Below are 144,179 nucleotides of genomic sequence, written 5' to 3' on the forward strand. Positions count from 1 at the left end.
TCCTCTGTCACCTCCCTATGCTGCTGCCAGTACTAGCTAGTATGCAAGGGGCCAGGGACATACCTGGACATATCTGCCCAGCATCAGTGGTGGCACTGAGTGCCCCCTCCCGTTGCAACCCAGGCTGCAGCGAAATGGCTGCTTCCCCTGTGGGTTTGCTGCCCCCTCTTGATATACACCAGCTAGCATACCCATTCAGGGAAGTCAAAATAGGGCCTTAAGTATTTGTCTCTGAGCTTTTAAGGCAATAGCTGAAGTGGGAATGGTGGATTCTGCACTGCTCCATTAAGAACTCTGGGCATTCAGAGAAAGTATAGCTGCTGCTGCACCCCTTACATAGATGCTCTCTTCTCTACAGCCAGCCACCCCTCAGCCTTCCCTTTTTCAAGGTGAAACTACCCCAGGAACACTATAGAATTTGTGCTCAGGAGAGGTAGATCCTCCCCCCCCCCACACACACACACAGCAGGCAGTCACAATCTAAGGGCTACATACCACATCCTGCTTCATTTCTACCAGTGGCTGGGCTCCCCCTCCACTACTCTATTCTCCTAATCTAAGCACTTTAATCATTCTTAATATCTATAAAAGTGGAGGGGGAGAGAGAGGAATTTCTAATAATATCTTAAGCTTCATTCATGGCTTTGTTCCCATCTATGCTATTTAATACAAAGGAAGACACATGAGCTGGAATTTGTATAGGTGACATTAAAAATACCTGATGAATCCTTAGTGACCAAATCATTTTTGTGACACATACCATGTCCATCAAACTAAGAGAGACACGTTTCCCTGATGTGGTCTCCCCCCATCCCCAATGCACATTAAGTAGATATATTAAACTGTCTCTGAAAGGTTTCATTTGATTATAAGAACATAAGAATAGCCTTACCAGCTCAGACCAATGGTCTGTCTAGGTAAAATCATTGCCCCATTGAAGTCAATGGTACACTGCCAAGATTTCACCCGAGATTCCTTCCTTCTGTTTTACACTCTACCCAACAGCTCGCCTGACATAAGGGGACTCCATACTGGCCCAGAAGTCCACATTAGTGGCTCACATTACACGAGACACATTCTTTTAAAGCAAATAATTGCTCTTACTGTAGAAAATGGCTTTTAAAACAACCTGCATGAAAAGGATCCATTGTACACCAAACTCAGAATTGAGCTTTTGACTACCGATTAACAACTCCTAAATGGGTTCCTTCAATATGCGTAGGTGACAAACTTTTCTTTCTACACATATGGGAATATTTTGCAACAGAGAAAATGTTTGCTGTGCAAGAGCTACGCCCCACAAAAATGTGTTAATCAAATTGGGAATAAAATAAATCATCCTCCTTTTGTGCAAAAACACTTGGGCTCCAATTCCAGTGTTTAAGTCAATGGAAGCTGTGCACGTACATACCTTGGCAGAATGTGTCCCTAGGCCCCAATCCTGCTAGGAGTTCCACATAAAGCCCTAATAAAGTTGGTCCACTCATGCAGAGCTCATTGCAGGATTGGGGCCTTAGGGACAAAGTCTGCATATGCACAACTTCCATTGACCGCAACAGTGGGTTTATAATTTCGTACTGCACTGGGCAAAATATTTAAGCAAATAAAAACAAGTAATTAAAGGTAAAACTAAACCCAGAAAACATTAAAATCAGAGATCTAAAATACAGAGGAGGCTGTCCCTTGAAACAAGATCCCTGAAATATTGGTTCGGAACTGAAACCAGTATTAGTTGATAGGGTAATTTTTAATTCTGCTAGTCTTTCAATATGTCCATATATTTTATTCATTCTGGTCTTTGCTTTAGGTTGATGATTGCTTTGTTCTGACCTGGGGTTGATTTTCCAAGCTCCGACTGAATTTTCAACTTGATAAAGTTTTGAAATGAGAGCCTAGCGGTAATACTCCAAAACACTGAATCATAACTCACCCTTCATTAATACACAGATTATGAGTCTCTAACTCAGTTTTCTGTCTTCTTCATTAGTAATGGCTTAGGGGCAACGGAATCAGAGTGTGTGTGATCTATCTTCAGGTCCTCATGCTTCAATGGGGAGGAGGAGGCATAGAAAACCCCTTAGCTAGTTTGCATGTTAAAGGGCACTGCTGGCAGTTGGCTGGTTGAAGATCAGAAACCTTTCTGGTGCCAGCAAGGGCAAACTCTTCTCAGTGACATGAATTGGTAATGCGGGGGATATTAAATACACATAAATAGTCCTTTATTCTCCTCTTAAACTCAATTTCAGAGTCTGTATTAGCCAAAATTGTGAGCACGGTATTTCTCATTTTGTCACTTTGTCCTGATTCCTCCAGTCCCCAGCAGCTTGAATGCCTTTGACACATCACTACTCTTTAATTCTAGCAAAGCACAGAAATCTTCAAGGATTTTTTTTTCTTGGGGGGGAAGCTAGTTTTCTCTAAAAAATTCAGTTTTAGATTGTACCTGCATATCACTTACCTACTGTATTTCCTGTGCAGAATGGAACAAAAGTGCTTGAATAATGCATAAAACCTCTTAAAATGCATTTTGCAATAAAGTGCTTTATATTAAGCATTGTAAAATTATTACTGCACATCACTTTTATTATGTAGCTCATCTTAAATGGGGCAGAATATTTTAATAGTCTGAGAAAAGTCATAGTTTATAGCTTAAAACTGCAGATATATCTAATTTTTCCCCCATAAAATATGCATACATGATTTTCAGCCCCATTTAACTAATGTGTTTTGGAAAGACTTTACAATAGTAAATGTAACAAACCTCAGTCAAGACAGAAAGTAATAGATAAGTGTGATTAATAGTAACATTTTTTTTTCGTTTTACACGTTCAAATTTTGAACCATGAATCACTCTAGGTAGGTTGTCTCAGTATTATCATGCAGCGTAACAGAGCTGTGCCAGTTAAAGGGCTAGGTACAGAACTGCAAATTGTCAGAATTAAACTGTCAAAACATCATAAGCTATTCACAATGTAGTTGCCCCATAAATAAATAAAAGAATTTTAAAAATTACACCCACTCTTGAATTGATTACCAGCTGCTGCTGTATAGATACATGCAGTATTGGAGTGTTTCTGTCACAGTGTAAACTTATAGGTCTGATTCATTCCTGAACAGAGATCATCTGTTAAGAACCTAGTTCCTGAATAGGAGAGGTCATCCGGAAGCCAGTTATGGCTCCCTGATTCTCTGTTGCAGTCCACACTGACCCATGCCCAAATGCAAGTTAAAGCAACCCTTAGTTTGCTAACAGTTCCAAAGGTCCATATGCCAATCAGGGGTGGCCAGAGTGCCTGATACTCTGGCTATACCTGACAGGCTCCTTATGCCAGAGCTAGAGGGGAATGGGCATGGCACTGGAGCTCGCACTAGCTGAGAGCTTCCCCATAGATCTGGTCTTAACTGACCAGATCTAGCTGCTTTCTGGACCCTTTTGGACACAGGAAAGAAACTGGCCCAGAGATACTATCTTGCTCTCATTGAAGTCAGTGGAGATAGGAATAGATACTAAAATTGAACAAACAAAACAAAAACAAGAGCATCTGATCAAAATGGCTAAGCTGTTAACACATTTTCACCTCAGAAGCAGATGGCTGAGGGTTCAAAGCACAAATCAAGCTTCTACCTGGACTGTTCAGCAGCCCTGAAGTGATTTGCTCTTTTCCAAAGGGCAAGAGGAACTTAAACGTTTGTAATCAGCAAATGAACAAAGGCTGGTTCTTTATCATCAGAGCAGGTCCTTTGAGTGGGCTACTGTGAAGAAATGTCTTAACTTAACGATGATAACTAGAACTCATGAACTGGGCAACTAATGCATTATTAAGAGTTGCCTTCTTATATTGCAGACATGGGGGAAAATGCTGCTTGTTTTTCTCATGCTAGACCCACTGAGTTTAATTAAAGTACCAGTACATTTGGTCTATTATGATTCACTGGACAACACTTTTGCTACTAAAAATGCTACATAGTAAAATTATGCACATCTGTAAATGTGGAAGATATGTATACATTTTTTAAAAAATGCTTGAAAGGCTGCCTTGATATATTCAGTTACAATAAAAAACTGAAAACATGGTCTTGGAAACCTAATGTTATACTTCACGTGATTGATCATACTGGAGTCAAAACATAGTTATGCAGTCATCTTACTTCATTTAAAAAAACTGAATATTACTATTCATGGAAAGAAGGGATTGAAAGTAGGGGAAGCAGAAGTCCTGTATCTGTCGAAGAAATATAGCGTACACAGTAGCAGTGCAAACTTGCTTATTAAATGACCCGATCAGCATGACTTTACCCTTGATGTAGCACCCTAAAGGCAAAAGGGCAGTTCCATCTCCAGGCCTGTTCCATTCTTGCACTCCCTGAGGAGATATGATGGTGCCAGTTACTATGGTGGTCATCTGACCACTAGGACTGGGTCTATTGAAACAAATCCATAAACACATACATACACACAGCATAGTTATTAGCTAAGTAACACTGGAGAGAGGCCAACTGGGACATATTTGAGTAGGTTTAGACTAGGGTTTGGTCCAAAATTCCATTTTGTAGGATCAGGAGAATTGTTTTGGGATCAAAAGGATATAAATTCTACCAAATTCCTGTAAGGTGGGGGAAAGAATTCAAGATTTTTCTGCTCCAAAAGTACAGGTTTCTTCTACAAACTAAGACTAGCTCTCTGTTACTAAACTCCGATTGGGCTGGAAGGCACCAACATGGCATATCAGCACCTATTTCATGCTGCCTGTTTGTTCTCCAGAACCTAAACTTTATTTTTTTAAGTGAGTCTTTGGCTCCAGTGGTTATTGAGATACATTCCATCCACATATTCAAGGTAATTGATGCGGTGACCTCTTTCTCATTGAGCGTATTATTAACTTTAATGGGGCCAGGATTTCACCCTTGATCTTTGCTCCTAAAGTACTGCCGATCTGTAGTTATCATAGAGATAGCATTTTCTCCACGCAATGTATAGGACAATAGCAGATTGATTATAACTGTGTATTTTATCCTTTTCCCACCCCACTTCGAAGTTTGAAAACTGAAAGTCCCTGATACTGCAAATAGCTCTCCACATGAGTAATTTCCCTCAATCTCATGGTGTCCCATTTGCTACTGTGGTGGTGTTAAAGGGCATCTTGGGCCCAACAAGGGATAACAATAACACCTTGTTCTTAGGTATTGCCTGTCATAAGTAGATCTCAAAGCACTTTCCAAAGAGGTAGGTATAATTTTCCCCTTTTACAGATGGTGAAACTGAGGCACTGAGAGGGGAAGTATGTCACAGCAGGTTAGTGGTAGATGTGGGAATACATCCCAGATCTGAGTCCCAGTTCAGTGCTAGGCCACATTGTTACAAAGCTTAACAGCTAAGTGTTGTCAATGGTTTCTTGTCAAGTTATAACTGGCTTACTTCCACTGGAATTGTCAGGGTTCCCTCCACACTCTGAACTCTAGGGTACAGATGTGGGGACCCGCATGAAAGACCCCCTAAGCTTATTTCTACCAGCTTTAGAGTAAAACTTCCCCAAGGCACAAACTCTTTGCCTTGGAGGGTACTCTGCCACCACCAAGTGATTTAACAAAGAATCAGGGAAAGGACCACTTGGAGTTCCTATTCCCCCAAAATATCCCCCCAAGCCCTTACACCACCTTTCCAGGGGAGGCTTGAGAATAATATCCTAACCAATTGGTTACAGAGTGATCATAGACCCAAACCCCTGGGTCTTAGGACAATAGAGAAATCAGTCAGGCTCTTAAAAGAAACAGAACTTTATTAGAAAGAAAAAAGGTAAAAGAAGCACCTCTGTAAAATTAGAAGGGAAGCTAATCTCACAGGGCAATCAGATTTAAAACACAGAGGATTTCCCTCTTGGCAAAAACTTTGAAGTTACAAAAAGAAAACCAGGAATACACCTTCCTCTCAGCACAGAGAAAATCACAAGCCAAAATAAAAGTAAACTAATGCATTTCCTTGCTAGTACTTACTAATTCTAACGGAGTTGGATTGCTTGCTTTCTTGATCTCTCTCCAGCAAGCACACAAGCCTTTCACGCCCCCTAGAGTTGAAAGTATCTTGTCCCCTTATTGGTCCTTTTGGTCAGGTGCCAGCCAGGTTACCTGAGCTTCTTAACCCTTTACAGGTAAAAGTATATTGTGCCTCTGGCCAGGAGGGATTTTATAGTACTGTATACAGGAAGGTTGTTACCCTTACCTTTATATTTATGACAAGAATAAACACCATTAAAAATATTTTAACCTTTTCTTAAAGATGCAGAAAAAAGAATAAAACAGTTAAAGCACTTAATGCATGAAATAAGACTTTCATTTTGGCAAATTTCCATATCTCCTTTCCCTGTAGTTAGAGAGTCTTTTCTAGGGACTGAATGTTTTTTAAGATGCTCAACTGTCCTTTTGGAGGAAAAGAGTTTGTTTAAATAGCCTTGAGGTGTTTTTGATGTTTCTAAATCCAGGTGTTTCCTTTAAGACAAAACTGAAGAAACTTACATAAAAGTAGAGAAAAACAAATCACAAAGATAGAAAATACAATTTTGGTTGCTGGTGCTGACTTTCATTTGAGGTGCACTTCAAAGGTTTGCTCTATTATTTGGAGGTCAAATAAGATACCCTGGCGCTAGGAGGCGGGCACTGCTTTTAGCTGCCTCTTAGGGCACACACTCACATCAGTGTTGCAAAGGTAGAGTTGTCTTGGTGACTAAGCCAGACTCTTCTTAGACAGAAGGCAAAAAGAAAGCAAAGAGGAGAAATAAGGTGGAGCAGGAAACTGACATGTGAAGAAGGGGAAAAACAGCAGAAAACTAAGGCCTGCAACCCAGGTGTTCAGGATTTAGCCCAAGCAACTAAAAATAGTGGTGTCATCTTGTTCCTTGGTTCTGGCCCGGTCTGGTCAGGATGACTATCAAATGGTGCCGTGGTAAAAGGGTAGCAGCCATAATGGTTAATCTTGCTTATTCCAGGCTAAGTGTCCCATTATTCATCTGAGGGTCACTCAATGGGAGCAATGTCCAAGAAGAGTTGGCAACAGCATCTCATTAAAATTAATCAGTCAAAACACATTTTGGTAATTTCAACCAGAAACACTTCCACCACCCCCATTTCTAGAATGTTCCAGCTCATTCTCATGCCAACCCAGGACTTTAATAGGAGTCTTCAGGGATGTGCGCCAGGGAATCTTATTTGCCTCCCCCACCCCCATTAGTGGGGACATGGAACTCCTCCGGGACCAAGACAAAGCTCCTCCAGCTCTGGGACCATGGTGGGGAGATCCCGCTCCTCCAGCTGCCATGGGAGAGCGAGCTCCTCCGGTCCCAGGGTGGGGGAGATGACAGCTCCTCCAGCCCTGGGGCCATAGTGGGGAGAACCAACTCCTCCAGCTGCTGGGAGACAGCAAGCTCCTCCAACCAAAGAGGGGTGGGGAGAGCCAGCTTCTCTGGCTACGGGGGGGAGGGGAAAAGTCAGCTCCTCTGGCCACAGGTGGGGCATAGGAAGTGCCCCTCTGAAAGCAGCCACATTTTTATTCCTGTCCACACTGCTGAGCCTTGAAGACCACTTATCACAGTTCTTTTAAACTTAAATAATCCAGTCTGTTTTCGACTTTTGGTGGCTTTCAGAATAATTTTATGTTAGGCTGAAAATTTGTTACCTTGGTCAACTTAAAATACAGGCTTCTGTACAGCACCACTCACCAAAGTGTTTGGCGAGTATGAGCTGAAGTTTATTTAAAATTGCTTTTGCTCTGGCTTTTCAATTTTTTGGAATCTTAACTAGTATATAAAAACTAGTTATCCAGAAATTTGCAGCTGACGAAGACTAAATCAGTTGAAACATTTATACTTCATAAAATTCCTAATTAAATAAGCCTGCCTTTCTAATGACCTATTTTTTGTCAGTATAATTTGCTATTAATATACATGTGCAGTTGGCTATACAGCTGACATTCTGTAACCAGGATTTGATTAAGGTGGCTCAAGTTATTTATGAGATTTCAATGTTACACTTTATTTTTGTGTTTACAAATGTTTTTTCCAGTAAATTAACGAAGAAAGCTACATAGTAAACATACCGGTAAATTAAACCATTGCACTACAGTAAATCTTAAAAAAAAAATATTTTGCTCTTGAATTTTGCACTCCTTATGCATTGCCAATTTCAGGGCCTACAGAATGTTCCTATTTAATTCTGCTTAAAATAGGAATAGTCTTTCATTTCACTTAGAACATTTTTTTTATTCTTGCTTAATGCCTAGATGGCCTGACAGCTCTCTGTTGGATGCAGATGCTTTATATTTGAATCCTGTCTCCACAGAGGTTTCACGTTTAACGTTTTGTAGCCACGTCACTATTCAAATTTCAGATTTTACCTCATGTTCAACTGTTGTTTCCTAGGGTAAAGTAGCCCATATGAGAACAGTAATAAACCTTGACTGAGCTTTAGTAAGTATTTAAATAATGAACGTTTTAGGACTCACTAAGCATAACCTATTCCCTTCTTTCATTATAGGAAAGGAGAACCATGTTGACACTCATTTGCTCACAGGTTGTTAAGTTTGTTCTTTGATTACATTGCAAACTGCTTGGCGACTGCAGTTACTGTGAAAGAAAATAAAAAGGGCCATTGCATGTTCATGAAATATGCTCTTTGTGTTCTTTTATGTTGTAACATTGCACAATTAAAATATCACAGTTAATTATCTCTAATTATAGAGTGGTTATTAAACCACGCCTAATATTTTTTTTAAAAATGATTCATTCTTGATAAAAGAAAAATTTGTTCTCTGCAAGTACACTTATCTAATAATTACACAGTTATCTGAATACACCACAGAGCAATTTTCATGCAAATAGTGGATTTTTAAATAGTTTGGAATAGCTTTTTCCCCCATAAGCATTTTCAGTACATTTGCCTTTATACGTTGTTTAGCTAAATGTTAGAATTCTTTTGCTACATTATATCCTGTTACATCAGCCCAGTACCCATTTCACTGAAACTATACATCCTCCATGTAAAGCAATAAGGCTAAAGCAACCAAGTCTCAAAGTAGCATAGCAAAGAATTCAAAAAGTCAGGTTTCTTTCAAAAGTTTTAGCAAATAGCTTTTAGGGACTGGGGGAAGACACTGTTTTTAAAGATAAGATTTTCTTTCTATTACTAACTGACACTTGTAGAGCTTTTCATCCATAGGTTGGATAAGTAACCTTATTCTCAAATAAAGAAACTGAGGAAACTGAGGTGCAGAGAAGCTAACTTGACTTGTTTTGCAGTGCTCGACAACAGTACAACCAGGAATGAATGCCAGATCTCCTGGTACTTATGCCTTAAACAATGCTGCCACCAGAGTTTGCTTTTCCAAGTAATTTGTTTGGGAAGGTATATCCTGTACCTTTAGTCAGTTTGCCAGTAAGAGGATTGATTTAGGTCAGTGGTTCCCAAACTTGTTCCGCCGCTTGTGCAGGGAAAGCCCCTGGCGGGCCGGGCCGGTTTGTTTACCTGCCACGTCCGCAGGTTTGGCCGATCGTGGCTCCCAGTGGCCAGGGTTTGCTGCTCCAGGCCAATGGAAGCTGCTGGAAGTGGTGTGGGCCGAGGGACATACTGGCCACCACTTTCAGCAACTCCCATTGGCCTGGAGCAGCGAACTGCGGCCACTGGGAGCCGCGACTGGCCGAACCTGTGGACGCAGCAGGTAAACAAACCGGCCCGGCCCACCAGGGTCTTTCCCTACACAAGCGGCGGAACAAGTTTGGGAACCACTGGTTTAGGTGATCTACAGTTGTATTTATTATGGGCAAATTCTCCCCTCTGGTATATGTGGGAAACATCCATTAAAGTTAATGAGATTTGCACAGGTCTAACTGAGGGCTGAATTTCTCTTGTATGCACTTACTTTGTAAACACACACCAAACTATATGTGCTGTATGTAGGTGTTGCAGGTTGTTCTGTCCCTTTAACGTGAGGCTCTAGGACAGGGGTGGCTCCGGAGCCACATTTGGCTCTTCAGAAGTTAGTATGCGGCTCCTTGTATAGGCACCGACTCTGGGTCTGGAACTACAAATGCCAACTTTCCAATGTGCCCGGGGGGTGCTTACTGCTCAACCCCTGGATCTGCCACAGGCTCTGCCCCCACTCCACCCCATCCCACCCCCTCTCGAGCCTGCTGTGTCCTCGCTCCTCCCCTGTCCCCCCCAGAGCCTCCTGCACGCCACAAAACAGCTGATCGGGAGGTGCGGGGAGGGAGGGAGAGGCTGCTGGTGGGTGGGAGGCACTGGGAGTGGGGTGCGGGAGCTGATTCTGTGGCTCTTTGACAATGTACATTGGTAAATTCTGGCTCATTCTCAGGCTCAGTTTGGCCACTCCTGCTCCAGGGTGAGCATGTCCTGATCCTAGTTCTGTATGGAATATGGGAGATGTAATTCCCTGAGGGATGCCTGGGAATTGTAGCCTCAGCTGCAATGCAAAATGTTAGTGGAAGCAGAATGTAAGAAGCAGCCTCATCCTCAGAGTGGAAGAAGATCTGGGGAACAGTAACTTATTGCTGCTTAAGATCCTTGAGGATACCAGGACAAGTGAAACACTCAGCCCAGGAGGGTCTGTAGAGGAGGCAGGACATGGAGGAGTGCAGCAAGAGAAGGAAAAGGGACAGCATAGTACTGGGCAGGCCAGGGCCGTCCTTAGGAATACGCAGAATACGCAGCTGCGTAGGGGACCTGAAAATTTGGGGCACCACTGGGTCTTAATGTCCACCCTCCCAGCTCTTCCTGTCCCTGTTCTGACCCTTCCTGTAGGCTCCAAGAGCTGGCTGCTGCAGCCTGGTGACTCTGACTCCAGAGGGGATCTAGTAACTTCAAAGTGAAAAAGCGTTCACTGTAATTGGGACAAAATACAACATGGCTTTACAAAAGGTAGATGGTGCCAAACCAACCTGATCTCCTTCTTTGGGAAAGTAACAGATTTTTTAGACAAAGGGAACACAGTGGATCTAATTTACCTCGATTTCAGTAAGGCGTTTGATATGGTGCCACATGGGGAATTATTAGTTAAATTGGAAAAGATGGGGATCAATATGAAAATTGAAAGGTGGATAAGGAACTGGTCAAACGGGAGACTACAACGGGTCACACTGAAAGGTGAACTGTCAGGCTGGAGGGAGGTTGCCAGTGGACTTCCTCAGGGATTGGTTTTGGGACCAACCTTATTTAATTTTTTTATTACTGACCTCGGCACAAAAAGTGGGAGTGTGCTAATAAAGTTTGTGGATGACACAAAGCTGGGAGGTATTGCCAGTTCAGAGAAGGACCGGGATATCATACAGGAAGGTCTGGGTGACCTTGTAAACTGGAGTAATAGTAATAGGATGAAATTTAGTAGTGAGAAGTATAAGGTCATGCATTTAGGGATTAATAACAAGAATTTTAGTTTTTAGCTGGGGATGCATCATTTGGAAGCAACAGCAGAGGAGAAGGACCTTGGAGTATTGGTTGACCATAGGATGACTATGAGCCGCCAATGTGATATGGCCATGAAGAAAGCTAATGCGGTCTTGGGATGCATCAGGCGAGGTATTTCCAGTAGAGATAAGGAGGTGTTAGTACCATTATACAAGGCACTGGTGAGACCTCATCTGGAATATTGTGTGCAGTTCTGGTCTCCCATGTTTAAGAAGGATGAATTCAAACTGGAACAGGTACAGAGAAGGGCTACTAGGATGATCTGAGGAATGGAAAACTTGTCTTATAAAAGGAGACTCAAGGAGCTTGGCTTGTTTAGCCTAACCAAAAGAAGGCAGAGGGGAGATATGATTGCTCTCTATAAATATATCAGAGGGATAAATACTAGGGAGGGAGAGGAATTATTTAAGCTCAGTACCAATGTGGACACAAGAACAAATGGATATAAACTGGCCATCAGGAAGTTTAGACTTGAAATTAGACGAAGGTTTCTAACTATCAGAGGAGTGAAGTTCTGGAACAGCCTTCCAAGGGAAGCAGTGGGGGCAAAAGATCTATCTGGCTTCAAGATTAAGCTTGATAAGTTTATGGAGGAGATGGTATGATGGGAGAACATGATTTTGGCAATTAATTGATCTTGGACTATTAGTGGTAAATAGGCCCAATGGCCTGTGATGGGATGTTAGATGGGGTGGGATCTGAGTTACTATAGAGAATTCTTTCCTGGGTATCTGGCTGGTGAGTCTTGCCCACATGCTTATGGTTCAGCTGATCGCCATATTTGGGGTCGGGAAGGAATTTTCCTCCAGGGCAGGGGCCCTGAGGGTTTTTTGCCTTCCCCTGCAGCGTGGGGCATGGGTCACTTGCTGGAGGATTCTCTGCAACTTGAAGTCTTTAAACCATGATTTGAGGACTTCAGTACCTCAGACATAAGTGAGAGGTTTATTGCAGGAGTGGGTGGGTGAGATTCTGTGGCCTGCGTTGTGCAGGAGGTCAGACTAGGTGATCATAATGGTCCCTTCTGACCTTAAAGTCTATGAGTCTATGATATGCCCTGAAGTTTGTCAGAGATTTATTTGCAAAAACTTTGTAGTAAGTGCAAGTCAGCTGTTTTGCTGAATACAACATTAAATATTATGGAATATATGATGCAGCTCTTCTCTATTTTACATTTTCTTAATCAGTAAGCTAATTTTATATTTTAAATTTACTCTTAAGCCTTCATAAAGTAAACATTTCAGATTACTACATATTTAACTCACTGAAACAAAGGCAATATTTTAAATTAATCAGTCACAGAGGTTTAGTGTGTTCATAACAATGTTCACTGCTTTTAGAAAAAGAGAACACTAATTTACTTTGTGTGATCTCCATAACAATAGACATGTTTATGAAATTTCACCAACTTTAAAAAATATGTTTCCAAAGATTTTAGGCATAACAAAGGCTTTTATATCTTACTAGGTATTGATTTTGCTGGAGGGTTATCCTAAAATTAGTTCAGCAGATAGTCAGAAGTAAAGAAATGGAAACTCTTTGTCCAGCTATCTGGAAGGGAAAGGGTGTTGTTTCTTTAAGGGGTCTCTTCCACAGGGCTGGGAGGGTGGGGGAGGAAGGTGTTAAGGGAGAAAGGGATGAACAGAAAGGACAGGAAGGCTTTGGAAGCAAGTTTTTTTTTACCATAGTAATTAAAATTAAAATATGTATTTTAGATAAGGATGGTCTTTTGAAGGATTTATTTAAAAAACTGTCTGAAGATCCAAGCATTTAAGGCTAAAGATGATTGTGCATCTAAAAATCTGTGCAAGGATTTTTTAGAGATGTGATTTTTATAATCTTCACCAACTCACTAATGAAATATTTTTAAAACAAATTTTAAACTAAGGTCCTGTAGACTAACATGTTCTGAGTAAATATTACAGTAATGCACAGCTGTTTTTGTCAGTACATTCAGAAACTGACAGTATATACCTGAGGGTTGGCAAATGCCTGTTAAATGGCTTCATTACCACTTGAATGGCTCTTTAACAGTTTCAATGTTGTGCTGATAGGTCTGGCAGGCTGGAAGATTATATATATATATATATATATAAACAGAGAACATGAAAAAAATGGGGGTTGCCATACCAACTCTATGGAGACTAATTGATATAGGAGGGCAATTAAGATGGGCTACAGCCCACCTTAATCAATTAGTCTTGTTAGAGTTGGTATGGCAACCCCCGTTTTTTTCATGTGCTCTGTGTACGTGTACGTACACACACACACACACACATATATATATATACACACACATACAATCTTCCTACTGTATTTTCCACTGCATGCATCTGATGAAGTGGGCTTTAGCCCACGAATGCTTATGCTCAGATAAATGTGTTAGTCTCTAAGGTGCCACAAGTCCTCCTCGTTTTTTTTTTTTTAATATAAATTGTTTCTCTAAAGATACAATGTCTCTTTTTTTAGACTGCATGCAGATTTAATGTTTATCTCAGTAGGGTACAAACAGATGGAGTGTTGTGTTCATCACATTACTTCAGAGTTTTTAAATTTGCCTGATGGGAATTCCATTACCTGCACCAGCTGTATAGGTGACTTCTTTGACTCCAGCTTGCCAGGCTCTGAATATATGAGGCAGCACTGGCATGATTTTTTTTAAATACAGTACAGTAAATGCAAAATATGGACATATTTTACACATCTCTGTAGTGCATTTTTTAAATGTACGCTATTTGTTTTAACCTGTATTCTCATAAGCCATGTCTACACTACAAATCTTGGCCGATGCAAGTTACCCTGACATAAAGCCACCACAATTAGTATATTGCTTGTATGCATGCGTGCTTGGCTCCTGCTATTGGCACTGCATGTACTCACCAGGAGTGCTTGTGTTGATACACAATGCAGTGCAGCATGGACCGGTATCACAGTGTGCAACCCAACACCAGCCAGCACACTGTCTTTTGGGAAGTTTTGGCAATGCATGGTAGGGGAGAAATGTGTCATGCTGGGATGACTGGGAGCAAGGGGCCCCAGCGTGCAACTGACTCCAACTTATAATGTCATCTATATCCCATACTTTCCATGCCTTTGCATCCCCTGCACAGCTCAGCACTGTAGGTAGACCTGGCCTGACATGAGTAATTAAACATATGGGGGGAGGCTTCATTCTTTGGAGGATAGGCTTGAGGTAAATGAATGCTCATGCTGAAAACAGGATGATTGTGCTAAATAATAAATCGGTCAGTAGGCTAACAAGACAGAATGTCTGAGCCAGTTAAGATAAGAGGGAGAATACCCAGGGAACCACTTACTATGAACAAGATAACAATGGACAAAATAAATTAGGAATGTAGAGATGACAAAGTGTGTCAAATTTGGACAATGCATGGATGGAGCATGTGATGCAAGGATTGATTCCTTCAAAGTAACCAAGCCAAGACAAAAATGTGTGATGCAATGGATAGTAAATGCAATGAGATGTGTAACAGGTATAAAGGGGGAGAGTTTCTGCATAGCTTTGGAGCTGTAGTGTACGCTGCATCCACCCCCATGTTTGAGTTCTGTGATGGAGCTTACTATAGTCACCAATCAGCAGCGCCTCCTTGTGATTCATCTGGGGAACTAGCTCTGTCACCTGGTCTGACTCAGCCCATCATTCCATTCACTCCATGGCCTCCCATGTGCCTGGAACTGCTGAGCTTTCCTCTTCATGGCTTAGGCCTCTAGCTAATTCACATAAAAGTTCTCCCCTCTTTTGGGGTATCCTCAAAGTCTGCATCCAGTCATCCCCAAATGGGCTGTCCCTAGTGTGTCACACCAGCCGTGACTTGTCAGGAAACCCAGGCCCACCCTCTATACCAGGTTCCAGTCCAGGAACCCTCAATCCAGCAGCTCTGGGCTTTCCCAGCCTTTTGTGTTCCTTTCATGGAGTGCTTCCTGCTCTGTTATTACAGCTTCCTGCTCTTCTCCCTTGTATCAGGGAATATGGCTGCAAGTTTCCCTCCTTGCAGCCCGCCAGCTTCCTCTCTTTAAAGATCTGCCCAGCTCTTCCCCAGCTGGAATTCATCAGCTATTAGGCCCTAGCACTCCTTGGGTAGGTGCAGCCTACGGTTAGTTTGCCTAATTTGCCCCTTCAGGCCTTGTGTGGAGTGAACACCCCATTACAAGTCTGATCAACTCAGCATAGCATTGCTGTATGCCAAATAAAGATACCTCAGTGGTGAAGTCTGGAACTGAACTGAGTTCTTGGGAAGCTGAGTGGAAAGGGGTCTTGGAAGGAATCCCAAGAAGCACGGTTGTTATAAGCATTGCAAGAACAACACACACAATATTTGCACAGCTATAAGAAGAACAAAATCAGCAAGAAACATCATGATTTCTTGGAGGATGACTGCTGTGAGACATAGAAAGAGCCAAGTCAAGGTGGTGGTTGGTATTCACAGAGCAGCTGCAGATGGTGGAGTGCCACTTCTGGGCCCAAGAAACAAGCACTGATTGGTGGGATCACATAGTAATGCAGGGTTGGGATGATGAGCAGTGGCTCTAGAACTTTCTGATGCACACAGCCACATTTCTGGATCTGCGTGCCAAGCTCGTCCCAGCCCTGGGACACTAGAATGAGAGCTGCACTGACAGTGGAGAGGCAAGTGGTGATAACACTGTAGAAATTTGCAGTGCTGGATTGATCCCAGTCAATGGGAAATCATTTTGGAGTTGGAAAATCCAGTATGGGGGCCACTAATCATCTCCTGCTATGCAGAACTGTGAATCTTGGAAATGAGCAGGACATCATGCATGAATTTGCAGCAATAGGGTTCCCAAACAGTAGTGGAGCAATAGATAACAACCATGTCCCTGTTATGGTACCAGACCACATTCCACAGAGTATATCAATAGAAAGGGCTACTTTTCTAGGATTATGGAAGTGTTAGTGGATTATCAGGGACGCTTCCACAACGTCAATGTTGACTGGTCAGGAAAGATGTATGATATTTGCACCTTTAAGAACACAGGACTGTTCAGAAAGCTATAAGCACTGATTTTCTTTTCCGACCAGCAGATTACTATTGGCAATGTTGAAATGCCAGTAGGATCCTGGGGGACTCAACCTATCCCTTGCTCCCCTGGCTCAAGCACCAAGGAAAGATTCAACTACTGGCTTAGCAGGTACAGAATGACAGTTGACTGTATTTTGGATAGATTGAAAGGACACTGGCATTTTTTTACTCACAAGATTTGATCTCAGTGGAAAAAACCCCATCCCAATAGTAATAGCTGTCTGCTGTGTCCTGCCTAATATCTGTGAAGCAAAGGGGGAAATTTGTCACCGGGGTGGAGTGGAGCAGCTGTCTGCTTAGTTGGAACTCCAGACAAAAGGGCTATTAGAAGAGCTCCACATGGAGCTATATGGCCCCACCCCACCCCCGAGCATGGGGTGGGCGGCGCACGACCCTCCTAACCCCATTGTCCCCAGGCCCCCCCGAAGCACAGGGCAGGTAGCTTCTAGCCCCTCCCCCTCAGCCACCCCAAGTCCTGGCCACCCTAGCCCCAGCAGCACTGAAGAGGATCAGCGTGCCTGGGCTGGGGCCAAGGTGGAAGGGCAAGCAGGAGGAGGCTTTGAGGAGGAGCGTGGGCACGGCCAGGAGGGGCTGTTTGGGGAAGCACAGTCTTCCCTAGCCTATTGGACATGCTGCCCATGACAGCTGGTGTGGGAAAATTGCCTACCACAGAGAAAGAAATAAGGCTGCCATACCTAGAAACCTTTGGGAAAGGATTGCAGAGTATGTCCATGGAAGTTTCATTGAGATCTCTCAGGAGGATTAAAGGCACACAGAATCATAGAACTGTAGGACTGGAAGGGACCTTGAGAGGTCATCTAGTCCCCTGCACTCATGGAAGGACTAAGTATTATCTAGACCATCCCTAACCTGCTCTTAAAAATCTCCAATGATGGAGATTTCACAGCCTCCCTAGGCAATTTATTTCAGGGAACCTTCCAATCCTCATGACCTATGGGCAGTGGAGTTCACAATTGTGACAAAAGATGACAGTTTGGGGCATTGTGGGACAGCAGCTACTGACTGTGAGGGTCAACATAAGTAATACAGTGTCTTCATCTGTGCTGCATTGACCCCAGTACATTGACCATGTCTCAACTCCGGTGGCAGAGGTGGTGTTGCTGCATCACTGTAATAGGCTGCTTACATAAGTCAGAGACAAAATGTAGTATAAACCCAGGCACAACTAGATCTACACAAGGCAGCTTATGTCAACCTAACTTTGTAGTGTAGACCAGGTCATAGTTATAAGTGTTTCACACTGTCTGTGTTTTTATCCTTTTTTTTTAATTTCAGAGCTGATTAAGACATTTATTTTTCATTTGATTTCAAATACTGTTTTTGATCATTATACTGTGAAACAAGCACTGTAAAAGGTCTGCATGTATTCCTGGGAGAAGTGGTAGATACTCTGGAGGGTAGGGATAGGATACAGAGGGCCCTAGACAAATTGGAGGATTGGGCCAAAAGAAATCTGATGAGGTTCAACAAGGACAAGTGCAGAGTCCTGCATTAGGACAGAAGAATCCAATGCACCGCTGCAGACTAGGGATCGAATGGCTCGGCAGCAGTTCTGCAGAAAAGGACCTAGGGGTGACAGTGGACGAGAAGCTCGATATGAGTCAACAGTGTGCCCTTGTTGCCAAGAAGGCCAATGGCATTTTGGAATGTATAAGTAGGGGCATTGCCAGCAGATCGAGGGACATGACCTCCTGAGGTCCCTTCCAACCCTGATATTCTATGATTCTATGATTTTTGGGCCTGATCTTGCAAGATGCAGAGCATATAACCCCAACCAGAGTGGAGGGTGCTCAGCAATTCTTGGAAGTACTCAACATCTTGCAAGATCAGAGCCTTCTTACGTAAGAAATGTGAAAAATAACTTTCTTGCTTAATAAGACATGGAAAATTTCAACTTGCATTTCTTGAATCATTTATTTCACATACAGAGATTGGAGCTAAATTATGTATCCCTACTGAAATTACTTGATATGACATTCCAGGTGCAACCGAGACCAGAGCGGGACTGTGTCACACCTGCCCTGCAAACTTGGGTGCCTCACAATGCTCTGGTGCTGCTGTTCCCACCTGGGCCCCACTCACAAACAGCTTTCCAGCATGGAGATCATACACTGAGAGTCTGTGTATAGCTGCAGCCAGCCACACATCCGTCACACTCTGGCTTCCATCAACCTTGGTTACCACTTGCAGGGTGACCCCAACACACTTCCAATCCCAACTTTCCCCCCCAAAATGTGTGTTCTGCACTATCCAGCCCTCTCCTGGACAGTCTGTTGCCCCTCTAAGGGGGTCAACATACAACAGTTGGCCATCCTTAATGGAGTTACCCACACAGTTTAAAACACTGGATTAGTTTTGATTAAAGAATAAAACAAGTTTATTTAACTACAAGGAGATAGGTTTTAATACAAGTATACGGCATTAAAATTGGAAATGGTTAAAAGAGAAATAAAGATAAAATTTCCTAGTACTAAAACTTAAGAAACTAGACTTGGTTCATGGTGAATCCCTTACCACATGTTTCCAGATTTTCAGGCCAGGATCAGCTCCCAAAGTCCAATGGCTGTTTCTGTTGTGGTTATGTGAAAGAAAGAGAGATGGATAGAATGAGATAACATGAGGAGTTTTTGCCCCTCACTTTTATAGTTCAGTCGCCTTTTGGACAGAGATAAAAAGTCTAGTAATGAAAAACGTTCCATGCTGTTGTTTGCTACAATGCAAATCTGTTCCTGCATCTCTTTCTTGCAAATGAATGGCCACTTCATAGGTGATAGCCGGTCAACTAGTGGCTAGTGGTGTCAACTTGTCCTTTGTTTTAAAGAAACAGGGTTTACCCACTACCCAGACGTTTCTGGTAAACATACTTCAGTCATGATTCCAGCTTATGTTCATAACTTTACTATAATATTGCTATACACATTTCATCATGATATTATTGACCAGCAAGTTATTAATTTTCAAATGATATCTCACAAGCCGTGTTTTGTACAAAGATTATTACAGTAGTGTATAGGGTGTGAATACAGGGGGGCATTCGGTCACACTTGAGAACAGTGTTATTGTGTGATTGTTTTCTGACTGGGAGTGGTCATGCACTCAAGACATGCCTGCCTATCCTACACGATTTCTACTGGGAGTATGAGTAATCTGTACAATGGGGATAGGCTCCAGTTCAGGAAAAACACATGACTAAATCCCATTGGCTTCAATGGAGTTTAAGTACAGGTTAAAGCACGGTCGTGAATGGAGATATTTTCCTGAACTGGAACCTGGATCATGGGTGAGGAGCATAGGTCTGCAAATTTGCAGGCCACACCCTCAGACACCTAGACTACATTGTGTAATGCTATCCTTGGCTCCTGTGTAAGGGAATCTGAGGAATAGCCTCTCCAGGTTTTGTGAGCAGCAGGAATAGGGTCAGAAAACCTCAACTCTCACTTGCCTTCTGTCCATGGGTCTTATGTACACTTGTGGCCAGAATTTGGACCCTAGGATATAACTAAAGTTATAACTATAAACCATGTTATACATAGCCATGAATGTTTGTTCCCATTTTGTACTATATTGATGGTCTCAAACCATCATCCAATGTATCAAAATCTGCATCCTTCGCTGAATTAATGTCTGGCTATATTTACGTGCCCTGGATTTCACCAGAGCTCATCTGATCAGTGTGTAAAGATTATGTCCTGACCAAACACATCTCCTTGCTGCCAAGAGCCCTCCCCTGTCTCCAGTATGCATTCGTCAAGTGACCTGCCTCCCAGCTGCCAGTTCACAGCCTATCAATTGGGGCTGGAAATCAGCAAATGCAAGAGGACACAGACACTCCCAGCTGACCCACAGGACTTAGGAAAGGAACTGACAAGGAACAAAGAAAGAGACAGACCTACCTGAGACAGGGAATAGCAGCAGTTGTAGGGTGAGCTTGTGGGAGGGTTAGGAGGTGGGAGAGGGCCTGATCTCCTATAGGAAAGAAGAGGGAGAGATCAACAGCTGGAGAGAAGCCTGTTGCATAGTGGGAGGGCTGACAAATTTAGAATGAGTAACATACTTGTCATCAGTTCCACAGGGTACCTCACTGTGAAAAGTATAGGATTAATATACTGAATAATAGTTCTTTGAATTACTAGATGAAATGTCATATTTTTTGTTAACAGTAACAGTAACAAACCTGAAAGATCTGGCCAAAACTTGAAATGTAACAGCTATCCTTTTGCTAGCACCATCCTACCTTGATTATTCTTTGTAATTTTTACAAAGCATTTACATTCACTCTTAAATGTCATGCTGTAATAATTCAAATGTGAATTTATCAGGATCAAGAAACTACTTATGGACAGTATTCTATGGGCATTGCTGAAACAATTCATAGTTAACAATGGTCCAGCAGAGGGAATGAGAGACTGTGCCTGTGGACCATGAAGATGAAGTAAAAACATGAGATTGCTACTGTCAATTTGAAATATCAAATCAATCTCAAGGTTAGTACCATTTAGAAAAGTGACTGTAACATACTCTTATTAGGAAATCTGGATTTAGAGAAAGTTTTGTGTATTTCCTAAACTCTGATAGCTTCAAGTGAAAAATAGACACTTGTCCATCTCAGTGATTTTTAGTGTAAAACAAAAACGTTGTTCAGAGTGAACACAAGTAGTATATCTGTTTTTAAAACCAGTTATCAATGGTAGCCATTTATTTAATCCCTATTTAGACAAAGAACTGCAAAGCTACCTGTAAATCAAATTGCATTCTCAACACATGACAAGGCAAACACGTATAATGGAACCCAGGTGTTAGACTAATTTCTAATTTAGCCATAAATGAAGAAAAGAGAAATATTAATCCTCAATACAAGTTGTTGTGGTATTACAGAATCCATCATAATGAAGAAGTGACCCCACTTTGCATAAAGGTTAACTGTACAAATGGTACTGCATTGACAAAAATGTTAATGAGTTTATGTGTGGCAGCAGGTAAGCAAGAGATGGCAGAAGGAAGCTATTGTGATAGGCAGATAATTACAATGGAAGTCATGTCTTGGATAATGACTAGGATTCACATCACATATCTTTTCAGTCACAGTACAATTTCTCTAGCTCTGTTTATGGTAATCTATGGGATTATTTGACAGCAAGGTGACATTTTGACTTTGGAACAAATTTCTTTCATAGACAGCGCAATTACTCACTGGTATTGTGACATTCAATTAGACACAGCCCTGCTGTGTAATTTAGATTTTAGAAAATATACAAATATTTGTATATTTTTCATTAATACATTGAGGTCCTTTTGGGTTTTAACATTCTGATCTTCTTATGCTAAATACTTTGGTTTTACTAATATGCAGTCGTTGAGAGAAATTAAACAATTGTGAATATTTAACCATTGGACTGCTAGGACTTCTTTTAAAAGGAAAATATTATGTTTCCAATACTTAGACAGCTTAAGAACAAAGAATATGGACTTCCATGTAAGGCTTATCTGTATTTTAAACTATACTGAGTAACAGCAAATGTGTTTTTTCAAAGAGTATAAAGTATTCAGTCTGTTTTTACGATACAGTGGGCCAGATTCTTGCATTCCCAAGCACCCAAAAACCTGCTTTAACTGAGCAAGCAAGGATTATCCCTGACACAAGGAATACTCAGATGGTGTAAGTCTATTCCACTGACTATTCTCCATCTAGGGGGTGTTTCAGGAGCAGGGAGAGGGCATCAAGGGCAGGAGAGGAGGTGTGGACCTCTTGATGCTCCACTAGAGCCTTGATCTTCTGGGACCACTTCAGAGCTGGTGTAATTTAGAGCAGACATTGCAGGGGACTGTGTGCGTTTCAATGCAGAATCAAAGTCAAACGGTGAGCTTCAATGGTGAACAGCCAGTATGTTAAAGGGTAAGTAGTGTTAAACCTAGTTCAGTGAATTGTTCATAAGTGATAAACGATTTACTTGGCAAACAATTGCCATTTTTAAGAATTATGTTTGCTGTTTGAAATTGTTCAAGGAATGTATTTTGCAAACAAAATTTCAGCCTCTGAGTTGCTCATGAACTGTTCCCTACAAATATTCCTGTAAGTGTTTGTTTGAGATTTATGATTCAATATCTGAACTGTGTGATTGGTCACCTAAATCACATTGTATTACTTTCCTTCCCTTATTGGATGACCTAACCTTCCAACACTGCTTCTACCCAAAATGTGTCTTGTTTCACAGTGTTACAGGCCTGAAATTCACTTTCCACAGACTATATGAATAAAATATTGTTTGCAAAAAGAGTACAAAAGGGAGTGTGAACACAGTCAAAGCAAAAATCTGTTTAGAAATCACCAAAATGTCTGCAAATATCTTTTCTTACTATTGGCCCAGCTCTTGTCATTCTACTGATTTTTTAAAATATATTCTACAGTCTAAAATTCACATATCCATCATTTTTGTAACTATGGATCTTTGGGAAATGTCCATTATTTTAAGATACCCAAAGCATAAATCAGTAATTAGCACAATGAGAAGGTAACCATTCTTAATAATGCCTGTGTTATTCCTTCCACTGAGTTTAGATTTAAACTGTTATACTGAAATCGGCTTCAGAAAAGTTGACTTAGGTAACTTATTTATAGTCATGATGTGGAAAACACAATTTGCTATCAGTAGCCTATTATTTCCTCTTCTGCTCAGTAATTTCTGACCTGAATGAATAAAGCCTATAGCTTTAATAGGATGAGGAAGTTACTAAGATTTGTGAGAGCAGTGAGACTATCACTATTTCTCCTTCCAAGTAGATAAGTAACAATGATGATCTTACATTTATACAGTAGCTTTCATGCCAAAGGATCCCAAGTGCTTTACAAATGTAACAAATTTGCAGTGATCTTTTCATCCAGTACGGAAATTCAGCAACCTCTGTTGTGAATCAGTATTTAACAGTTTTCAGAGTAGCAGCTGTGTTAGTCGGTATTCGCAAAAAGAAAAGTAGTACTTGCCCTTGAATGCATCCGATGAGGTGAGCTGTAGCTCACGAAAGCTTATGCTCAAATCAATTGGTTAGTCTCTAAGGTGCCACAAGTCCTCCTTTTCTTTTTGCGAGTATTTAACAGTGTACAGCAAAACTCTGCGTCTCTTTAGGACAGGAAATGAATTCCTCCTCCAAAACGCAGGGAGAATATCAGAAAGCAGATTAACTATTCAAATGGGAATTCAGCCAGGACATGAGGATTAACACCCCTCTTCTGAGAAAGTGCGTCACGGGATATTTAATGATGCTGCTTTTATGCTTCATCACAAGGACAGAGAGGTCAATAGTTCAGTGCAATGACTGCTATCTCCTAAAGCACTTAGGGTTCAGTCCTACATGGTGCTGAGCATTCCAGCTCCGATCCAGCAAAGCTCTGGAAAGTCATTCTAATGAGGTGCTTAAACTTAAGCATGTGGTTAAGATCTCAGCCAGAGTACTTGAAACCTTGCAAATTCAAGCCTCATGCCCATGACCAATGGAAATATAACAGATTGTCCTAAAATAAGAGCCTTTTATCTTTTAAGACTTATAACTCCTCCTCCTCGTAGCAGTGGCTTAACAACTACCTCTCTAGAGCTGGGAGCTCCAGTCAGAGTAGGAGGCACTGACAAAGACCACAGGGGAGTTTGGTCTGAGTGGGAGTTTGCGGGAGAGAAAAGGCAACTTAATTAGTTGAATATAGCTTGTAAAAAATATGGTAAATTACAGCAACACCTAAGATACCATAGATTCTAACTTAAAGGGAAACATGGTACAGCCGAATAGGCAATCAATGAGATAAAAACCTGTTGCACTACACAGAAAGTCAGGAGATTAATTTGGTGGAGAATACCCTATTTACTGCACAAAGTGCAGAATGTGCAGCTACTTATGCACCTGATGAAAACTTCTTGTGCAGCTTATAGCGACCTAATTATTCCAGTGTCTACACTACAGCCTTTCTCCCGCCAACGTCAGTGCCCTACTACACTGACATACTAACTTCACCTCCGCAACAGACGTAAGGCTTATGTCAGTGTAGTTAGGGCAACGCAGTGTCCGTGTAGACACAGTGTCCCTTACGTGTACTGTTGACGGTCTTGTCAGTTTTCATGGCAGGACCATGACCAATCCTCCAACAGAGGTGGAGAAGGTAACTCCGTCCTCCCCCTTTAATCAGGTCATGCCACAAGATGGGGTTACAGTTGTGAAATGTAGAAAACTGTGCTGATAGGAGATTTGGTCATTGGAGAAATTGATAGCTGAGTAAGCTGTGAAAGTGAGAATCATTGGGTTATTTGCAAAGGTTGCAGGATCTCATGAATATGTTTTTAGACAATTTTCTAGTGAGTTTTGTGGAGGAGTCCGTAATCATGGTACATATTAATATAAATGATATAGAGAGGACCTGGAAGTTATATTTATATGAATAGCTAAAGGCTTAGGTCTAAGGCCAAGGTAGCTTTCTTGGAGATGGTTTTAGTTCCATGTGCAGAGCCAGCTAGACAGTAGGAACTTCAGTCTCAATGCATTGATGAGAAGATGGTGTAAAGAAAGGATATTTAAATATATTAAGCACTGGGGACCTTCTGGGGAAAGGGATAGCAAATACATAAGGGATGAGGTAAATTCCAGAAAAAAGTAGGAGGGTGTCAGACAAAAGAGTAAAATAAAAATTGCCACATAGCAAAACATAAACCTATAAATGGCTATATACAAATATGAGAATGGTAAAAGCAAAAATAGAATGTCTGACAATGAAATAGGATTTTGCATAATAGATATTACTGGAATATGCTGGAGTGACATTAATATGATGCCATAACATCTGCTTGTAAACTATACAGGTAGGCCAAATTGGATGTGGGGAAGTAGCACTGTTTTTAAAAGATTCCACGGAGTCTAATGAGATATTTCTGAGTGGAGAGGTCTAGACAGTAGAATCTGTATGGGTACAAATCCCAAGTCATAAGAATATAAATATACTCGAAGGATTATGCTACCGGGCTCCTCATGAGGAAAGGATATTGAGTGCACAACGTTGAGGCAGAGGAAAGCATTAGCAAAGTCTAACAACAGTAATTACAGCTTATTTCTACTATTCACATCTAATTGATGTTTGTGTTGGTGCTGTAGCCATGTTGGTCCTGGGATATTACAGAGACAAGGTGGGTGAGGTAATATCTTTTATCGGTTTGTCTCTGTCACCAACAGAATTTGGTCCAGTGAAAGATATTACCTCACCCCCTTATCTCTCTAGTCACATCTAAATTAGTCAAACATCAAAATGGGACGCGGTTTAGAGAAGTAATTTCTTGACACTTTAAATTACTTTCTGGGTCAGCTAGTTGTAGAAGAGAAGCTATTTTCTGCTTAGTCCTAAGTAACATACAGGAGTTGGTCTAGAAATAACTGTAGTTGAGCCACTAAGTAAGAATGACCACAGTATACTTACATTTCACATATCCAGAGGTGAAGGAGGAAATCATATAAAAAACTAGCACCGTGACACTAAAATTCAGAAAGGGGAATTATTAAAAAAAACAAAACAAAAAACAAAAAGGAAGCTAGTCAAAAAGATCCTGAAATCCAAGTGAGGAAAATTAAAATCCTTAGCCCCAGCATGGAGGCTACTTAAGCTTGCCATGATGGATTCACAGGAGGCATGTGTATCACTAAACATCATAAAAGGTTAAATGGCAAAGCCCAGGAAGTTTCAGCCAAGCAGGTAGGTATCCTTCAGAAAATAGAAATCCAACCACAGTGAGGCAGGTAGAAAGGAGCACGTAATGTGGATTCAAATCACAGCAGAAGTAGAGAGAGCTTGGAGCTAAAACACCCCCCACAAGCAGGAGCTTCTGATGCCTTATACATTTCCCACCATCAGCATTGGCACAGAACCAGCTGTGCTGGCCAGTGGACGATGGGATATCCCCAACCACTCTCTGGGAAAGCTAGTGCCAGCAGCAACACTAGCTTGAGGCAATCATTGCACTCAGGGAAGGGCAATGTGTGCTTAGTTTCTGCCTGGGTTCATTAGGTGGGGAAGCACCAGGGGTGCTCTGCTTCCATTGTGCTTCTCACAGAAACAGACATAATCAAGTCCTTTAACCTTGAGTAACCTCAAGTAACTTACCAAAGTGCAATAAAGTAGGGGGGGCGGGACATAGTCCACTTGAACAAACACTGCCATTAATATTCAAGTGTCTTCTAAAAAAAAATCATTTTTAGTATTTTTTGTTTGCAATTGACTTTAGTTACTTACACTTGCAGTCACTCTCTTCTACAAAATAATTGTGGGGACCCCCCACCCCCAAACCTCCTTATGGTATCTCTGACATGTCCCCATGCAACTGAGAAGCGAATAACAAGAAACCCTCCAGTAGTACATTTTTGCAAGAAAAATGTCAGTGAGCTATATGTCAGATCACTCCTTTACAAAGCAACACAAAACTGCTCAAAAATTATTCTTTAGATCCCTGGCTATTTGGACAAATACTCTCTCAAGACATCCTTTCTTTTTGTTCACCTAGCAAGTGAATGAATGAAATAGCACGTGCAAATGTGTCTCAAAAAGAAGAATGCCTGTTTCCTCAGGACAGAGATGCAGGAGGTTCATATGCTTTTACACAGAGTTTAGTCCTAATAAAATCCGTATATGCTTGAAACTTTTTATCCCAAAATCCTGAATCATTCAAAAATGAGAGGAAAAAGTATTACTGTAATTGCATTTTAGTCATGACGAATAAGGGATTAAGTAATATGTGACATGAACTCATAGATTGATGATTCTCAGCAAAAGATCTTTGTAACCAGAGGGCTTCGTACTGCAATTCGCACCCCAGCAGTTTCCCTACTTTTTTCACTGCCCCCTCAAACACATTCACGCTCCAAAATGCTACAGATGGCAAAATATATTCCATTTTCATCCTCCACACGATTCGGGGAAAGTAAATATTCCATTCTGAACCATATAGGAGCTGAACAATGTAAGGGAAATGTGTTTAATTTCTCATCTATTTTAACATTAGAGTTATGTAAATTTGATTAAAATAGAGATTTAAATAAAAATGGAATTGCACAATGAACTACATATCATCTTCACCATTCTACTTCTATCTGCCTGTGCAGATCAGCGATACTCCAGCTCCCTCTGCTGTTTAGTTGATTGCCTTAATATTTCAGATTTGCAATGTTTTTGACTGTATTTTTAATCATCTCTGTGTTTTGCTGAGAAAAAATGATGCAGATTAAAATTGCACCTTAAGCAATGAAATGATTGATTGAATTGATAAACAGAGTGTGCAAAGTTTCGTATAATTACTGTCCCTTGTCTTTTCAGGGACTAGCAAAAAGCCCTAGTCTTCTGATTGCTTTTCAATGACTTTGCAGTGCATATTTTGTCATTATATTTTGAGTCTGATTTGGAGTAACAGGAATTTATCAGTAGCTTAGGCTGGCACCACATTACCTTGTTATGCAAATTCTCACTGATTATTTTTAATAATTGTTCCTTCCTGTACTTTGTACTATTTTATTCCCAAGTGTCACTTTTGGCTGTATCTCTGGAATACTTTTCCTCTTAATGCTTTACAGTGTTCAGCCACGAAAAATGCTAAATAAAATCCAATGAGCAGTTTGCATACCTGTCTGTCATTGTTTCTGCATTTCTAAATAGGTTCGACAACTTCCCTTTTACCAGTCCCCCCGTCAGAATACAGCAGTAGACACTCAAAACAGTGTATGTTGCTGTCAAAGTGCAATATTAAAATATACTTATCACAACAGAACTATGTTAAATAAGGTGTAAAATGAAGGGAAGGAATTACTGGAATAAATACATGTTATATGCAATATGAAAAATGCAGCATCACACTGAGTAAAATAGGGATTTGAAAAAGAAGCAAAGGTTAAGGGAGTATTAGCACACAAGATTATGCTGTTCCAAGGCATCTGTGATCCACAGGGGATTTTAGAAAATGCAGAAGGTCTAGTTAGATTACATCAAAGAAGGAGAGCTTAGAATTCAATGTGTAATTTTCTCCATAGGAGTATAGGCATTATGTCCTTTCTTTAACCATTTTATTCTGCTGGATATTCAGCCACTATGCAACCTGTGGCTATGCAACAGCAAGTCACTGATAGAATTACTCAAAGAAAATAAGATTAGTAGCTCTCCATATGAAATTCTGAAAAATTATTGAAAACACAGGTTTTGGGGAGCCTTGGACTAGATGATACCGTCTCCAAGAGAGCTAGGATGTGATCGCAAAAGGACTGCATTAATGGGCAACCCCAGCAGCAATGTTACCAACTAACAAAGTATGCGGCCTTTGAGAATGTAGGGCAGCTTCTCATCACACTTGTACAGACCAAAAACTTAAATAAAACCTCTTTGACATTCCAATGCCATTTTAACCTGCTCCATTGTTCCTCTGGGGCAGCACTGACCATGTCTGTGGCCCACAGTCTCTGAATTCTGCCCTCCAAACGCTTTGTTGCTCAGGTTAAAAAAAAAAAAAAAGGCCTAGATGGTACAGAATCTGCTCCTGCTAACTGGTGAAGTTGCTATCTTCTCTAAATGCTTATTACTGCAACCTGTTCTCACACTAAGTAATACTTACTTGTGGGAGTAGTCCCACTGAAGTTGATGGGACTACTCACACAAGTGAATGTTACTCAATGTAAAAGTTGTAGAATTAGTCCATAAGTGATTAACTGGATGATTAATGATGAACTTTCTAAGTTGAAGTGAATTGGGATCTGTAGCACAGATTTGATTCTTAGCAGTTAATCTGAAGAGTTTTCTGTGGAAAACACATTTGACCAACTGGTCAATAGCCTTGCATCCTGCATCAGTCAGAAGACTGATTCTCCACTGCCTTGCCCCTGTGTAGTCATTTACACTTATGAAGTGCATGCAAAACAGGCATCAAACACTACTAAGCCCTCTACTTTGCATAAGTGTAAATGACTAAACTGATTGGAAGGCAGTTGGGAATCAGGCTCAAGCAGTGGTGAGCTGGAGCCAGTTCGCACCAGTTCATGCGAACCGGTTGTTAAATTTTGAAGCCAGTTTAGAACCGGTTGTTGAAGGGGTGGGGAAGCTCAGGCGGGACAGACAGGATGTGGCCCGCGGGACCAGCCTGTCCGAGCTCTCGGCTGGGGAGGCTCCCATGTGAATTTTTACTGACCCGGCGGCACTCCGAGCCTTCGGCGGGACTTCGGTGGCGGGTCCTTCACTCGCTCCGGGTCTTTGGCGGTATTTCGGCGGCGGGGCCTTGAGTGCCGCCGAAGACCCGGAGCGAGTGAAGGAACCGGTTCTTGAGCTTCTGGCAGCTCATCACTGGGCTCAAGGTATGATGGTCCACATAGACTACAGTGATGGCATCTCTCTTGTGGTTGAAAAAAAATGCTATCTTTAAATTTAAGAGGTTATTACTTTGTGTGTGTGTCATATTTACTGCAAGAAAACTAGTTTGCAGAGATGTTTTCAATTTAGTTTTAAATACTGTGAAGCCTGTGGTTTTTTTCACATCTTGTGACAGAAAGTTCCATGGCTAGGTCCAGATCCTGCGAAAATTCTGTAGCTGCTGCTCACAGGTCTCCTACTATCAAGCAATAGTGCCACTAGCTGTGGGAGTACAGAGAAGTGATCTTTCAGGCCCTGATTCAGGACAGCACTTAAACATATGCTTGGCTCCCATTGATGCTTTCCTGAATTGAGGTCTTACGTAGTCTGAGCTTATCCCACACAGGCCTTGAAAGCCAGGAAGAAGACCTAACAGATCACAATTGGCCAGTGGCCCAAAGGGAGTAAATACAACACCCCCTTCTAATGGTTAAGGCCCCAAAATTGAGAGTTATTACTACTTAAGAACTGCCTTGGAATCAAGGCTTTTTAGAAAAGACAGGACAGGGAGCTCAGAGAATAAAAAAAAGCAACTCTTAATGGCAAGGTTTCTTCACTTTCCAAATAGCATAAGGAAACTCATAGTTTCAGCAGCCTTTCACAAGTGTACTGTTGACATAGGTAATGAGACTTCTTTCCCCCCCGCCCCCATGTGTGAAATAATGAATTAGAATATAGCTATTGTGACAAAGTTCCTCCTCTACCTTGGTGGGTCTTGCGCTTATTGGCAGATTTGCTCGCCTTGGAGCTTTACGGCAGCCCTCAGCTTGGCCGTTTTTCTGAAACCACCACAGTCCAGGTCGACTCCTCCTGTGTCTGACCAGGAGTTGGGGGGATCTGGGGGGAACCCGGGCCCGCCCCCTACTCCGGGTTCCAGCCCAGGGGCCTGTGGAATGCAGCTGTCTAGAGTGCCTCCTGGAACAGTTGTGCGAAAGCTACAACTCCCTGGGCTTTTTCCCCATGGCCTCCTCCCAACACCTTCTTTATTCTCACTGTAGGACCTTCCTCCTGGTGTCTGATAATGCTTGTACTCCTCAGTCCTCCAACAGTCCGCGTTCTCACTCTCAGCTCCTAGTGCCTCTTGTTCCCAGCTCCTCACACACATACCACAAACTGAACTCCTTTTTAAACCCAGGTGCCCTGATTAGCCTGCCTTATTTGATTCTAGCAGCTTCTTGATTGGCTGTAGATGTTCTAATCAGCCTGTCTTAGAATCATAGAATCATAGAATATCAGGGTTGGAAGGGACCTCAGGAGGTCATCTAGTCCAACCCTCTTCTCAAAGCAGGACCGATCCCCAATTAAATCATCCCAGCCAGGGCTTTGTCAAGCCTGACCTTAAAAACTTCTAAGGAAGGAGATTCCACCACCTCCCTAGGTAACGCATTCCAGTGTTTCACCACCCTCATAGTGAAAAAGTTTTTCCTAATATCCAACCTAAACCTCCCCCACTGCAACTTGAGACCATTACTCCTTGTTCTGTCATCTGCTACCACTGAGAACAGTCTAGAGCCATCCTCTTTGGAACCCCCTTTCAGGTAGTTGAAAGCAGCTATCAAATCCCCCCTCATTCTTCTCTTCCGCAGACTAAACAATCCCAGTTCCCTCAGCCTCTCCTCATAAGTCATGTGTTCCAGTCCCCTAATCATTTTTGTTGCCCTCTGCTGGACTCTTTCCGATTTTTCCACATCCTTCTTGTAGTGTGGGGCCCAAAACTGGACACAGTACTCCAGATGAGGCCTCACCAGTGTCGAATAGAGGGGAACGATCACGTCCCTCGATCTGCTGGCAGTGCCCCTACTTATACAGCCCAAAATGCCATTGGCCTTCTTGGCAACAAGGGCACATTGTTGACTCATATCCAGCTTCTCGTCCACTGTCACCCCTAGGTCCTTCTCTGCAGAACTGCTGCCGAGCCATTCGGTCCCTAGTCTGTAGCGGTGCATTGGATTCTTCCGTCCTAAGTGCAGGACTCTGCACTTGTCCTTGTTGAACCTCATCAGATTTCTTTTGGCCCAATCCTCCAATTTGTTTAGGGCCCTCTGTGTCCTATCCCTACACTCCAGCGTATCTACCTCTCCTTCCAGTTTAGTGTCATCCGCAAACTTGCTGAGGGTGGAATCCACACCATCCTCCAAATCATTTATGAAGATATTGAACAGAACCGGCCCAAGGACCAACCCTTGGGGCACTCCACTTGATACCAGCTGCCAACTAGACATGGAGCCATTGATCACTACCCGTTGAGCCTGACAATCTAGCCAGCTTTCTATCCACCTTATAGTCCATTCATCCAGCCCATACTTCTTTAACTTGCTGGCAAGAATACTGTGGGAGACCGTGTCAAAAGCTTTGCTAAAGTCAAGGAACAACACGTCCACTGCTTTCCCTTCATCCACAGAACCAGTTATCTCGTCATAGAAGGCAATTAGATTAGTCAGGCATGACTTGCCCTTGGTGAATACATGCTGACTGTTCCTGATCACTTTCCTCTCCTCTAAGTGCTTCAGAATTGATTCCTTGAGGACCTGCTCCATGATTTTTCCAGGGACTGAGGTGAGACTGAATGGCCTGTAGTTCCCAGGTTCCTCCTCCTTCCCTTTTTAAAAGATGGGCACTACATTAGCCTTTTTCCAGTCGTCTGGGACTTCCCCCGATCACCATGAGTTTTCAAAGATAATGGCCAATGGCTCTGCAATCACATCCGCCAACTCCTTTAGCACTCTCGGATGCAGTGATCCGGCCCCATCCGACCTTCTTAATTGTCTCCAGAAGGTTCCTGATTGTTCTGGAACCTTCCCTGTTACCTTACCCAGGGAAAAGCGACCTACTTAACCTGGAGCTAATATATCTGACTTCTATTACTCTCCTGTAGCTCCGTGTGCAGGTGGCGGAGTTCCGCTCGGTGCGCCAGAGCTTGATCCTGGCAGAAGTCATGAGAGTCGGAGACCTCCTGGACTACGAGTGGGGAGACTGGCTGGATCCCCTGACGCTTGCTCAGCGCATGGGGCTCTCCAGACCTCGCACCCCCCGGCGCGTACTTCAGGAGGTGAAGGCCGCTTTGCCGCCCGCTGCTCGAGCTTACCTCGACCGGCTCCTGCTCGAGGGCACGCCCCGCCCACCCTCTACCCCAGGCCCGCCGGACCTTTTAATTGGACCCCTGCCCCGTAGACCCAATCGACCCTCTCGCCTCTTTACTGCGAGCCGGCTGCGATATGCTTCCAAACCGCGCCAAGGAAACATCTATACACGCTCGTGCTCCATACCCTTCATGCCCTCACCCTAGTGTCCTGCCCCGACACAAAGTGGCGAGATCTTCTGCCACCTTTAGAGGGTGAGCAGCCCCGGTGGGCCAGCCTATATTCCACCTTGGTTCTGAGGCCCGTCGGGGGCATCAGTTGGCGGCTCCTTCATGGAGCTGTGAGCATGGGCATGTACTGGGTGCGGCTCACCCCCATCCCAGATACTTGTCCCTTTTGCGGTGTGAGGGAAACCCTGGCGCACGTATATTTGGAGTGCGCCAGGCTGCAGCCCCTGTTCCGGCTCCTCATAAATCTTCTATTACGTTTCTGGTTGCATTTTTCCCCTCACATTTTATTTATGCACTCCCCATCCATGGCCTCACAAAGTCGCGGAATCTCCTAGTTAACCTCCTTCTGGCCCTGGCTAAAACGGCCATCTATAAAACCAGAGAGAGGAGGTTGGCCGATGGAGTTTCCTGTGACTGTGGGGCCGTTTTCCGATCCTCGGTCTGTTCACGTATCCGGGCGAAGTTCCTCTGGGCGGCGTCCACCGACTCCCTTGATGCTTTTGAGGAGCGGTGGGCGCTGTCCGAGGTTCTCTGCTCAGTGTCCCTGTCCGGGTCCCTTTGTTTGACCCTTTGATTGGGGGAGAGAGTAAGGGACCCCAGCCCCAGCCATTGCTGCTGCGGACACCACCTTAAAGGGGTCCTTTCACACGTGGGCGCACGTGCCCCCCCCCGATTGTCCATCCCACAGCCTGCCCCTTTTGTTGGGTGCTTTCAAAGGAGGGAATTGTTGGTGACACTGGGCGTGGCGCCAGGTAACTCGAGGGGTGGCAGACTTGAGAGTCGATGAAGCCCCCTCGCTCTGGGCCACCAGGTAACTTGGAAGGGTGGAAGACCACAAGAGTCGAGGAAGCCCCCTGCTCTGGGCCCAGGCAAGCCTGAACACGTCCCTCGCCTGAAGTTAATGAGAAAACAATTGTGATTGGTTGCTGTGTTACACATTGCATATGCTGTTGTTTTTGCTTTGTAAGTGTGTTATGCAAATAAAAACACCTTTTTTGCTTCAAAAAAAATTTACTCTCCTGTAGCTCCGTGTGCAGGTGGTGGAGTCATAGAATCATAGAATATCAGGGTTGGAAGGGACCCCTGAAGGTCATCTAGTCCAACCCCCTGCTCGAAGCAGGACCAATTCCCAGTTAAATCATCCCAGCCAGGGCTTTGTCAAGCCTGACCTTAAAAACCTCTAAGGAAGGAGATTCTACCACCTCCCTAGGTAACGCATTCCAGTGTTTCACCACCCTCTTAGTGAAAAAGTTTTTCCTAATATCCAATCTAAACCTCCCCCACTGCAACTTGAGACCATTACTCCTCGTTCTGTCATCTGCTACCATTGAGAACAGTCTAGAGCCATCCTCTTTGGAACCCCCTTTCAGGTAGTTGAAAGCAGCTATCAAATCCCCCCTCATTCTTCTCTTCTGCAGGCTAAACAATCCCAGCTCCCTCACCCTCTCCTCATAAGTCATGTGTTCCAGACCCCTAATCATTTTTGTTGCCCTTCGCTGGACTCTCTCCAATTTATCCACATCCTTCTTGTAGTGTGGGGCCCAAAACTGGACACAGTACTCCAGATGAGGCCTCACCAGTGTCGAATAGAGGGGAACGATCACGTCCCTCGATCTGCTCGCTATGCCCCTACTTATACATCCCAAAATGCCATTGGCCTTCTTGGCAACAAGGGCACACTGTTGACTCATATCCAGCTTCTCGTCCACTGTCACCCCTAGGTCCTTTTCCGCAGAACTGCTGCCTAGCCATTCGGTCCCTAGTCTGTAGCGGTGTATTGGATTCTTCCATCCTAAGTGCAGTCCCGCTCGGTGTGCCAGAGCTTGATCCTGGCAGAAGTCACGAGAGTCGGAGACCTCTTGGACTACGACCGGGGAGACTGGCTGGATCCCGTGACACTCGCTCGGCGCATGGGGCTCTCCAGACCTCGCACCCCCGGTGTGTACTTCAGGAGGTGAAGGCCGCTTTGCCGCCCGCTGCTCGAGCTTACCTCGACCGGGTCCTGCTCGAGGGCACGCCCCGCCCACCCTCTACCCCAGGCCCACCGGACCTTTTAATTGGGCCCCTACCCCGTGGACCCAACCGACCCTCTCACCCGTTTACTGTGAGCTGGCTGCACAAGATGCAGCCGGTCTGCTTCCAAACCGCGCCAAGGAAACATCTATACACGCTCGTGCTCCACACCCTTCACGCCTTCACGCTTGTGTCCCGCCCCGATACAAAATGGCAGGACCTCCTGCCACCTTTGGAGGGTGAGGAGCCCCGGTGGGCCAACCTCTATTCTACCTTGGTCCCGAGGCCCGCTGGGGATATCAGTTGGCGGCTCCTTCACAGAGCCGTGAGCACGGGTGTGTTCTTGGCGCGGTTCACCTCCATCCCAGACACCTGCCCCTTTTGCAGCGTGAGGGAAACCCTGGCACACATATATTGGGAGTGTGCCAGGCTGCAGCCCCTATTCCGGCTCCTCACAAATATTTTATTACGTTTTTGGTTGCACTTTTCCCCTCACCTTCTTATTTATGCACTCCCTATCCGTGGCCCCACAAAGTCACAGGATCTCCTGGTCAACCTCCTCCTGGCCCTACCTAAAATGGCCATCTATAAAACCAGAGTGAGGAGGTTGGCCAATGGAGTCTCCTGTGACTGTGGGGCCTATTTCTTATCCTCGGTTCGTTCACGTATCCGGGCAGAGTTCCTCTGGGCAGCATCCACTGATTCCCTTGATGCCTTTGAGGAGCAGTGGGCGCTGTCTGGGGTTCTCTGCTCGGTGTCCCCATCCTGTTCCCTTCGTTTGACCCTTTGACCACACTCCCGTCCCTGTTATTTCATTAGTTGTCCCCCGGATTTATTTGGTATCCAGGTCCTGTGGATCCCCCTCTTAGGCTGGGGGGGGATTCTTTAGCAGTGGACGGGCTTCGCCCGCCCACTTCCCAGATCCCAATAGGATTACTCTCCTGTAGCCATCCAGCCTGACCCTGTCACACTATCAAATATTAAGATACTATATTATATTGCCAGATAAAATAGTGGGGACAGGTGAATAGGGAACCAGATTGAATCAACTATTGTGATTAAATAAAAGTTATGTTTTAAAATGGAAGTTGGCTATAAGTGATAGAATGTAGGGCAGCTTCTTATCACACTTGTACAGAACAAAAAACAGGTTGGGGCAAAATATTGCAAACTTTAATGACAGGGTTTACCTCTTGGGCAATCCTGTTAAGGAAAGTAGCAGGTTGCATTCATATTGAGTTATTTTAGTGTAGCGATAAAGTGAAGAAGCAACGCTAATATTTGCAATCAAGCATGTTTATGCTATAAATTGGTGAAATACACATGTGCTGAAAAAAGCAATAAATAAAAAGGACTGAAACCAAATAGCATCTTATAAGGACACAATGAGAGTGGAATAATCAAAAATATTTGGTCAATAATGTAGAGATCCAGCTCAGTTATGCATAAAAAGGTTCCTAGAATTATTAAAACAAGGAGCACAGAAATGGAAGATTTATACATCTGTTCCAGCCTGCTGGAGAACAGCAGTTCTTGAAGTGACTTTGCATTGCATAATGGACTGTTTAAAACAAGTTTAAAAAGCATCAAAGAATGCACTGGAACTTTATAAATTATATGAACTTTAAACTTCACATTTCACCAGCTAGTAGAGTGCTGATGGAGAAACTGCACCTTGAACAAGCATAGCCTATGAAGCTGGCCAAGGGATGCACCACAGCAAAGCGAATTGCAGAAATAAATTACTGACTAGAGCAACCCAGCCCATGCTCAATGTTTATCCCAAGATGGTTGTACCAACAGCTATGGCTTAACTTGTCTTATACAAGCTGGTATGACAAGATGTTTTGTATGAAGAGACTGGAAAATTTTCAGCCCCAGTTGCAAAAGCTCAAAGGTGATGCCTACATTCCCTGATTAGACAGTGAGAGGACAACTCTCATTTTGACTGAAAATTTCAAATATTTGGCAGAAGTATGAGTTATCATCTAATTGGTCCACAGCAGCACTCCAACCAGAGGAGCCAAGCTGGACCACTCAACTGGAATGGGATAAAACAGCTCCTTCAACGCATCACTTCCTGAAAGCTGAAGACACCTGGAAGAGAGAAGACTGAGCTGGCCACCTAAGTACTCAATGTCATCGGCTATCTTGGATAGACGCATTTAACTGTCTTATTTTCCAGGAATTCAGATTGCCTGCTAGCACATCAGGACAAGACTATAGTCAGGTCCATCCTTTGCTCCGCCTGTATTTGCAGCATCAACTCCTGCTGTGAACAGTGACTGAGCTGAAAACTGACAGCTGAGCAAAGGTCTGTTGATAAGTAACACACACTTTCTCTTGGTGACAACCCAAATTACTCAACTGACTACTTCCTGAAACTGGGTACTTAATTAAGGGCACATCCATGCTTGTGAACGTGCTTTAAAGAGGGTCACAGAGTTAGGCTTTGTCTACTCTGGCAATTGAACAACAAAACTTTTGTCTTTCAGAGGTGTTATCCTGAACGACAGAAGTTTTGCCGCAAGAAGTGCCAGTGTAAACAGCACACTGTCGGCAGGGAAAACACAAACAGTGCTCATTGGGGGTGGAAGTTTTTTGTTGGCAGGAGAGCCGACAAACAGCAGCTACACTGCACAACTTTTAGCGGCACGGCAGTATTTGTCCTTGTTTTGTAACAGTATGAGGTTCCAACCAAAATTGTTGTAAAATTGAACAAGTTTGAAATTGAACAAGTTACTGTTTCTGACTAAGATTGTGAAGCAGTCAGCATATGTCTATTATAGTTAGGTTTGAAAAGGTTTAGATTTGTATTGGTAAATGTCAATAAATGTTGATTTCATCATACTTGTACAAACTGACAATATTTCCATTGATGACTGAATTTACAGAAAGGCCAAGAAAGAAGATTCTGCTTGAAATTATTAGAGTTTGATTTAAGACTATTTACTTTGTATGTTTTGACATATGATGTTGACATTTGTTTTAACGTTACAAAGCTTTAATTTTTTAAATCTCAGTGTCACCAAATAAGTGTGACCCACCCACAATTTTCTGCAATTGTGAAAATTTAAATAAAAAACAGGAAAAAAAAATTAACCCAATTTCCCACAGCTGTGAAAATTTAAATTGATAAAAATAAAAAAATGCTTAACAAGCATGTTATCCATCAAAATTATAAAAATAAAATAAAAATTGAATTTAGCCAAGCCTAACTTCAGTTAATGATTTCACACTGGCTTTCAAGGTCTAAGTGTATACAAATGTAAAAGAAGATCACATATGAAAGTAGGAGTTTTAGTCAGGAGTGTTAATAAGATCCTGGGGCTAATATAATTTATGTGGAAGCAGGTTAAGAGCTGACTACTATAGATCTGTTGGGAAGGAGACCTGAGCAGAGGAGGGGAGTAGGGTGCAAGTAATTGACCAAACTGTCTTGTTTTAACTTGGGTGGTGGTTCCTCTGTGGTAACACCTCCCAGTTGATAACCAATTGGCAAAAGTGAGTTCGTATTCTGAGGGACTGAGTCAAACTCTAACCAAAGTCACCTTCCCAAGACAGTAATTGAGTATCATTGTTGTTTTTCATTGTGGTTGTGTTGATTCTGAAAACCTGGATGTACTGTATTAATCAATTTTCTAGCCAGTGTTAGCAAAATCATAGTCCATTACTACTTTTACCTTATATCCTATGCTATTAGTTGATGTTGTTAAGGATAGTTGTTAAAACTCTAAAGAAAAACCAACTCAAGGTTTTTTTTTTATAGTTAAGCAATTGAAATTCAAATAATGCTAAGAAAAGCAGTACAGGTAACCAGTTTACTTAATATTTGTTTTAGACCTTATCTTTCTGACACCCTTTACATGATGCTGTTTGTGACTTAAGGCTTAGCTATGTCGACAAGGCAGAGCCTGTAGCAGCACAACTATGCCACCAGAACCCCCTAGCGCAGAAGCAGCACACAGTGAGAGGAGGAGTTTTTCTGCTGGTGCAGAAACATCTTGTCCCCCAATGATGTTAGCTCTTCCAACAGAAACAATCTTCTGTTGGCATTGCAGTGTCTACATTGGTGGTTTTGCTGGCATAGCTATGTCTCTAGGGGATATGGGGGTTTTCATACCCCTGACTGACACAGTTATGCCATAAGAAGTTTTAAAAGTGTACGACAACCTTTAGGTTACGATTCAGTAATTTAATATGGGCAGATGTAGGAGTTTATCTGAGAAGAGCCCCACAAGTCACGGCATGGAGCACCCTGCATGGGAGAAGGGCCAAAACTGTATATTTGTAAGTAGCCACCTTAGATGAAAGGGTATCTCATTGTCCCTCTTTAAACATTTAAAAGAAAAAGTCACTATTTTTAAACAACCACTAACAGCATAAAACAGACTGGCTAAGATTTTTAGAAGTGGGAGCCTAAGCTTAAGTTAAATACGTGGTTAAATGTGCAAAAACTGAATGCCTAGAAGTTCCCACTGAAGTCAAGGGGAGCTTCTGTGCTCATTTGAAAATCTAGTCATTTATTTAGGGCTTGGATTGTCAAAGGAGTTTAAGAGTTTGTCTACATGGCACATTATTGCCCACCAGCTAGGGTGTAAATTCTAGCATGCACAAGTGAGTTGTGTACTAACTGATGCATGTGGACCCTGCTGCGTGTTGACATAGTCATGTTTCAAGTAGGTCTCTGTCAATGTGCTCTAGGTAACTTTTAGTGCACGCAGCAGGGTCCAGACTGTGTGCAACATGCTGGTACACACTAGAATTTACACGCTTACTGGTTCTACACTAACGTACCATGTAGACAAGCCCGAAAGGGAAGATTCACAAAGGAGACTTAGGCTCCGTGTTGCAGCACCTAACTCGGTGGAATCACACCACCACTACTGTTTTGTATGGAGCCTAATCTGGTAGGCATCGCCTAAGGTGGCCTCTGAGCACTACCACTGCATCAGCGAGTTAGGCAGGGGAATGCCTAATTTGTGAATCCTGCCAGGGCTTAGGTGTTGAGTGTCAAAATTTGGGGATAGACACTGCTGCCTACCAGCAAAAATGTAGGTGCCTAGGAAATGTAGTCACCTACAGGGTTTGGCAGCAGCTCAACAGAGGTTTTGAGGATCTAAATATTGGACTTAGGCACCTGAAGCAGCAGTTAAGCACCTAAATCCCTTTGTGGACCTAGCCTTAAGTGCCCATATGTGGATTTAAGATCCTGACTTTAGGTACCCACTTTGAAAAAGGAATGCTCAGTTTTCAATATCCTATACAGACATATCTACACAACACATAATTTGTAAAAATCTGAACATCTTAAATCACTTTATTCAGGAAAGATAAAAGACATTTTGAAAATAATTCTTAATTGGACTGAGCAGATTTACACATTAATTGAAATGAGTGGATTAAACATCTGATATGTCAAAAGAAACACTGAAAAACAGGTGAGGAAATACATGGTTTACAGCTCTTGTTCATTTACTCAGATTATTTCTAACTCATCAGTGGAACTTGGCTTTTATGTAAGCTTTCCATACAAAATTGTAGTTTACTTGTCAGAATTTCCTCTCTCCACCAGCACCTTCCTAAGTTTTCAGTTTGACAACACTGCTAATGATTAACAGTCACCTTTACAAATTTGCATAATATCGATCCCGGTTCTGAAAGTTTCTGTAAGCATACTTGGCATCTGATCTACTGTGTGGGACTCTTCCGAATGGTTCATGATCATTAAAACAGGAGTCAAAAACTCCATCCACAGCTTTTTCTGCTGTTTCTTTGCTTACTTTTCTAACAGCCAAAATGGAGCGAATGGCTCGGTCTCGTACACAGGTCTGAAAGAAATGGGGGGAAAAAATTGTAGCTACGATTTGAGGTCACAAGTTACAAACCATTTTGTACAGATCTATCTAAATGTTAGTTCCTATTGCATGTGCGTCAACATTAAGGTTACACTTAATTATGTATCACAGAAAACTGACACCATTCCAAATAGACAGATCTCAAAAACAAACTTGTGATCATTTAAATGTATTTTTCTTTAATCTAAAATTAACTATTTAATTTTCATTATGCACCTAAATCTTCATGTAATAAGAAGAAATGCTATTTTTCTTTGAGTAGCAATAATTCAAATGCAGTTTAAAACTCTGGCTTTATGTAAAAAAAAAAAAAAAAAAAAAAAAAAAGTGTACAACTTAGACATTCACACAAGAGAAAACCTGCTCCAAGTTGAACAGCCATGTGTCACTTAGCCTTTTTCAACTATCATCAAATAGAAGATCTAGAGGGCTTGACTCCTCTGCCATCACTCTCCCCTCCTGTGGTTACTTTCCCTGATCCCACCTTTCTGTAGCAACTGCTACCTATTGGGCTTTTCCTCTAAAAAGAAGAAAAGGATACACAAGATCCCCAAGCCACTGTCAGTAATTGCTGCTCTAGATCAGCCAGGAATAGATTTATTCAAGTTCAGTCCTGTAATCTGTACTTAAGTAAAAGTCCCACTGAAGTCTTGGGGAGCCTTTCCTGACTAAGGGGCTGCATGTCTGACTCTATACTAAATTTATATTCTGAACTGGCTTTTGAGTCTTTCCATACATAGGAAACAAAAACTAAAGCTTCAGAAAAAATCCAATTCAGAAGACACTTCTGGTCAACCCTAGTCACTCTTATTCTGTTCTTACTGACTACCCATTGTAATTAATTTATTAAGCAGTAGTTCGAGCTGGAAAAACCACAAGCTCCTAATTTAGCTTTTTTTAAAAAATGCATTGATTCTACCAATGCAAAAATCTTATTTTTTGCGGGAATTTTTCTTCTAAAAAAAAAATGTAACCCTTTGGAAAGTGTCTTAAAAGATATGTTAAAAGCTTGATCTTGAAGGTTCTTCTCCTTTCAGTTTTATCCTTCATTTAGAGCCCTTCCATCTTCAATGGCACAGCTCTGGAATCTGTTTTCAGGGCCAGATGCTCCCTACCCAAATTAGAATGATAGAGGAAAACAAATGCTGGTAGAAAATGGACAGAGAAGATGCAAAGGTAGCTGAGGGAAGGGAGCAAATCCCTGGTATGTTCCCAACCTCTGAGCAAGAGAAGCCTCTTGCACAATCACGGGGTGGTCAGGACTCCATGGCTCAGGGCATTCATAGGGACTGGAGTAGAGACCCAGTAGCATTCCACACCAATGGCCAGTGAATGTAAAATGATACCAAATGAGAATGCTATAACTTTGCACAGGTGTGCATGACTAGGCAAAGAGTGGGACAACAGAATCCAGGCTTAATTATAGGGACAACCTGTCTCTGGCAGCTTTCAAGGTAGGATGGAGGGAATCAACAACGTATTTGTCTCCTGAACATTTGGCTGGCTAGAAAGGGAAGGAGCAAGGATAGCAGAAGGGACAGAGAACAGACAGGCTGCTGCTTCGTGAAGCAGCATTCAGCCAGCTCTCCTCTTCCTGCCAGCTGCCATTTAGCTCCTGCACAGAGTAGGAGTCTCACTGGAGCCTACTGCCAGAAGGAGCCGTTTTATCCTTCTGACAAGGCAGGAGAGGCTGCAGCCAGCTCAGCTCCATCCCGGCCCACCTATGCCCCTCCCCTGAAAGGGCCTGGGAGCAATAGAAGCAGGGGGACAAAGAGGAGTCACTACCAAATCAGGTTTCCATCCAGCAGCAGTTTCTTCTCTCCCTCCTCCTTAGGAGACAGATATAAGGGAGGAGAGGAGCCAGGTACAAGGAGAAACTGTGAAGAGGGCAATGGAGTGAGGAGACACTGGGGGCATGTCTGTATTAAAAACGTAAGTCAACCTATGTTAGGTTGACTTACAGCCACCGCAGTAACTACTGTGGTGGTTAATGTCCACACAATCCTCCTCCTGTCAGCGGTGTGCATCCTCACAAGGAGCGCTTCCATTTACTTTAGAAGGGCAGTGTGTGTGTGGGGGGGGGTGGGGGGGAGGGCACAAGAGCCCAGACTTTCAGCTCCGCACGCAGCTCCCCACCAAGAGCCTGGCTGCCCCCCCCATCAGCTACCGGCTCCCCACCTGGGCTATCAGCTCCCTGCGCTCTTGGCTCCCCACCAGGAGCCCGGTGCGCCCCCCTCCCCACAGCTCTCAGCTCCCCACTCGTCGGTGCAGGAGCCCCAACTCACCCTGGCTTCAGTTCCAGATGGAACCATGAAATTGACAAGAATGACAGCCAACACCTCAGATACAGGGGTGAGCGGAGGGAGATGGGTGGGAGAGCTGGGGAGTGTGGGGCAGTGGTATGGAGGCAATTTAGAAAAACAGAGAGGTAGGGATGACTTGAGGAAGGGGAAGCTAGGAGAGGCAGAAAGGAAAAGGACTGAAGGTGAGAGAGCTAGAGGGGAAAATTTAGGTTTTGGGAAGTGGCAGGCGAAAGTCGGATATGGATGGGTAGGTGGGCAATATAAAATTATACAAAATTTACAATGATTTCCCATCATCTACTGTTTTTCCTGTGGTAAGATCGTGGCTAGGAATTTAATGGGAGTTGGTGTATTGCTTGATGGACTACGATAATAAAGTCCAAAGCCATACTGTACTGTTCCTTAACATAAGTAAGCAGTATTTACAAGGCACAGTCTTCTTTACCTGATGGTGCTGTTTTAATCCAAATTTAAATCTGGTCATTTCATTTATGAGTGAGCAGTCTCCACTGAGATTAGCAGCTCGAATCTATCATGAAAACAAAAGACCACAGAAAATAAATGGAAAAGTCAGAGCATTACAGTAAGTCTTAATATAATGAAGTAGTTTCCAGTATTCTTCTGGTGGATTCTCCCTCTTTGTGCTTAACTGGGGAACACTGAACCCTTCTTTGCCTTCTTGGTGTCAGCTATGCCAGGGCATGGTTCATTGACCACCATCTTTTCCCCTGATTTTGCTCTTTCCTGTACTTTTGCTTTTTTCTTTTCATAGTACCTCCCCGCTCCTATATAAAGGCTACATATTGTTCTGGAGGGAATATCCATTGGTGACTCCGGAGGGCCACGTCATACATGCTCTTGCAGATGAAATGAGTGATCAGGGAGTAGAGAAGAAAAAAATAGATCTCTGAGCCACTGCTTGAACTTGAAAACCCTGTGAGATGCTCCTGTTGCCATCTGCATTAGGGACTACTGTAAGAGCAAGGCAGGCAGGCAAGTGGCTTTCAAAGAACCACCTGCTGCATTTTCCACAGTAGCAGGAACACAGCTTCATTAAGAGAAGTACAGACAGTCATGCACATTTCTCTTCCTCGCACTTTCTCTCCCTCCTCCAGACTAGTCTGAGGCTTCCTTGGTATAGCCTACCTTCTGGGATGGGAAACACTGCTCCAGTAGTTTATTTAAAAAAAAAAAAAATTAAAATCATGTGTAGAAAAAAAATAAATCATTGTTTCATAAGAGGAAGCTAGTATTTGTACTGGTGAATTTAAAAGATTGAAAGGGCAAAAGTTGTTTAGACACAAAAAACGGGCCAAAAAGTACAAGCAAGCAATTCCCAGAAAAGTTTGAGCCCAATCTTGTGTTAAATCTTAAGTTCTAATTTTTTACATTCAGCACAATGGCACCCTATTACTCCTTTAGAGACAAAAAGCAGGTAGGTAGATAATGAAATTTCTGAATTCCAGAGGGGCTTTAATGATATTGTATATGTGGCTACTAGATACTAAACCAAATTCATTTCTAAGAAGAATTACAAAGAAATCACAGCTGACTTCCACTTAAAGTGCATCTTCTCCAGGTAAAACAAATGCAAACATGATATACAATTTCATGTACCTGTATAAAATCTGACTTTTTGGTAGCAAATTCATTATATTACTTCTCTCATTAGGACAGAATACTGAATCTGCAGTTTTACAATGAAACCTGTAAGTTTCTGCTATCAACTCCAGATATCATTCTTTACAGTTCTTGAAAAGTACTCCTAAATGTTTTAAACTAAAATGACACAGACACCATTTAACTCTATATATTTACATTATCTTTATTGGCATAGAATAATTTTTTTTGTTACAGTGAGGAAATTTTCTACTTTATCAAAATGAGAAAGATGACATTTACATGGAAATATATTCATATAATTCTGGTTCATATTCCAAAATGAACTATTAGTAACCTGTGTAAGTAGCTTAGTTTCGTTTCATAATCCATCAAGTTCTCCATGCTACACAAGCAGCTATGTGCCACTCAATCTGGTAATAACCACTCTCCAGGAAAGGATTAGAGTGTCATGAACAGAGGTTTATGATTATTAAGGCTACAGTCAATGAAATAATAAGTAAATATTTTTACAGAAAAAGTCACTTCTGTTATTAACTTTACTTTTGAACTCTAATATACTACTATGAAGATTATACAAAATATCAGTATTTGTAGAAAAAGGAACTTTATAAATACTGTACTATCATCTACATGTTTTTATTCTGTAGCTATTGAAACATGATAATGTTCACTTCTTTACATATCAGAAGCAGATAAATATGTATGATGTATTACATTTGTTTGTTAAACTCCAAAACATAGTATTTCAACTTGTACTTTGAACAAATCTGATCTCTAGATTGAACCAACAAAAGGTGGGTGGGGGAGGAGGATGAAGAAGGAGTTATACTGAATTATGTTTGGATAGAACAGAATGTTTGGCTCAGCACCAAAACCTCTAATAGCCACCAGTAACACTCAGACTCAAGTAAGAAGCCTACTTGTGTGTGACAAGCACATTGACTTACCTCTGAACAGGCTAAATGTTTGACATTGCTGAACCAGTCAACATGTGCACGACAGTGATCAAAAGCATGAATCAGTTCATGCGTAACTACTCGGTTCATATGGGATTGTTGATGAATATTGTTCTGGCATAGAACAATCTGTAGAACAAAAATATAGGAAGTCTTTAGCAGAAAGTTAAAGGAATTTTCCTTGCAAGAGTATACTAGCTTTGAACAGTATTACTGGCTTTACTCCCGATCCTGTTGGAATTATTTACGCAATCACTACAATACTAATTTAACCATAATTCCTTTATTAAATTCAAAGGTCAAATAGTATTTATACAATTGCTCTAAACATACCTAAAAGCCTAACTAATAAGCCCTTTACTACATCCCCACAGTAAAAAAAAAAACCAAAAAACAAAAAACAACATTTTACAAGCATTTGATCAAGATACTTACAAATGGGCTAAACCCAGGGGTTCTTAGACCCATAATCATTAAATCATACATGTGTATGACTGGAAGAGACCTCAGTAGATTTAGTCCAGTTCCCTATACTTAAAGCAGGACTAAGTAAAAACTAGATCATTCCTGACAGATATTCATCTAACCTGTTTTTAAAAACCTACAATGATGGATATTGCATAACCTTCCTAGGCAATTTGTTCCAGTGCTTAACTATCCTGACAGTTAGGAACAACCTTTTATGTACTTGAAAACTGTTATAACCAACGCCCCCAGACTGCTCTTCTCCAGACTAAACAAACACAGTTTTTTCATTCTTCATTCATAGGTCATATTTTCTAGACCTTTAATCATTTTTGTTGTGCTCCTCTGGACATTCTCCAATTTGTCCACATCTTTCCTGAAATGTGACATCAGAACTGGACACAACACTCCAGTTGAGGCCTTATCAGCACAGAATAGAGTGGAAGAATTACTTCTCATGTCTGCTTAAAATACTCTTGCTGACAAATCCCAGAATGATGTTTTCTTCTTTTGCAACAGTGTTACACTTTTGACTCATATTTAATCCACTTTTCTGCAGTACTCCTTCCTAGACAGTCATTTCCCATTTCTTATGTGTCGAACTGACTGTTCCTTCTTAAGTGGAATACCCTAAACTTTATAAGTGTACTCTCTACGTCATTATCTAAATCATTTATGAAGATATTGAACAGAGGCAGACCCAGGAACAATCCCCGTGGGACTGCACTCAATATGCCCTTCCAGCTTGACTGTGAAACACTGCTAACTACTGGTTGGAAAACAGTTCCAAGACAGTTATGCACCCACCTTATAATAGCTCCACCTAGGTCGGGGTGGGCAAACTACGGCCCGCGGGCCACATCCAACCTGCCAGCCAATTTCATCTTGCCCTCAAGCTCCTGCTGGCGAGCGGGGTCTGGGGCTTGCCCCACACCCACGCACCAGACGGAGATGGGTTCCGTTCTGCACATGCGTGTCGCAGCGTTCTGCGCAAGTGTGTCCCGGAAGCAGCAGCATGTCCCTCCTCCAGCTCCTACATTTGGGGCAGCCAGGGAGCTCTGCGCGCTTCCCCTGCGCCAAGCACCGCCCCTGTAGTTCCCATTGGCCGGGAACTGCAGCCAATGGGAGCTGCAGGGACGGCACCTGAGGACAGGGCAGTGTGCAGAGCCACCCTGACGTTCCTCTGCGTAGGAGCTGGAGAGAGGACATGCCGCTGCTTCCAGGAGATGCTTGAGATAAGCACCTCCCAGAGCCTGCACCCTTGAGCCCCTCCCACACCCCAAGCCCATGCTCTGATCCCCCTCCTGCCCTCAGAACCCCTCGATCCCAGCCCAGAGCCCCCTCCTGCATCCCAAACCCCTTATCCTCTGCTCCACCCCAGATCCTACACCCCCAGCCGGAGCCCTCACCCCCTCTGCCCCAGCCTGGAGCCCCCTCCCGCACCCTGAACTCCTTATTTATGGCCCCATCCCAGAGCCCTAACCCCTCTCCCCCATGTCCCAACCCCAGTCCTGATCCCCCTCCTGCCCTCCGAACCCCTCAGTCCCAGCCTGGAGCACCCTCCTGCACTTCAAATCCCTCAACCCCACCCCAGAGCCCGCACCTCCAGCCAGAGCCACCATCCCTGTTTCCCCCCACCCAACCCCCTACCCCAGCCAGGAGCTGCCCCGTCCTGTACCCTGAACTCCTCATTTCTGGCCCCAGCTCAGAGTCCACACCCCCAGCCAGAGTCCTCACCCCTTTCTGCACCCCAACTCCAATTTTGTGAGCATTCATGGCCCGCCATACAATTTCCATACCCAAATGTGGCCCTCGGGCCACAAAGTTTGCCCGCCCGATCTAGGTTGTATTTCCCTAGTTTGTTTATGAGGTCACACGGGACAGTATCAAAAGCATTATAAAGTCAGGGTATACCGCATCTACCGCTTCCCCACTACTCACCCTGTCAAAGAAAGCTATTAGGTTGGTTTGACACAATTTGTTCTTGACAAACCCATGTTGATTGTTACTCATCATCTTATTATCGTTTAGGTATTTGCAAATTGATTACTTGATTTGCTCCATTATCTTTCCGAGTACTGAACTTAAGCTGACTAGTCTGTAATTCCCCATGTTGTCCTTATTTTCCTTTGTATAGATTGGCACTACAATAGAATCTCAGAGTTACAAACTGACCAGTCACCCACACACCTCACTGGGAACTGGAAGTACACAATCAGGCAGCAGCAGAGACCAAAAAACCAAAAAACAAACATAGAAATCAAATACAGTACAGTACTGTAAACGTAAACTACTAAAAAAAAAAGGAAAGTTTAAAAAAAGATTTAGCAAGTAAAGAAACGTTGTGCTTGTTTCATTTAAATTAAGATGGTTAAAAGCGGCATTTTTCTTCTGCATAGTAAAGTTTCTAAGCTGTATTAAGTAATGTTCAGTTGTAAACTTTTGAAAGAACAACCATAACATTTTGTTCAGAGTTACGAACCTCTATTCCCAAGGTGTTCGTAACTCTGAGGTTCTACTGTGTATTTGCCCCCTTCCAGTCCTCTATAATCTCTTCCATTTTTTTTCTAATGGCTCAGATATCGCCTCTGTCAGCTCCTTGAATATTGGATGTATTCCATCATATTGGTTGGCTCCACCATGGTCAGGCAAGTATTAGCATTGAACCCTTTAAGAATTTACATTTTATACCCTTTAACAATCAAGAGATGTCATTGCCAATTACTGACATCAGCTAAAAAACAACTTGAGATTGTGCACCCTTATTTCCAGTCTTAATCCAGATAAGATTTACAATCTCTTCCCCTCCTTCTTGCTGACCAAATGGGTTTTCCTTTGCATCTGGGTTTACATAGGCCCTAATTTTTAGGTAACACTGGTACGTGGGGTTGTTAGGGCCGTGCTGGCTCATTTTAAGACAGATTCTCTTTCTTATTTAAAACTAATCTGCAGTCACCCCATTGATCAGAGGCCTTCTTTTCAGAAGCTCTCTTTTATTTTATTATTCTTTGAATCAGACATCCTCCCTTAGTTAATTTCTTCTGGCCTGTAACTCATTATTTTCAAGGCCTTCCTTCTACTTGCTAGTATGGGCCTTTCTTTACAACACATATATTTCCTTAAACAAATTTAAGATAACCCTAATTCTTTCATTTTATAGTTATCCTACAATCCCTCAAAGATCCCAGGCAGGTCATCTGCATCACTGAGAACTTTGAGGATCCCACTATTTTTCTCCATTAACCATGGCTTCAACCTGCTGTGTACTAAGATTAGTGGTGTTATCTCCAAATAATAACGCGTACATAGTGCTTTTCATTAACACAGCTCAAAGCACTTTACAAAGAAGCGTCGGTAGCTAAGGATAAGCATGGATCTACCAAATTTTAAAGTTAACTTTCTTTTATGTATTTAAATCAAACTTCCAACATTTAAAAATCTGATTTTGATTATAAATACATGTTCTTGTAATCTTTTTCACTTTGTAGGGTATTAAAATAGTCAACATCAATGCCCACCTGTGATGTTGCAGCATCAAAACCTCCACTGACACACCCATCACAGTCTTCACAGGCAAAGTGCCGATCTTTATGAACAGTGCTGAAAGGTCAAGAAGTATGATGTTAGAGGGAAATTTTAAATAAGATTGCTAAGGAAAATCCATTCACTATAGATTCATAGACTTTAAGGTCAGAAGGGACCATTATGATCATCTAGTCTGACCTCCTGCACAACGCAGGTCACAGAATCTCACCCACCCACTCCTGTAACAAACCCCTAACCTATGTCTGAGCTATCGAGGTCCTCAAATCATGGTTTAAAGACTTCAAGGTGCAGACAATCCTCCAGCAAGTGACCCGTGTCCCACGCTGTAGAGGAAGGCGAAAAACCCCCAGGGCTTCTACCAATCTGCCCTGGAGGAAATTTCCTTCCCAACCCCAAATATGGCGATCAGCTAAACCCTGAGCATGTGGGCAAGATTCACCAGCCAGATGCCCAGGAAAGAATTCTCTGTAGTAACTCAGATCCCACTCCATCTAACATCCCATCACAGGCCATTGGGAATATTTACTGCTTATAATCAAAGACCAATTAATTGCCAAAATTAGGCTATCCCATCATACCAGAAGTCAATATAGAACACACAAGTCAGAGGTTGACCTACCAGCCAGACTGCTTCATAGCATCAAGAAGAAGTTGAGCATAAGGACCTAGAAAAACAATGCTGCAATCAATTTCTCTACACAAAATTTTGTACAGCAAGTACAGTTCAGTTATTTATTACATAAAAGATAATTACGAAGTGAGATTTATGCAATTATCATTATATGGTGATGAATTGACACTGCATCTTAAAGTAAGAGCAGCATGACTTTCTTTGGAAAAGCACTGGCTGAGAAGTCAATTTACAATTGTCCTAGTTCAGATTAATTAAAAATGACATTCAAAGCCACACAATGCTCAATTCACTGCAGGGCACACAGACATAGTTTAAATAGCAAATGCTTGTGTAGAGGCCACTTCTGAATTCTGTACAGAACTTAGCGTAATGTAGTGTCAGGCCAGACCTCCACCTAAAACTTTGGTCAACCTAGCTGTGGCCTCTCAGAGAGGTGGATTTACTACGACAATAAGAAAAGTCCCTTTCTGATACTGTTAATGTAGTGTACACCCAGCCTCAGTGTATAATAATGGAGACTAAGTGTAGAATTAGTATATGCCCTCAATCTACAGAAAAGGGCCTTCTGGGTAAAAAGAACATATAGCAGCCACTTCTGGAAGGTTATTTTCTTAATTAATTAACCAGAATTAGTGCAGATATGGAAGATGAACAAGGAAAGTTACATAGCAAGACAAAAGCCCAAGAACAATGAAGGGGCTTTTTAGAGGTGGTCACTTTAACAGAAACATCCAGTTACTCACAATTAAACCAATTCCTACAGTATCTTCACAGATGCCAAAAGCTCCAAATATCCACCCCCCCCCCCCCCGCACTGCCCACTGCACTGCCAAAATCAATACAGTAAAAGCTCTTTTATCCAGCACTTCGTCAACCAGCAAGCTCTGTAAACCGGCATCTCTGATCTGCACGGAAAGTCCGATTTATAGTGCGGTTGGTGTGGGGCCAGCAGGGGGCTGGAGTGTGGGAGGGGCTGTGGGGCACACTCTGGGAGGGAGTTTGGGGCAAGGAGTTGGGGTGCAGGGTTCCAGATGGGGGGCTCCCCTCCGGCAGCTCCCTGTCCCTGCTATTGCTGGCGGAGGCACGGCCAGGCAGTTCTCCAGGCACGCTGTCTCCATCCCCCGACCCAAGTACTGACTCTGTGGCTCCCAGCCCATGGCCAGGAACTGCGGCCAATGGGAGCTGCAGGAGGTGGTGCCTTCAGACAGAGACAGCCTGGCACATGCCTGCTTGCAGAGCTGCCTGGCCACGCCTCCGCCAGGAGCAGCAGGGATGGGGAGCCACCTGAGGTGAGCACCCCCCCGCCCCGCCCCCTGATGTGGTACTCCGAGGCCTGGCCACACCTCTGGTAAGAGCTGGAGGAGGGATATGCCACTGCTTCTAGGAGCTAGTTGAGAGAAGCATTGCCCGGAGCCTGTACCTTTGAGCCCCTCCTGCGTCCCAAGCTCCTGCCCTGATCCCCCTCCCGCCCTCCAAACTCCTCGATCCCAGCCCGGAGCCCCCTCTGCACCCCAAACCCCTCATCCCCAGCCGGGGCCCTTAACTCCCCTGCCCCAGCCCAGAGTCCCCTCCCACACTCTGAACTCCTCATTTATGGCCCCACCCCACAGCTTGCACCCCCAGCCAGAGCCCTAACCCCCTCCACCCCCCCGTGTCCCAGTCCCCACCCGATCCCCCTCCTGCCCTCCAAACCCCTCGGTCTCAGCCTGGAGCCAACCCTCCTACACCTCAAATCCCTCATCCCCAGTCCCACCCCAGAGCCCGCATCTCCAGCCAGAGCCCTCACCCTGTCCGTCCGTCCCCCCACATCCCAACCCCCTGCCCCAGCCTGGAGACTCCCGTCCTGTACCCTGAACTCCTCATTTCTGGCCCCACCCCAGAGTCCGCACCCCCAGCCAGAGCCCTCACCCCCTCCTGCACCCAACCCAATTTTGTGAGCATTTATGGCTTGCCATACAATTTCCATACCCAGATGTGGCCCTCGGGCCAAAAAGTTTGCCCATCCCTGTCTTAGCACTTCATCGTTTACCTTTGTAAGTGTGCAGATGCCTGTCACTGTGATATTTAATGTATATTTTAAGAACAAATACTCATTCAAAATATGTATAAGTACATGCTAATAGCTTTAGCAAGGACATCCGTGTTTCAGGTACTGCACTTGCTATGTTGTGTTAGCGCAGGAAATGAAGCCGCAAAACGCATGATGTTTAAATGCCCTCACCCCATTAAGAAGTAATGGACACTTAGGGACACCAGGCAGGGTCCTCTGGAAGCTGAAGACTTTGCTTCCATCCCACACCACGGTCAAGTTTCAGCAAATTCGGACAAGTCAGCAAATAAGAACAGCCCTACGGATCCGTAACTGCCACTGGCCCCAGTTCGCTCCCCGCGGCCCCCTGGCACATTAGGTCAGCGAGCAGCTCTAGTATCAGTAACTGCTACTGGCAGCACCGGGCAGCCGCTTCTCACACGACACCCGGCCCCTGGGCGAGAAGCTCCGCGCCCCCGGCCTGGCAGGCCCCTCAACCCCCGCGCTCAGAGCCGACCCCGCCGCGCCCCCAGGGCTCGGGAGCCCCCCTCGGTGCCTACTTGTGTCCAGGGCGATCTTCAGCATCACCCGGCACTTGTGGTTGAAGGTGAAGAGGCTGGTGGCCAGGAAGCTGCGCGGCGGCTTGGCCTCGCTGCGCCGCTCCGGGAAGAGCCGGTAACCGAAATCCTCCCCCTCGGCCACCTCCGGCGGCGGCGGCGGCTCGCTGCGATCCATGGGCCCGGCTCCCCGGGCGCTCACAGGCGGGTTGGAGACATGCCCCCGGCAGCGGCGGTTCCCGGGCAAAGGTCAACTCCGGCCCTGCCCCGCCAATCACCGGGGCGGCTGCGCCCCACGTGCTGCGAGCCGAGGGGCGGCGCTGGCAGCCATGACACCAGCGGGAACGGTCGCTCGGGGTGAGTGGGCGCGGGGCGGGGCGGGGCGGGCGGCAGCTGGGCCAAGGCCCCGTGAGGCGGAGCGCGGGTGACTCTGTTTCCAGCCCCAGCCGCGGTGCACTCTGGGAAGCGGCGGCAGGAGGAGGCGGGAACCGGCTCAAGGTGGGGTCTGGAGAGCGCGGGGCGGCGGTTTCTACCTGTCCGGGGGCGGGGCGGCTGGGTCCCTGGTCTCCTGGCCGGGGGAGAGGGGGCACCTGTCGCGGGATGAGCCCGAGCAGTCACGTTTGCTTCCGCACCGCCAGAGAGCGGCTGCAACGGCTGGGGGCATGTGAGGCGCCAGGGACCCTGGCCTGACCCGCCTCTGCCTGTCCCTTTCCCCGTCCTCCTCAGGGCAGCGCCTGAGCCCCTGGGGGCACCAATGGGCTGTGAACAGCGCTGCTGGCCCAGTCCGTAGATGGGGAACTGAGGCCGGGAGAGAGTAAGGCCTGGGGTCAACAAAGGCACTTACGTGCATGGCTGGTGCAACCACTAGGCAAACTAGGCAGCTGCCTAGGGGGCCAAGATTTGGGGGTGCCAAAAAGTGGTCCCCAAAAGTAGGACCATATATCAATCAAGAGGCTGGCAGCAGATTGCAGACGGTAGGGAGGACGTAAAAGAACCACGCTCCCAATAAATTGCTCTCTTGCCTTTTAGAAAGCCAGTGGTTAGTGAAGTCCTTTGATTAGATTGCAGACTGTAGGCAGGTGATAAAAACCATGTTCCCAATGAATTGATCTCCGACTGCTGCCATTTAGAAATCCAGTGAAGTCCTTTGATTGTGAATCGATAATTCTACAGATTGCTGTGTTGGTAGATACATTATCCTGCCTGCCCCACGCCCCTGCTGCCGGAGCAAGAGCCCAGCATTCAACTCCTCAGCCAGGGCACAGGACGGACTTGTGAAGGCAAAGCAGGCGACACGCTCCCATTGCCCTGTTGCAAGTGCACTTGGCCCGCTGCTGCATGTCAGGGACTGGAGAGGAGAGCGCCCATTTCACCTTATGGCTCTTTGAATCCTACGCCGCCACCCAGCCAAACCCAGATTGCACCCTATCCTCCCTTCCCAGCCAAACCCGATTCTCCAGGTGACCAAACCCAGTCTACTCCCCTTGCACTCTCCAGCCAAACCCGAACCCCCACTGACCGAACCCAGTCTGCTTCCCTTCCCCGCCTAACCTGATACCCCACTGACTCAACCTGGTCTGCTTCCCTTTCGCTCCCTAGCCAAACCCAATCCCCCGCTGACCCAAACCCATTCTGCTTCCCTTCTCCTCCTGGCCAAACTCGAACCATCACTGACTGAACCCAGTGTGCTTCTCTTCCCCACCTAACCCGTTGATGAAATTCAAAGAGTGACTCATAGTTGGTAAGTGACATGTTCTCTATCCTTTACTTTTAACAGTGAACAAGCAAAAGAACTGATAGGAATAAAATTTCAATTTTTTCAGTTTCAGTTGAAACAGCCTCATGGCAGATAGAGAAAAATTGTCTGGGGCACAGTTTTGTAAGCAGAAGGCTGATAAGCAAAAAGAAGAAAGAAAGCAAGAAGGTTCGTTTCTGAGGTATCAACGTCCACTGGCCAGAGATGAAGGTAGTCCAATGCCAAAGGATCAAGCAGAGATGGAGGTCGGGATGACAGTTTCACAAGTTAAAGAAGAGTTTGAAGAACATAATCTGAATATTGCAGAAGAATCATATGAAACACATGAGGATCAAAACTTGGAAGAACGTGAAAGCGAAAATGTCACTTGTTTGAATTTGAGCTTTAGAGATCCTGCTACTTGGGCCAAATGCGATGATCAAGTCAGACAAATTTTGGTGGAACATGAGCTGGAACAAGTTCAGCAGTTCGATTTCCCAAAGATAGTAAGCAAAGAAAATTCTCGACAATTCATTTCAAACGTAGGCTTGTTAATGAAGAAGAAATGCACCATCAGTGGCTGCAGTATTCCACATCAAATGATTCTGCTTTTGCTTCTGCTGCAAGTTGTTTGCCAGTTGTACTATTGGCACATCATCTCTTTCTGGAAAAGGCTCAAGGGATTGGAAAAACATGTCTGCAATTCTTTCAGAGCACAAGAAAAGCAGTCAATATTTGATAAATGTTTAAACATGGAAGGAACTTGAACTGTGATTGAAATATGAGAGAACAATTGATGAAGAACATTTGTGCTTCTTTAAGCAAGAAGAAAAGTATTGGCAGCAAATACTAAAACATCTGATTGCTTTGGTCAGAGTTCTTGGTATACAAAACCTGGCCTTTCAGGGAACACAAAACAACCTGCACACTTGTGGTAATGGGAACGTCCTCAAATTTGTGGAATATCTAGCTTTGTTTGACCCGCTTCATAGAATCATAGAATATCAAGGTTGGAAGGGACCTCAGGAGGTCATCTAGTCCAACCCCCTGCTCAAAGCAGGACCAATCCCCAATTAAATCATCCCAGCCAGGGCTTTGTCAAGCTTGACCTTAAAAACTTCTAAGGAAGGAGATTCTACCACCTCCCTGGGTAACGTATTCCAGTGTTTCACCACCCTCCTAGTGAAAAAGTTTTTCCTAATATCCAACCTAAACCTCCCCCACTGCAACTTGAGACCATTACTCCTTGTCCTGTCTTCTTCTACCACTGAGAATAGTCTAGAGCCATCCTCTCTGGAACCACCTCTCAGGTAGTTGAAAGCAGCTATCAAATCCCCCCCTCATTCTTCTCTTCTGCAGACTAAACAATCCCAGTTCCCTCAGCCTCTCCTCATAAGTCATGTGTTCCAGACCCCTAATCATTTTTGTTGCCCTTCGCTGGACTCTCTCCAATTTTTCCACATCCTTCTTGTAGTATGGGGCCCAAAACTGGACACAGTACTCCAGATGAGGCCTCACCAATGCCGAATAGAGGGAGACGATCACGTCCCTCGATCTGCTCGCTATGCCCCTACTTGTACATCCCAAAATGCCATTGGCCTTCTTGGCAACAAGGGCACACTGTTGACTCATATCCAACTTCTCGTCCACTGTCTCCCCTAGGTCCTTTTCCGCAGAACTGCTGCCTAGCCATTCGTTCCCTAGTCTGTAGCGGTGCATTGGATTCTTCCGTCCTAAGTGCAGGACCCTGCACTTATCCTTATTGAACCTCATCAGATTTCTTTTGGCCCAATCCTCCAATTTGTCTAGGTCCCTCTGTATCCTATCCCTGCCCTTCAGCTTATCTACCACTCCTCCTAGTTTAGTATCATCCGCAAATTTGCTGAGAGTGCAATCCACACTATCCTCCAGATCATTTATGAAGATATTGAACAAAACCGGCCCCAGGACTGACCCCTGGATGAGCGTCTTCGCAGGATTAAGGACAAGGAGATGCATGTACATTACCTAGGGAAAGGCATACAGAATGAACTTATTCAGCTTCTATCCAATGCCATCAAACAAAAAATCCTAGCATCTGCTCGTGCTGCAAAATACTTTTCAGTCATTCTAGATTGTACACCAGATGCAGGCCATGTTGAACAAATGACCATGAACGTTCAGTTTGTGGATAGGCCTACTTCAGAGACAGAGAATGAGACTGAATCAGTATGCATAAAGGAACACTTCTTGGGATTGGTGTCGCTTACGGAGACAACTGGAGCTGGTATGACAGAAACTATTCTTCATCAGTTAGAAGAGATGTCACTGCCTATAGAAAACTTGCGTGGTCAAGGCTACGACAATGGGAGCAATATGAAAGGGAAAGAAAATGGTGTCCAACAAATAATTTTGGATATTAATCCACGAGCCTTTTTCATTCCTTGCAGTGCACATTAATTGAATGTGGTTGTTAGTGATGCTGCAAAGTGTTGTTTGGAGGCAACCGCCTTCTTTGATTTAGTATAGCATGTTTATGTGTATTCCTCCGCTTCTACACATCACTGGGAAGTTCTAACACACCACGTATCTAATCTCACAGTTAAACCATTGAGTGAAACAAGATGGGAAAGTCGAATTGATGCCTTGAAACCTCTTCGCTATCAGCTTGGTGACATCTATGATGCTCTGCTAGAGATCTATGATAACACTACTCTAACTGGATCATCTGGCAATATGTCACAAGTTGATGCAAAGGATCTTGCAAAAGCCATTTCTAGTTTCAAGTTTCTTGTTTCTCTTGTTTCTCTTGTTGTGTGGTATGACATATTGTTTGAGATCAACATGATTCGCAAACAACTTCAGGCGAAAGAATTTGACATAAGTGATGCCATTAATCAACTTGGAGAAATCAAGAAGTTTCTTGTAGGCCACAGAATTGACATAGACTTTGAGAAAACATTGGTAGATGCAGGTGAACTTGCGGAGGAGTTGGATGTACTGGCACTTTTTGAACCAGATACAATCTGTATTAGAAAAAAGAGGAAGCAGTTCACATATGAAGCAGATGACAAACCTATTTATAATCCAAAAGAAAAATTCAAAGTGAACTTTTACTTTGCAGTCATCGACACAACAATACATTCGGTTGAAGAAAGATTAACATTGATGCAGCAAATTAGTTCAGTATTTGGCTTCCTATATGATGTTTACAGTTTGCAAAATACAAGACCAAAGCAAATTATGGAACATTGCTTGAATCTGGAGCAAGCTTTGCAACATGGTGAATCCAAAGATATTGATGCCTTTGACTTGTGCAATGAATTGCAAGCTATTACAAGATGAGTCCAAAAAGTGCATCACCACAACATGTATTGAACTTCCTTTGGAAAAATAAGCTGACAGATAGTGTCCCCAACACAGTTACTGCTCTTCGCATCCTCTTGACTCTCCCAGTTTCTGTGGCCAGTGGTGAGCGAAGCTTCTCGAAGCTCAAGTTGATAAAAACATACGTGAGAACATCAGTGTTGCAACAAAGACTTGTTGGGCTATCTACCTTGTCAATAGAACATGACATTGCTTGTAGCATTGACTTGGAGGAACTTGTTTCTAAATTTGCTAAACTGAAGGCGTGGAAAAATAAATTCTAAATTATAACGTGTTAGTCTGTGACAGTATATTGTGTTTAATGTATGTGATTTATTTTAAGATCCATGCTATTTTGTGCAAAGTGAAAACAATAATAATGTCAACACTGTCAGGTTATTCATTTATTTTGATTAAATATGTAGACTAAATAGTGAAATTAATAAATTTTCAAGCCGAGCGTGTATTAATTCTAATGAACAATGCCACATTATGCAGTATTCATTTTTGAAAGATTTTAATAAGCGATGCTCTGGGGAAAGTAGGGGCATGGGGCGCAAGGTGGAAGTTTCGCCTAGGGCGCAAAATATCCTTGCACCGGCCCTGCTTAGGCGTTGCAACGCCGAGCATCCTGGGAACAACCCTGGGATCCACTGAGCCTGAGTCAGCTACTGAGATGCCGCTACTATGCATGGGAGAGTTAGGCACCTTAAACTGTGATCTACACCAGTGCTTGTCAACCAGGGGTACATGTACCTCCCAGGGTATGCAGAGGTCTTCCATGGGGTTACATCAACTCATCTAGAAATTTGACTATTTTTTCAAGAGGCTACATAAAAATCACTAGTGATGTAACTACAAAGTAAATGACTTGTTTATACTGCTCTGTATACTATGCACTGAAATATAAGTATTATATTTATATTCCAGTTGATTTATTTTATAATTATATGATAAAAATGAGAAAGTATGCAATTTTTCAGTAGTAGCGTGCTGTGACAATTTTGTATTTTTCTGTCTGATTTTGTAAGCAAGTAGTTTTTAAGTGAGTTGAAACTTGGGGTATACAAGACAAATCAGACTCCTGAAGGGGGTACGGTTGTTTAGAAAAAGTTGAAAGCCACTGAGCTACAAAGCCAGCATGCTAGGAAAGTGAAGCTTGCATAAAATAGCCAGGGGTGTGTGTGTCCTAAGCTCAGTTGTTCTCAAAGGGGTAGGTGCCTCAGTTTGGGCAGTGAGGAGGCACCTGTCTCTGTTAGCGATCTATAGTCAGGAACCCATCTCTTGGAGTAATCCGAGGAGTGCTCTTAGTCTTCTCTGTTGATGCTGCTCCACTTCGAATCAATGCTTAAATAGTCATTGGGCCACAGAGAAAATGAACTGACTCTGTAAACTGGTTGTTAGGGCACCCCAGGAGACCTCAGGTCCAGCCTCCCTGCTCCAAATGATTAAGTATTTATCCAAAGCTGAGCAACTACCACAGGGCAGATTGAGGGTGCTTTATGTGACCCGGGGTGCCTATGGTAGTCCTCACTGAAAATGCCAAAGTTGGGGCAGGCTGCGAAAAGGAGAGCAGATGCTCTCAGAACTGGTGGTTAACACTGACATTAGACTCCCCAATCAAAGTGTTCTGATTCCCCACACTGGTTATCAAGAAGCTGAAAAAAGAAATCACACAGCTCCCTTTATTGCATTCCAATAAGATGAGGAGTTATTTTAAAAAACTGCTCACTATACAAAATGTTCTTCTGAATCGCAAAGGGCCATTACCAGACCAATTTTAGTTTGGATCTTACCCACAATACCATGTTGCCAGGCAATCTTTTAGTATCTAAAACTAAAGGTTTATTAGAAAAGGAAAAGAACAAGAAGAGAGTTGCTAAATGGTCCAAGTAGTCAGATACATACTTAAGAATTCATAGTCCATATATCAGGTTCTTAGCAATATTGGTAAGTTTGCTGGCTTGAAAGACCCTGTGGAACTATGGATCTAAAATATTAAACTGTTAAACGGTATACCAATACGTATTAGTCTTACCGTTCATCCACCTCCTTCCGATCAGCTGGTAGAAGTCCTTACTGAGGGCAGGGCCTGTGTGCAGATCTCCAACAGGTTCTTCTGCAGTAGAGATGCCATTTTGGGACACTGCAAGAGGTGAATTATGGCACCAGGAAGGAGCGGGCATCACAAGAGATCACTGGGAGCCCAGCCCCTTCTTAAAGGGGCCGAGTCGATATTAACGATATTAAAAAAAAGTCCCTCCAGCCCCACAGACCTGAGGAGAAATACTTGCACAGACCCAGGGGTGACGACCCTGGCGGAAGGATACTACTCGCTAGGCCAGGAAATGCCTGGCAGCGCAGGGAGGCAGGATGAGCAAACTACCAGTCCGGGGGCTTCGCAGGGAATGGCCAGCCAGGCAGGGGGAGCACATTTAGGGTGGGGGCGCAGGGGCTGCAGGCCCCGTTGGGAGATAAAGTAGTCCCTGGCCTCCTGCCTGTGCCACTGGAAGGGGTTTGGCTGCGGAGGGGATGGCGCGCTGGTTGGTGCTGCAGTTTCAGCTGATTATTGAAGGGAAAGGAAGCCGCTGCTGGGGTGGTATGGAGCATCTGTGGAGGCCACGTCAGCACAAACTAAGTACCTGGGGCTCCTCTCCCTTTTCCTGGGTACTGAGGGTGCAAGCGGGTGCTGGGCCCTCTCTACTGCCCTAAGCTCTCCTGGCTATGCCTGTTGTGTCACCCCTGGTATGAGCTCAGCTGTCCTTCCCCATCTGTCTAGGACAAGGGAGAGGGGAGACGTGCCATTGTAAGCATTGTGAGGTCCCAATTGGTTAACCGGTTAAATGATACAATCTTTATTATTTAAACGGGTACTTTTTAAAATGATATTTACATTCCTGCCTGGAACACATCCAAAGCTTGGCTGGGTCATTCAGTCCTTTGTTCAGAACTTCAGTTTGCATAGAACTTACTCCAGAGGCAAGAAGCAGGATTGAAGATAAAATGGAGACAATACAGCTGCCTTTTATATCCTTTAGTATGTGGCTTGCATACAGCATCACACCTCACATCAAAATATCCCATTGCTCAGTGATTAGAGCCCTTTCGTGAGATTTCAAATCCTTCCTGCCAATCAGGCAGAGGGGGGAATTGAACCTGAATCGTCCACATCCCAGGTGACCACTGCGCTAAATATTGGAAGACAACTCCTCCTTTGAGCAGATTTTGAATGGGACCTGATCTGATAGGTACCCACAGTCCACCTACCAGATTGGGCTCTGCACACAAGATAGGCAAATGAATACCTATCTTCTCCCAGTTTGTGCATCACTCTGGCGTTAGGCATCCAGATGCCTGGAGTGAGGCAGCAGTGTAAGTGCCCAGAGGCAGGAATTAAAATGCAGAGGTAACCTGTAAACTTATGCACCAAGTAAGTTTAGGTGCCTGTGGGGTTTGGTGGGAGTTTTGTGAATCATGGTGCAGTTTAAAACTGGGTTTTAGGTGCCTAAAGCTGAATTTTAAGTGCCTGAATTTAGGTTTAGGCACTCAAGTGCCTTTGTGGATCGGGGTGTAAGTGAATTGCCCAAGATTGCACAGGAAGTCTGTGGCAGAGCTGTGAATTGAATCTAGGTGTCCTGACTAGATAACGGAGGGAGAGGAGTTATTTTAATTAAGGGCCAATGTGGACACAAGAACAAATGGATATAAACTCGCCATCAACAAGTTTAGGCTTGAAATTAGGCAAAGGTTTCTAACCATCAGAGGATTGAAGTTCTGGAACAGCCTTCCAAGGGGAGCAGTGGGGGAAAAAAACCTAACTGATTTCAAGACTGAGCTTGATAAGTTTATGGAGGGGCTGGTATGAGAGGACTGCCTACAATGGTGTGTGGCCAATGGGCAACTGCTAATAGCAAAAATCCCCAATGGCTGGAGATGGGACACTAGATGAGGTGGGCTCTGAGTTACTACAGATAATTCTTTCCAGGTATCTGCCTGATGGGTCTTGCCCATATGCTCAGAGTCTAACTGATTGCCATATTTGAGGTTGGGAATTTTCCCCTGGCTCATCTGCAGCATGGGGTACAGGTCAGTTGCAGGTTTGAACTAGTGTAAATGGTGAACTCTCTGTAACTTCAAGTCTTTAAACCATGATTTGAGAATTTCAGTAACTCAGCCAGAGTAACTCAGTAGATGGGTGAGGTTCTGTGTCCTGCAACGTGCAGGAGGTCAGACTGAAGATCAGGATGGTCCCTTCTGACGTTAAAGTCTATGATACTCCCAATCCAGTGATTGGTCTACCATAGACCATCCTTTCCTCCCCACTTTCCTTATGTATGTAACTGTATATGTTAATTTTAGCAGCATGTCTTTTTATCACATGCTTGTGGAATCCTATGCCAAAATATCATAATTTGTTCAGAAAGGATCCTTACCTTGTTCACCTGGTTAAAGGCTTCTCTAATTAATATCTCTTATTGTCCTCCACAGGTTGAGAGGTATGAATAGAGAGACTTTAGTATGCAATGGAATTCCAAGGTCTTTGCTTAGGTCCCTATCCTCCAAACTCTTAAACATGCAGTTTACAGGGTTCTAAATTATCAGGATCAGTGCTGGAAAGGGACCTGAGCATTGGTGTGCTCAACTCAATGAAGACCTCTGCTCATTTGCAAAAAAACAAACAAGATGTTTGGAAGCATAAGGAACAGGCTATAGAATAGCAAGAATATGAGAAACAGAAGAGAGCCAAATTCAATACTAATATTTTTTTCAAATAACACATAATTAGATTATAGAACTCATTGTAACAGGATGTCAGTGAGGCCAAGAAATTAGCAGGATTCAAAGACATTTATATAGATAGTAAGAATAGCCAGAGTTATAATAGTTAATGGTTACCAAAAAAATAAGTAGGGATATAAAACTTCATTTGTAAAGGTTTGAAACAATCTCTCCAATTTTTACAGATTAGGATGAGACCTTCATGGAAGACATATTATCCCACATCTGTCTATTACTGGGTTTCTTGCAGTTCCTCTGAAGCATCTGTTGCCAGCCACTTTGGAGGCAGGATACGAGACCACTGGTCTGATCCAATGCTGCAATTCCTACGTTCTAAATTCATTGCAACAATTTAGTAAAATGACCATGGCATCATTCAGGATAGTTCAAGGAGAGCATCTGTTCAGTGTGCAGCAGTAGTCAAAAACAAGCAAAAAGTTACACTGTATAAAGAATGTGGGTTAGTGATCATGAAAATATTATCTTTATTTTAGGTAAGGCTATCTAATGTTAAATTCTGGTCATCCTGTCTCAAAACAGATATACAAGAAATAGGAGTCTAGGACTCTGAAAACTTTAAGGTGTGGCAAGAGTAAAGAGATTAGTAGTATCTAATTGAGAAAGTATAAAAATAACAGGGGACATAATGGTAATATACAAAATAGTGACTGGAATAGTGGAGAGAGGCCCCATCCCTGCATCTCCCACTGGCTCATCTCCCACTGGCTCGGTTCCCAGTCAATGGGAGTTGAGGGGACCACGCTTGGGGCAGAGGCAGTGTGCGGAGCTCCTGGCTGCCACTACACATAGGAGCTGGAGTGGGGACACACACCTGCTTCTGGGAGCCGCACGGAGCCATGGGACGCGCAGAGCAGGGCAAGCCCCCGACCCTGATCCCTGGCTGGAGCGCCGAAGCCAGACCCCGCTTCCTGGCAGGAGCTCGAAGGCTGGATTAAAACATCTGAAGGGCCGGATGTGGCCCCCGGGCCGTAGTTTGCCTACCTCTGATCTATAGAATGAGTACTTTTTATAGTTGCAGATTTTTTGTTAAATGTTAACTTTAAGAAGCCAATTTCCTTGTTTTTTCACACAAGATTGTGTGATTACAACATTTTGAAAAATTATTGAAGCATATTTCCTTTAATACAAGATCACATAGTTGTCACCTTCTGGATACTTCCTTGACTTGCTCCTTAAAGAGGTGATACACCTTATCCACAATAACGAAAAACAAGACTTGTTTCTTTTCAGATGTTTCAGTATGTCAGAAAAGTTATAACTTTCCTTCATTTTAGTAACTTGTTCTCTTCTCATCTCCTTACTTTTTCCTACGATGTCTTTGCTCATACTGGTGGGAAGATTCAGTCATCCATGCAAAGTAATTCAGTCGAGTTCAGGCATGATTTTTTTTTCATTTTGCAGAAACTAGTTTTCTTCAATAATTGCTTTTGATTCTCATCAAAAACCTGTTTTTCTCCAAATTCAACAGGTAACAATGACTTCACCAAATAAAGCACTAGAGCTACAGCTGCAAATGAAGCAAAATGCTGAAGAGCTGCATGATTTTGTGAGAGAATTAGAAAGCTGGGAAAAAGATATTAAGCAGATGGATTCTGAATTGATGAAACAGAGTGGTGCCCCAGAAGAGGTAAATTCAAGAGTCCAATCTCAATATTAACACAGCTATTAATAAAAAATGGTGGTATTTGTTTAATAATTTATCATTTAATTTTGTTTTTCTTTGCACAGATTAAGATCCAAAGTGATTCTCATTTTAATGTTCTAGGGATACATTACTGCTGCTCCTCAAGGATATTTCATAAAGACTAAGGATCAGTATCTCCTAAACCCCCCCCTTTTTTTTCCTCACCAGCAACATGTATGATCAAAGTACATGCAATGCTACCCTGCTGTATGTTTAAAGAATTTATTTATGCTGGGCCAAATTCTACCTTGCACTACAGGCTGTCCGTGGCCCCACTAAGTCATGGGACCCTGGTCAGCCCCCTCCTGGCCCTGGCTAAAGTGGCCATCTATAAAACCAGGGTGAGGAGGTTGGCCGATGGAGTCTCCTGTGACTGTGGGGCCTATTTCCAATCCTCTGTCCGTTCACATTTCCGGGCAGAGTTCCTCTGGGCAGCGTCCACTGACTCCCTTGATGCCTTTGAGGAGCAGTGGGCGCTGTCCGGGGTTCTCTGCTCGGTGTCCCCGTCCGGTTCCCTTCGTTTGACCCTTTGACCGCACTCCTGTCCCTGTTGTTCATTAGTTGTCCCCCGTAATTATTTGGTTTTCCAGGTCCTGTGGACCCCCCCTTATGCTGGGGGGATCCTTTAGCAGTGGGCGGGCAAAGCCCGCCCACTTCCTGGATCCCAATATGGCTACTCTGCTGTACCCAACTGGCCTAGGTCTATCACTGTGTGTGTGTGTGTGTGTGTGTGTGTATATATATAATCTTACTATATGTTCCATTCTATGCATCCAATGAAGTGGGCTACAGCCCACGAAAGCTTATGCTCTAATAAATTTGTTAGTGTCTAAGGTGTCACAAAAAACTACAGACGGAGTTAGAGAGAGTACCATGTCACGACCTAACTATCATCACGGGAGACCTGAATGGCAAGGTCAGTAAGGACGATACAAACAATGACAGAGCAATGGGAAGACATGGGTATGGCACCATGAATGAAAACAGAGAAAGGCTTGTTGATTTCTGTAATATGAATGAACTATTTGAACCTATTTGAACATCATGAAATTCACAAGCTGACATGGTGTTCTCCAAATGGCAGAGATAAGAACCAGATTGACCATATCATGATCAATGGCAAATGGGGACGCTCACTGACAGATGTGAAAGTGAGAAGGAGTGCATGTGTTGGCAGCGACCATCACCTTGTGACAGCCTCCATCAAGCTAAAACTGAGAAGTGTGGGTCCACCGAACAAGGGACATAGACATTATGATATTGACAAGCTAAAGTCCCTAAAGCACAGAAAGCCTCCATTCTGCAGTTAAAGTACAGGTTTCAAGCACTTGCAGACCTTAATAAAGAGGAGGGGAATGCAGATGAGGAGATCAGCAAGAAGAGGGACAAAGTTATAGCAATTTATAAACAGAGTAGTGATGCCTGTCTAGGCTACAGGCAGAAGAGAAGGAAGGAGTGGATTTTACCCAGCACGTGGAATGTCATAGAAACCAGATGAGCCCTGAAGAAAAAAGTTTTAGACACAAAATCCCAGAAGCTAAAGGACAAATACCACAAGCAGTATAGCAAGGTACACTGGAAGGTCAATTTGTGAAAGCAGACAAATAGCATTATATTGATAATCTGGCAACAGAAGCAGAGGATGCAGCTGCTTGTGGTGAAAAAGGAACCATCTGCAAAATGACGTGGCTTATCAGTGGTAAATGGCAGACACCAACAAACACTCTTATCAGGAACAAAAAAGGACACCTACTCACAACTGAAAAAGAACAAGAAATACGCTGGACAGAGCATTTCAAAGAATTGATGAACAGGGAGCCACCTAAAGAGGAAGCAAACATGCAGGAGGCAGAAGATCTTGATATCAACACAGACACCTCAACTAAGGAAGAGATCATTCAAGCCATCAAATCCTTAAAAAATGGGAAAGCTCCTGGCAAGGATAACTTGAATGCAGAATTGTCCAAGGTAAATCCTAAATAAGCAGCATGTATCCTGGCTCCTCTATTTACATCAGTGTGGGAAAGGGAAAAAGTGCCAAATGAGTGGAGCAATGGGGTTATAGTGAAGATACGAAAGAAAGGAACTCTCAGTGATTGTAATAACTGGCGTGGTATCACACTTTTATCTGTACCAAGCAAAGTATTGTGTAAGATTATAGTCCAGCGAATATCAGAGGCAATTGATAGTTTTCAGAAAAGAGCAAGCTGGTTTTCGGAAAGGGCATAGATGCACAGACTAGATCTTCACTCTACAAAACATAATAGAACAGTGCTTAGAATGGCAACGGCAACTCTGCATAAATTTCATAGACTTTGAGAAGGCTTTTGATAGCATTTACAGGACCAGCCTATGGCGCATTCTGCGGGCATACGGAATCCTTTCCGTACAATCAACATAATCAAAAGCTTCTATTTCAACTTTACGTGTAGTGCTGATCACAGTGAGCTCAGTTTTGAAGTCAAAACAGGAGTACGTCAGGGGTGTGTCATGTCTGCAATCCCCTTCCACATTGCTATCGATTGGGTAATGCGGCCTACAACAGAAGACATTCCAAGAGGCATTAAATGGACACTTCTCATCCCTTGAAGACCTGAACTTCACAGATGATGTCGCTCTCCTGTCACATACTCAACACTATATACAAGAAAAAACCACTCAACTCAATGCATTCAGCCAGCAAATTGGACTAAAAATCTACTGCAATAAGACAAATATCATGACCTTTAATATTGCCTCACCATTACCTATATGGATAGAGGATTATGTTCTCACCAATGTAGAAACATTCACATACTTTGGCAGCACCATCAGCCAGGATGTTGGAACAAGCCAGGATATCCGGAACAAAATCAGTAAAGCCAGGAACACCTTCAGGAGCTTAAATACTGTCTGCAAATCATCAAAATACAACACCAAAACCAACCTTAAGATTTATCAGAGCTGCGTACTTTCAACACTACTTTATAGTGCAGAATGCTGGAGAATGAGAAAGTATGACATGTCCAAACTGTCTTCATTCCATACAACCAGCCTCAGAAAAGTCCTACATATCTTTTCGTCCAGTACAATCTCAAACCAAGATCTGTTGACACAGTGCAGCCAAGAGGATCTGAGCACCATCATTGCCAGGAGGTGCTGGAGATGGATTAGTCATGTGCTTTGGATGGAAACTGATTCTATCACCAGAATAGCAATAAGATGGACACCTGAAGGCAAGCAAAAACGAGTCCTCCTGAAAACAACATGGAAGCCGACTTGAAAAACCTGGGGCACAGCTGGGGAACCGTTGAAAGACTTGCCAGAAACAGACAGGAGGAGCTTCATCACTGCCCTAAACACCAGAGGTGTAATAGGAACATGATGATAATGAAATCCTCATTGATGTACTCTTCTGAGAAGTCCTGTTGATATCACAGGGCTCCCTGCATAAGTAAGGCAAATAGGATTTGGCCCTCTACAAGTAAACTGATGCTTCAGTATAAAACTGTAAAAGAATTTAACAGCCACTACAATATGTGGAGGTGTATGGTTTCTTTCTGTGCAGTGTAACTTTGTGTAGAATCCTGGATCCATTGAAATAAATGGCATAACTCCCATTGATGTCAGTGAGGACAGTTTCACCCTCTGCACTCAAATGGATAATTAATATTCGTATGAAATGTGCCACTGGCTTTTAAAATGTTTTGTGTTTCAGAGGAAAGAAAACACATGGAGACTTACAGAATCAGCACGTTTCCCAGTCAAACATGCATGTTACAGATTTTTTTGCTCTTCTTTCCTTTTTATCCAAAATATTATACATCTATTTATGTCCGAAATTCAAATCCAAAAAATTAACTGAATCTTGTTTTACATAATCACAAAGAGGTTCAACCATGGTAAACATCTTAATGTTTGTATTTTTTATATTGCATTTAAAACTTCCTGTTAGATTTATATTATCCATAAGGAAAATCTTTGTCAGCTTGTGGAGCAGCATCAGCATGAACATTATTTGAGTGGACCTACAAAGCCGGGTGACAAACAGTTTTCTTCAAAATGTTTTGGATTTAGGGAAACCTAATCTAAACAAAACTTGAGCCTATCTTACCTCAGAATTGTGACACTATAAGGTCTTATGCACTTTCATTTACATTTATTTACAAAGATTTTCATTTTCCAAAATACTTGTGAGCATTAAAGTTTACAGACTCTCAGAAGAGAACGCCAGTCATGTGTTGATAGTAACAAAAGCTGTACTGCCTTAAATCTGCCTTCATCTTTAAGACATGCAGTTTTCAATCATCCTTTGTTTTAAAAATTAAAAGTATTTTACTGTAAATGTTATCCTATCTCATCTGAAAAAAAAATCTCATAACTATTTCTCTAAGTTAAAACTACATTGAAATAACTGTTGTTCTACCTAGAATTTACCACCAATTCGAAATGAGGCATATAGGAAAAAGAAGAAGAGCAAAGCTAAAGTACCTTCTAAGAAAACAACTGAGGAAAACAAAAAAAACAAGATAAAATCTTATGACTATGAAGCATGGGGAAAGCTTGATGTGGTACGTTATTCCAGTTATATGGTATACTTATCTCATGTGTCATGCCTAATTGATACTATTGCTTAATGTTATATTTCATTAGTGCCTAGAGTCCTGCTAGGTTGGTTCCCAATTGCACTAGGTATTGAAAAACAGAAAATAACACCCCTGCCCCAAACAGCTTACATTTTGGTCCTTGAAAAGATGTGAAATAGGATACTATAATTTATTTTAAATACATTAGGTATGAATTATTCCACAGTAATTACGCCCTGCTCAGGCTCATATCATAAATTTTTGGCATTAAGAAAAAATGGTTTTAAAAATAGTGTTTTATTTTAAATGTAAAATAATTCTGCAAGTAGTAGTTCAGAGTTGTCATAAATGTAAAGGGAAGGGTAAACCCCTTTAAAATCCCTCCTGGCCAGAGGAAAAATCCTCTCACCTGTAAAGGGTTAAGAAGCTAAAGATAACCTCGCTGGCACCTGACCAAAATGACCAATGAGGAGACAAGATACTTTCAAAAGCTGGGAGGAGGGAGAGAAACAAAGGGTCTGTGTCTGTTGGTATGCTGCTTTGCCGGGGATAGAACAGGAATGGAGTCTTAGAACTTTTAGTAAGTAATCTAGCTAGGTATGCATTTAGATTATGATTTCTTTAAATGGCTGAGAAAAGAATTGTGCTGAATAGAATGACTATTTCTGTCTGTGTGTCTTTTTTGTAACTTAAGGTTTTGCCTAGAGGGATTCTCTGTTTTGAAGTTAATTACCCTGTAAGGTACCTACCATCCTGATTTTACAGGAGTGATTCCTTTACTCCTATTTACTTCTATTTCTATTAAAAGTTTTCTTGTAAGAAAACTGAATGCTTTTTCATTGTTCTCAGATCCAAGGGTTTGGGTCTGTGGTCACCTATGCAAATTGGTGAGGATTTTTACCAAATCTTTCCCAGGAAGTGGGGTGCAAGGGTTGGGAGGATTTTGGAGGGTAAGACGTGTCCAAACTACGTTTCCCAGTAAACGCAGTTAGAGTTGGTGGTGGCAGTGGTTATTCCAAGGACAAAGGATAAAATTAATTTGTACCTTGGGGAAGTTTTAACCTAAGCTGGTAAAAGTAAGCTTAGGATGTTTTCATGCAGGTCCCCACATCTGTACCCTAGAGTTCAGAGTGGGGGAGGAACCTTGACAAGAGTAGAAGGAGAAGAGCATGTGAGGTGAATATTTAACATTTTTATTGTAAGTTTTTATGGAGGTATTGGTTAAAGAAGGTGGTATACATATTTTTAAAACATTTTTGGCATCCCAGTTTATTACTATTATGTGTGAATAAGCTTTGTGATTAACATGTTTTTAAAACAAAATATTCGGAAAATAGTTTCTTAAAGTACCTGCCAAACACTGAGTTCATGAGCTCATGCTGCTTCTGCTGCTATTGACATTGTAAGCATCCAGACCAATGCAAGAATTGTATTGAATTAAGCTGTTGTGTAAAGGCTGCATACATTCTGTTAATTATTTGGAATCAAACACATTTAACCTGTGAAAGTTTTGGAGCTGAAGTCTTACTAGTGTAGTGTCTCTTAACTAGGTTCCTGAAGTGAAAGCAGCATCGTGTTTAAAAGGAATGGAAACCTTCAGGATACCAATATGATGCCTCTTACGAATTTTAGTCTCAGGTTTCTCATTGGATATGTCTGACTAATGCTACACAGTTAGGTTTACCCAAGGAGGTAACAGCTTACAGAAACTGGAGATTTGAGGATGGCTATTTTTAAAAATTAACTTTGATTACAATTTTTTAATGTTTCTGTAGCTTTGAGGTAGATATATGCTTAAAATATATTTAAATATAACTGATTAACTTTCGTCTGATGGGAGTCCAGTATTTAAGGTCTTTTAAAACTTTAATCTGATCTGAAAACTAAAATACTCAGTAGAATGAGTATTAAAATACTAAGCGCATCCCACTTCTATTGACATTTCAGAAAAGGGTAGAATCTATGTGAGGTTTAGCATGTTATCAGCAATTAAAATGTTTGAATAAGCATTGGGTGTGGAGTGGGCTTTTGGGATGACAAATATTTCCCTGTAAGAATGAACTTTTTCTTTGCTGTGTGGTGCGTTTAGCATGGCTGTACAGATACTAAATGAAACATGGTAAGTGCAGAGAGACCTCTTGTTTGTATATGAAATAATTTTTCCAAGTACAAAATTGTAAACTGAGATAAACTAAAACTAGGTGCAGTGAATACACTGTAATACTGTGAAACAAATCACGATTTTGTAATCAAAACTGCGTGTGAAAGCTTTTCATTTAATCATGACTTATTGTGCCACATACACATTTTTAAAAATGATAATGAAAAAACGATAACCACTGTTAATCATTTTAAATGTTACGGTTTGGATTACGGATTACAAATTGAGTGGTCTCCAAACATACATTGCAATCCCTGTTGCAAAAAGCTGTACAATTCATTAAGGCCTGAATTCAGGAAAGCACTAAAGCATGTGCTTAAATTCTTTCTTGATTTAGAGAAACCTGAATAGGAATCTAAAATGCCTGATGTAGAGTGGACATTCAGATAGTTCAGGGTTTTTTGTGAACTTCATGGAGTATGGCTGTGTTCTAGTCACAGAAAATAGTTCTGTATTTCAAACATTTTATGGTGTATATTTTCAAATTTATGCAATTTTATACTGAATGTACAGCTGTTACTAAGCACCAACCATAGCACCATTATCAGTGTTTAAATTTCTGTAATAACAATGAGCATTTTATAAGAACCCAAATAGAATAACTTAGTTTTACTATTTTTAGTGTGTTGTTGTCAGGAAGTTGTTTTATTACCTTTGTGAATATTTCAAAATCAGTTTACAAAATTATAAGTCTATACATTCTTAGGCCTCAATGCTGTATAGAGATCTGCACAAGTGAACCCCTGTGGCTGAGCAAGATCGCAACCTTAGTTAAATAAAGACAAAACAAAGTACTGCCAGTAGTATTTGTAATAATTGAAAGATGTATTTTTAAAAATCCTGTGTCTAGTTTGTCCTTTATCGATATCTAGTTATTATTTGTATGGAGTCGTGGATTATAATGAACATTATACACGTGAATTTATTTTGTGTTTTTAGGACAAAATACTTGAAGAACTGGACAAAGAAGATAGTACCCATGATTCCTTATCTCCAGAATCGGACTCTGAAGAAGATGGAATTCATATAGATGCAGAAAAAGCTCTTGCTGAGAAAGAAAAGGTTATTGCAGCATTAAATGACCCTTAAAAAAAAAAATGATGCAGACATTTGAACATTGGCTGTTGCTTCAAGTCATTGTCCACATGGATTCCACTTCTGGTGAGCATGTGCCCATAACAGATTCTTTTAGACAGCAGTGTCTGTTGGGACTATGCTCATGCCCTACATACACTTGAACTGCACCACCCTCTCCACACTCATACTCCCTTGCCCCCGGAAAGGACATAAAGGGAGCAATGGGCCCAGTTATCCCTCACTTCTTTCTTACTGCTCCTGACAGCAAGAGAGAACTGTTGCAGTGTCCACATACTCCGTGCACTGACCTGTTAGTTGTCAGGATAATTAGCATTGTTTATTAGTGTAGTTAGTTAATAGTTACTTTGTTACACCATTTGGCTTAAAAAAAAATTAGATTAGATTTGGAGTTTACCTGGTACTTAGTTGATATGGCTAAAACTAAATCCCTGGGATTTAAAACTCGTCCTTCTTGAAAGGCAGCTATGTTGTTTAATGATGGACAGTCTTGGTGTTTCTTCTGCCTTGGTGAGGGACAGAATCCTGATAAGTGTTCAGTCTGTTCCTATTCCAAGAGCATGCACAAAGCCACTGAGGCTCATCTGAAGCTCTACTTTTAGAGCACTAATGAGGGCCTCTTCACAGCCCAAGGCTAAAAAGTCCTGCTTCCTCAGTCTATTTGAATGAGCACTCTGCTGAGCTGTGGCTCTACACCAAGCTCCTAGGCACTTTCTTAATCTAAAATTACCGAGTCTGACAGGACAGACAAGAACTCCTCTACCCAGTCATTGTCTGAAAGCGGTTGGAAGCAGTGCCGCTCCAGGATCAAGCACACATATGGTCACCCATCCTGGTGCCCAATAAAGACAGACAAAAGACTTACCATGACTCAAGATATGATGCCCCTCAGGCAAAAGGCAGTTGGTAACCCAGACTGGGTTCCTCTGATGCCTTGGTACAGTTAGTCACCAGGAACTCATGGCACCATCTGAAACCATGGTCTTCATTTCCCTCAGTACTGCCATTGAAACATCTACACTTGAGCCTCGGTGCCCATGACTAAGACTTCATCTCCACAGTGCAGATGTTCCCAGCAGTGACGTTTTAGGTACCCATTTGTCTAATGGTCACCAGGCTACTGGAGTCACCCCTGCTATCTGCGTCACTTAGCAGAGGTGCTTCTGCCTCAGTGCCGACTTCTGATGTGGCTATGGTAGTGATGAACTCACCTGTTAAATTCTGTCACTTGGTTGTGGGGGACCCTAGAACACCTGACGAGATAGCTTCCCCCATTAAAGGAAGCATATTCATTTTCTTCTTGCCCTTCAGAGTATAGCAGGAAGATATTTCCACATACACCTCACTCTTCCTCGTATAAACCTTACTGGTCAGATAGATTCTAGAGAGTGCCATTATAGGCATAGACATCAGGAAACTTGAGGAGAACATTCTTTGTGGCTTCACCCCTATGGCCTCCACTCCTGTGTAATTCCAGGACACCTTGTCCTGCCCTTATCCTCACTCTTCTGCTCTGTAGTTATATCTCTCTCTCCTACAAGACCCCATAGATTTACTCAGCAGGGTCAGTTAGTACAGTCTCACAGTCTGCGACAACAAGACCATGACAATGAAGAATAGCAGCTGGAGAAGGAAGAACACTTATTCTAAACAGCAATTCCTTCTCTTCAGTTCTTCTCCTAGTTAGATAGATGATTTCAGGATCTTCTGAGAGCTTTTAAGGCACACAGCAGATATGTTAGAAATTCTGGTAGAGGTAGTATAGGAAAATCCACACAAACTACTAGGTATCCTGCACTCTTTCATGTCTTCAAGTAGCCTTACCATGCCCATTAATGAAGGCTTGTTAGAACAGCTAAAATCTTGTAGTAGACCCAAGCACCAATGGCACCTAATTCCAAAAAAGCTGACAAGCAATATCAGGTTTCCTTTGAGGGATCATTGAGCCCATTCTGCCTTTTGATGTCCTTGGGTGGGTGGGAACATCACAAAGGTATCTAAGGCACAGATATGGTCCCAATGGATGCGGCTGAAAGGATCTGATCTCACATGCATGGGACACATGCACACCAGAAGCAGAATCTGAGTGGACAACACAATCTCAAAGAACCTCAGCTGGTGTAGGTTAAGTAACCATTCTTTTCTCTCTCCCCTCCAATTTCAGCTAGGATGTATGTCGTCTTCATTTTGCCAAGGCCCACGATTCCTTATATTCTTCTGAGTGAGAAGATTCCCTTCTGATCTTCGCACAGCATTTAAGTCAACTTTCTGCTTGTTAAAGGGGCTAGGTTGTTGAGACTGAACCTCCCTATCTTAGATATAGCACAGCTATAGAAATACTGTTCTGTCTCCCCTTCCTCCACCACCTTGCCAGCATTTCTCATCCTGGACCTAAAGTAGCTAAATCTAGGAGTGAGAGAGTAGTTCAATCTTTGTCCATAGGTTTTATCTTCTGTTGACTTCGAAGAAGGGTGCCAGTTCTGATGGGAATCTTTTTTTTTCTCCATTTGTGTATCTGCTCCTCAGGATTTGAGGTGGGAACACCAACTCACTATATATGACTGCACAGAATTCAGATGGTACTAACTCTTTGTCACTATCAACCTTGGCTGGACTTGAAAGTCTTCATATCCTGTTGTCGATCTCCTGACCTTTCCGTTTCTTTTATGAAGTATAAGTTTTTGATTCACTGTCTCTCAATTCTGAGCTTCCAGCTTACCTGTATGAGTCTGGTGCCTCGTACAGCAACTGATCCCTGGGATCTGTAGCTTGCAGATTTGGTAATCTTGTGAGGCGGCAGCAGGCTGTTAAGAGTAAAAAAGTGTGATGGGTCTGTTGTCTTCCTTCCTAGAGATTGTGTTCCCACAACTGTCCTAGATCCAACCATCTGAAAAAATAAGAACCATTACTTCTGAATTTCTCTTATACACTGTCCTGTATTATCTTAGTCTCTCTCATTTATAAGTTAACCTTATGATCACTGTTTTTATTTGTGGGACACTTTGTTCTCCCATTATAGATTGGGACAGTTCATCTTGACTGATGGACTGGACAAATATTCATCACAAGATTTTACATTGGCTTATTTCCTGTACTACTATTATTTTTGTAGCAAATTTTGTTTTAACATGCTACGTAAATTATTATTGGAGTATTTTTGGCAGAAAACACATGAATGTAGAAAATATACACAACTCTCAGGGTGCGTCTGCATTCAAAGTGGTGTCAATTGTGTCTTAAATGTTGCTTTAAAATCTAACTCAGACTGACTTTTCTGAATGCAAATAGAAAGCTGCTTCCATAACCGTGGAAACAATTCCAAAACAATAAGTTCTTTTTCCCCATCTCTTTTCCAAATTATACTTGGGCAAGCCAATATTCTTGGGCAAGCCTCAGAATAACTTGTAACATAAAAGGAAAATACAAAAGGTACTATGGCATGATATCATAAACCTTCTTGGAAAGCTAAAATACTGTGATATTTGATTGGATTTTCACTGGTAACCTATGAAGATATTTTAATAATTACAGAAATTCAAGCAGCAGTGGTCTGTATTAAATTTAGTCTTAACAAGCTGGATGACCTTGAAATAATAGTTTAGGACAAAATAAACAATTTTTATTACAAGGATAATAAAAATTATTGACTGTAGGAAGGTGAGAAACATTTTATACATGTTTTGTAAGTAACAGACTAATGATAGCAGTGCTTGGAGACTTTAAACTGGAATGTTTAACCCAAAATATAAAATGCTTGTTCTCTTTGCACCACCAAATTAAGAGACTGAAGTGAGTACAAAATGTTACTTCAGCAAAACACTGTACTGTGACAAATTGACAACAAGCTGCTGGTGTTTTTGTTTTTAAACAGGGCAATATGTACTTTCAGCAAGGAAAGTATGATGAAGCAATAAAATGCTACACAAAGGGGATGAATGCTGATCCGTACAATCCTGTCCTCCCCACAAATAGAGCATCTGCTTTCTTTAGAATTAAAAAGTAAGAGTTGTTATCCAATTTTTTTCTTTGGAATACTATTTTGCTTTGAATTGTAGTCATAAATATATTGCTTGTCATGCTAAGATCCACAGGTCTGTTTATGTGCATTTTCAGCCAGCTTGCAGCTTTGGAGGTAGAATTTGATTTGCCAGGATTGAAAGTGTCTTTTTCTGAAGTTATCAGTTTCAATCTGCCTCCACAGCTTCAGACTGGAAGTCCCAACCTCCCTGTTGTAGAGTATTTGAGTGAAGACACTTTTTTGCCCTCTAATATAGCCTCAAATTTTCACAGTGCTTCCAAGGCTTCCCATTTTTGGCAGAGGGAGATTGCTTTTCGCCCTACTGCTGAGGCACTGTGGTGTCTAGAGACCCTGCACACCTATTATATTGGAGTGCATCGTAAAAAAGAAAAGGAAAAAATATTTGTTTCTTAGGGATCATCTATACAAACACTTAGATGGCAGCAAGCTGGGGTGTAACTAGCCTGCCGCACACCAAGTGTCCATGTGGACCCTGCTGCTGCACATTAGCTGTTTCCCAGTATGTTTTAATCTGCCCTGTTTGGGAATAGATTAAAGCGCACATGGTAATTTCTAGTATGTGGCAGCATACACGCTAAATTCCCTAGCACAGTGCTTCTCAAACTATCTGATGTGGCGGACCAGCAATTCTTCTTCCAGTGTGCCAGGGACCAATACCATATTTGCCAGGGACTGGTACCATATTTGTGCCATATTATTATCGTATTCGCATAGGCATGTAGCACATCAGATCAGAAAAACTGCCATTCCAATTAATACAGTGAAGAATGTTAGTGTGGCGTACTCGCGGAGATGTTCCTATTTAAATACATTGAAGACCGACTGAAAGGCTGCGCGTCTGTGCGGATCGTATAAAATGACTATTATTCATTTACGATCCAAGAAAATATTATTTGAACATTTGCAGTAATATTAATTTATATCGGAAACAATATAATGAATATAATAAAAGTTGGCAGACATTTTTTAGGGGGCTTATCCACTCCCACCTGACAACCTGCTGCAGTGTCTTTTTCCTCCACCAGCTCCGCTGATCAGTGCGGATGCTGTCAGATTTCACAGAGCAACACCACCAACAATAATAATTAATCCTCCTCTCCCCAAACCTGCGCTCAACTGTCTTCCAGCATCAAGGGGCTACTTTTTTTTTTTTTTTTTTTGGAGTGGGTGGAGGGGTGAGGAAAGAGAGGGGATGGCAGCCAAGCCCCAGAAATTGCCAGAGATGAATGAGTCTTCTCCTCATTAGTGTGTCCATGGGCTTTGTCTGCTCAGGGCTGGTTGGAGGGGCAGCGTGAATGGATGGCATAACGTGCAGGAAACACACACCTACATTACACACACTGCAGCTCGTGCAGCGCCTCTCCCTCTCCGCGGCAGGGGGCAATGGCAACAGCCGCAGCAGAATCGCTGGCAGCTGGTGCTGCAGCAGCTAGGGTTGAGCCAGCATGAGTCGGGGCTGTGCGTGGGGAGCGGAGCGGAGCCGGTGCGAGCAGAATGCGCTGCCTCGGGTCCCAGGCACCACGGACCGTCAGCCAATGGGTCGCGGTCCGGCACCAGTCCGTGGACCACCACTTTGAGTAGCGCTGCCCTAGCGTACTTCAGTCTGCTCCCATTTCAAAGCAGGCTAGGTTAAAGCTCACTAGGCAACATTTAGTGCACAGCAGCAGTGTCTGCACGGACACTTAGTGCACAACAGTTTAGTCTGGGGTTGATTTACACCCCAGCTTGTTGTGAACTAAGTGTTCATGAAGACAAGCCCTTACTGCTCCTTTTATCAAGTACCTCAACTGAGATCTAAACCTCATTTCTGGGCATGATCCAGGCAGTTTATTGGGAATTCAGTCTGGGCAGCAGGTATTGCTCTAGCCTCCTCCAGATGTCAGGAAAAGTCCCAGTTGTTTGTTGTTTGCCCTTTTACTCCCAAAGGGGATTACCATCAGAATAGTGCTGAAAATACTTTGAGGAAGAGTCAGAGTTCCTGTCAACAACTAATGCCGAATACCGCCCCTCTAGCATCATCTTTATTTAGCGGGTTAATGTCACTGAATCCCCCCAAAATGGACTCTCTAATGTTTTGTCATACTTTGGGTAAATGTTTCTCTTTAATCTAAATTGTATTCAAAATAAATAATTTCCAGTATTGTTATAGGTTTTCTGTTGCCGAATCTGACTGCAATTTAGCACTTGCACTAAATAAGAATTATATAAAGGCTTATTCCAGGAGAGGAGCGGCTCGCTTTGCTTTGCAAAATCTTGAGGGGTCCAAAGAAGGTTAGTCGTTTTGGTTTTTTAAACAATTCTTATTGTACATGCAAACTATTTTATACACTTACTACACTAAAGCTTCTTTTTGTAGATATTTGTTTTGTTTTTATCCCTGTTGATAAAGGACTCTTGATTTCCATTTTCAAGAAGAAATCAAATGGGATGCCAGATTGAGTTTATCTGGCAAGTTGAAAAGGGATAGTAAGTCTAAATAAGAAGAGTAGCTACAAGTAGTATATGAAATAATAGGATTTTTAATGGCTTAGAATAGTAAACTGTGTGACATCTTAAGCCAGCTAGCTAGGTTTTTTTGTAGTACCACAAAATGACTTGATAGAAGCTGTTAGTTCACATTTTGGTAATACTTAAATATGCTAGTTTCTAATTTCTCACCTGTAATGTTGTTATATAAAAATATGTAATTTTGATGTCCTGTCTACTGTTTAGATTATGAAAAGGTTTTAGAACTGGATCCAGATAACTTTGAAGCAAAAAATGAACTCCAGAAAATCGATCAGGTAAGAGAGATGAATCGTTGCTAAAAGTCTAATAAACACCTTTTTTATATTTAACTTGATTCGTGATGTCAAAAAAACCCTTTGTTAATTTTATATTTATGGTTTTAGTACATGGCATATTTCCCCCCAGGATTTTAAGGAAGTTTTTAGTCTACTTCTTGCAAATTTATGAGCATTGATCAATGAAATGGTAGCTCATTGACCTACAGTGGACTAACGCATATAAATCTTGATGGAAAAAATAGAGGATACCAATATTCTGACTATGTCATGTTTCTAACCTGTTTTTGATATCTTTCTTTTTGTGTTTTTTGTTGGTTTGGTTTTTTTTTAAATATTTCTGATCAGTCCAGCACAAGTCACATAGTAGCACTGTATATAAGTGGATGAACTTTACATGTTCTGTTAGCTACAAAGTAATTCTGGCTGAACGTATGCTTGAGTGCACTCTACTTATGCCTCAGACTAATTTTTGTAGTTTGGAAGCGTGGTGAGTGGGTGTAATCATGGCAGGAGATCAAAAATCTGTGGATTAAAGTCTATGGTAGGTCCACCACGCAAGCAGTGTACTGAGAGAATGTACATTATAATGAGTTGTGATAAATACAAGTTTCTCGGAGTCCAAAAATATACACCTGTTATTTTGGAAGCATTTGGAAAAGTTACTTTTAAAACCAATCTTCACCCTTTAAACATTGTAATGAACTTGAAAATGATTTGCCAGATGGAGCTGATGTTGTACAGACTGTGCTGGGAATAAGCTACAACTGTGCTTCAGAAACTGGAACATCAGAATAGGAATTTTACTGCCCTCTGCTAAATATTTTAACAAAAATCAAAGTTGTGCTTCACAGAGATGCTGTGATGGAAGCATGTGGTAGGTAGACACTTCAACACAATGAAGAGCTCTAGTCCCTTTTAAAGAGCTAGTCCCTTTTAAATGTTTTTATTTCTAACAGTGAGAAATTGTATGCAACCAAGTTATAACAAAGTAGCTTCCTTAAAAATAAATAAAATGCTTTCCAAGATAGTTTTGATTAGACTACAAATTGTGATGTATCCCAGTTGAAGAAGATTTTGTGTGTGTCTGTAGACTTGTCTACATGGTGCCTTAGTCCACACCAGAAGGGACGTAAATTCTAATGCGTGCCAGCATGTTGCACACTAAATGGCCTGTGTGCATCCTGCTGGCATACACTAAAAGATACCTAGTCAACTTAGTGAGTGACATGTTAGTGCACATTAGAATTTACACTCCTGACTGGTGTGGACAAAGCCACCATGTAGACAAGGTGTGTGTGAGAGAGAGAGAGCGCGAGAAAATGAATTGAATAATATTGCTGATGCTATATATCCCAGGCTCTAACATCAAAAGAAAATTCACAACAAAATGAAGCTGAAGAAGTCAGAAAGAAGCTTGAATTAACAGAAGAAGAAAAAAAGCAAATAGAAGAGCTGCAGCTCAAGCAGAAGGCTATTGCGGAGAAAGATTTGGTAAATCACATAACCTTTACACATGAGGGGAAAATGAACAAAACATTTACTCAAGATATGTAACAGTATACTATAATTTTACTGTGCAAGTATGAACAACAAAAGTACATAGTATCTTTTTTTATCTTTGTACTTCATTCCTTTGTTCATCTGTACAAAGTGTGTATTTTTTAAGGGTGTGAGGTGGGATTTTATCTGGCTAGTGCCCATTGTTTATTATGGTTGAGTGGCTTTTGTATTAAAGTAGCACCAGAAGACCCCAAATGGGATAGATGTCATTAAGCTTTATGTGAGGCAATATACTAATACATAGGAAAAGTGTATTCCTGCTCCAAAAACCTTACAATCTAAGAACCTGATTCTGCGATGTATTACACATAGGTTGACCCCAGTGTGCCCAAGTGGAGTCCCCGTTGCAAATTTGGGGCCTAAGATGAAATGAGGCAAAGTGGTTACAACAAACAGGGAATGCGGGAGGTTGTGGGTAACCCTGACAGGAACATGTGGTGCCCAGTTAGTTGATTGTGATAAACAAAGAAATAAAATAGATTCAAATAAACTGTAGGGGCCACTACCTACCTATTTATTATAAGTTTGCATTTTCTTATTGACAAGACACACTAACTGGGTCTTGATGTGGGATTTGGAGGACAGAGTAGTAGTTTTCTGGACTAGTTTGGGGAAGGTCCTCCACGCTTGAAGGGGTGATTTGGAAGAAGGTGTTGGGGGAGTTAATAATTAGGTTATTAAGGATGGGATCATTGAAGGGGCAGTGCGTTATGCAATAATGTACAAGAGCAGATAAATAAAAAGGGATGGAAATCTGAGGATTGTGAGGACAAGAAACTTTAATCTGATGATGCTTGAAGAAGGAGTTAGTGGAGACAGGGCTGGATTAGGGCATATTCACTCTGGACATGACCCTAGGGACATGGCTCCTGGAGTCCCACAATAATGTCTGAATTGTAGCCTTGACTTAAAAAAAAAACAAACCCTGCTTCTAGCCCTCAAGGTTATTAAGAAAGCCTTGTGAATGTAAACATTGTGGTGTTGATGGAGTGATGTCTGCCTGAGTTTGCCTGCAGTCTGAAATGATAGTTCCAAGAGCTGTGAATTTACCCATTCATCTTACAGGGTGGTTAATACTGAAACCTGCTGCTTTGAGGGGCCTTACCTTCACCACCTCATCAGGGGACTCTGTGAATTGCTGAGGGATTTGTAGGCATGGTTCCATCATGTGCTAGACTGGTGTTGGAAGGGGGCTGACTCCTCATTCATTCAGGGCAGAGCCATTCTGCCTGAATACGGGGACGAGGGTCATCAAAGGTAGTAGTGGCAGGCCCATCCCACCACAAGCAGGAGTTTTGGGTGGCATGAGGGCATAACTACAGCATGAGGGTGGGGATGAGCAGGGGGTTCTCCATGTGGATGGGCCCTGGATTGCCTGAGAGGAGATAGTCAAAGAGGGAAGGGAGACATAATTGGAATGGACCAGGAGGAAGATTTTAGAGCATCATTTCAAATGGAGTGGCCGCATTGGATGCTGGGAAGCTCAGCAAGAAGAAGATGGCAGTAGGGAAGATAGGTGGCAAGGTTCCAAGAAGAGGGTTGTAGTAGTGTGGAGAACAAGAAAAAGCCAGATCTTGGAAATAGTATGGGAGGAAGAAAATTTGGACATGACCAGGCTTTGTGAGGGCTAGAGAGAGGGCAGAGTTGAAGATGGCGCCAAGGTTCTGGGCCTACATAACTCTCAGGATCATGGTGATGTCAACAGTGACAGAGTGAAGAGGGTTTAGAGGGAAGATAAGTTTCATTTTGCTCAAGTTGAGTTTAAGTTGATAGTAGACTTCCATGAAGAGATGTCAAAGAAAGGGACTGAGTGGCAAGGGTGGATGGAGACAGAAGTGTAGATGTACACTTGTTACTAATTGACATAAATAGCATAGGTGAAATCATATGAGCGCTTAAAATATCCAGACAGAGAATGCAGAGGAAGAAGAGAAATGGTCAAAGAGTGGATCTTTGTAGCAGGAGGAATGAGGTGTTTCCACCAAAGGAGATGCTAAAGGAAGGCAAGGAATAACACTTTCATGAAGCAGGATATGATCAGCTGTTAAAAAAGCAGCCAACTGATCAAGGAGGATGGAGATGGAGTAGAGGTCCTTCAACTACTGTTATGAGTTCTTTAGAAACTTTGATAATTGTATGGAGGTAGATTGGAGAGAGAACTAGGATGGAGTTGAAAGAGAGGAACTTAAAGCAACGAGTTTAGAAGCTGAGGGCTAATGGTAAATGGAAAGATAGGTTAGGGTCAAGAGTGAGTGTTTTAGGATGAGGGAGACCATAGCAGGCTTATGCTTGTGAGGGGAAGGAACTTGAGGAAAGAGAGAGATTGAGGAGAATGGTAGAGGAGGAAGTCAGAGTGGGGATCAGGCGATAAAAGATGGGGTCACTGGTGCAGATGGAAGAGTTGGAGAAAAACAGCGTGTGTGAACCTTTGAAGTTTTGATCTTGAAATTGAGGAACTGAAGTAAGCTGTAAGAGAGCTGGGTTCAGTCCCTGGCTCTGCCACAGAATGCCTTTGGACAAGTCACTTAATTTTACTGTGACTCCGTTCCCTATCTGTAAAATGGAGTTAATACTTCCGTAACTTATAGGGGAATTGTGAGGATGAATCAATAAATACAAGGGAAACACATGGATATTCAGGCAATTTGGGGAGTGATTAAGGGTGAGGTGAAACATTAAAGTACATAGACTAGGAGGCAGCTGCAGATTTGGCCCTGGAATAGAACTTGGCTTTTTTTTGTTTGCTGGGTTGTAAAGTACTAAAGATGTGCCTCCTTGCTGCCATTTTCAGGGTCTCCAAGAAGGAAAATGGAGAATATCTTCTTTGGAGCCATCTAGAAAAAATCTCCACAATGACTCCCTTATCCACTGTACTATCCTCTCCTTCCAGCAAGAAGGCAGAATTGGATAAAAACAAAGGCAGTAATTGCCTGTCTTCTATCTCTTGCAGCAAATGCTGCCTTTCTTGTGTTGCTGGAGTCGTACGCAGAAATGAGGCTCTTAACTTTCTTTTCTTCTAGGTTTTTCTTCTAGTTTTATTGTGGGGTGAGAGGGTGGAAGGAGGATTGTCTCCGAATAAAATAATTAGGAGCCTTTTTTAAAATGGCCTCTTTTTCATCATTTTTCAAGGCAACAGTGGTGCCAGGTATATTTTTTTCAGAATAGCCATAATAACTAGAGATACAGACTTCTATAGTCAGGGGGAGGAATTGTGCATTGACAAAGCATTTTGTGATCTGAAGATGATGAGTTAGAGGGCCTACATAGAGAAAGAGGATCTCTTGGCTTTTCTTACAGCTAAGTCATAGACCAGGGTGGGAAACCTGAGCCTGAGAAGGAGCCAGAATTTACCAGTGTGCGTTGCCAAAGGGCCACAGTAACATATCCACAGCCCCCCGTCAGCTCCCCCTACTACCTCCAGTGTCTCCCACCCGCCAGCAGCACAGCCGATCAGCACCTAACCCTCCATCCCTGCGCCTCCCACCTGCCACGATCAGCTATTTTGTGGTGTGCAGGAGGCTCGGGGTGGGGGCGGTGGAGGAAGAGGAGCAAGGGTGCAGCAGACTCAGGGGAAGGGGCGGGAGCCTTGGGGGAAGGAGTGGAGTGTGGCTGGGGCAGAGCTAGGGTTTGAGCAGTGAGCACCCTGTAGCACATTGGAAAGTTAGCACCTGTAGCTCCAGCCCCAGAGTTGGCACCCATGCAAGGAGCCTCATATTAACCTCTGAAGAAGCTGCATATGGCTCCGGAGCCACAGGTTGGCCACCCCGTCATAGACTATTTTTAAGGATTCCTTACTCTGAAATCTGTGTGCTTTTGTTTTTCCTCTGTGCTTATAAGTTTTCTTCCTTCTCACTTATTCTGGAACAGGTGGTACTATAGGTTATAGTTGGGTCATATGGAGTCATATAATCTTGAAGTAACTCCGTAAGCTTTTCTATAGCTGATGTCCTATAACTATCTGGAAAAAAAAAAAGCATCATAGATGTAGATTTCTACCATAATGCATTAGAATGTTTTGCCACATGCATTATTTGTGATTCTAGATTTTATTTTATTCCTAAATTATTATCTTCTAGTCTTCTTCCAAAGAGCAGGGATCTGATGAATAAACTGCACACTGCTACCCTTATCTGAGCAATGATTGAGTCCTTTTTTTAATAGGGCTGAGTCAGTGGAATCTCCCATCAGACATTTAAAAAAGAAAAAGTTTATACTCTTTTTAAATAACTTTCTATATGAAACATAATGAAAAACATTTTTTTTTAAATTCTGCAAGTTATAATACTTATTTTTCATCAGTATTTTTGTTGTCACATTTTCTAAATAAAGCTGCATCAATTTATTTTTCATATAGAGTTAGTGATAAATTTTATCAACAATTGACATTTGGTCTTTTTATCACATTCTCATATATACACACACACACATATATATATATACACACGTATAAACAATAGAAAAATAAATATATTTTTCTATTGTTTATATATATGTGTGAGTGTGTGTGTGTATTCTGTTAAATATAATCATCTCACACAATGGCGCTGGTCTGTTGTGAGAAATTAATTTTGTGAAGAATATTTGAGTAGTGGTAAGGTTAAAAAGTTAATCCATGTTTGACAGTTTTTCCAGTGTGTTATTTCTAAATATGAAAACTAAGTAGACATCTGGCTACAAAATGTCTCCCATTTAATGTAGTAAAGTACTTCTCAAACCTAGCAAACTTTAAAGCGCATCACTTATTAATGTGACTCACCTTGTTAGTATTTTTAAATGCTCACCGGTGTATAGTGTTTGTCAGAACTTCCTTAATATTATACAATTTTTCCATTCAAATATATCAGGGAAATGGATATTTCAAAGAGGGAAAATATGAAGCAGCAATTGAATGTTATACACGTGGTATAGCAGCAGATGGCACCAATGCACTTCTGCCAGCTAACAGAGCTATGGCCTATCTAAAGATTCAAAAGTAAGTGGAGTTAAGTGTATACTTCTCTATTCTTTGTAAATTGGGAACAAAAAATGATACATCCGTTTCATTTAAATTCAAACCATTACTGCCATTCATTCTATCTTCTTCTTAGAATTCAGTGTAAAATATATTCAAACAAATGTTCAGTTCTTTTCAATGTCTCCGTTAATATATGCATATGTCGTCTTGTGATTAATTTTTAATGAAAACATTTTGAAAGAGAGAAAAATGGGGTTTGGTTGAAACCACAATGAAACTTGAATCATTGTCTCACAATTTGACCAGTCCTATTTTTCTTACTTTTAAAGTTCTGTGCAACTGTACTCACCTCTTCAAAGGACCTGGATCAATACTGTTTATGTATGACAAAAAGATAAAAAGGTTTCAGAGTAACAGCCGTGTTAGTCTGTATTCGCAAAAAGAAAAAGAGTACTTGTGGCACCTTAGAGACTAACCAATTTATTTAAGCATAAGCTTTCGTGAGCTACAGCTCACTTCATCGGATGCATACTGTGGAAACTGCAGAAGACATTATATACACAGAGACCATGAAACAATACCTCCTTCCACCCCACTCTCCTGCTGGTAATAGCTTATCTAAAGTGATCACTCTCCTCACAATGTGTATGATAATCAAGGTGGGCCATTTCCAGCACAAATCCAGGTTTTCTCACCCTCACTCTCCTGCTGGTAATAGTGATGAATAGTGGTGAAAGTTGCTAGATGTCTCATATAGGATGTAAGGGAGCTAATTTTGCTAAAGAAATTGATTCAAATTTCAAACTTCTGAAGGAATGGTTATAAGCAGTCTATAAAACAAATATTTTTAATTATACAAACTCTTTTCAGTTATGGATGTAGGAAGGTAGTTGGGTTTTTGTTTTTGCTGTTTGAGTAAACCAAAAAATCCCAGTAACAATAGATGCACATGCTTGTCTCTGGAATTTAATTTTACAATCAAATGAGACAAATGTTTCTACCATTTGTAAAGGCTTTTTCCATGTAGTATGTGTTCTGTGTGGCTGTCACAAAATTCAGGTATACAACCAATATATTAAAGTATATAATATAGAAAATTTTAATAAATCTGCTAGATTACACTTATTTGGAAAAATATTGCTTTCTAAAAACTCTGTAGTTTGTTGTGTGTTTATTAAAAAAAAAAAGTCTAGAAATAAATACTGTAGACAGAAGCTGGGAATTTAGATCTGTGATATCACTGGATGTAAGAAAAACTAAGCCTAAAATTTTCAAACCTAGGTGCCTAAAGTTTAAACCCTTAGATTGAAAGTCAGGCCTCTTTTATTGAGTGATTAAGTATCAAAGGTGTACTGAGCTCCTGAGCCTCCCATTGACTTAATGGGAGCTGGGGATGCTCAACACTTCTGAAAACTACGCCACTTCTATTTGTGACTAGATATGGATTTAAGGATTTAATTTTAGGCATCCGGATATTAAACCTTTGGTCCAAATGTTTATACCTTGGAGAAACTATTTTTATTTTTAATATTGAAACTGTGTTTTCATTACATGATTAGTATAATAATCTTTTAAAATTTATTTTCTGCTGAGATATGAAGAGGCAGAAACAGACTGCACACAAGCTGTACTACTAGATGTTTCCTATTCTAAAGCTTTTGCCAGAAGAGGGACTGCCAGATCAGCACTAGGAAAGCTAAAAGAAGCTATGCAAGGTGAGACTTTGAATGCAAGTAAATGTTTGTGATGGGTTAGGTACCATATGTAGATTTATTTAGTCCTGATTCTTTAAACACCCAATAAACAATTAAACCAATTTATTGGCATTTCCAGTATATTGGGGCACGACTTCTAGGAAGACCAATTTTTTGGTACCATGAATGTCAAATCTCTAATTTTTTGTGTTGGTAGGCCAAATTGAAGATTTATTTCACCTACCACCCCTTATTCATTTGAACAGATAATTTTATCTCGCTAAAGATTGCAATGGAATGTATTATTTAAAGAGTGTTGTAGAAGGGTTCTAGGTTTGGATTTATATGAAACATAATGAAAAACATTTTTTTTTATATTCTGCAAGTTATAATACTTATTTTTCATCAGTATTTTTGTCGTCACATTTTCTAAATGAAGCTGCATCAATTTATTTTTCATATAGAGTTAGTGATAAATTTTATCAACAATTGACATTTGGTCTTTTTATCACATTCTCATATACACACACACACACATATATACACACACGTAAACAATACGTGCAAGGAACTAGGACTCAACAGCATGGGACATGAATATTGGAAGAGTGGGAGAGATGAAGACTGATACAGTAATGGTCATTAAACCAACCTAATTTTTAAGCTTCAGCATGTATTTTTAGTATTATCTCTAACCAGAAACTACATTAAGATGGAGTCTAGTTTGAGAATAGTAATTTAGGGGAAAATATGTCACAGGAAAAGTGTAACTGTTACAGAAAGAAACATGATAAAACTAGGAAATTCAGATTAAGATTAAATTTAAAAGAAATCCAGACATGTTAAAGGTATGGAAATGCAGAGTTAAGGCACCTAAACAACCTTAATCCTCTGTACTGACACCGTGCAATAACCACATAGTTATAATTAAAGCATTTTAGTGTTTATAGTTCCATTTTAGGTAAAAATTAATTTTTTTAAAGACATGTTTTTTTTTTCTCAGCCCTGCTGCCTTGTGGTATCGCTACAGGAGAGAGTTATGGCTGTTTGGGTGCCCTAATTATGTATTTGTAGTTCCTATTTAAATGTAACTTGCCAATCAATCTTAAATATGGAACTGTGACTGGTGCTTTCATAATAAGTCTTATTTTAACATAAAATGTGTTTTTCCCACCTAGTTATAAAACATTTCTTATATTATATATTATTAGCTACTAGGAAATAGTCTAGCTTTATATTTTTCCAAGTTAAATGGAGTTAATTTTTATATTTTATTTTAGGGCTGTTGATCGATCACAGTTAACTCACGTGATAAACTCAAAAAAGTTAATCACGATTAATTACACTGTTAAACAATAGGATGCCAGCTGAAATGTATTAAATATTTTTGGATGTTTTTCTACATTTTCAAATTTATTCATTTCTATTACAACATAGAATATGAAATGTGCAGTGCTTACTTTATATTATTTTTTATCACAAATATTTGCTCTGTAAAAATGATAAACAAAAGAAAGTGTTTTTCAGTTCACCTCGTATAAATACTGTAGTGCAATCTCTTTATCGTGAAAGTGTAACTTACAAATATAGATTTATTTTTTTTGTTACATAATTGCACTCAAAAACAAAACAGTATAAAACTTTAGAGCCTACAAGTCCACTCAGTCCTCCTCCTTGTTCATCCAGTCGCTAAGAGAAGCAAGTTTGTTTACATTTACGGGAGATAATGCTGCCTGCTTCTTATTTACAATATTATCTGAAGTGACAACAGGCATTCGCATGGCACTTTTGTAGCTGGCATTGCAAGGTATTTATGTGCCAGATATTCTAAACATTTGTATGCCCCTCCATGCTTCAGCTACCATTCCAGAAGACATGCTTCCATGCTGATAAGGCTCGTTAAAAAAATCTGTTATTTAAATTTGTGACACAATTCTTCCCCAAGGAGTTCTGTGTCTCCTGTTCTGTTTTACCTGCATTCTGCCATATATTTCATGTTATAGCAGTCTTGGATGGTGACTCACCACATGTTGTTTCAAGAACATTTTAACAGTAGTTTTGACAAAACACAAAGAAGGTACCGATGTGAGATTTCTAAAATTAGCTACAGCACTCCACCCAAGGTTTAAGATTCTGAAGTGCCATCTGCAATCTGAGGCGGATGAAGTGTGGAGCATGGCTTCAGAAGTCTTAAAAGAGCGACGCTCAGATGCGGAAACTACAGAACCTGAACCACCAAAAAAGAAAATTAGTCTTCTGCTGGTGGCATCTGACTCAGATGATGAGAATGAGCATGCGTTCTGCTCTGCTTTGGTTCGTTATCAAGCTGAACCCATCATCAGCATGGACACATGCTCTCTGGAATGGTGGTTGAAGCATGAAGGGACATATGAATCTTTAACACATCCGGCACGTAAATATCTTGCAACGCAGGCTACAACAGTGCCAGGCGAATGCCTATTCTCACTTTCAGGTGACATTGTAAGCAAGAAGCGAGCCGCATCGTCTCCAGCCAATCGCTCAGAAAAACACATTTGCAGAAGTAGGACTCAGTGGACTTGTATGCTCTAAAGTTTTACATTGTTTTATTTTTGAATGCAGTTATTTTTTTGTACATAATTCTACCTTTGTAAGTTCAACTTGCGTGATAAAGAGATTGCACTACAGTACTTGTATTAGGTGAATTAAAAAATACTATTTTGGTTTTTACATTGCAAATGTTTATAATGAAAATAAAGTGAGCGAGGTACACTTTGTATCATATTGTAATTGAAATCAATGTATTTGAAAATATAGAAAACATCCAAAAATATTAAATAAATAGTAGTCTATTATTGTTTAACAGTGCGATTAATCAAGATTAATTTTTTTTAATCGCCTGACAGCCCTAATTTACTTGTAAACTAATTATTTTGGAGGCAGTTACCTTTGGAAAAAACAGATAGTTTAATTAAAAAAAAGAAAGAAAAAGACCAGAAATGCTTCAACTTGAAACTTATACCTTTTTTTTCTCATATTTTTTATTCACTTAGATTTTGAAACAGTTTTGAAGTTGGAACCTGGCAATAAACAAGCAATAAATGAACTAACCAAAATACAGAATGTATGTATGTTTGTGACTATATGTTGCAGTTTATTAACAGAATATTTCTGTGCTTAGATTAGATGTATAAATGTAATGAATTTCATAACTAACCTTTAATTTTAATTATCTGAACAATTATCTTTAAGGAATTAGTTGAGAAAGGGCTGTGGACTTACCAGGAATGTCCTGAACCATCCGCAGAAGAAACAGAAATACGAAACCTGGTGCAGCCCATTGATAAACCCTTACATCTTAGATCAACTGTAAGTGGGGAAGAAGGGGGAAACATTTTGAAAATATAGAGGGGCGTGCAGTTAAACATTTAATTCCTTTCTTACCTGTTGTGTTGTAAATGTAAACTGATATTTGGCATGCACACTTTTAGTGTAAAAATGCCTTATTTAAATATATATTAAGATAATAAATGCAGTTTGCAGATACAGATTTCTGCATACATTAGACTTACACTATTCATAATTTTAATTTTTTTCTGTTCCTTATAACTATAAGGTAAATTCCCTGGGACACAGAGTATTTACTGTGTTTTGTACAGTGCAAAGCACACTAATGTTTGACAAATACATTTTTTCTTAATTTAATTAACTTCCAAACAGTTTTGTTTCTTGATTCCTTTCATTGTAGTATTAAACCAAAATTGGTAACAGACTAAAGTTAGGTAGAAAATAATGTCTTTTACTTTAAATTTTAAAAATAAGTATTGGATTTATTTCATCCAATTAATAGATATTGTATAATACAAATGTAATAGAATATATCCTCTATAATGTTAAATTACACTTGGTTATATCAGCTGTAGCATTCTTGACATGCTAATTTTCAGCTTAAAAGCTGCACTAACTGGAGGTACTAAATATAGATTCATTTGTCCTTCATGGTTCTATTAAGGTTAGGCATTTACTGACACTTACAAATTTACTGTCCTACTCTGCTCCCTTTTCATTGATCTTGCAGTACAAAGAGAACAGAAACCACTTGTATCTCCCCAGTGGAGACCCTATGCCTCTCCTGACACAAGACAGGATGGGTTGTGTCCATAATTGATTGCACTCTGCCTACCCCAAGATAGAGGACTGTTCTTTGGAGATTGTTGCTAGTTAGCATAGCTGTTAGAGCAACTCACACTGTTCTAACCTAAGGTGGGGCTGGGCCAGAGCTGGGGACTGGTAAGTCATAACTGGTTCCCTGAAGGCCTCTTCACTGTGTTAAGTAGATCTCAGTCATGACAGAGAATCTGCCCCAGAATCTTTTGCATTCTTCTGTTCTTCCCTTTAACAGATTAATTAGCTGTTTGAACTTCAGAGTCCCATTACTAATAATTGTATATAGCCTTGCAAATATGCATAACACACTCTTCTCCCAAAAGATTACATTCAGTGGATGGAATTCACCCTTCATTTGGGTGGTTGGTAAAAGACCCTGAGATCCTGTGGAGGGCCTGTAATATGATGTCTGCAATTGTTGGAGATCAGGCAGGGATCAAAGTAATTATTAGCAAAACTGGAACAAATGAAACAAATTATTTCAGTAACAATGGGTAGGCACACTATGGAATTCACTGCTTCAGGATGTCATTTAGTGAATAGTATGGCTGGATTTTAAATTCTGTGACCACAGACCTATTTGTAGTTATTTATGCAAAATAAAGCTAGTCAAATCTCATTGCATGTCTTTCTTTGGATACAAAATTTGGTTGACCAGTGACTGGCCAAATATCATAGATCCTAAATTGAAAGATTAAAGAGCCTCTCAGAAGAGGTATGTTTTTTGTGTGGGGGAGAGGAGGGTTGTTTGTTTTTGTTTGTTTTTTACTTGTCTGGGAAAACAAAATATAGAAATGGAATGACTTTGAGGTGAGAATGCCCCATAATACATACGAATAAAGTAAAATGGTAGCAGGGAAAAGAGGCAAATGAAAGAGAATATTTTTAATTTTATGATGAATTTTGAAGTCACAAATTTATAATAAATATGTAAACCGTCTGTATATTTTTATTGTAAAGTATCTGCACTGGACACCAGCACACACTAACATAGTGGCTCTGGGGTTCTAGTCCATTGTAAACAATAGTCTTTACAAAGAATAAAGTAGAGTATCCCACTAACCTTAGTGGTTTGTTCTATTTAGAAGCCTTTGAGAAGAATATTCATTGAAGAAGTTGGTGATGAGATGCAGAATGTTGATGTGCCTAATACTACTACTCTAGTTAGTAATTGGATTAATTCTACAAGCGTAGAAACAACTAAGAATCTAAATCAAGATGACCTCTTAACTACATCTGATACTCCTAGAGCAAAACAGTTGAAAATAGAAGAAATCAGTGATATACCAGCCTTCCAGTGAGTATAATAAACTCTTTGGTGTTCTCAGATTTGATAGGCAAACGTGACTGGGTATATAATCCTTCTCAGATTATTACGTGCTTTGAATATTGCACCAAAAAATCTTGCTTAAATGTAGTTGTAATTGAAATTTGAAAACTTAACTACTGTATTGTTTTTATTAAATAGTGTTTTAGCTATATACACCTTGTTTGAAGATTTACTTTGGAAACACAGGTTCACAGAATGTGTGTGTGTGTGTGTGAAGGAGAGAAACTTCTGAAACAAATATGAGCCTTTTAGAAACAGGTGGACAAGTTGTTAACTTAGATTGTTTTGCTCAGGTATTCCAAATATCTGAGGGAAGTTATGTAATTTTGATGTATAAAATATGCTACATTTCCTATGCATTACATCTTACCTCAATTATAGAAAGTCAGTTGGGAATTTTAGTGCAAGATTCTCAGGTTCTTAGGAGTGCTAGAGGTCTGCTCTGGACACCTGGGGACGGGAAGCAACAAAGATGGTATTAAAGGATTTTGCCACCGCTTCTCCAGTTGTGGAGGCAGCCAGGAGCCTCATGTCTGCTCCAAGTTCTGTTGACTGGTAAGAGCTCCCAAGGAGCCTGTGGCAGGGTCAGAATCCACCTTACCCCCCTTTTGGCCCACCACGGCACTATTCACCATGTCTCAGTTTTCTCCCAAGGAGTAGTCTCCATCAGCCCCACCCAGCAAGGTACTGGTAACAAATTTAAACAGTAATCCCAAGTGCAACATAAACAGAAAGGTACTGGGGGAGCCGTTTGGATCCACAAAAACAACAAGGAGTCCGGTGGCACCTTAAAGCCTAACATAAAAACCCCACTTCTTCAGATGCATGGAGTGAAAATTACAGATGCAGACATAAATATACTGACACATGAAGAGAAGGAAGTTACCTCACAAGTGGAGAACCAGTGTTGACAGGCCAATTTGATCAGGGTGGATGCAGTCCACTCCCAATAATAGATAAGGAGGTGTCAGTTCCAGGAGTGGAAAAGCTGCTTTTGTAATGAGCCAGCCCCTCCCAGTCCCTATTCAAGCCCAAATTAATGGTGTTAAATTTGCAAATGAATTTTAGTTCTGCTGTTTCTCATTGAGGGGCATTGCTGGCATATGATGGCATATATAACATTAGTAGACGTGCAGGTGAATGAGCCTCTGATGGTGTGGCTGATGTGGTTGGGTCCTCTGATGGTGTTGCCAGAGTAGATATGGGGACAGAGTAGGCAACGAGGTTTGCTATAGGGATTGATTCCTGGGTTAGTACATTGGCCAAACTGTACAGTCCTTATGTAAAAGAATAAATGGACACAAATCGGACATCAGGAATGGCAACATACAAAAGCCAGTAGGAGAACACTTCAATCTTCCTGGACAGTCTATAGCAGATTTGAAAGTAGCTATACTTGAACAAAAAAAACTTCAGAAACAGACTTCAAAGAGAAACAGTAGAACCAAAATTCATTTGCAAATTTAACACCATTAATTTGGGCTTGAATAGGGACTCGGGGTGGCTGGCTCATTATAAAAGAAGCTTTGCCTCTCCTGGAATTGACATCTCCTCATCTATTATTGGGAGTGGGCTACATCCACCCTGATCAAATTGGCCCTGTCAACACTGGTTCTCCACTTGTGAGGTAACTCCCTTCCTTTCATGCGTCAGTATATTTATGTCTGCATCTTGTAATTTTCTCTCCATGCATCTGAAGAAGTGGGGCTTTTACCCACAAAAGCTTATGCCCAAATAAATCTGTTAGTCTTTAATGTGCCACCAGACTCCTTGTTGTTTTTATAAACAGAAAGGTTTTTCACCCTTCTTGGCCTAAGCTCTCAGGCCTTTCCCACTCTCCACAGAGCACTGACTCTCAGGGCATTTCCCCTCTGGGAGCCGCCTTCCTCCCAGGGTCAGTCATAGGAGCCAGTCTCCTTCCTGAAACCCTCAGTCCACCTGCTGTTTGTCTGGGAGCTACCCTTCTCCAGAGCCTACTAGCGGAATCAACCTGCCTCCCCCAACCAAGCTCTTGCAACCCTTTGAGGTCATTCCATAACCCTTCCCAGTTGGGACTAATAATTAAACAGGTCCATCTGCTCCCTAGCTGATCAGGATCAGCTGGAGGAAGAGGGTAGCTGACCTTTCCAGACTAGGCTGAGCCCAACTCCCCTTAAAAGGCCAGCGAGCCTGTGGTAGGGTTATTACATTGGCTGGAATCATCCCTGGGATGACTCCTAAACTGGGTGAGTGCTGGGCTGGGTGATCTGGAACCAGTGGAGATAGCTCCCTACACCCAGGTGCTGGGAATCCTTGATTGGCTGTTTAAGCCAATTTCCCAGGCTCTTTGAACTGTTGGAGAATATTAATATGGTATTCTTTGCCTTTTTTAACATATTTTTACTAACTGGAAAATGGTCTGGAAAAATTTAGTTCTTTTTTTCCTCCCCTGAACAACTGAATGGATTCAATTTATAGTGTTTTTAGGGCAAAAGTACATTTTTACGGCCATGTTCTAACCACTAAAAATATACTGATTGAAATGACAAATAAATTATAGGAGAACAAATGGCTGCACTGTAATCACTGTTGAAAATGTTTTCACATTTGACATGCTTATTGTTTTGCATTATGAAATTCCAAAGAAAACTTATTTTCTTATTCTTGCAGCTGTGGAGGAAAGAATTTATGTAATGCTGATATATATTGAATGGTAGAAGCATTTCGTGCACTAAAAACAGTTATTTATGGAAATATAATAAATATGTAGCACATACTTCTTTACAGGACTGGAAAATCATTTACATTGACCAGTCAAATCATATTTTAACAAACATTTAATTAGCTCAATTTAAATATGTTCTTTTGCTTTTATTTCAAAGCTTAGGAATATTTTTGTCTGAAGAAAATAATTGCTTTTTATACAAACTATTACTAAAATCTTGAAAGTGAGGATATTTATTAAGGCTCAGATTTGCAAAAGAGATGGTACCCAATAGCTCCAACTAAGACTCCTTTATGAAATGGACAGAATTTTTATTTTAAAATGTACAATTAAACAAATATTTGTAGATCCCCTACCAATATGAAAGAGATGCCATCAGCTACACTTCAATCATCCAGTCTGAAAAATCATCTAGAACAAGAAAAAACATTACTTCCTGCGTCTACATCTGATGTTCCTGCAATCCCTGCAAATTCATTCCAGCTTGAATCTGATTTCAGAAAATTGAAAGGCTGCCCAGATAAGATGTACATGTACCTAAAGGTAAGAGTCGTATTCTGTGACTACAACTGTGCTTAAAGAAGTAGTGTCCTTTTATGGTGGTGGATTGGGAAATTTAGTGTCTAGAATGATTTAACAGTTCACAAATGGCAGTATCTTTATTTTCATTTAAACCCCTTTCCCATGATACCAAGGAGCTTTGACTCCATGTGAAAATAATTTTCATTCTGTGCTCGATTTTGTTTTATTTGACATTTACAGTATAAGTCTATGAATGGTGTCCTCATTTTTTTTTAATCCCTTCCTTCTAACTTAGGCCCAAATTATGTAAACACACATTTTGTATCCACATTGAACTCCAGTTACTCACGTGTTTTTTACCGGATTGGAGCTGTAGCATTCTTATCCCAGCATTCTTATCCCTTTATAGGCTGTATAGGTATTTTAAAGTGCCTCAACCTACTTTAATCTATATTTTAATTCAATAGTTTTGAAGGAAAAAAGGTAATTTTAGTTCCTCCCTTGTTACCAAAGGTTAAGGTACATTTTTTAAAAAACCTTTAACAATCACTTGCAAAAATGTACAAGTAAATAAAATAAAATGAGGAGCTCTAAGAAGAAAAATATATTTCCTTGTAACTACAGCTATCTTTTCAACAGAATGTAGAAGGCTATATGCATAATAGGCCAAAACCTATTCTTGTAGCTTTTTTTAACTTATTTCCAGGAGTGCCCATGATGTTGGTAGGCATTATAAAAATATGTGGAAGGGAATGGATCCCGGTAGGAGAACTTAAAATGATTAGTTTCAGTTTTCACAATTGAATAATATTTTTTGTCTGTAAATAACAGTGTTTTTTATTCTTCCAAAGCAAATAGAGCCTTCGCTTTATCCAAAGCTGTTCCAAAAATCCTTAGATCCAGATGTATTTAACCAGATTTTGAAAATTCTGCAAGACTTTTACATTGAGTAAGTTCAGTTCCTCACTAATTATCCTAGGGTTTTATATTGTTTGCATCCAACAGAGGCTTTTTCTGTTTAGTATACCGAATATGTAGTCTATAGTATATAACACTGGCTTATCAGGATGTAGTTATTTAAATGTATTCCTCAAGAAATTAATTTTCAGAAAAGAAGAGTATTTCAGAAGGACCAGCTAGGAGAAAATTGGTAATGAAATAAAAAGCCTTTTGCGTTAAGGCATTGGTTTAAATTCAGATTGTGTCATTACTGGCCACTGATTGACTACTTGATAGCCTATGTGAAGTGATTTGTTTCTATTGGAAAGATAGCACATTCCTTGAGCTCAGAATTCATTTTTAAAACAATAAAATGTAGGTCAAAGACGAGCAAAGAACTAAGAAATTCCATTATTTTATGCTATCTTCATTGTGATGCCTTCAGTGTCTTGGTTTTTATTTTTCCCCCTTTAATTATATGCTTGTATTCTGTAACAGAACACTGAAAAGTAGCGAGCATGTGTATGGGAATAGAAGTCTTAATATTAAGAAAATAAAAAGCACTTGGCAGTTATTTTTGAGATATTTCAGCGCTGCATTACTTGAGGCTAAAAAGTTCATTCTGCTCATTATGAACAATGTGCCACTCCTCTAAATTAATCTGAGCTCTAAAAATATGTTATATTTTTTTTATGATGCAGAGTAGCAAGTGTAAATTAAAGGGGCCAGATATAGGCCAGAAGCAAGTATTGTCCCAACAGCAACAAATCATGAGGGTGAATCACCACACCTGAAGAGGCATGTCCTTCATTCCATGTTACTACTTGCATGGCTGCTAGAGAGTGAATTTGTTGAGAGCAGAAAGTTAAAACCAGTTTTTAAAAGGAGGGGAACTTGAGGTATAAATCAAAAAGATAATTTGTAGTCATTGGTAGTGAAAGAGGAAGGAAGGTGGTCAAATATGCTCTCATTGTCAAAAAAAAAAAAAAAAAGAGATTTTTCCATACTGCTGAAAATGACAGCAACCATACAATCTGATGTCTGTACATCCTCACAAGCAAATTACTACCCATTAAAATCTCTCCTTATTTTCCTCCTGAAACCCTCTGGATTTGCATACACTAATCAATAGATCATGATCTGTAGATGTCTAAAGTGGCACATCAAATGGATTTCTTAGTACTAAGGCATTTTAGCTGACATAGTTTGTATGAGCATGTGTTTCCTTAGGAAAGCCAGAGATGGTGTTTTTAAGTGATATTATCTGTTGTTTCCATTTTTGGTTGAAAACGAGGAATATGATTTCTCTCTCCATTATCATGAGCTAAGAATAACAACTCAGAAAGGTGCTGTGGTTATGGAAAGGTTCAAAAAGAAACATGCACCATAAGCACCAACCTTTTGGGCACTGAAAAGTATGATTTGATATTTAGAATAGCAATAACTAGTGCATGATTTAATGTCGCCTTGTCAACTTTCCTCCTTCTTTCTGTATATTTTTTTTTTACCTTTGTTCGCTAGTACTAAAAATATTTGCATACAAACTGTTTGTTTGATTTCATCTGTTTCTGTAGCTTGAATTTCCTGAATTCCGTAATCCTGCTTGTATCTATTGGATCTTTCTAATCAGAGGTAGTTATTTTCATATATATTTAATAATTTGCTATTTTAGGAAAGAGAAACCATCGCTCATCCTTGAAATTCTCCAGAGGCTATCTGAATTAAAAAGATTTGACATGGCAGTCATGTTTATGTCAGACTTGGAGAAAAAAAGTAAGTAGAAAGTAATGCCAAATCTTTTTTTTTTTTCAGACTTGGATCTTGGTATACGTCTCATTTCAGTCAGATACTTCAGTATCCATTCAGTTTACAGCCAATATTTATTTACACTTCAGAGGCTGCTTTAACTACATGTTTCTAAAAAGGTTTCCAGTTTGATTCTTTTTTGAGAGGTTGATGGGGAGTGGAGGGGAAGATATGTGGATCAGTCTAAAAGCAGTGAACTCAACCACTCTGAGAAGGGAAATTTTCCACCACTTTGTAGTGACCATTCTTGCCTGAGCAGTTGTGGATCTGACAGGTTTCAGGCAAATCATATCCTTCTTGGCTGGGAGATCAGTTTATATAGGGCTTTTGTAAGTGGGGAAAATAAAGGAAGAAATGGGGACAAATCCTTGGGGTACTGTGCGGGGCGTGAAGGACCCTCCCTGAAACAAATTATTCTTCATAGATTTTAAGCCCAGAAAGAACCACTGTGATCATCTAGTCTGACCTTCAGTGTAACACAGGCCATGAAACTTCCCCAAAATAATTCCTAAAGCATATATTTTAGAACAACATTTTGATTGTCTTTGAAATGTAAATGATTTGTTATAGATTACTTGAAATTCCATCTAGATGATTTTAAATGACATATGAATGCTTGATCAAATCAGCTGTTTTAAATGTGCTTCTCAGAAACTTTCAGTTTTTAGGATCTTCTTAAAACTCAAACTAACAGCCAAAAAAGACATGCTGGTTATAACTACCTTTTTCAATAGCAATGTTGTGTACAAACGCTAGTAGCTGCAGTTGTAATTGAGCACAATGTAGTAGCAAAATGCATGATGTCATTCATATCTGATTCTCACGAAATCAAATTTGGGAAGAAAATGTTCAAAATGTTGTAGAGTCAAACTCAGGCTCTAATTGCAGTACTGAGTGCTGCCACCTTTGCATTTTACCCATCACTGTAATATCAAGGCACTAAAGGCTTGATTCTGTCTTGGCACAGGAGAAGTTTGGTGGGCTGAAACAGCTCCCTGATTTGCATGGCTGGCCCCAGCTCTGATACAACTTAGAGCTGCTTCGTGGCAGTTTTAACTCGTGCCATTGGAAAAGAGTCACTAATATAATATACCCTGCCAATGGATAATTGCCATGATAGAGCTCCTCCCTGCCCCTGACGCATCTCTGTTCCCCACCATTTTAGTCCCTCTAGGTTCTGCGGTGGGATGTGTCGCGCAGGGCCTGTGAAAGCACACATACTCCAACAGAGTTCCTGTACTTCTGGAACATCTCTGCTGGGCATTTGCAGCTACATTATGATTCCTCTGCACCACTTGAGTTGTGTAAAAGGCTTTAACCCACCTTGAGAATTTTGCCCTAATACTCTTGTTAGTAAATTTTTTTTTTAATATTGGTTTTCACACTTGTTACGTGAATCAGATTCTGTTGGATCCCTCTTAGCATCTTTTGATCATTAGTCTACATTGTAATTGTTTTCTGACTTCTATTTTTTTTAGTTGATTTTATTTTTAATTAGTGTTCATGTATGTGCTAGTCAGTCTCTAGGAGTGAGAAATCATCTTCTGTTTAGCCACAGAACACATTTAAGCAGAGACAGTGCAAGCTTCTCAAAATTGTTCTGCCTGTATGCGTCAGCACTGTTCTTGAAGGACCACCACAGTTAGTTCACAGGAGTTTTACTCTTTGTGCCTTGACCCTCCTTTCATTCAGCCCATTGAGGTGTGTGTTTTTCATTTGAATATTTGTCTATTTCAGACCTAGACTGAGACCACCAGTTGTGTGCACACAAGCCATTTGGTGCCCTATGACATCTACTGCTGATAAATGGACATTTTAAAAAATCAATTTGGAAATTACTGAACATAGCTGAGCTTCACTACACCTACCACTCTTTCATTATAATAGAAAACAAACCTGAGCCTCTTGGACAAATAGTTTCCTTGTAAAAGTCATTTTCATGTTTTGAAACTATTAGCTTTTTCAGCTTTTTTACTTCAGTATATTTTTCTTCATTACAGCTTATAAATTTGAATAAACAACTTTATTTTTATGCCAATTTTGTCTGACATCTGGCACAAACTTTTTACCTTCTGTTTTTAATAGCATAAGACAAGATAGCTTATGTCTTGTTTGTTTTTCTGTTTTTGTCATCAGGAATATGCACCTGTTTGAGGAATTATGGGTTTTTTTGCCTAACCACTTGCTGTAAAAGGACCTTTATTCATTGTATAAAGCACCAAAACAAAAATGCTGGCTGTTGCCATTTGTGGATTTTTGTTTTGTTTTCAGTTTCTTATAGACAGAATATTGAGTTTTAACTAATTACTATTGAGATTTCTTCTTCTATCGAATCCAAATGACATATTAAATGTATTGACAGTTTTCAGATAGGACATATTTATGTTCTATAACAGTTTGTCACCTTAAAATCACACATTTAAAAAAAATAGTGTGTCTGAAAGTCTAAAAATGGAAGGTCATGTTAATTTTTATCTCTCTTACAGCTGCACATGTATTGTTCAGTCACATGAACCAGTCCGGATTGGAGGATAATTCTGTTGAAGAGCTGAAGAAGAGATATGGTGTTCAGTATTAATGGATTACTGATGTTACATATTTGTATGTGTAAACTAGTCTGATTCCGCACCTCTTCTCTGAGCTACTTGTACTGAAATCAGTGGAAGAGTTAAATCCATAAAGTTGCATTTATGTAGGTAATGAAATCCTTATACCAGATAAAACCAAATGGCAAGTGCCTAGAAAGGATAATGGCCTACGCCCCAATTCTGCAATTGTGCCCATTATTTAAGAGCCCTGTGGTTCCAGGAGGACTCTCTCCAGGTTTAAGAGTCCGCTTGAGTAGATTGAGTTGCAGGATTAAGGCTGACAGTTATTCAGAAATAAAGTTAATTATTTATAAACATGTGGGTTTTGGTAACTTGATGATTATTAAAAGATCAGCGTGAATTTTATTTTGGGAAATAAACTTAACAGTGTTTAATTCAAAATTGGCTGGTATATTTTATTTTAACATAAAATGTACTACTTAATGAACTTACATTTCTCAGATAAGCTAAATTGTTATTTATCTTTAAATAGATGCCACGCAGGACAACATGAAAACTTCATCTGATGCTGTGCAAACTTGGGGTCTGAAGGCCAGTAAATTCCAAATTTCTTTAGCTGAGATTGCCCTAAAGCTGAGTTCTAGGCACTGACAGCTGAGATGCCCATTGCAGTAGTACAAAAGGAATCTCTCTTAAATAACTAGGTTCCAGACAATGTAAGATTTTTAAAATAGTCACTAAGACCCTGAATTTCACCTATGGCTGAATGAAAATATAAAAAAAAATATGAATGAATATTGCACCACACAGAGAGCACAATTCTTTACAGTCCTATCAATCTATCCCCTTTACAAGCTGGTAGCTATGCAGTATTTCTTTTGATCCTTGTTCGATGGATGGCCCCAGGTCTTATTTGCCACGCACTTTCAATGGGACTTGTGCTCTTAAGTCACTTAGATGTTTCTGAAAATCCCATCCTTTATCCTAATGCCTACACACAAGAGGGCCACATTCAGGTTGTACAGGCAAACTTAATTCTGGCAATTTCTAACTTTTGAGCGCTTGATTTTTCAACCTTAGTCTGTTTTAAGTTACTTTTTGTATAAATCCAGAACAGCTAACAAACCAATAAAACCTAAGTAGAACAAGATGGATATAGCTGAGATATGGAGTTTTGCTTGTGGGTTGTTGTTGTTTTGTGGGTTATTTTTTTTTCATTTTTGCTGCATTCTTTCTATCTACTAGGTATTCAGGTTATAGCAATAGATCAAAATCGTTAACTGGAATCTGTCACACCAATATCTTTATGGTGTACTGTAGCTATACAACCCTTTAACTTTACAAGGAGACCTGTTGCCACGGTTGGTCAACCTTTGGCAAATGTGTTTTTCATTTTGTGAAAGAAATGTACCATGCTACATTATGGGCTTGTCTATTGTGAAATAAGCTAGAGTATGAATTTAAAACACAGTGGCTATTCCTCAACTCCCCGTGTGGACACTCTCTTATTTGTCACTAAAATGGATTCAGTTAAGTTGCACAAAGGCTTTCTTAGAGCAGAATAAGAGGGTCCCTATGAGGAGCTGTCATAAATATAAAGGGAAGGGTAAACCCCTTTGAAATCCCTCCTGGCCAGGGGAAAGCTCCTCTCACCTGTAAAGGGTTAAGAAGCTAAAGGTAACCTCGCTGGCACCTGACCAAAATGACCAATGAGGAGACAAGATACTTTCAAAAGCTGGGAGGAGGGAGAGAAACAAAGGGTCTGGGTCTGTCTGTAGTCGTCTTGGCCGGGGACAGAACAGGAATGGAGTCTTAGAACTTTTAGTAAGTAATCTAGCTAGGTATGTGTTAGATTATGATTTCTTTAAATGGCTGAGAAAAGAATTGTGCTGAATAGAATAACTATTTCTGTCTGTGTATCTTTTTTGTAACTTAAGGTTTTGCCTAGAGGGGTTCTCTATGTTTTTGAATCTAATTACCCTGTAAGATATATACCATCCTGATTTTACAGGGGGGGATTTCTTTATTTCTATTTACTTCTATTTTTTATTAAAAGTCTTCTTGTAAAACACTGAATGCTTTTTCATTGTTCTCAGATCCAAGGGTTTGGGTCTGTGGTCACCTATGCAAATTGGTGAGGCTTTTTATCCAACATTTCCCAGGAAAGGGGGGGTGCAAGTGTTGGGAGGATTGTTCATTGTTCTTAAGATCCAAGGGTCTGGGTCTGTAGTCACCTAGGCAAATTGGTGAGGCTTTTTACCAAACCTTGTCCAGGAAGTGGGGTGCAAGGTTTTGGGAAGTATTTTGGGGGGAAGGACGCGTCCAAACAGCTCTTCCCCAGTAACCAGTATTAGTTTGGTGGTGGTAGCGGCCTGTCCAAGGTTTAATATTTTGTACCTTGGGGAAGTTTTGACCTAAGCTGGTAAAGATAAGCTTAGGAGGTTTTTCATGCAGGTCCCCACATCTGTACCCTAGAGTTCAGAGTGGGGGAGGAACCTTGACATGGTGGCACAGTGGTGGGATTAACCTGAAATCATTTTGAGATCCAGTTGAGATTTTTTGAACTAGAAATACAGATTTTAAAAAGGAATTTTTAGGAAGTCCAGAAGGCAGCTTTGAAACTGAAAGCAGCTTGGTTTCTCTCTGCTTTGTGGCCAAGCAGAGACAAAAGGGGATTATCTTGTGAATTGCAGGTTTTCTTGCCTGGAGGCAGGGTACTTAACTCCTGCAGGGAAATTCACAGTCTTCCAACCCAGAGGTTTTTTTTTTTTCTTTTCTTCCTAAAAGTAAATAGGGGGTGTGTGCTCTACCCATTTGCCTGGAAACAAAAGTGGCAGGGTTTTTTTTTAGGATTTTGATTTTTTTGTTTTGTTTTACAAGGAGCACAGGTTTGAAAAGAAATTTTTTTTTTCTTTGGGCTGGGTAAGCAGTTTTCCAAGTAGTTGGAGGTTTTTTGCTTTAATTTGGGCCCAGAGCAGAGACAAGGGAATTGTCTTTTTCTGTAGGCTGACAATCACTATCAGAGAATAGGTATTCTATTCCAGCACAGCAAAATTTTACAGCCAAGTTTTGTTTGTTTATTTCTAAACCTCGGGTGTAAAGTTAGTTAAAAACAGAGAGGTTAGAATGGCCAAATCCTCAGCTCGACTACAGCTGGAATTAGCCAAATTTCAGGCTGAGGAAAAACAAAGGGAACATGAAAGACAGATAGAACTCATGCGGCTGAAGGAGGAGGAGAAGGAAAAAGAGAGGAAGCATGTGGAGGAGATGGAGAGGATAAAGGCCCAGCAGAATATACCAACAAACCCTAGCAATCCTTCTCCAGGTACCACTTCCCATCCCAGAAAGTTCCCCACCTACAAGGCAGGTGATGATACTGAGGCCTTCTTAGAAAACTTCGAAAGGGCCTGCCTTGGGTACAACATCTCTACTGACCAATACATGGTAGAGCTGAGGCCGCAGCTCAGTGGACCCTTAGCTGAGGTGGCAGCTGAAATGCCTAAAGAACACATGAACAAGTATGAACTGTTTAAATCCAAGGCGAGAGTCAGAATGGGGATAACACCCGAGCAGTCTCGTCGGAGGTTCAGAGCCCTAAGGTGGAAACCAGACATGTCATTTACCCGACATGCCTACCACATTGTAAAACATTGGGATGCCTGGATATCAGGAGCAAGTGTTGAATCTCCAGTAAATTTGCCCTTCCTAATGCAAATGGAACAATTCTTAGAGGGTGTTCCTGAGGAAATAGAAAGATACATCCTAGATGGGAAACCCAAAACTGTAATTGAGGCAGGAGAGATTGGAGCCAGATGGGTGGAGGTGGCAGAGAAGAAGAAAACTGGTCGCAGTTGGAGCGGAGACCAGAAGGGACCACCCCAGACCACACCCTATTACCGGGGGCCGCCCAAAGCCCCACCTACCTCCCAAAGAACCCTCCAGACCCCTTATCGTCCCACCCCCCCGTTCTCCAGCAACCCTCCTCGCCCCAGTGACCCGTCAGCTGGACGATGTTTTAAGTGTAACGAGCTGGGGCATGTAAAGGCCAACTGCCCCAAGAACCCCAACAGATTACAGTTCATTGCACCGGAATCACACCAGAGGTCCACAGGCCCAGATACCTCCCAGATACCCTTGGAGCGGAGGGAAACTGTGAGTGTGGGCGGGAAGAAGGTCACCGCGTGGAGGGACACCGGAGCACAAGTGTCAGCTATCCATGCTTCCTTAGTGGACCCCAATTTAATCAACCCAGAGATCCAAGTGACGATTCAACCCTTCAAGTCCAACTCTTTCAATTTGCCTACAGCCAAGTTGCCTGTCCAGTACAAGGGCTGGTCAGGAATGTGGACTTTTGCAGTCTATGATGATTATCCCATCCCCATGCTGTTGGGGGAAGACTTGGCCAATCATGTGAAGCAGGCCAAGAGGGTGGGAATGGTCACCCGCAACCAGGCTAAACAAGCCGTGAGGCCTAGCTCTGTTCCGGAAACTTCTATCAGGACCCAGTCAGAGGTGATGGACCTGGACCCCAGGCCAATGTCTGCAACAGCAGTAGTGGATCCAGTCCCAGAGACCCAGACGGAACCAGTCCCAGAACCGGAACCAGCCGAACAACCAACACCAGACCCCGTGTCAGCACTGAATCCAGTACTTGCAACCTCAACACCAGAGGGCCCCACCGAACCTGAACTGGCAGCAGCCGATAACCCTACACAAGAGGCTCAGCCGGAGCCTGAATCCCAACATAGTACACCAGCGGAGAGCGGTTCACAGTCAACAGAAACAGCTCCATCCCCTATATCGCTTCCAGAGGGACCAAGCCTAGGTCCACAATCCCATGAGGAACTGATGTCTCCAGCATCAAGGGAACAGTTCCAGACCGAACAGGAAGCAGATGAAAGCCTCCAGAGAGCTTGGACGGCGGCACGGAGCAACCCACCGCCTCTCAGCTCTTCTAATCGATCCAGGTTTGTTGTAGAAAGAGGACTTTTATACAAGGAAACTCTTTCTGGGGGACACCAGGAAGACTGGCATCCTCAGAGACAGTTGGTAGTTCCAACTAAATACCGGGCCAAGCTCTTGAGCTTAGCCCATGATCACCCTAGTGGCCATGCTGGGGTGAACAGGACCAAAGACCGTTTGCGGGGGTCATTCCACTGGGAGGGAATGGGCAAGGATGTTTCTACCTATGTCCAGTCTTGTGAGGTGTGCCAAAGAGTGGGAAAACCCCAAGACCAGGTCAAAGCTCCTCTCCAGCCACTCCCCATCATTGAAGTTCCATTTCAGCGAGTAGCTGTGGATATTCTGGGTCCTTTTCCGAAAAAGACACCCAGAGGAAAGCAGTACATACTGACTTTCATGGATTTTGCCACCCGATGGCCGGAAGCAGTAGCTCTAAGCAACACCAGGGCTAAAAGTGTGTGCCAGGCACTAGCAGACATTTTTGCCAGGGTAGGTTGGCCCTCCGACATCCTCACAGATGCAGGGACTAATTTCCTGGCAGGAACTATGAAAAACCTTTGGGAAGCTCATGGGGTAAATCACTTGGTTGCCACTCCTTACCATCATCAAACAAATGGCATGGTGGAGAAGTTTAATGGAACTTTGGGGGCCATGATACGTAAATTCGTAAATGAGCACTCCAATGATTGGGACCTAGTATTGCAGCAGTTGCTCTTTGCCTACAGAGCTGTACCACATCCCAGTTTAGGGTTTTCCCCATTTGAACTTGTATATGGCCGTGAGTTTAAGGGGCCATTGCAGTTGGTGAAGCAGCAATGGGAGGGATTTACACCTTCTCCAGGAACTAACATTCTGGACTTTGTAACCAACCTACAAAACACCCTCCGAACCTCTTTAGCCCTTGCTAGAGAAAACTTACAGGATGCTCAAAAAGAGCAAAAAGCCTGGTATGATAAACATGCCAGAGAGCGTTCCTTCAAAGTAGGAGACCAGGTCATGGTCTTAAAGGCGCTCCAGGCCCATAAAATGGAAGCATCGTGGGAAGGGCCATTCGTGGTCCAGGAGCGCCTGGGAGCTGTTAATTATCTCATAGCATTCCCCACCTCCAACCGAAAGCCTAAGGTGTATCATATTAATTCTCTAAAGCCCTTTTATTCCAGAGAATTAAAGGTTTGTCAGTTTACAGCCCAGGGAGGAGACGACGCTGAGTGGCCTGAAGGTGTCTACTACGAAGGGAAATGTGCTGGTGGTGTGGAAGAGGTGAACCTCTCCATGACCCTTGGGCGTATGCAGCGACAGCAGATCCAGGAGCTGTGCACTAGCTACGCGCCAACGTTCTCAGCCACCCCAGGACTGACTGAACGGGCATACCACTCCATTGACACAGGTAATGCTCACCCAATTAGGGTCCAACCTTACCGGGTGTCTCCTCAAGCTAAAACTGCTATAGAACGGGAGATCCAGGATATGTTACAGATGGGTGTAATCCGCCCCTCTGAAAGTGCATGGGCATCTCCAGTGGTTCTAGTTCCCAAACCAGATGGGGAAATACGTTTTTGCGTGGACTACCGTAAGCTAAATGCTGTAACTCGCCCAGACAACTATCCCATGCCACGCACAGATGAACTATTAGAGAAACTGGGAAGGGCCCAGTTCATCTCTACCTTGGACTTAACCAAGGGGTACTGGCAGGTACCGCTAGATGAATCTGCCAAGGAAAGGTCAGCCTTCATCACACATCTCGGGCTGTATGAATTTAATGTACTCCCTTTCGGGCTGCGAAATGCACCCGCCACTTTCCAAAGACTTGTAGATGGTCTCCTAGCGGGATTAGGAGAATATGCAGTCGCCTACCTTGACGATGTGGCCATATTTTCGGATTCCTGGGCAGACCACCTGGAACATCTACAAAAAGTCCTTGAGCGCATAAGGGAGGCAGGACTAACTGTTAAGGCTAAGAAGTGTCAAATAGGCCTAAACAGAGTGACTTACCTTGGACACCAGGTGGGTCAAGGAACTATCAGCCCCCTACAGGCCAAAGTGGATGCTATCCAAAAGTGGCCTGTCCCAAAGTCAAAGAAACAGGTTCAATCCTTCTTAGGCTTGGCCGGTTATTACAGACGATTTGTACCGCACTACAGCCAAATCGCCGCCCCACTGACAGACCTAACCAAAAAGAAACAGCCAAATGCTGTTCAGTGGACCGGAAAGTGTCAGAAGGCCTTTAACAAGCTTAAAGCGACACTCATGTCTGACCCTGTACTAAGGGCCCCAGACTTTGACAAACCGTTCCTAGTAACCACAGATGCATCCGAGCGTGGTGTGGGAGCAGTTTTAATGCAGAAAGGACCTGATCAAGAATTCCACCCTGTAGTGTTTCTCAGCAAAAAACTGTCTGAGAGGGAAAGCAACTGGTCAGTCACTGAAAAAGAATGTTATGCCATTGTCTACGCTCTGGAAAAGCTACGCCCATATGTTTGGGGACGGCGTTTCCACCTGCAAACCGACCATGCTGCACTAAAGTGGCTTCACACCGTCAAAGAAACTAACAAAAAACTTCTTCGGTGGAGTTTAGCTCTCCAAGATTTTGATTTCGACATCCAACACATCTCAGGAGCTTCTAACAAAGTGGCTGATGCACTCTCCCGTGAAAGTTTCCCAGAATCAACTGGTTAAAATCGTCCTTGAGATGTGGAAAATATTGTTAGTCTTTATGTACTTGGTAGTATATTTAGAGATGCATGTGTCTTATTAACTCTGTTTTCCTAGAGCTCCAGGAAGAAATCCCAGCCAGTGTTTCACCCTAGCTGAGATTTGGGGGGCGTGTCATAAATATAAAGGGAAGGGTAAACCCCTTTGAAATCCCTCCTGGCCAGGGGAAAGCTCCTCTCACCTGTAAAGGGTTAAGAAGCTAAAGGTAACCTCGCTGGCACCTGACCAAAATGACCAATGAGGAGACAAGATACTTTCAAAAGCTGGGAGGAGGGAGAGAAACAAAGGGTCTGGGTCTGTCTGTAGTCGTCTTGGCCGGGGACAGAACAGGAATGGAGTCTTAGAACTTTTAGTAAGTAATCTAGCTAGGTATGTGTTAGATTATGATTTCTTTAAATGGCTGAGAAAAGAATTGTGCTGAATAGAATAACTATTTCTGTCTGTGTATCTTTTTTGTAACTTAAGGTTTTGCCTAGAGGGGTTCTCTATGTTTTTGAATCTAATTACCCTGTAAGATATATACCATCCTGATTTTACAGGGGGGGATTTCTTTATTTCTATTTACTTCTATTTTTTATTAAAAGTCTTCTTGTAAAACACTGAATGCTTTTTCATTGTTCTCAGATCCAAGGGTTTGGGTCTGTGGTCACCTATGCAAATTGGTGAGGCTTTTTATCCAACATTTCCCAGGAAAGGGGGGGTGCAAGTGTTGGGAGGATTGTTCATTGTTCTTAAGATCCAAGGGTCTGGGTCTGTAGTCACCTAGGCAAATTGGTGAGGCTTTTTACCAAACCTTGTCCAGGAAGTGGGGTGCAAGGTTTTGGGAAGTATTTTGGGGGGAAGGACGCGTCCAAACAGCTCTTCCCCAGTAACCAGTATTAGTTTGGTGGTGGTAGCGGCCTGTCCAAGGTTTAATATTTTGTACCTTGGGGAAGTTTTGACCTAAGCTGGTAAAGATAAGCTTAGGAGGTTTTTCATGCAGGTCCCCACATCTGTACCCTAGAGTTCAGAGTGGGGGAGGAACCTTGACAGGAGCTATTGTGGAATATCTATTCAAGGCCATTTTCCCCCTATAGACAAGCCCTGTGGGAAATAATAATGCTGTATTCTGTGTAAGAAATGCTGGACAATGTATCAGTATGTAGTATAATGCACTAGAGATAGACTAGCAGGTAACAGCTGGGGTATGGTGGTGTGGTGAAATATTTACACATGTATTTTTCACTCATCACCATAGATCTTTATTTCCTCTGGGAACTTTAATAGGGTGAAAATATCTAAAATGTTCTAACCTCACAGATTTGGGCCAGTGGGGTCCTAGTCTTGTAGAACACCTCTTTACCGTGAACACCAACAAGTGTGGGTATTGTGTCTTTGTAGCAGGCTGACCTCTTCTAGACACAAGATGACACACTTCACACTGAGGAGAAAAAACCCTAGCTCTGTGTCAGAAGATTGCCTTGCTGGGTCTTAACTGGAGGTATAGGTGCTCTCTCTTCTTTCTGGCTTAGTTCAATTTCTGAGCTATATGACATCATTAAAATTTCATCCCTGACTGAATGACATCATTCAGCCTGGAAAGACTTCAATCCCATGTTGAGACCACTAGGTGGCTACTTCTAAAGGCGAAGTTCCCTGCTGAAATTGCAAGAAGCCTCTGTAGCTGCATAGGCTACAACACTCATGCACCTTCCTTAAATCAGCAACCATGAAGACAATTTGGGGCTGGATAAAGGCTATTTAATTAGCCCTGGGATACTCATGCTGTTACCTGGGGTCTTCAGAACCCCCAAGAGGGGCAATTTAACTATTTCATTCTAGGTGGTGTTAGTAATAAATCAACAGGAACACAGCAATTCTGTCTGATAAGATCATGCATGTAAGTATGCTCTATCTAAAACTGCAGTTTATTAGATTTAAGTACACAAAAGCAATAGGTTTAGAACATCCCAGATAGTTACCTAACATCTGGAAAGGTATTGAGTAACAGCAGGTTCTCAGTGGCCAGTTGCTCACCCACTGGGGAGAAAGGGTGTCAGGAAAAAACGTCTCAAGTTGGCTTCTGAGGACTGTTCCGAAGTACTCTCTATGAGCTAATCTTTTGTAACTAACTTATACAAAACACATAGGTCATAATACTCCCTACTATATCATCATCACTTTTCTAACTTTCAGTAAACTTTTAATATCAAAGGCCTCTAGACTCAAGGTTTTCCAGCCACCAAGGTTTTCAGTCTCAGTTGTTTTTCTTGTCTGTCACTTCCTCCCATTCTGATTAGCAGAAAACTGCCAGCTAGATACGATCTTGCTTCTGAAAGCCTGTCTCCAAGTTAACCTTTAACTATGTGGTGTTTTATTTCATTATTTTAGCATGGCTGAATGCATGTAATAAGTTTACAATTAGCTTGATCACATTCTGGGGTATACACACCCCTCAAATACAGTGCAACATTCCCCTCCTTAAAGGCCACATTTTTAATAAAGGCCTTTAGATACATATATAAAAAAAAAAGTTCAGTGGGTTACTTTTGAAGGTCCAGCATTAGTCTCAAGGCTCTTGACCGAGACACAATCTTCTCGCTGGCACTCTCCGGTTTCACTCCTGACTTGCCTTGTTAAGGACCAGACTTCATGTACATGGTCTATAGAACCGCTGGTTTTGCAACTGATCAATCTTCCTCCAAATCCAGCATATCCGTACTAGAAGCACAACAACCAATGCCACCTGAAACATTAGAACCTCACCACAATTAAATGTAAGGCCAAATTAAATCCCCAGTTCTGTGGGGGACCATCTCAATAACATCTCCCACTAATTTTGTTCCAAATCGCTGCTAACCCTCTCAGTCTCTTAATCTAATTAGAAGCGTGGTGGATGGTAACCATGACTGTGCGTGCCTCCTGCCTAGCAACTTACCAATAATTCCTTAAATAGGAATGCTTAGTTAACATTTTACAACAATCAAATTCATTTCAATAAATACAGGCATATTCTCTCTATTGTAAACATACATCTTGTACCTGCAAGGTATTTGTGGTACATTCATATTCAATCCCAAATTCTTCTAAGCAGGTTCCTAATTTCCAATGTTGTGTATCCCACTCATACCATCTCAAATCATGTTCTTTACATGTCAGTAACCTACATCTGCATTTGCATGCATGTCAGAGCCAAGGAAACATTACTGTGGAGGGCACCAACAGCTTGCAAGAGGTGGAGGTGGTCCTTTTCTTGGGATTGCGCCCATTTCTCTAAAACCTGTGTCACCCCATCCTGTATGCAGCTTAGCTGATCTAAAAATACCCTCGGGGCATTGCTAAATCTTTTAGGTGTTGAGCCATTGCATTCATATTATTCACAACCACCTCCTCATTCATACTGTTTCATTGTCTACTGTACATCCACACACCATAATTCACCTTACTGTTTACCTTCGTCTCTATATGCGTCTTCCCATTGATTTCAACCAGACATGCTCCAATCAAATCAATTCAGGTGGTTACAGAATTCACACTTCTATACCTTTTAATCATTTTACCAAAACACCATGTAACCATGCTATTATCCAGACATCCTTTATCCCTTTTATAAATTTCCTGAGGACCTAGGGCCTCCCAAGTGCAAGGCAAAAGAGCTTCCCATTCCCCTCCTGGTATCCTTATCTGTAATCTTGCCTCCCCCCAAACTTTTCTACCCAATGTTTGGCTATAAAAGGGTGTGTTTCAGCCTAAAATGAATTGTCTCTTCTCCTGATGCTGTCCAGTTGGGGATATCAATTCATAAATGAACACAACGGGGTTTACAGGTGGAAAAAAACTAAAATTTAAACTAACATTTGTCACCAATTTACAGTCCCAAAGCAGTATTGCTTTTTTTTTTTTTTTCTGTCCTCCAAAGCAGATAGCCCTTCATTATGGATCTGGAGAGGAGTCATGGGTGGGATCACTTCTGTCCCACTGACATCTGACCACTTCCAGGAGGCATTGACAGCACTGCTTGAGACTTTTCTGGTCACCGGGGCGACATCAATTTCCACTGCATCATTCACTTTGCACGGCACGGTCATCCACAGGAAGTTTTCCCATGCTGGGGGCACACCAAGTTCTGGATTCATACCATCCGAGGCGTAGCCCTGCGATCCAAATGCCAGCCAAAACAGCACACAGGAATGCATCATCTCCAAGGTCTTCCAGCATCCACATAATTAATATTCTAAAACAAAGCAAAACAAAACGTCTGCCCTCCTTCTATAGGGAGAGGTATACATTTAAACAGAACTTAAACAGTTAACTAACTTATTAACCTGGACTTAAGCCATTTGGGCCTAAGTCCCTCTTTCGCCTCGCTCTTTTCCCCTGGGAGGGGCTCTAACTCTTAACTGTACTCTGAGCACCCGCTTGGGGCTCAGCAAATTCATCAGCTCTAATTTGCTTAAGGCTTGCTGGGGCTGAAGATATGACCATTACTAATCTTGCCAGTACTCACATATTTCACTGAGGAGTGGGCAGTTTTCAGTAACAAAGGGCACAATCCCGCCAGATATTCCCAGTGCTGCAAAACCCAAACTAGTGCCAAAACTTCCTTTTTCACAGGGAGTAAACCCCCTCTCTATTTCATTTATAATTTTGGAGGCTTAAACCACAGGACCAAGGCCTGTTCCATGGTTCTGATTTAGCACTGCTCCCAATCTCCTTTCTGTAGTTGCCAGCAGTAGCACAAATGGTGGTCACACCTGGGTACTAAAGCTGGAGCCTAAACTAAGGTCTGCTTTAACTTGATCATGGCTTCCTGCTGCAGAGGGCCCCAGTTCAATTCCACCCCCTCTTTAACAATTCATGCAGTGGGGCTGTCATCTTTAAAAATCCTTGGGAGAAATTAACCATTCCCAGAAAGCTGTAACCTCTGTGGGAGCTGGTAATTTAGGAACCAGCACCACTCTGTTGATCAGGAGAATGCCCTTTCTGGACCAAAATCACTCCAAAATAATTTACCTGCTGGGAACACAACTGGGCTTTCTTTGGGCTTACTTTAAACCCAGTTTTTTGAATCTTTTGTAATACCCTATCCAAAACTTCCAAACTCTCACCTCTGGTCTAAATACAAATTAGGATGTTATCCATATAAAAAAAATCACAGTCACTTTCATGCATCCCATCCCACATCTTGATTACAGGTGGACGCTGGCAAAACACAACTGCTTCATTTGAAAGGTAAAGCAAATTTGTAATAGCTGTCCTGATGTAAAAGGATAGCAAAGAAAGCATTGGCCAAATCAAAAACTGAAAACCACTGTGCCCCCTGCCTGCCCTCCTCCCCTCAGTGGAGGCCATCACCACCTAATACTTAGCCACTGTGGGGGCCATCAGTGGTATCATCTGATCAAGGGGGTGAAAATTAACTATCAGCCTCCAGGTTTTGCCATCACTTTTTAGGACTGGCCAGAGAGCAGCATTATTGGGTCTTGACTAAAACCCCTTGGCTTAAAAGCCTATCAGTTGTTTCTTTCAGACTGGCTTCTGCCTCCTTCGGATACTCATACTGCTTCTGGGGTGGGGGGTCAGGGCCAGTAATAAATGAAGGGGGGGGGTAGCTCCCTTTTATGAACACCCAGTTGTTCTCTATTTGCTTTACCTGTAAAGGGTTAAAAAGTGTCCCTACATAGGTAAAAGGAAGGGAGTGGGCACCTAACCAAAAAAGCCAATGGGAAGGCTAAAACTTTTAAAAATTGGGTAAAAACCTCCCCTTTGTCTTTCAGTGTTCTCGGGGAGAGAGGGAACAGGGCAGAACTATACTGTAGAAAGCTTGGGCCAGGTATGAAAAATCATCAAATCATACCTAAAAAGGACTCATTTAAAACCCCAAATATGTAAGTAAATCAGGAAACGTCTAGAAAAACACTATTAGGTTTATTTCTTTTATTTCTTTATGGTGTGTAAATTCCTCTGTGATAACCCCAAAAGTTTTTGCTTGTAACCTTTAAACTGAACCTCAAAAAAGTTATTTTAATGCTTAATCCTTGTAAGTGGTTCTTTTTAAAATATAGTAATGGTCTAAGTTTTCTAATGTATTTTCTTTCATTTTGTTTTAATAAAATTTACCTTTTTTAAAAAAACAATTTTTTTGTGTCCTAAAAGATTTATGCACATGTTGTTTAATTAGCTGGTGGCAACATCTGATTTCCTTTGTTTTTCTTTCTCAGCTCTTCCCTGGAGGGGGGGTGAAAGGGCTTGAGGGTACCCCACAGGAAGAAATTCCCAAGTGCGTCTCAAAGGGGTTTTTGCACTTGGGTGGTGGCAGCATCTACCCATCCAAGGTTTAAAAAAATAATAATAAGCTGTAGCCTTGGAAGTTGAATACAAGCCTGGAGTGTCCAGTATTCATTTTTAAAATACTTGTGGGGCCCCACCTTCTGCACTCAAAGTGCCAGAGTGGGGACTCAGCCTTAACCAGGCCTGTAACTAGGATTTCTGCCTCAATTTTATCACATTCTATTTTATTCTTGGCCCACACCTCCCGGTGTTTCTCTGAAATTGCAAAAGTTTCTGGAGTACACATGGGCCACTCCAATTCTTCAGATGCCTTAAGGGCTGCTATCTGGTAGCTTGCTAAAATCTCCACTGGTTCCTAGGATATGCCAGAAGGCATTTCCCATAGAACCCTGTTAGCAAAATCCGCTAACACTCTGAATTCTCTTAAAACATTATTTCCCAAAATTCCCTCTCCTCCCAAATTTATTAAGCCAAATTGCTCTTTATTTCTCCTCTTCCACACCTAATACAAAATATTTCTGCAAAAGGGAACACTTTGTTTTATTTGTTTTGGCCAGAGGGCCAAACAGGTTCTTACTCTGGATGCTCATCAAGGAGTAAGTGGCACCTGTATCTAAAACAAATTCTGTCTGAATGTCCTTCCTTCAAACATAAACCCCGAATCTCCCCCACCCATCAGTGTCCAAATGTGCCACTGCTGGGGGAGTTGGGGGCAATAGGTAAATATCTGGGATATAAAGTTCTAAACCTAACATCTGGAATGGTATTGAGTAATTTTCAGCAGGTTCGCAGTGCCCAGTTGCTCACCCACTGGGGAGAAAGGGTGTCAGGAAAAACCTCTCTCAAGTTGGCTTTCAAGGACTGCTCCAAAGCATACTGTAGCTAATCTTTTATAACTAACTTCTACAAAACAAGTCATAATACTCCCTACTATATCATCACTTTTCTAACTTTCAGTAAACCTTTAATATCAAAGGCCTCTAGACTGAAGGTTTTCCAACCACCAAGATATTCAGTCTGAGTTGTTTACTTGCCTGTCCCCTCCTCCCATTCTGATTAGCAGAAACTGCAACTAGATATGACCTTGCTTCTGAAAGCCTATCTCCAAATTAACCCTTAACTACCTGGTGTCTATTTCATTACTTCAGGATGGCTGAATGCACATAATGTGCTTGCAATTAGCTCGATCACATTCTGGGGTATGCACACCCTTCAAATCCAGGGCAACAATGCACTTTTCTGAATGATGCACTTTGTCATTTCATATGCTGTTATTAACTGTATCAACCTCAAGCAAGCCAGGTTGTAGGAGACACTTTTCTTTTCTTAGACAGCTACTGTTCTGGAAGCGGACTTTGAGGAACAGCTCTACAGCAGAGATAGTGTTAATGCGGTGGTGGTGGTGGGGCTTCTAAACACCCTCTCCCTCATTCCAGTCTTGCTGTTCACTGATGCCCCGCAAGTCTTGAAGGATAGCGGTTAGGGCACCAGTAGTAGAAATCACAAGCTCCACTCGATCATTTGCAATAGCATTTTTAAGCCTTTCACCATAACTGTGGTAGATGCAAATAAAGGTTGATTCTCCACCACAGCTTCTGTGTTGTTTCAGTGCCCTTATAGTTGGTAGACAACCAAGTGAATCTAGCGTTTAGCAATGGTGAAGGTACAGATGGAATTAGATACGATTTGGACAAGACTCTATGTTAGCAGATGCATAGCCAAATGAAACAAACATGCCTACTTGTCTGGTTAAATTTCAGCCAGTTTGTAACTGGTTATAGAGGAAAAGTGCATTACCAAACGACCTTACTGTTTCTTTTCATTTCAGCACCATTATATCTTTATTGCTTTCTAAAAGCAAGAAAGAGTACGGCTTATTCTTCTAATACAAATTATTGGGAGATAAATTATAGGCCAGTGGTTCTCAACCAGGGGTACACATACCCCCTGTGCGCAGAGGTCTTCCAGGGGGTAAATCAATTCATCTAGATATTTGCCTAATTTTACAACAGGCTACATAAAAAGCACTAGTGAAGTCAGTATAAACTAAAATTTCATACAGACAATGATTTGTTTATACTGCTGTATATACTACACACTAAAATGCAAGTACAATATTTATTTTCTAATTGATTTAATTTATAATTACATGGTAAAAATAAGAAAGTGCAATTTTTCAGTAATAGCGTGCTGTGACACTCGTGTATTTTTATGTCTGATTTTGTAAGCAAGTAGTTTTTAAGGGAGGAGAAACTTGGGGGTACGCAAGACAAATCAATCTCCTGAAAGGGATACAGTAGTCTAGAAAGGTTGAGCCGCCACTACAGGCAGAGTAATAATTCAAAGAGCTGCAGGTTTAGTTTCTTCCAGGAGATGGCAGTATTTTTCCTTCTTCTGAATTACAGCTTCTCTCTCTCTCTCTCCCCCTCCCCCAATTAAGATCTTGATGTACCGTGGGGAAACTTGTTATGCCTCCTGGTACTGCAGTAAAATTCACCATACAGTAACAAATTCATTTGCATTAAGTACAAATTTTAAATTTGAAACAATGGACCAGATCCTTCACCATGACAAAATAGTAAACTGGGATAATTGGTGGGGTGAGAGGTAGCACAACGCAGAGAGGTGAATAACGGGGTTTCCCAAGGATGTGTACCATTCAACATAGTCATAAATGATCTGGACAAGGGGCTGAATAGTGAGGAAGCAAAATTTACAGACAATACAAAATTACTCCAAATAGTCAAGTCCAAAGCTGATTATGAAGAATTACAGCGGGCTCTCACTAAAGTGGATGACTAGGCAACAAAATGGCAGATTAAAGTCAATGTTGAGAAGTGAAAAGTATAGCACATTGGAAAAAATAATTCCAATTATTCATACAAAATGATGGAGTCTAAATTAGCTGTTACCAAATGAAAAGAGAAATAGAAAGAGATCTTGGTGTCATTGTGGATTGTTCACTGTAAACATGCTCTCAGTGTTCCATGGCCCACACTTGGAATATTGCATGCAGTTCTGGTCACCCCACCTCAAAAAAATATATTAGAATTTGAAAAGAGCAACAAAAATTATTAATGGAACAGCTTCCATAGGAGGAATGATTAAAAAGACTGGGACAATTCAATTGAGGAAAAAAAGGATTAGGGAGGATATGAAAGACTATAAAATAATGAATGGTGTGGAGAAAGTGAATAGGGAAGTGGTATTTGGCCCTTCACATAACACAGGAACTAGCAGTCACCTGATCACATTAATAAGCAGCAGGTTTAAAACGAACAAAAGGAAGTACTTCACACAACACGCAGTCACCGTGTTACCAGTGGATGTTACGAAGGCCAAAAGTATAACTGGGTTCAAAAAGAATTAGATAAGTTCATGGTGGATAGGTGCACCAATGGCTATTAGCCAAGCTGGTCAAGGATGCTACTGGGTGTCCCTAACCCTCTGATTGCCAGAAGCTGGATGACAGAGGGATGGATCATTCATAATTTCCCTGTTCTGTTCACTTCCTCGGAAGCATCTGGCACCAGCCATTGTCAAAACAGGATACGAGGCTAGATGGACCATTGATCTGACCTAGTATGGCCTTTCTTATGTTCTTATAAAGATAATTTTTGCATGACCATCATCCTGGGGCTGCTCTATGCAGAATGGTCCCCAGGCATAAGATAGAGTAACTTGAATGCAGCTCTAATTTGCACCACCAGTAATATCCCTAAGAGGCTAAAATAGCAGAATTTATAATAATAATCCCTAATTATTGTAGGGATATTCCACCTATTCCCGTTTCTTCCATCCACACATGCTGGCAACAGCGAAGGGGTGCTGCATAGGAGCTTCTGTGCCACTTCTGCTCCACCAGAATCTCCTCCTTATGTTGGGTTGATCAGCTAGTTTCATAGCCAGAATGCCCCAGCAGTGTGGCACAGAACACCTTCAACCACACCAGGGGAGCTAGCCTAGATGTAAGCAGTGTCAGGATGAGCTCCACCCTGACATCTGGTGGTGAGGTGTGGCAAGTTGTGGAAAAGAACTTCAGGGGCCAATCTCATTTGCATAGGCACCCCCACCACGCCTAGAATGAGACCATAGGTGCCCAAATGGTCACTTTGGCTGCTGTGGGATCCCCAATGTCTCTGTTATTGGGGCAGGAAGAATAAATTGTTATTACCCTGATTATGGGAACTGTGCTTGGAACTGTACGTGGCCTTTTGTTATGATGGAGGGATTCACCATCAACTAAATAGCACTCGCTAGGCAAGGGTCATGGGTTCCAAAACTGTGTGAATGGAGAGAGGCTGGGGATAAGTGTTAATACTTAGTGGCATGGGCCCCTTGGTGAGGGCCTTACATGCCAATTGCACTTCCTCCTCTCTCCACTGTGGAATATCAGAACTAATTTTGATTTCATTAGAAGTCTGGTTATAGGCTGCTGAGCTCACTTTGGGCTGACAGTGCACCAGCACTGGGGCTCCCCTACTACAAGCTGAATTCACCTAAGAGCTGAAATCACTGAGTGTTGTGTTAAGTAGTGGGGGAGCCTGAAGATATATTGTGGAGCAGTTTGCGGGACAGCTGGTGAAGCAGTTCGACATGGAGCAGTTTGTGGATGGCAGGAGCTGCTTGTGGGCTGTGGAGCTGAGCAAAGGAGTTCGTGGGGTGGCTGGCAGAGCGGAGCGCTGCTATGGAGCGGTCAGCTTCAGATCATGTAAGGTGCCTCTTACCCCATCCCATTTCCACCCAGGTTGGGAGGTAAAGCTCTACAGATAAACTTTCGAACTCTGGGGCTGCCCTGACCAGGGACAGACTTTTGGGGCATTGGACTTTTGGGACTCTTGGGACTTTGGGTGATTTGGGGTTGCTGGACTCAAGAACCAAAGGGAAAAGGGCATGCCCCAATTTGCTTGGGGTGGGTTTTTTTTTGCTCATGGGTTGTGTTATGAATCCTGTTGGTGGTGTTTCCCCAACATAATGCCACATTGTTTCTCTCTGTTATTAAAAGGCTTTTCCTACACTCAGACTATGTGCTTGCGAGAGGGGAAGTATTGTCTCTTGGAGGCGCCCAGCGGGGGTGGTATATGTTTGTCCCAGGTCACTGGGTGGGGGCTCGAGCCGGTTTGCATTGTGTTATTGGAATGGATCCCCTAGATATTGAACCCGGCCCTTGTTGCTGCCAACTCTGATGGGCAGAAGGGTTACATACAAAATTCATTTTTTCCATTTAGTAAATATCATTAAAGTGCCTTTCTGTCCTAGGAAGGGCCTCTATTAGAAGGGCATTGTGGGGCTCCATATTCGTTGTGAGATTCCCATGCTAACCTTGCTCCATTTGTAAGTAGTATGTGTTATATGTCCTGCTTCTTCCTCCACTCCACTCCCCTCCTTCCCTGAGATCTGACAGTCAAGCTGGATTCTGTTTAACTCAGTTCATCACCAAGTTTAGAAATTCTGCAGGCCAAATTATGCCCCCATCTACACCTATGCAACTCCACTGTCTTTAGATTATGCCTTCAGTAATGCCTTCCTAACCTCAATATCTTTCTGTTCCAAGGTTTACACAAATGCCTCTGAGAGCAAAATTTGACCTGCAGAATCACTTTTTGCTGTTGATGATCCAGGAGACAGAGAACCCACTCTGACTCCTCTTCTCCAAGAGTTGATGTTTGATACTGCAGGACAAATTTAACCTCAATGTAAGCAGGTGTCATTCTGCTGAAGACAATGGAGTTGCACCAGGGATGAATTTGGCCTTATGTCTAGTACTTAGTTGCTGCTTAGGCCTATGGAAATGAAGGTCTTAGAATTCAGGGATAAATTTAATTATACTTTTCATTTTCTTCTTGCCCCTAATCATTCATTTCAACTTGATTGCAGTAGTGAATTGCTCTCTTTTTTCTCCTTTTCTTTATTATTCTCCCTTGCTTCCTCACAGTATTTCTCATGCAATCATTTGCACCAGATCTCTCTTGTCATTTCTGTCACCTTGAGTTGGACCCCTCCTTTGATTTTCTCTCTCATTGTGCCCTTTCTACCTTCTGTCAAGTTCAAAACACTTTCTTTTCCAGTGTATTCCCTCTACTCTAACCAATACTGTGGAGCTGAGCCTCTAAAAAGTGTAATTTGAAGGCTCTTCTTTGTTTTTCTAAAGGTATTTTCTCAAGGCTTTTTTATGTTTTCTAAAAGCAGCTTTCAAGGACTGTCTTTAAGGCTCCAGTTTACAGCTATCTTTATTTTCCTCAAGCAGCTTGATTTAGAAACAGAAGCAAACAAACGTATCTGCTGGGGGATTCTTTTTCTTGCCTGCTGTTAAGATGGTTGCCAAATTCCCTAGTGGATGGATACCCTCATGGGAATCTATTCCTTTCCAAACAGTAGCATCAAGCAATGATTCCTTTCCAGCCATCTTCAGTTTTCAGGCCTTCTCTTGCCACTTACACCTGTAGTTTAGTTAATGGTGTTTATCTGAATTAGATTAAAAAGTGAGTCTGATTCCCTACTGCTTATACCAATGAAACACCACTGAAGTTGCCATAACAGAGCAAGGAATCTGGCCCAAATACTGGTAAATTGACAAACACCCAACTACGGCAAAGCCTCACCGATTTGTACTAATGTCTGGAAGTCTAATTACACGTCATTGTGGTTTGTAAATGGTCAAATAAGGGCCCATCTTGCAAACAGAGCCACATGAGGTCTGTTCACATGGCTCTGATCAGGACTGAAGTGAACAAACACACACAAATACATCAGACTGCATGCCAGAAATGCTCTTTCTTATTTGTATTACATTAGGGTCCATCTGTCCTAGGCATTGTTCAGACACATAGTAAAAGACGGTCCCTGCCCTAAAGAGTTTAAAGTCTAAATAAGTAAGACTGACAAAGAGCAGGAGAGTAAACAGAGCCACACTGACTTACCCAGGTCATACAGCAGCTCAGTGGCAGAGAGGGAAATAGACATCTTCTGAGTCTCAGGCTGGGTCCTATCCACTGGATCACCCTGACTATTTATTTTTACAAGTGAAATTTAATGTATTAACTAATAAATGCATGGCCACCTATTTTGGATCCATGGTAGAAAGGGAGGATACAATGGAAGCTAGGATCAACATTTAAAACTGGAACTGTCACATAAAAGTATTTAGCTTCCTTAGATCAAAGATAGGATGAAAACCCACCATCTTTTGTACAAAGAAGTATCTTGAATAAACCACTGACCCCACAAATCTCTGAGAACCTGCTCTCTGGATATGGCAGGAGAAAAGACTGAACCTCTGATATTAAAACTCTCTTCTGGGAGGGGCCACTGATTAGGGAAGGTGGGGAGGTATTTGAAGAGGGTAAACTCTCAGATTGGATTGAATACCCCTTGTCTATAATTTCAAGAATCTGTTTATCTGATGCTATCAACTTCCAGTTGCTGGCAAATTGAACTAGCCTGTCTCCAAACAACAGGTAGGAAAGATTATGCCAATTCCATGAGGGTGAGTAACCTGAGTCTATCTCAAAGAGCTCAAGTTACAAGTAACCTCCATTTATTTATTCACTACTAAATGTATTGCCGTCTATGTTGTACTGATACTTAACCATCTAACTGCACAACATTATTCTATAAAATCTTTGCTGAGAAGTGAGGTAAGGCCACTATTTTTACTAAAATTATTGAGTATGCTCATTAGCAAAGTAAGAATCAGTTAAATTCCACTTTACATTTTTTGATTGCCTCATATTTAAAACAAACTCATATGGACTTCTGTTGCTCCATTCCTATTTTTCTTCACATTTGGTGAGTGAATTTCAGTGCATGTGAAAATTACATTGGTTATCTCTGGTTTATCGCTTTGAAACGACTGAAAAAAATCACTATATAGTATTGGATTAATTTAACTGCAATAGGAAAATGATCTCACTTGCTAGGGGAAAGCTTTGTTACAGACTTTCCATTTCTTCTACACTTTATAGTCATTCTAATCTCAATGGAAAGTCTATAATGAATTCCTTTAAAACCTAATGTGAAGTTTATGCGAGATTTTCTCCAATTCCATGTCTTCTTCTAGATGGAAAAGTTGCTTAATAGGTTGGGAAAATGGGGTGGAGGGAGTATTGATAATTTGCAGCTCAATAGCACCTTTTAACCAAAAATCTCAGTGACTTATAAATACTAATTCAGCTTCATGAGGGTTTTATGAAGAATCTAAATTGGTAAAACAAAGAAGTATAAGCTGATGTTTGCAATGCAGTGCAGGGACTTTGGCCACACCCATCTTCCATTAAAATGACACCCCCAGATCTTTAAAATTAATGCAAGCTATGTGTGTGAAGAGTGGGGGAGGAGGAGGTGACTAAAGCTCCTACACTGCTTTGAAACTGTCAGCCTTAGGCAAATTCCTACAGACACTCATGGCCCTGCTCCCACAGAGTGCCACTTGGAGCATAGGTGCCAAACAAGCAGAAGGTCTGCCAACATGGAATAGCTTACAGGATGGGGCCCCAGTGACTTGCTCAAGGTCATACAATAAGACAGTGAAAAAGCCACATCTTAGCTTTAACAATTAGATTACCCTTCTTTTCAAATTCTAAACAAAATATTCCACACAACAGAGTATAAAGTGAAAATGTTTGAAGGCTCAAATTGCAAGCATTTGAATCCAGAGTTCTAATACACTAAAGTTAAGGGGAAGAGATCCTTGGGTTTGGCTCAGACTCATCTCAAACGTCAAGTATAAAAGCATAGTTTATATACTCTCTTTAATGACCTGACTTAAGCCACACAAAACCTGAAGCACAAGCCCTCACGAAAGGAGCTACAGAAGACTGGTACAGAAGATCTGCACATTTGTCCATGTATGTAGCCTGGCTTGAAAATTGCAGCTATCCTTCCCTAACCCATTATTTGTATTCCTAGTGAGGTGGAGAGTGCTAAGGGATCAGAATACACATGCACCACCTTAGCTCTGCTTTGGAAGCATGTGTGGGCACCGATTTTGTGGGACAGTTATGGATGAGCTCCACCCTGACATCTGGTGGTGAGTTGTGGCAAGTTGTGGAAAAGAACTTCAGGGGCTGATCTCATTTGCATAGGCACACCCACCCCGCCTAGCATGAGCCCATAGCTGCCCAAATGGTCACTTTGGCTGCTGGGGACCCCCAGTTTCTCTGTTATTGCGGCAGGAAGAATAAATTGTTATTATCCTGATTATGTGAATCAAGGACAGTGGAACTGTACTTGGCCTTTTGTTATGATGGAGGGACTCGCCATCAACTACGTAGTACTCGCTAGGCAAGGGACATGGGTTCCAAAACTCAGTAAATGGAGAGAGAAGTTGGGAATAGGTATTGATATCTGGTGGTATGGGCCTTACATGCTAATTGCACTTTCTTTTCTCACTACTGTGGAATATCAGAGTTAATTTTGATTCTATTAGCAGTCGAGTTACAGGTTGCTGAGTTGAATTCACTTTGGGCCAATGGTGTACCAGTACTGGGGCTCCCCTACTACAAGCTGAAATCATAAAAGAGCTAAACTTACCAAGAGTTGAAATCACTGAGTGTTGTGTTAAGTAGTGGGGGAGCCTGAAGATATATTGCGGAGCAGTTTGTGGGTCGGCTGGAGTGGCTCATGGGATGGCGAGCAGAGCAGAGTGGCTCTTGGAGCATAGTAGTTTGTGGGACAGCTGGAGCAGCTCATGGGGGTGGCTGGCAGAGCAGAACGATTTGTGGGATGGCTGGCGGAGCGGAGCCCCACGGAGAGGTGGGGTAATTGGCTTTGGACCATGTAAGGTGCCCTTTAACCCCCCACCCTCACATCTCCACCCAGGTTGGGAGCTAAAACTCTGCAGATAAACTTTCGAACTCTGGTGCTGCCCTGACCAGGGACAGAGACTTTTGGGTTGTTGGACTTTTGGGACTTTGGGTGACTTTGTGGGACTCAAGAACCAAATTTGCTTGGGGTGGGTTTTTTGCTCATGGGTTGTGTTATGAATCCTGTTGGTGGTGTTTCCCCAACATAATGCCACATTGTTTCTCTCTGTTATTAAAAGGCTTTTGCTACACTCAGACTCTGTGCTTGCAAGAGGGGAGGTATTGCCTCTTGGAGGCGCCCAGTGGGGGTGGTATATATTTGTCCCAGGTCACTGGGTGGGGGCTCGAGCCGGTTTTGCATGGTGTTATTGGAATGGAACCCCTAGATACTGAACCCGGCCCTTGTTGCTGCCAAGTCTGATAGGCAGAAGGGTTACATGAAGGAAAGCAGAACTTGATCATAGTGTCTACTGCTAATTGAATAAAGCAGGAGAGAGTGAGTCAAAATACTATCACACAACTGAGAACAGTAGAGGATGTTTAAGGAGGATGTCAGGAGAAGAACAAAACAATGAAGTTATTACTTTGTGAGTTTGCTGAATGTAAGGCTCTGACTCAGCAGGTACGTGACTGTACTGTGTGACCCCACTTCTTTCAGTGCTGCCATCATGTCCTTCAAAATCTAAAATTTAATTTAAAAAAGTCTTGAGTTGTTATAGTTACTGAGATATAGTTGTGACAGGTTTTAAAGGCTAACTGATGCAGAGATGTCTGCCTGCGTTTGCAGAACCTGAAAGAGTATCCCTAAGAAGGGAGATCACATTTCATTTCATTTCAATGGATGCTAACGCAGATGCCAATGATAACTTTAAAAGTCAATGTTGTTAACACATGCTTCGAGCTGTGAAAGTAAGGAGCCGGAGGATCGTGGTATGAAGATATGCAAGCAACTGCTAGTGATGGCTCATTTTGGCACCAACAATGAGTGTAACAGGGCTATGGAGCCATTTTTTCTACCCTCAGTCAAGACAGAGTAAAGCCCAACAAGCCTGGCTGGGAATCTGAACACCTTCCAATGGGAGCCAAGTTCATGGTACACAGGCCTCACTGATGAGGAAACCAAGCACAAGTTGCCCAGAGACCATGCACGATCATATTCTGAACACCTGCACATTCTACAGCGAATGGTGTCTCATGTATGTGAGCCTTACTTGGTGGACAGAGCTTCCTTCCCCCTTCCATTCTCCCCAAATAAGACCCCTGGACTGAATGAAAAAACACTTTAATCCCTGGAGTGACTACTTGCTTACTGCTTTCATAATGCAACCATATAGTGCATCTTGAAATCACTACAACGTGAATGCCAAGCCATCATAACCCCTCACACTACTATTATTTCTAATTTGCATTCCAGTAACACCAAGTGACCCTAGCTGAGACTGAAAACCCAGAGTACTAGAATCAGTTCAGACATGAAGTAAGTATCTTCCTCAAGGAGCTTCTAATCTTAATAGACAGCACAGATAAATGAAGTATTATTATCTCCATTTTTAGGGGTGAGGAACTGAGGCAACTCATATCCAAAGTATAACACATGAAGTAAATTGGTTGAAAAACAGGGAAGTAATTTTGTAAAATCTTTGAAATGTCAAAGTTGTTTCCATTCCATGGGGTTAGAAATCTTTTTTTGTTTTTGTTTTTTTAGGCTTTTTTGGTTTTGCAATATTTGTAATCACTGCTTTTATTAAATTTTTACTCAGCTATGTTAAAATCATTAGATGTTTTCTGTTAATCAAAATAACTTTTGAAAACAACACTGATAAAAATGTAAATAGTGATAAAAATGTCACTGAAAATTTGGCAAAAAATGAAAATTTTAAAAAGTTTGACAAGTTTGAAGTTTTATTATTAAAAATGCCATTTTTGACCAAATGTGTGAAAATTTTCAACTGGTTCTAATGGAAAAGCTGTGGTAGAGCCAGAGATTCAACACAAATCCCTCTGAGTTCCAGTTCAATGCCTTTAACTATCCTTTTCCTCCCTGGGTAGGGCAAACATAGGCGCCGACTCCGTGGGTGCTCTGGGGCTGGAGCACTCACAGGGAAAAAATAGTGGGTGCTGAGCACCCATCGGCAGCCTCCCTATCATCTCCTCCTCCAGTGCCTCCCACCTGCCAGAAGGCCCTGCAGATCAGCGCCTCCCACACCGCCTGCCCACAGCAATCAGATGTTTTGTAGCATGCTGAAAGGGAGGTGGGAGGAGCAAGGATGTGGTGTGGTTGGGAGAGAGGGCAGAACTGGGTGGGAAGAGGCAGGGCATGGATAGAGCAGGGGGTGGGAAGAGGTGGGGCAGCAGTGGGGCGTTGGGGTAAGGAATGGAGTTGGGGCCTGGGGCAGAGCTTGGGGTCGACCCCCCCAGCACTTTGGAAAGTTGGCGTCTGTGATGGCAAACAACCACCACCCACAGAAGCCACAAGAAGGGGTTGAAGAACCCTTGTGGTCACAATCAGCCCCAACCCACTGCACCTGTGTAGCTTGTCACATCTGGGGCAGGCCCTTAAAAGGGAGGCGCTCAGGCCAATTGGCTGAGCTGGTACTCTGAAACAAGCAGAGCCAGAATGTCCAGAAGAATGGCTTGAGAGAACCACCTGAGAAAAAATGGGCTGGTTTGTTTATTTTCTTGAAACTCCCAGGAGTAAGTTTTGGCTTGGTGGGAGCTGAGAGTTCCTGGGGAATCTGAAAGACAGATTCCTCTCCTTTGTATGGGGGGCGGTGGTTCAGCCTGGCCCCTTTCAGGCTATGAAACTATCTTTCTGTTTTTTTGCTTGGACTGTTTTTCACACGGACTGTTCACACTGGGGTGGATTTGTTAGGAGGTGCAGCTGATTGTATACCCCAGGTTTGGACCACAGGGCTGATGTGGCCCAGAGAATCACATATGAGGTAAGTAAGGCACCTCCCTTTACCCAACCTTGAGATATGCCCTTATGTTTCAGGTGCATGCCCATGACAAGTTGGCAGTGCATTGAGATGGAGGTGTTAGGGATTCCTGTGCGCACTGCTTCTGTTGTTGTTGTTGTTAGGGGGCTTATTCCTTCACCCACTTATTTCCCCGGTCCTTCTCGCATGAACAGAGAGCAACAATACCCAAAGTCCAAAGGTGCAAACAATTTGATGTTTATTGGGGTGAACTTCCAGCAAGCATGATTCTAGTTTCCTTCTTTAGTGTCCCCCTTCCCAGCTCTGACACCACAGAGCCTTACACCTGTGTCCCTGTTCCTATTCCTGCCCTTAGCCAAACATGATTCCAATTTCCTTACCCCCATTCCCTGTTCCCATTTCCCCCTTTAGCCAAACATGATTCCAATTTCCCCATCCCTGTTCCCATTCCCTCACCCACACACTTCCTGATTGACTGCAGACTATATAGTAAAACTTGAGTTCTGCTTAGCTATACCTTAACCAATCATTTTCCTGAAATTTAACTAACCAATCCTAACATATTGTAACATGATTATATAACCAATTATATCCCACCACCTTAATTAGTTTACACCCAGCAAAATTAATTATACAGCAGACAGAAACAATCACAGAACCAGACAGAGATTATACAGACAAACAATAGCAAAGTGGGAATTATAATGACAAAACAATACAGAAGTGAGGATTTCACATCCCGGCTATTGATAAGTGAGTTCTTGCCAGACAGGATGCTATCAAACTAAGTTTCCTTTTACATCTTCTAGGCACTTCCCTTTCTCTGGAGGTGATAGGCATTATCAGGACAGGATTGTATTCCTAACAGCCCAATAGCACCTTATTTCAAAGTGACTAGTTTGGAATGTGAGGATTTGACCGTTCCTTTCCCAGCTTATGGCTGCCTCTGCTGCTTAACCAAAGGCCTTAGCCTAGGAACAGGGCCTCAGTCTGCCACAGTAAGGGAAGGCTCTTACACTGGCAGACAGTGATTTTGATTCTTTCTTTTATACCTCTATAACTAGCCAAGTGATAAGAACACACCTAAATTCTTAGCATCTAGGCCTTTACAGACAGGCCTGAATATCTATATCCTAACAGTTGTTGTTAGATTCTGTCAGAATAACTTTGTTCTTTGAGTGCTTGTGTAACCAACACACCCCGTGGGTGTGGTGTTCTGTCCCATCTAGTGGCACCAAGACCACTTAGAGAGAGAGTTTAATGAGTTTCCTCTACAGCCTTAGCTAACAGCCAGTTGGCTTTTAGCTCATGCTGTAGAGGCTCATGTACTAAGCTCCAGAGGCTCCCTGTTCGATCTTGCCCACCGACAACCAGGGTCTGTTGACGTTACACTTGCACATGTCCATTCCCCTAGTGGTATCTGTTGGGATGGCTCCAGCGCCCTCTGGTGCCACATACTCATAGTACCAGTATAAAGGGGCCTGCTGACCCCACAGTCCTTCAGTTCCTTCTTACTGCCCATGATGGTGGCTGAAACTTCTCTTGTTGCTCAGACAATCTTCCCAGTGAGTTGTTTTTTTTTTTAAATCAATGTGTAATGAAATAGAGTGGTCTCCCTCCGGACTATAGCATGAGGGACCAATATACTCCCTCTGATGGACGGAGCTGAACCCGCCCTGTCCCCCTCGCCAAAAGTACCGGTGGGGACAGAAAGTATAAAGGGAGGACTTTGCAGCTGAGTTGAGGAGGAGCCAGGGAAGGAGAACAACGCCTCCACTGTGCTACGGCACCTTGGAGCTGAATCTGGGCTCTGCAGTACCCTACCCCGGAGGAGACTGGCCCTGAAGAGGAGTTGCCGGGACTGCCATCTGCTGTGTATCCAGAGGGCCTGTGGATCATAGAGGTACCAAACCCCAGGGAGGTAGGAAGTAGCCCGGGGCAGCCGACGACTGTCCAGCTACTTCGCTAACTGACTCTAGGTCAGTGTTTTGCAGCTGGATCCCCTGCTGACCCAGTGGCGGATCACTCCACCACTGTTAGGGCCCTGGGGTGGGATGCGGTGGAGTCGGGTGGGCTCACATTCCCCTACCCCTGGGGTGGCAGACTCCCCATCCTAGGCCAGGAGGCCTGTGTGAGTCTACCGTCCATCAAGCTAGACTCTGTTGGTGCTCACCCCTGCTGAAGCCCCTAGATGGTGGTGGTGCTCCCCCCTGCCTGAACCCCTAGACTGTGTGTTTGCTGACTGCCTTAGCCTACAAACTGAGGCTAAAGCTTGCTCCCTGCTCTGCCCCGGCCCAGGGGCTAGGGCTGTAGACTACATGTGTTTGATGGCTGCCTTAACCAGGAGGCTTAGGCTACAGCCCGCTCTGCCCCACCCAAAGGGTTAGAGCGCCAGATTGTGTGTGTTTGCCAGTCCCTCCTTTTTAGTGGGAGCTGTAGAAGAGCTTCTGCATCACTTAAGAGGAAAGGGGTTCTGGTCCTGTTTCTTCCTAAAAGCTAAGGGTGGTCTCATAACTATCCTAGACCTGCATCATCTCAACCCCTATCTGAAGAACTTAATGTTCCCCATGGTCTCCTTGGCTTCCATCATTCCCTCCTTGGATCCAGGGGATTGGTATGCCTCCCTCAATTTTAAAGGACACATCCTTCTACATATTGATTTCTCCCCCCACACACACACACCTCCCAAGGCAACAGAAAGTTCCTAAGATTTTTCCTGAACCAAGTAATTACCAGTTCACAGTGCTTCTGTTTGGCCTATCAGCGACCCCACCACCTTTTACCAAATGTATGGCTGTGGTGGAGGCTTTCCTCAGAAAAAGGGGAGTTCATCTTCCCATACCTTGACAACTGACTAGTCAGAGGTCGGTCCAGAGCTCAGCTGGAATCCAACATCCACATCATCCAATCGACCTTCTGGGCACCAGTCCTACTGATAAACACCCAGAAATCCATCCTTATCCCAGTGCAAAGGATAGAGTTTATCAGGGCAGTTCTTGACTCCATACAGGCAAGGGCCTTGCTTCTGGAAGATCAGTTTTGAGCAATCACGGTCCTGATAAGGTCCCTCTAGACCCATCCGGACACAACAGCTCAGAAATGTCTGAGTCTTCTGGGCCACTTGGCATCATGCACTTATGTAGTGCAACACGTAAGGCTACATCTCAGACCTCTTCAAGCCTGGCTGGCCATGGTATACTCACCTTTGCAGCATCATCTGGACTTGGTGTTCATGATTCCCGCTCAAGTCCTGGGTTCACTGATGTGGTGGCTGAACCACCAGGTGGTCTGAGCAGGAGTACCCCTTGCACAGCCCTTTTTTTACATCAACAGGCAGAGCAGAGCTCACCCTGCCACCCATGTCAGGAAGCAATCCAACTGTGGGAGTTCTGCATAACACATTCAAACCATCTAGAAGCATCATACCTCCAGGGAGTACATAACCAGCTGGCGGATCGCCTCAGCAGGTCTTTTTCCTCTCACCACGAGTGATACCTTCAACCGGACATGACAATAGTCATTTTCCAACAGTGGGGGACTCCCCTTATAGATCTGTTTTCTCCCGCAACAACAGAAAATGTCACCATTTCTGCTCCCTGCAAGGGGTCACAGCCCAGGGTCTCTTATAGACTCCTTCCCGCTATCATGGACAAATCACCTGTATTACGCCTTTCCACCTATCCCAATGATACACAAGGTCCTGATGAAGATCAAGGAGGACCGGGCAGGGGTCATTCTTGTAGTCCCGGCATGGCCCAGGCAACATCGGTTCGTCACCTTCTTCCACCTCTCAATGGATACCCTCCTCCTGCTTCTGCTACACCCAGATCTGATCACCTGAGACCATGGTTGGCTGCTCCACCCAAACCTCAGCTCTCTTCATCTGATGGCCTGGAAGCTCCATGGCTGAATCCTGAGGAGCAAGCTGCTTGGATCAAGTCCATAAAATCCTGCTAGGCAGTAGAAAACCCTCCACCAGGATCACTTACCTTGCAAAATTGAAACAATTTTCCATCTGGTCCTCCCAATGTGGAATTCCACCTATGCAGTCCTCATTGCAACTCATATTGGAGTACCTTCTGCTTTTTGAAACAACAGCCCTTTCTTCAGTCAAGGTCTATCTAGCGACAATTTCGGCCTTCCATCCCAAGGTCGACAACCAGTCTGTCTTTTCACATGAAATGGTTATCCGTTTTCTTAAAGGTCTGGAGAGGTTATACCCCCAAGTAAGAGACCCAATTCCTCCCTGGGATCTAAACCTGATCCTGTCAAAGTTTACAGGTCCCCCGTTTGAGCCACTAGCAATGTGCTCATTGGTTCACATCTCCTGGAAAATGGCTTTCTTAGTGACCATCACCTTAGCCAGAAGGGTTTTGGAGATCCATTCCCTCACATAGGAGCCTCCATATATGATTTTCTTCAAGAATAAACTGCTTCCATACCTGGCGTTCCTCCCAAAAGTGGTTTAGCAATTCCACTGCTGCCAGGAATCTTTCTGCCAGTATTCTCCCCAAAACAGCATGTGAACCAAGGGGGGCAGTATCTACGTTCCTTCAGTGTTCGACACACTCTAACTTTCTATATACAAAGAACCAAACCATATTGCAGATCAACCCAGCTGTTCATAGCGATAGCAGAGAGGATGAAAGGCCTTCCCATCTCTGCCCAGAGGATTTTGTCCTGGATTACAGCATGCATCCAGACATGTTATGAACTTGCTAGTATCCCACCTCCAGCTAACCTGACTGCTCATTCCACAAGATTGCAGTCCTCTTTAGACACTTACCTAGCACAAATCCCTATTCAGGACATCTGTGGTGCAGTAACCTGGTTGTTGGTGCACGCATTTGCAACACACTATGCCATCACCTAGTGGGCGAGAGACGATGCCAATTTTAGCCATGCAGTCTTGTACTCTGATCCCACTTCCTGTTCAACTGCTTGGGAGTCACCTATATTGGAATAGACAAGTGCAAGCACTTGAAGGAAAAAACAAAACAGTTACTAACCTTTCTGTAACTGTTGTTGTTCAAGATGTGTTGCACATGTCCATTCCAAAACCCGCCCTCTGTCCCCTCTGTCAGAGGGTAAGAAGAAACTAAAGGAGCATGGGGTCGGCAGGACCTTTTATACTGGCATTATGAGCTGACCTCACAAATACCACTAAGGGGAAAAATTCCAGCAACTGTGGTCAGGGCGTGCACACACCTACATTGGAATGGACATGTGCAACACATCTTGAACAACAGTTACAGAAAGGCTAGTAACTGTTTCTTCCTGTGTAGTATGTTCAGTAGTAGCGTAGAAATCCAGCTGGCTGGAGATACCCAGACTCAGGAAGTCTTCAGACATGTTCTGAATTAAAGCCTAGCAGAAACAGATGACCACACAGACAGAAGTGAGTTCACAGCCATTAAGTACTGGTCCCATCCCGTCCCACCCCCCTGCACCCAATATAATTCAAGTAGCACCTGTGCAAGATAATGTTGTGCAGATACCTTGGATAAACCGCAGAAATCAGAAAATGACCAGTGGCCTAGTTCTTTCCCATCGGTCTGCCGATAATAATCCAAGGCTCTGCCTCCAAACCTCTTAAGCGTTAGAGCAGTGAAGACAAGTATGCCTGTGCTCAGTTCTGTTTGAGCAACTGGAGATGATGGAGTGATTTCAAGCATCTTCTCCTTTCAACCAAATGAAACTTCATAATCTCTCCATCTCTCCTGTAGCCTCCTCTGCTGAGCTCTGAAACCTGCCTCACCTCCCTCCAGGCTGATACCCTCACAGTGCCTGCCTGCCTCCACTCTCCTCCCCTGCTGCCTCTTACCCATCTCTGGCCTCCACAGAACCCTGCATCCTTATTAGTTTTAGACACAAGGCAGTTAGAAACTTATGGAAGAGGAGGTGGTTTAAATCACAACAGTAGGATTTTGCTAATAGATTAGAGTTGATTTAAACAGTTGGGACTTTTTGAGGATCTATCCCCACATGTTGCACTTCCCAGCATCGAGAAACCTTCAGTCCTCCCTGCCACAGCACCACCTACTGATTCATATAAAGCTGCTATGACATTGGGTGTCCTCAAGCTGATAGACATCTGGGGAGAGATAGTGAAAGACACTAAGAGCAGCTCCCATTGACTTTCACACACACTAAAGGCAGTTAGCTGCCTATTTCCTCTTGAAAGTCTGCCCCATGTGGAGTAGTCATTGTCCTGAAAAATAATGGTTTCCTTCTCTTTGTTTGTTACATTATCTGCAAGGTGCAGCTACGCTGCGTTTCTTTTCAATGGCTACACTCTCTTGTTTCAGTACTTATAATTAGCTTATTTATAAAAGAGCAAAGTCGGTTTTACAATATTACTGTTTTAAAAGATCACTCAAAAGCTTTTGACGTTTTAAAGAAAAACACAAAAGGTCTAGCCTTTAATGGGAGTTGCCCTTTGCCTTTCTAACAGTATATTTAAATTTATCCACAAAGCATAAAATTTCTTTCAACTTTACAAATGGGAAGTTGTAGTAGCTTCTATTTTTAAACAACTTCGCTATGCTATCTCATGCAGTGCAAGAATTCAATGTAGAAAATTCCATGCATCAGCTCTGACTGTGCAAAGACTGAGTGTTTCTCCACAAAACATCAGGCACTATCAAGGAACTCTGCTTGAAGATCAATTGATCTGAGAAGGATTTTTTTCTTCTTCTATATTCTCATAAATACTATCTTAAGAGAACTGTCCTGGGAAAGTAGGTGAGATGTGTATCTTTGCCATGGATTCCCGCTCCTCCCCCCCTCAGTTAAAGAGCATGTGAGGCTGTGATATGGGTGCTACATACAAGTGGTGGCAGAAGACAACTAAACTTTTTTTCCTCACCCACATCACTTGACTTGGTCAGATTATAAAGGTTAATACCCTATTACATGACAGAGATCAGACCCCAGTGGTTATTGTTATTTAGCACATTATTCAAATTAAAAATGGTAGGCAATGTATGGCCTGACTGTGTGTGACATTTTCTTTTGTCTCATGAAGGTCACTTTCCTGCCACAACTATTTCAATCTACTCTGATTTCCTCATTATCTCTAGATCGATAACCTTAAATAACAATGTTCTTCAATTACTGATATTCACAACTGTCTGAAGCATCAGAACTGATAATCAGTATTATCAACCCCAAGCTTTCAAAAAATCATGTCAGTCCTCAAAATATATAGATATTTTCTTTTTATTGGCCTTCTGGGTTTTTCTCTTTTTTTTTTAGCCTTTAGCATTCAGGTTATTTTGGAACTTTTCTCTGTAACCAAATGAGTTACAAATGTACTTTTTAAAAAATGAAAGGTGAGATTCTCATGTAATCACTTGACTCAAGGAGCTGGGGCTTTAAGAAAAATATCATGAGACTCATGATAAAATCTTGAGCTGGCAACACTGCATTACCATAAGCTGAGTGAAACACATTGTTCATTGCCCATCTCCAAATGGTGGAATCAGGTGGGAGTGAGAAGAGTGATGAAGGGTAGAAAGAAGCAAAAAAGCATAGAGAAATTAGACTATGGGGACCAACAAAGTATAAGAATAGTATAGATGATGTGACAGGAAGCAGTGGGGGGGGCAGAGAGTGATACCTGTCAGTCAACTAAAGCCCTGACTCTGCTCCATATATGAAACCCTATTGATTTCTATATGAGTTCTAAGTTGAGTGGCTAGAAAACTTAACCCTAATGAAAACAATGGGAAATAAACAAAACCACATATTTTAAAAAAATTGGAAGAAAGGAGGAAAGAAAGTAAAGATTATTAAATTTTCTTTTCTCAGTTAGCTGCTTTCCTAGCTGAACTTCTATATATACATCTTTATAAATCTACAGAACACTGTGAAGCAAAGGTTTGACATTCCAAACTTCAGGCACATTCAGCTCCTTGCTTTGGCATCTTTGTCCTGCTCCCTTCAGAGAATTGTATTCCATATAGGTTTTTGTACCACCATCCTCACAGTATTGCATTAAATCATATGATTAATATCAGTCACATGTGGTGTGTTCTTTCTGATATCTTCTCCTCGGGGAGAATTGTGTGTGCAATGTAGGGCTTTGTTTGGCGGGATTTATCTTTTGACTTTAAAAAAAACTGTACATGCTGCTGCTGTATGTTTGTTAGAGAAGGCAAGGTCAAAGAAGTGCACCTTGAATTTTGCGAGTGGAAGGTGGTGTGGTTTGTGATGGCCCTGTAGGAGTTTGTTCCACACTCTGGGACTGGCCCCAAGAAAGCTCTGTCTCCTGCACAGACAGGCTTTACCCTTATGGTAGTGACTTAGAACATAAGAACAGCCATACTGGGTCAGACCAAAGGTCCATGTAGCCCAGTATCCTGTCTTCTGACAGTGGCCAATGCCAGGTGCCCCAGAGGGAATGAACAGAACAGGTAATCCATTCCCTGTCGCTCATTCCCAGCTTCTGGACACCATCCCTGCCCATCCTGGCTAATAGTGATTGATGGACCTATCCTCCATGAATTTATGTAGTTCTATTTTGAACTCTGTTATAGTCTTGGCCTTCACTACATCCTCTGGCAAAGAGTTCCACAGGTTGACTGTGTGTTGTGTGAAGAAATACTTCCAGACCAATGATACAACACTGCCATGTAGTCAAGATCTAACTCAGGAACTCTGAGTTTTCTCCTCCCCGATTTTCCTGGGCCATCTGTACCTCTCATATAAGCTTTGCCAGAGGAAAGTGTGATGTGACCCATTATTCCTATGGCTTTATGGACTCTGTGGTTTTACAGATGCATAATTTGCCAGAGAATCAACTTGTTGCCACAACATATTTAAAGCCTTTATTTTCAAAAGTTCCCTTGCTAGCCCTCCTGGTTTTCCCAAACATCCAAACTGATGCAGTGATGTCTGCCATCAGCCTGAAAAAATAGCCTTGAGAAATCCCTGCCCTGACTTCCTTTGTGATGAATGGTAGAAGCTGTCAACCATAGTCTTCATCCCAGAGCTTTAGGTGATCTTTTAGGTATGCTGGGCCAAGGCCACTGAGCACCTTGAAGGGCAGAGCCTTGAACTTGATTCAGTATCCTATGTGAGCACAGGTTTGATGTGCCCATGGTAGTCTTTGTTGCTGAGGAGACGTGCAGGAATGTTCTATATTAAAGCATTTAGATAATGAGCTAGGTCCCCTTCATAGGCCTATAGGACTAGAATCACAAAGCAATTAAGACACCTGTTATTTTAGGTACCTAAATCCAAAATTTAGATTCTCAAAACACCTGCTCAGCTGCCGCCTAACCCTGTAGGTGCCTAAACTCCCTAAGTGCCTACATTTCTGCCAGTTAAGTCCCTTCAGCCCTTAAAAATCTACCACTGTGCATGAGCACAGATGGTTCAATCATGGTGCCTGGGCACCTGACTCAAACCTAAGCCCCAACAGGATCCTTAAATTGAGCATACCCTCACCTGTGGAACTCAATCCAGCAGGTGTGCTCAGAGACAATCTAACAGATTTGGAGCCCTGTACAAAATACCATCATTGGGCTAGTGAGAGTTAGAATGATTCTATAGACTAGTGTTTAGGGCACTCACAAGGGATATGGGAGACTCAAATTCAGGTCCAGTCTTCTACTGGAGAGATTGAGAGATCCCCACAATACACTATCCTATAGTCCAGAGGTTAGGGCATTCTCCAGATATGTGGAGCAACAATTTGAACCCACATCAGGCAGGAGAGGTCTCCCACATCCCACGTAAGTGCTCTAACCAGTGGGTTAAAAGTTATAAGGGAAAGTTTATGAGAAAGGCTTAAGTGCCTAACTCCAGGAGACGGTTGAAGGCTGTGACTGAAAAGCAGAGAGGTGTGCCTCCCTCTGTCCTGGCTATAGGTGCCTAAGCCCCTTTAAAGGGTTGGCCTTGGGCCCCACACATCATCTTGGCATTTCCTGTTGGCTAGCCATGGTGGCTTACCTCCCAGTGTGCTGGATTTTGTAGATCCCATTCTTAGGTGCCTTACTCTGCCTTTGCATTGTGCAGGAACCCTGGGCACCTAACCCGGGGCCATGGCTTCCATTGGGCAGCAGGATGCCTAACATTAGGCATTGAAATTCTGATTCTAAACCCCCTTTGTGGATCTAGCTTGTACCTTCTAACATTTGGGAAAAAAAACACCCTCAAACCCTTTTCCAAATCAGTTTTTCAATATTGAATTGATGGGATATTTCTGTCATGTATCTCTAACGACACTGTTCTCTCGCCACTGTTGCCTGAAATATAAATTTACAGGAGCTAAGCCAAATTGAAATGCAGTGGTAGGAATGGAGTCATTATTGCACGCACACAAAAGTTATCACCTAAATCAATCAGGGTTAATTCAAAAGTATTTCCCCTTGTCAGAGTCCGATGGCACAGACGGACTCTCTTCAGTGGCTGGCAGGAAAAGGTTAACACTTTCCCTCTGAGCAAAATAGCCATTAGGGAAAATGGCCATGAGGGGAATTTGAGTGGGCTTATCTGGAGGGCATTACATTAGTGTGGGAAGTACAAGAGAACTGAGCTTGGGAGGAGAGAAAAGAATCATTCTTGGAGTCTGACTAATGCCAATGGAGTGATCTCATTGTATAATTTCCTCAGTGGTCGTGCTGTTACTTGCTGTTTATAGTTGTCTCCCGGTTATAGAGCTGAGCTGATAATGTGAATATTCACAAACATATACTATGCATTTTGTGAGGAGAGGGATATAAAATATATTTGCCTATTTTTTTAAAAAAAAACCAACAACTTATTTTCATAAGCTTCAAAGCGGTGGCAATTTAGGGGGACAGAAAAATGCGGGCAAAGAGAGAGAGAGCAAGCAATTTGTTTTCACTAATTTTATTCTGGTGGGAAAGAAACCCCTTTCATCTTCCATTTATTTCAATCCAAGCCCTATGTTTCCTTCCTATGTTTTTTTTTTTCTTCCCTTCAGTTTAATTCTAAAAAAGTAGAAGCTTGATTTCTCTGCTTACTCTGACAGCCCTAGCAGCAAGCCACATTTTGTTAGGAAGTTTTGGACTTGAGTGGATAGGAAGGTTTTTCCCAACTAAAACTCAGTAGGTTGCTCAGAAAATGTATGTATCACAACAGCAGAATAGATGGAATTTGCTCTGTGCCTTTCTGAGCTTAATCTTAATACACAATTGAACACAAAAAATGTAAACAGAACAGTAAGGTTGCAAACTCAAGCATTCAAAAGTTAGGAAATGCCAACGGCTGCCTGGGCAACCTTAGTTTGGCCATAATACATTGTGCATATGTATTATGATAGTCTTTAAGTACATGATCACATACTGTTTTTACATTCTTGCAGCAAGGCCTTATGTGTCTTCATCGTCATTCACTAAATGAATTCTTGAATGACTATATTTCTCGCAGAGAAGAATTAAAACACTTACACCTAGTAGTGTACATGGAGACCTGTAGTCGTAGGCAAAAATTGTACTGTATCAAATTCTTGTCGTACTGTCCTGATGAAGCATGGCAGCAAATCTAAGTGACTCTCAAGTGGGAGCTAGGGAAATGGTGGGGTTTTTTTAAAAAAAATTCCTGAGAGCAACCATGAAAGCCCCTCACGCCCTGCTCTCTGTGGGTGATTTGAAATAATTTGTCTTCTACTGGCTACTTCGCAAACACAAACTGAAACACCTGTGTGCTTAACATGCACATTTGCATGTGTGCTGTGGCTCTGCGGATGCAGCTGCAGCACACACCAGATGGCATTTGCTTTTCATTGGGCAGGTTGGGAGAGAATATCATTAAGAAGTCTCCAGCATAATTAAACACTTCTTTCTCACTGCTTTGCTCTTGTGGCCTTTCCTTCTCCAGTTAATTTGTTGTTACTGCAGCTCTAATTTCTCTTCCTACTTTTAATTTATTCATCAACATTAGTTAATTGTGCTTGTGAGCTGTAATAGCTTTTATTAGTGAGCTCACTCACCATGTGGGTTTTCCAAATCTACCTCTACAGATATGTTCATAGATATTAATGTCAGAAGGGACCATTATGATCATCTAGTCTGACCTCCTGCACAATGCAGACCACAGAATCTCACCCACCCACTCCTGCGATAAACCTCTCGCCTATGTCTGAGCTTACTGAAGTCCTCAAATCATGGTTTAAAGACTTCAAGGAGCAGAGAATCCTCCAGCAAGAGCTCCATGCTACAGAGGAAGGCGAAAAACCTCCAGGGCCTCTTCCAATCTGCCCTGGAGGAAAATGTTTTTGCATTTAGAACTGATTTATTAAACAAAGCAAGTATTATCTGTAGTTAGTGAATTGAACTGATTGTTTATAGTCACCATGTCGTTCAAGATAGTCATGGAACTGAACTAGCTGAATAAACTAAAATGAAGAAAGATTGTATGCAGTGGTGTTGTAGCTGTGCTGGTCCCAGGATATTAAAGACACAAGGCAGGTGAGGTGATATCTTTTATTACCTAAGCTCGAAAGCTTGTCTCTCCCACTAACAGATGTTGGTCCAATAAATGATATTACCTCACCCACCTTGTCTCAGTAAAGATATGCAAAGAGCTGCTGCTGCCTGACGCAAAGCCAGCACATCTTACTAGCTTAGTCAGGGAGAGGCTCGGGTGCTGGAATTGTTGCTGCCTCTGGACTTTAATAAGAGACCTAGAATCTCAACTGACTTAAATTTCAACATTAGCTGCAAAGCTCTCCTAGTAACTGTGAGTGTTCTCTACAAAATGCTCCTTTTCTAGCTAACAAAATTGGTGAGACCACCTAAATAATGAGAGGGACTTATGACCTCACACTGTGACATTCTCCTGGTGTTAGCTGGACCAGTGATCGGCTAGGCCACTCCAATCCTCAACTCTGGGAGCCAGCCTGACCCTGCTCTGCTGTGAGAACCCCCACTCCTGGGCTGTTCACACACAGCCTCTGGCATGTAAGCTGCTCCTTGGATTGTGCAACCGAATGACTCTGTCTTGCAGTATCCAGTTATGCCTGCTGGACGCTGCAAGCTTATATGAGTTTGTCAATTTAACAAAGAAACTGATATGTCCTAGGCTTGTTACCCCAAGGGGAGTCTCTGACATGCTTCAAACCAAACACACTGCTTCAGGTAGAATAAACAAACATTTAATAACTACAAGTTAGATTTTAAGTGATAGGCAAAAGTCAGAGTGGTTACCAAAATTAAATAAAATATAAGCATGCAGTCTAAACTCTTAACCCTATTAGACTGGGCAACATCTATATTAAGCAGTTTTTCTCACCCCACTGGATATTACAGTCCTTAATATACAGGTTTGGCCCACGTTTAAGGAACAATCTCCTTTGTTAGAGTCCTGTCTTCTTCTCAGTGTCTTCAGCTTGCAGTGAAGGTGAGGGGCAGGAGAAGGGACCAGTGTGTGTCCACTCTGACTGTTTTATACCCTCTGTCCATGTGCTTGGGGAGCACAAGTTCAGGCATGTCTGAGGGGCATTGCTGAGTCTCTCCAAGGGAAGCAGAGCAATTCCCCTGGTGTGGCCTCATGCAGGTGAGTCATTGCATTGAAGCTCCCTTGCTGGACAATGGCTGTTGATGGGTTGTTTGATACCCCACCTGGGCGTTGGTTACTTTCCTTGCTGTTGCCTCTGGGGAGCTAATATCTGGCTGATTCCCCAACTTACACATGTTTTAGTGACCACCATACAACACAATTCTCATAACTTCATATGCATTAATGATACACATATATGGACAGAGAAATGACTTTCAACAGATCATAACCTTTCCCCTGACACCTTACAAGGCATGCTTTATATGTAAGATCTTGACTATACGAAAATGAGGAATATGGGGGTTACAGTATGCTCCCCCAATGTATAGAATGTCACACAATCAAACTGTGTGGTTTTGGATTTCTCATTATGTTTGGATAGTATGTGAAAAGTTACTCTGAACTCTGAGTTTCAGAGAGAGAAAATGAGCTTGTTTCCTTAGTTTCCTTGTTTCCTGTTTAGACCCCCTCCTCATATTATTTGTTCATTACATGAAACAAAAGTGAGTCAAAGCAATGTTGTATACTCTTTTTAAAAATCTCTGAACACAGAGGAAAAAAGCAGCAATAAAAATGTCTGACTGGATAGCCTCAAACAAAGGTTTCTCTCTTCTCCCCCTCCCAAAGAAAGAGTTAAAAAAGCATTGCTCTATACCAAAATGTGTGCTACTTTATTACACACAATGGCTTGATTGGTAGGTCATGCTTTAATAAGTCCGCATGAAATTGTTTGGACTCAGAATCTGATCATAAATAAATATACACTGAAGAGCATCTAGCTCGAGGAACATGACCGCTGGTTTCATCGTTACATTTATGACCTGTAAGGAATTTTTCTAAATACTGTACACCTCCATTCCCAAAGAATCCTGAAGGATAAAAAACACATGAATATGTAAAACTGAAGGAAAGTGAACATAGATTATTAGTCATAACAAAAAGCAAATCAAAGCTTAAAAACAAAGTGTGGATTTTTAGCCTTCACCCTGTAGAATGCTTGGTTACTTTTTACTTGTATGCCTTGTACTTGAAGACATTGAGTTCTCACAGCTCACTCTTTTTTTTTCCATCTTTGTTTAACAAGACTCTATATCCAAAGGCATTAAAATTCCAATAGTCATGCTGCAGTCTCAATGTTATTTTAATACTTCTCTGGTTTAATTACTGAAATAATTAAAATGTACTGTAAGTAAGTGCTGTAGTGTGATATTGATTTAGAGTGTGTGTGTGTGTGTGTTTTCTCAGTACTGGAGGAATCATAAACAGTCATCAGTCATGTTACATCTGCTGCCCTATCACAGAAAATAACACTTAGGAGAGAGATTTTCAGAGGCAGTGTCTTTCTCTTCTCTTTACTCATCTTCTTCAGACACTAATGAAGACAGGCAGTAGCGAGCCAAATGCTAGAGTATTGATACATTTAAACATGATATGTGCCATTTTTTGGTGGACATATGGGGTGAAACCTTGCATCTTTGGAGTTTTGCCACTGAATTCAGTGAGGTCAGGTTTCCACTCACTCACTCACTGTAGAAGTGATAACACAGAAGCAAAAACTCCGTAGAACGATTGAAGTGTTATTTAATTTAAAATGTTGTAAATTCAGCTTTGTATTAACTTCATAATAGTGCTTCTAGAGCTGTCTTCATTTTCAAGTGTATAAATATTACCTAATTAACCCACAAGGGGCTGTAGGGAAGGGAAACTGTCCCATCTCATAGAAGAATACAGAGGATGGGACCTATGGGGGGAATAGGTATGTGTCCCCAAATTGGCTGTAGTGTAATAAGTTGCAGGTGGCTCTGTACCCATTTGCATCCCAGTTGCAGGTGGCTCTGTACCCATTTTCAAAACCGTAAGATTTATCTGCCAAGCTGGCCAGAGGTGTGAACTTTGCAAAACTGTATATGACCTAAGCCTGTCAAGACTAAGTGTTAGAATCAGATTCAAAACATGCCATACTGTACACACTCACAAAGAGCTGTGCAAGTCTGGAACATTCCTTTGTGGTATTGCTAAAATGCTTGCAGAATTTCAGCAAATAAAGCATCAGTTGCTCCAGGAGAGAAAAGATGGAATGCCTGTTTTTAAAATGTTGGCTATGTTTTGATTAAAGTGTACTTTTTTGAGAGAGCCCAATCACATAGCAAATGAGAGTCTTTGTCCTTATTTATCTAGACATATGTTGCTGTAAGTAGAGAATTATTGTTTACCATGAGGTAAAGAGGTCATACCAAACATTTTACAGACAAGAGTGTTGGTTGGAATACATGAATGGTATCAAAGCACAATGAAAAGTGTGGCAG

The 144,179-nt window shown here is 42.1% G+C and overlaps 2 protein-coding genes across 4 annotated transcripts; one reads left to right on the forward strand and one right to left on the reverse strand.

Annotated features, from left to right (window-relative positions):
* Nucleotides 1-40,576: 40,576 nt before the first annotated feature.
* ATP23 (ATP23 metallopeptidase and ATP synthase assembly factor homolog) lies at nucleotides 40,577-53,437 on the reverse strand. Its single transcript, XM_084649306.1, has 6 exons — nucleotides 53,247-53,437; nucleotides 50,643-50,688; nucleotides 49,996-50,077; nucleotides 46,004-46,141; nucleotides 43,879-43,962; nucleotides 40,577-41,103 (listed from the first exon to the last, which is right to left on the reverse strand). The coding sequence occupies exons 1-6, from the start codon at nucleotides 53,419-53,421 to the stop codon at nucleotides 40,900-40,902; spliced, it is 729 nt and encodes a 242-aa protein (XP_084505432.1). The 5' UTR covers nucleotides 53,422-53,437; the 3' UTR covers nucleotides 40,577-40,899.
* A 94-nt stretch (nucleotides 53,438-53,531) lies between these two features.
* On the forward strand, nucleotides 53,532-102,098 carry RPAP3 (RNA polymerase II associated protein 3). 3 transcript variants are annotated; one of them, XM_084649278.1, is made up of 17 exons: nucleotides 53,532-53,600; nucleotides 64,592-64,750; nucleotides 69,217-69,357; nucleotides 72,473-72,595; nucleotides 76,500-76,627; nucleotides 78,817-78,938; nucleotides 79,380-79,450; nucleotides 80,810-80,944; nucleotides 85,858-85,985; nucleotides 87,561-87,682; nucleotides 90,694-90,764; nucleotides 90,893-91,009; nucleotides 92,893-93,104; nucleotides 96,189-96,384; nucleotides 97,215-97,312; nucleotides 98,975-99,075; nucleotides 101,595-102,098. In XM_084649278.1, the coding sequence occupies exons 2-17, from the start codon at nucleotides 64,598-64,600 to the stop codon at nucleotides 101,684-101,686; spliced, it is 2,010 nt and encodes a 669-aa protein (XP_084505404.1). In that variant the 5' UTR covers nucleotides 53,532-53,600; nucleotides 64,592-64,597; the 3' UTR covers nucleotides 101,687-102,098. The 3 variants fall into 3 exon arrangements, with proteins under 3 accessions (XP_084505404.1, XP_084505403.1, XP_084505405.1); XM_084649277.1 differs by lacking the exon at nucleotides 53,532-53,600 and adding an exon at nucleotides 53,618-53,741; XM_084649279.1 differs by lacking the exon at nucleotides 53,532-53,600 and adding an exon at nucleotides 54,471-54,703.
* Nucleotides 102,099-144,179: the final 42,081 nt, after the last annotated feature.

The sequence above is a fragment of the Lepidochelys olivacea genome (genome assembly GCF_965140295.1).
Source record: "Lepidochelys olivacea isolate rLepOli2 genome assembly, chromosome: 1".
Taxonomy (NCBI): Eukaryota; Metazoa; Chordata; order Testudines; family Cheloniidae; genus Lepidochelys; species Lepidochelys olivacea.

Excerpts from the sequence above, each read along its gene's own strand:
- ATP23 (XM_084649306.1), bottom strand. The coding sequence starts at position 53,421 with ATGGATCGCAGCGAGCCGCCGCCGCCGCCGGAGGTGGCCGAGGGGGAG. Across the intron at positions 46,142-49,995 it reads TTGATGCTGCAACATCACAG|ATTGTTCTATGCCAGAACAA; the intron begins GTGGGCATTGAT and ends TTTGTTCTACAG. Across the intron at positions 43,963-46,003 it reads AACATTTAGCCTGTTCAGAG|ATTCGAGCTGCTAATCTCAG; the intron begins GTAAGTCAATGT and ends TTTTCATGATAG.
- RPAP3 (XM_084649278.1), top strand. The coding sequence starts at position 64,598 with ATGACTTCACCAAATAAAGCACTAGAGCTACAGCTGCAAATGAAGCAA. Across the intron at positions 85,986-87,560 it reads GCCTATCTAAAGATTCAAAA|ATATGAAGAGGCAGAAACAG; the intron begins GTAAGTGGAGTT and ends TTTTCTGCTGAG. Across the intron at positions 91,010-92,892 it reads CCTTACATCTTAGATCAACT|AAGCCTTTGAGAAGAATATT; the intron begins GTAAGTGGGGAA and ends TGTTCTATTTAG.